The sequence below is a fragment of the Pogona vitticeps genome, chromosome 2, assembly GCF_051106095.1.
Source record: "Pogona vitticeps strain Pit_001003342236 chromosome 2, PviZW2.1, whole genome shotgun sequence".
In the NCBI taxonomy this organism is placed as follows: Eukaryota; Metazoa; Chordata; class Lepidosauria; order Squamata; family Agamidae; genus Pogona; species Pogona vitticeps.
This window is the reverse complement of record NC_135784.1, coordinates 85,169,135-85,291,030: the sequence shown is the minus strand read 5'-3', so window position 1 is coordinate 85,291,030 and position 121,896 is coordinate 85,169,135. Positions and strand designations below refer to the sequence as shown.

At 41.8% G+C, this 121,896-nt stretch overlaps 5 protein-coding genes across 17 annotated transcripts; 3 read left to right on the top strand and 2 right to left on the bottom strand.

Annotated features, from left to right (window-relative positions):
- Nucleotides 1-508: 508 nt before the first annotated feature.
- On the bottom strand, nt 509-4,489 carry NHP2 (NHP2 ribonucleoprotein). Its single transcript, XM_020790205.3, has 4 exons — nt 4,241-4,489; nt 4,024-4,093; nt 2,788-2,893; nt 509-936 (listed from the first exon to the last, which is right to left on the bottom strand). Exons 1-4 carry the CDS (start codon nt 4,395-4,397, stop codon nt 811-813), a joined length of 459 nt encoding a protein of 152 aa, XP_020645864.1. The 5' UTR covers nt 4,398-4,489; the 3' UTR covers nt 509-810.
- Nucleotides 4,490-4,572: 83 nt separating this feature from the next.
- On the top strand, nt 4,573-27,424 carry BRD8 (bromodomain containing 8). 12 transcript variants are annotated; one of them, XM_020790091.3, is made up of 22 exons: nt 4,573-4,719; nt 5,264-5,360; nt 7,062-7,131; nt 7,646-7,695; nt 9,022-9,144; nt 9,244-9,324; nt 9,760-9,824; nt 10,336-10,472; nt 10,796-11,011; nt 11,863-12,001; nt 13,644-13,853; nt 14,298-14,599; nt 16,578-17,033; nt 17,709-17,802; nt 17,931-17,977; nt 18,663-18,868; nt 19,241-19,333; nt 20,129-20,197; nt 20,474-20,651; nt 20,974-21,078; nt 21,819-21,863; nt 27,021-27,424. In XM_020790091.3, the coding sequence occupies exons 1-22, from the start codon at nt 4,701-4,703 to the stop codon at nt 27,078-27,080; spliced, it is 2,862 nt and encodes a 953-aa protein (XP_020645750.3). In that variant the 5' UTR covers nt 4,573-4,700; the 3' UTR covers nt 27,081-27,424. The 12 variants fall into 12 exon arrangements, with proteins under 12 accessions (XP_020645750.3, XP_020645793.3, XP_020645784.3 ...); XM_020790100.3 differs by having other exon boundaries at nt 4,633-4,716; XM_078385538.1 differs by having other exon boundaries at nt 4,686-4,719; nt 5,243-5,360.
- Nucleotides 27,425-27,990: 566 nt separating this feature from the next.
- LOC110077290 (bromodomain-containing protein 8) lies at nt 27,991-41,660 on the top strand. Of its 2 annotated transcripts, XM_078385545.1 has the most exons (7): nt 27,991-29,084; nt 29,755-30,237; nt 30,544-30,689; nt 34,264-34,353; nt 35,278-35,346; nt 38,005-38,235; nt 38,588-41,660. In XM_078385545.1, the coding sequence occupies exons 1-7, from the start codon at nt 28,800-28,802 to the stop codon at nt 38,592-38,594; spliced, it is 1,311 nt and encodes a 436-aa protein (XP_078241671.1). In that variant the 5' UTR covers nt 27,991-28,799; the 3' UTR covers nt 38,595-41,660. The 2 variants fall into 2 exon arrangements, with proteins under 2 accessions (XP_078241671.1, XP_078241672.1); XM_078385546.1 differs by lacking the exon at nt 35,278-35,346.
- Nucleotides 41,661-54,399: 12,739 nt separating this feature from the next.
- On the top strand, nt 54,400-75,295 carry KIF20A (kinesin family member 20A). Its single transcript, XM_020790067.3, has 19 exons — nt 54,400-54,549; nt 55,742-55,912; nt 58,061-58,147; nt 60,509-60,628; nt 60,829-60,967; nt 61,070-61,257; nt 61,347-61,491; nt 61,927-62,127; nt 62,212-62,323; nt 62,500-62,571; nt 63,049-63,192; nt 63,428-63,593; nt 65,628-65,789; nt 66,168-66,307; nt 66,827-66,929; nt 69,556-69,757; nt 71,102-71,193; nt 71,357-71,494; nt 74,176-75,295. Exons 2-19 carry the CDS (start codon nt 55,751-55,753, stop codon nt 74,512-74,514), a joined length of 2,712 nt encoding a protein of 903 aa, XP_020645726.3. The 5' UTR covers nt 54,400-54,549; nt 55,742-55,750; the 3' UTR covers nt 74,515-75,295.
- A 1,363-nt stretch (nt 75,296-76,658) lies between these two features.
- On the bottom strand, nt 76,659-89,153 carry CDC23 (cell division cycle 23). The gene is made up of 16 exons (XM_020790042.3): nt 88,953-89,153; nt 88,280-88,352; nt 87,287-87,424; nt 87,051-87,093; nt 84,256-84,361; nt 83,655-83,787; nt 83,153-83,330; nt 82,974-83,071; nt 82,080-82,161; nt 81,784-81,937; nt 81,524-81,643; nt 80,969-81,044; nt 80,405-80,466; nt 79,974-80,052; nt 79,776-79,895; nt 76,659-78,789 (listed from the first exon to the last, which is right to left on the bottom strand). The coding sequence occupies exons 1-16, from the start codon at nt 89,090-89,092 to the stop codon at nt 78,619-78,621; spliced, it is 1,773 nt and encodes a 590-aa protein (XP_020645701.1). The 5' UTR covers nt 89,093-89,153; the 3' UTR covers nt 76,659-78,618.
- Between the last annotated feature and the right edge of the window lie 32,743 nt (nt 89,154-121,896).

Below are 121,896 nucleotides of genomic sequence, written 5' to 3'. Positions count from 1 at the left end.
TCCACTCAAAATATAGAGGAGGAGGAGGAAGCAGCTCTTCAGGGGCGAGCGGGCAGCTGGCTCAGCTGCGAGGAGGGGAAGTGGCTGGGCGGGTGGAAGAGGAGGGGAAACGGCTATCTGGTGGTGGGCGGGCGAGCAGGCAGCTGGCTCAGCGGCGTGGGGCAGCGGGCAGCCCGGCGGTGGGTTCTGGCCACTCAGGCATGGCCAGCTCTGCTTCCCTCCCTCCCCTGCCGGCATGGCCCCATGTCACACACCTGGCATATAAGACAACCCCCCCACTTGGAGGCATGTTTTTGGGGCCAAAAAGTCATCTTGTACACCAGCAAATACAATAGTTTATCATTCAGCACTTCAGATGAGCCAATGCTTTATTTTTAAAAAATTACAGAAGGATGTCAGAAAAACAAGATGCATTTGCCATCTACTGTAAAGGCGGGAACAGCTAATTAAAAACCCTTGAAGAGGCACATTGTGTTGCAAACCACAGTTAAATTAGAGAAAGACAACATATTTATAAATATTTTAATTTCATATTTCCCTAGGACTCCATACGCTTCCTGTGGACCTGCTCTTCCATAGAAGCCAGTTAATTTCACTGCAAGAAAAGCCCACAATATTTTTTTAAGACAGGTGCTTACTTTATTACTGTCACTTGAACAATCATGGATAGTTGTAGCTGAAGTACTCTTCACCACATGTTCCTTAATAGGATCAGTTCTCATCCCAGAACTTCTGTGTCAAGTTGTTTCTTAACTAAACAATTTACAGTCTGTATTAAATTAGAGTCTTTCCAGAATTTCTTGGTATACTTTACAATGGGAGAGGAAGGGCCTCCACCTCCTCCAAACACTCAGCATAGGCTTCCTGATAGTCCTCATGGGGCTTGATCATAATAACACAGGTCGGACGCTTTGACCCTGCAGCTGCTCCCAAGTCCTGGAAGGAGAAATGGGAAACATTCATTCCTCAGCTCAGAGATTCTTTTAACTACTACATAACAGATCATATGCCAAATCACATAAACGTATTAACATGATGCACTATTCTAGGACATAGCTAAACCAATTTGTTGTTGCTCCCCTGTTAAGGTGCTATTATTAGCAACAGCTTGCAGAATCCGCACTTTAATCTTAAGAAATGGAAGCTACATCACAGTCATTACATGCAAATAAAATACAGGCCCAGAAATGCTGAAGTTTCAAAATCATAGAATCATGAAGTTAGAAGGGGCCTATAAGGCCACCAAGTCCAACCCCTTGCTCAGTGCACAAATCCAAATCAAAAGATATCTGCCAGGTGGTTGTCTATATTTCTCTTGAATTCGTCCAGGACTCACCACCTCTTAAGGTAATCGGTTCCACTGCTGTTATGAAGCTTTTTTTCTGATATTCAACCAACATCTGGCTTATAACTTGAGCCCACTGTTGCATCTCTTGGACTCTGGGTTGATAGAGAACAGATCCTGCCCCTCCTCTGAATGACAGCCTTTCAAGTACTTATTAAAACCCCTCAGTTTGCTTAAGTCTAAATGTGCCCAATTCTTTCAGCCTTTCCTCAGTTAAAAGGAAGCAGCAAAAGACTGTTGTACATTAAATGATATAACATGATCTAGTATTGCTGTGCAAACACTTACACTGCAAGACCTAAGCAGGACTGCTTATAATAGGACCTTTTAGAGCAGCGATCCCCAACCTTTTTCAGTCCGCGAACCAGCTGAGGAAGGCAAGGCACCCCCCCCACGCCCATGTGCATGCATGAACAAATGCACTCTCACCAGAGTGCATGTGTGCCCATGCAAGCACCACACCACTGTTTATGCATGTGCAAACAGCAGCGTGGTGCTTGTCTGAGCACGCTCGTGCACAAACGGCAGCATGGCACTCGCATGGGCATGCTGGCGCACATGTGCAAACAGGCTGTGCGGCGATGAGTGCGTGCAGCGGGTGGGGCGGGAGGTCTGTCTTGGCGGCCCGGTCCAGCTCAGGCCACGGACCAGTGGTTGGGGACGTCTGCTCTAGAGGTCATTAATTTATAGGGTCACCATAAATTAAAAGTAACCTGACTGCACACAACATGCTTATATTCTGTGGTAGTTATGCTGTCTGTCCATTAGTATCATTAGAATACTAACCATTATCCTGTTGCATAGTTACATGTGGATGTGTGACCAGGTACACAAGCAGCACTTCATTAAAACACCATGAGTTCTGCATGTGTAAATACTGAGCAGGAGAGTGACTGTTATGTTGAAACTGCTTTGTATGGTAGTTTCCTATAGTTTAAACACAACATAGTCAATTCTTTTCATGTCTTCTGGAGTTGATTGGTGAAAGTATTTTATTCTACACCAGAAAACAAAAGTTTTTAGGGAGGGAAAACAAGTTTTTGGCTAAGGTAGTCCTTGGGCCTACTTGAGTAAAACAATTAACAGAAATACCCTGTTTCCCCCAAAATGAGCCCTAGTAGGATTTTTCAGGATGCTCATAATATAAGGCCTACCCCAAAAATAAGCCCTAGTTAAGTGAAACCCTGCCCTCCACCATTGTGCAGCAACCAGAAGATGACATAACTGTATTTGAATACATATAGATTGTTGTACATGAAAAAAACCATCCCCTAAAAATAAGCCCTACTGCATTTTTGGAGCATATAAGACTGTGTCTTATTTTCAGGGAAACAGTAATATTCCAAGCATTTTGTAGAATCAGTGTAGTTTTTTACTCCAGATTAAATTTCTGCTCAAGGTCCACAAGGAAGAGCTTTCCTGATTTTCCTCTAAATTCTTACCGTTTTAGATGGGATATAGACATATGGAAGACTCCTGTCTTCACACATGATTGGGATGTGGCAATATACATCAATAGGTAGTGTGTCTCCTGCAAGAACTGTGATCCTAAAAGAGACATATACAGCACAACATATACAGAATGAACAAACAAAAAATACACCCACACTGGAAACTAAGGAACAATGAGGTTGAAGAAAAAACTAGCTATAGCTATTATTACTCTCTCCAATTTGAAATAAAAAAGCATACAATTATATGTATATTTGAAATATGTCTCATCAATCATAGCATATCATAATCTAAATAAATGTAGTTTGTACTAGGGTACAAACATGTTCAAAGTGAAAACGTAAACATTCACAACAAGTTGTAGTCCCACTCTTACATCTGAGGAAGTGGACTTGTCCGGGAAAGCTCATATTAAAATATAGCAGCTAGTCTTCAAAGGTACCACAACATTTTTGTCTGATAACAAGTTGTGTCACCTTAAAAGTAAAACTGTGACAGAAGCTTCCATGGGCCAAGACCCCCTTTACTGAATGCCCACTGTAAGATCTCACAAATAAATATTAACCACATATCAAAGTGAGACAATAGCTTCAAAGACAAGCCCTAGCAATGCAAGAAATAAGCAACACCATTATGCAATGCTAAACAAAAACATACCCAGTGTGGTGCAGTGGACAGAGTGAAGGACTGGGACTCGGGAGGCCTAGGTTCAAATGCCTGCTTGGTTATGGAAGCCCACTGGGACTAAAGAATTGGCAAAACCACTCCTTAAATGTGTCACCTCCTAAGCCCCATAAGGGTTGGTACCCACTTGAGGGCAGGTAACAAATAAAAACAAGATGGGGTATAAATAACTGTAACCCAACCCAACTGAAAGGCAGCGTGGGCGGATGCTTTACCTATAACCTATTCACATGCATGCCATACCCACATGCGCCTCACGCTCTTTACTATGATTTTTCGTGCTCGCATCCCCCCCCCCCGCCTGTATCCCGGCTTTTATGCAGAAAACCCGGGTGATATTTTAAAAGCCCTTCTTTGTCCCACAGGACTTCAAAGAGGGTGGGGAGGGTAATGGGTGCTCCTGCCGGCTTCTTCCCCCCCCCCACACACGTGCCCCCTCTCTTTTCTGTTGTACCAGAAACACACCGACACACACTCAAGAATTTCCTCACAGAGCTCGAAGCCTCCAGGGCGTCGCAAACCGTGATCGCGGAGCCTCTTACCCTTTCTCGCCTTTGTTGATGAATTTCTGGACCTCTTTCACCCCGCGCCGGATCTGTTTTACTTTCGACGCTGCAAATCAAATGGGAGAGATTTTATTTTTAAAAAAATTATTATTTCTAACCAAGCAGCTTAAAACGGGACGTTCCGCACGCGGCTGCCCCTCCCTCCCTAGCCAGCCTCCCTCCTCCTTCTCTCCCCTCCCTCCTTCTCCCGCACCTTTCTTGATGCACTTGTAGAGCTTCCGCGTCAGCTTGCGGGAGGCCAGCGGGCGGGCGATCGCGTTCACATTCTCAACCAGCTCGTGATAAGAGCGCTCCGGGGTCGCCTCGGGCTCCGGCGTTTCCGCGGCTTCTTGGTACTTGACTCGGCCCATGGCCACCCTTGGAGGAGGCAACCAACCCTCGCACGCCGTTCCCTCCCGCGTTGGGAACCCACTTCCGCTTCCGGCCAAAGAACGCTGGGAAAAAGACGATAGAGCTCAAAAATCATAGAGATCCAAGGCTCTTCTAGGGAGGCTTCTCCCTTTCCCGTTCAGTCTCCCGAGATTTTTTTTTGTCCGTCAAGCAACCAATAAGAAAGCGCCTCCGACCAGGGAGCACCGCCTACCTCTCAGCACAGCCATAACCTTAGAGCTCCTGTCCCGGCAAGCCTTGCGCTGGGCTCGTCCGTCAAGAAGATGGCGGCAGGGACGGGTAGTGAGTGATGGTCTTTCTTTTGCAATGGAGACATGTAGCGTGCATAGAGTTGTTCGCTCCCTTTTCACAGTAGGGCGCCTACTCAGGAGAGCAGGGCTCGATCCCCAGCTTCTGCCATGGAAACTCGCCGCGAAAATTGCTCCTTAAATATCTCTCTTGTCTTGAAAGCCCTACCAGGGTTGCTCCAAGTTGGTTCCGACTTGAGGGCACATAAGAACAGCAGACCTTAAAAATAAGAGGAGAGCGGCAGGGTTGGCAACTGCCACTTTTCTCCATGCAGGAGAAAGGCTTGATTGGATCAATGGCTGCCTGCAACGCGAGTCAGATTTCAGCTGTACGGTTTAGGATTAAGGATGATGGGAGTTGTAGCAGCATTCAGAAGACTACTGTTTCCTTAGCCTGATGTAGGCGCGCGGGAGGGATAGTATCATTTGGGGGCTTTGTAGCTTGAGAACATTTCGTGTTGAGGCATAGGAATAAAAAGGAGTGGTTTTATATATGGGAGTATGTTAAAACCCTGCAGTGTTTGTCTTTTCTTTCTCAGAGCACAAGTTGCTGAGTGCTGGACCCACAGAACCATGGTCTATCAGAGAAAAGTTATGCTTGGCTTCTTCTGTCATGCGGAGTGGGGACCAGAACTGGTAAGATAGCATTACTTATAGTTTCCTATAGTTACAGAAACCTTCTAGAGTTCCTTTTAATGTTTTCCAAAATAATTCATTGTCCTTTGTGATTTCACTTGTAGTTGTTATTCTACCATTTCCCTGGGCTCACACATATTGCAGTTCACACCCTCAACCTGATGTTTGTGTTGACACAGAGAGAAGATGATCTGAAGCTTCAAATCCTCCCCCTTGTCATGGTCAGATCATCACCTGCTTAGATTTGGACTCTGTACAACTTTACTCCTCCATGGGGAGGTGGAACCTATTGCTGTGTTCCACCCCTGAAGATCCTCTTGTTTCCAAAATGTTTGAGGTGTGATTGATACACTTGTTGAAGCTCTGGTCACTTGTTGGTGTTCAGAGGTGACCCAAGCTGTAGAAACAATCACCCGTAAATGCCCACTTTGTTGCAGAGCCCTGTATTCTCCTTGGTTCACAGAGGAGTTAAGGATGATGAAGCAATTATGAAGAAGGCTAGAGATATCCAGTGCACCATCCAGTCAGGTTCAACGCAATCCGTTTCAGTTATTGTATCTTGAGGATGTGGACAAGCCATTTGCACACTGCAAAGCCTCTTCTCTAGATCCTTTCCTTTGTGACTCTCAAAATCAGCAAAGGAGGATGAGCTATGTATATCATTAACATTTCTCTATGGAAGGGTAATTTGCACTCTTGTTTAAAAGAAACTATTGTAAGGCCCATTCTAAAGAAACTAAACTCACAGCACATGATCTTAATAACAGTAGGTCTGTTGTCAACATTCTGTTCTTGGACAAGTTGATTGAGAGGGTATTGGCCAGCCAAAGCAAGAAATTGCCCTGATTATACATAGAAACACAGCATGATTACTAAAGCTGCCCCCCCCCCAACATATTTATTCATTCATTTGAAATGTACTTTTGACCCAGAAATTTCAGGGCAGTAGAGAGACAAAAAAGCAACCTTATACAGATAAAATATCTAGAACTGAGGATTCATAATACTTGTTCCACCAAGTGTTTTTTCTAGAATGAGATATGTAGAATATAAACTATTTTGTTGATGCTGGAGTATAAATGTGAGGTTGATGTGAATGAAGTTAATTCTATAGTTGTCATTTTAGAAGTGGTGTTAGTCATTTTTGTTCATATTAACCATCAGTATTTAGAACATTAATGAGATTGGGTAGTTGCTATCTATATCATTATGTATTTATTAGTTTTGAAGTCCTAATGGTTCCTAAAGTGGTGTCCCTCAGAAAAATGATAAATGGATATTTTAAATAAATAAAATAACCAACCTCTCATTTTTGTATGTTTATAGCTGACCTTTCCTTCAAAGAGAAGGGATGTATACACGTGCTTTCCACTGCTATTGTATCCTCACAATAGCCTTGTAAAGTACTTTAGCCTGAGGGAGAGAACGAATAGCTCATGTGTCACCCAGTGAGCTTCACTGGCCACCCTGACCACTGTGACCAGTAGGTCACAGGGCCAGGGAGAAGGATTACGGATCGGTTCGTTATCTACCAAGAGTCCTGGGCTGGGGTATAATATAACATTAAATAAATTAAGTAATCTTTGTAGGGAATTTTTGTATTATATGTCAGTGTTTCCTGAACCCATTGAACACAGGACTAAAGTTTCCCTACTAAATTGCCCCATAGGAATGTCTTAAAGCTTGCTCCTTATTCTCTAGGGTGTCTGTCAGCAGAGCCATCAAACCTTTTGCAGAGCCAGGCCGTCCACCTGATTGGTTTTCTCAGAAGGTAAGATATTTACATTTCATTTTTGTACATCATAATCGGCTTTTACTTCATGATTAGGGAAAAGTCTGAGGGGTTCATTGTTAGCATCCATCCTGTATTATGCTAAAAATATCATGCTATTTCTTTCAGCAACTAAGAAAAGTAGTATCAAAACATGTGGATCTCTACTAGCGCCCACTCCTCCCTATGGAGGGAAGTACATATTGGAGGTGGAAGAAAGGAACATGTTTCTTCCTTCCACCTTTTTCAACAAGTCCCTAGTCTTTGAGATCTTCTCTGCCAGGTACACAGTGCTCAGATGCTTGTTTCATTCTTAAACAGCTAGCCACATATGTTTAGCATCTTCCATTCCTGGCTGAAAGCTGCATGCAGATGGGAATGCAAATAATCTGTTAGCAAAGCAAAACCGTTCCAGCATATCTAAAAAACAGTTTTGATACATGGAATATGTTTCTTTGCCTGAACACAGCAACACTTACTGAGTGTTTTGTGAAAATTATGTATTTTTTTCTAGCATTGTGCGTCACAATATTCCGAGCTCCTGGAGACCACAGAAACCCCAAAGTGAGTTCAAAGGCTGAATTGTGTGACTTTGTGTGTTTTCTCATTTAAAACAAAACACAGGGATTGATGTTGCAAGGAATACACTGTTTGGTGGAGACCTACCCAGTGTTGTAGTTTGTTTCCAAAGTGAAGGGGAATGGCCATTGGGATAGAGTTTACAAAAGCAGTTGAAACTCAGCTTTCAGTGTCCCTTTCTTGTTGAGCCTATTTGACAATACTAACTAGCATATTTTGTCCTGTCTTTTCCCACTGTTCTACTATAACCAGAGTTTCTTTTATTCTATCTGTGACATCTGGTTGTTTTCCTACTTTTGCTTCTGCTAGGGATGACATCTTCTCTGTCCTCTCCCTCATTAATGGGTTTCTGGAATTTAGGATGTCTTCTTTACCTTATCAGTTTCTAAAGTATTCAAGAAGCTTTTTCTCAATTTGCAGCAGTAGCAGTGCTATGGCCTGCTTCCTTCAACTCTTGAGATTTCTTTGCATTTGTCTTGTCAATTTGCAGCTCACTTTGTTTAAAGGTACAAAGAGGATTTTCTTTTGCTGCCATCACTTCTCTCTAAGTATCTCCTTTAGCTTACTGGATCTGACTTCTTCAAAGCTGTTTGCTTTGATTCTCATTTTTTATTTTCTTTTATAAATAATTGGTTTGAGCTAATTTCTGTGTATAGTGCTACTAATGTAGCATGCTTTCAAATGATGATTAAGTGAATTCTTTGGGCTGTTATACAAAACAAACAAGATGGTGCACCTTGTTTGATCACTCTGGAAACATTTGAGCTGTTTTGTGAACAATATACTCAGCTGTAACCCTTTATTGAGATAATGTCAGCTGTGAGAAATCATAAAATCTGTCCTCTTTGCCTGGGAAGTCTGTTAATCTTTGTAGGACTCTTCAGAGAGTCAGTTATCCTAATCAGGTTCTGATAACTCCTGCAGATGGTGTTTTTTTGCCAGCAAACAAACCAGTTAGCCTCTTCCTTTCATGGTTTTTATTTAATGTGGTGTCTGAACAAGGATACGTGACTTGTTACTCGTAACAACCCAGATTCATAAGCTAAGAGCAAGCTGAGGTTTGTGGTTTTGTACAAGGATTAGCCAGGTAGGCACTGTGTTGATTCCAGAATGAGCATTTAAAGTAACTTGCTGAGACCTACAATTGAATGTTGTAGCATAGATCCAGTATTTCATGTATAGTGAGTTCCCGAATATCAGGAAAGAGAGACAGATAATTGAAGTTAGGAAGAGGAACAAAGTAGTGGGATCTGAGAGGATTCAGCATCATTATTTTTGGTCCCTGGATTGCTTTCTCCTCCTTTTGTGCAGAAGGAAACGTGGTGAGAAGGGAGAAGTAGTAGAAACTGTGGAAGATGTTATTGTGAGAAAACTAACAGCAGAACGGGTGGAAGAACTGAAAAAGGTGATTAAGGAGACCCAGGAAAAATACAGGTAAATTTCAGAGTGTGAAGGTCAAGGAGGCCATGTACTATTTCACAGCAGGTTGGTCATGATGAAGTGGATGAAATATGTTTTGCATTGTGTCCACAGGCAGCTGAAGAGGGATGCAGAACTGATCCAAGCGGGGCATATGGACCACAGGCTGGAGGAACTATATAATGAAATTATGATGTGGGTCATCTTGTTATTTCCCTGCTATAGTTTTATTTTCTGGGACTGGACATCTGAGTCCTTGGTCAGCCCATAGTATGTAATAAAAGAGGCTGAACTTTCAAATTTGGGTAGTGTCCTTGAGTGTGTATGGTGTTATCTCAGTCACCTCATTGTACCCGCAGAGAACAAATTATACCACATTGCTGTGTGTGCTTTTATTCTTTTTCTCCACAAATTGCAAGCCCTGCTTGAAGACTTGGAGAACTTTCTCAGAAGTGGCTCTGACAATCATGCCTGCTTTTGTCCTGACTAAAAATTTCTTCTCAGTGCTTGACTATGAAGAGTTTCTTGTTTTAATTACTATGAGTTGTGGGTGTAATGCATGTGTGGGAATCATCATTTCCATTTTGCACCCAGTAACAAGTAATCCTGAATTCTGTTGGATTCCTTCAGGAAGAAAAGAATGGAGGAAGAGGAGGCAGAAGTGAAGCGAAAAGCTACAGATGCTGCTTATCAAGGTTGGTTGGAAAGCAACACATCTTTCCCCCTATAGAACCAAATTGCTGAGCATAGAAATATTTAGAGAGAGCTAAAATTTAATTGCCTATGGCTTTCGGTCACCTGCAGAAGTGTTTCATCATGCTGACTTTTCTCAGCTTAACGTACGTAAAATTGGAGATTGAGCAATGTTTTGGGGGTCTTCCCATACTTAATAGAATAGTTCAAAGATTAAAAAGCAAGTTTAGAGGCAGGACAGAATCCTAGATAAGTTACTGTGACAAGGAAGGAAGTTTTTTTAAAAAGTCCTTTAGTACTATAGGGTATATTTATAAACTAAATTGGGAAGAATGATCACATTCAGAATCTGTGTTGGGATAAACTATAGGATTTCAAGAAAGATACATAGCTGAAGATTTTAGGTGGTATTTGAGGATCTTTGTGTCTTGCATTGGGTTTCTTATTTTTTGGGATTATGGTTTGAATAAGAACTTTTTGAATGTGCTATTTTACCTTTTCTCCTCCCTCTAGCTCGTCAAGCAGTTAAGAATCCATCACGAAGATTGCCGGGAATGATGGTTCGCTCTCCAGCAGGTTCAACCTCTCCAGGAACAGACTATACTCTGGGAGACTTATCTCAACCCAGTGTGGAAGAGGCTAGTCCAGGGGTAAGGTTTTGGCCATCGGAATGTGCAGCTTTCTGAGACCTCTTGCCTTTTTTCCTGTGCCATTTGTAACAGGAATGGCTTGTGTGCGGCCTTGCCTGGAGAGTAGAAACCGGCTTTGCTGTGTGACAAGGACACATAACCCATTTTGGTATTATTGCCTAGCGTAGCAGTTAAATGGAGATGAGAAAGTGCTTGAGGGAGCAAGAGTGATGGAGGAGGTGCTTGGGGTGTGCTGGGTCATTGGCCCTGGTGGGAGGAATCAGTGGGATGTGTCAAAATGGTCAGGATGTGGCTTTGAACGGTGTGGTTTTTCTCTTTCTCAGGTAACTCCAGGGACATTGCCCAGCACCCCAGTTGCCTCCTTCATTGGGATCCCTGACACCCCTATGGGCTCCACCTCCCTGGATGCCCCCATGACCCCAGTCACAGATGATTCAGCCCAGAAAAAGATGCTAGGACAGAAAGCAACTCCGCCTCCTTCTCCTCTGCTTTCAGAGCTGCTGAAGAAGGGCAGCCTCCTGCCCACAAGCCCCAGGCTGGTATGGAGTTCCCCGCTTACAATATGCAATCGTCCTGGTGAATCTCTGTGACTGACTTTCACCACCAAGAGCAAAAAGGACAAACCACTGTTTGCAGAGGGGAAGCTTAGCTGCAGATTAGGCATTCATAGGGCACATATTCCAAGGTGCACCAGAGTGCCAAGTGTTTTGTGTATGTTGTCTTAGTAATCTGTCCAACCCATGGCAGGCCATGGTTACTTATTCCTATAGGACTGCTGGGGACTGAGATTCAGAGCAGTTGGGGCCAACCTGACACCACCCAAGAAGCTTATGTGGCTAAGATGGGATTTGAAAATAATATTTAGTTCCCGTTTTAGAAGAGGCAGCCATGTGAGTTTGCTCTAGCATGTCAGGCAAAAAAACAAAGAAAAATAAAGATTAAACTGTTCTGGTACCATAAAGACTTACTGCTGTATTTTAATGTGGGCTTTCATGGAGAGGTCCATTTCTTCCATGCAGACTTCTGACTTCTGCTGCTTTAGAGACCCAAGTCAGACTTTCTTGTCTGGTATTTTACCAAAGTCAGACAAGCCAATTAGAGTGTCCAAGTCACTTCTCAGAGGTGCAGAGCTCTATTCATACAGATTGGAATCAGGGCATTTATTGATTTGTAGGTTTTCTTCCCCCCTTTGCTTTTGTATTTGATACATCCTGGTCCACAGTACTGGTACCATGTTTAAATGCTGCAGGGTAGCAGCCAGAGGACAGGAACCTGTTTACAGAGTGGTAGCAAAAACCTGGAAGACATTTCTTATCACACTGCAATTGCATACAGAGGCAAGATCATGTGTGTGTGCTTTCTTTTTTAGTTTATGCATTTACTTTGGCAGGTGGGCGAGAGCGACATGTCCATTTCTGGTCACACAAGTAGTTCTGGGATCCTCCTGGAAGTTGGAGGAGTTCTTCCAGTTTTGCATGGAGAAATGCACTCGGCTTCTTCTATTGTTCCTGCATCCACTGCTGCTTCAGGTAGGCTACATTGTGTGTTTGTGTTTGAATGATTGTGTGAAAGCTAAAATCTTGAAAAATCACATGGTTTGCATGACAAGCATTAGCTTTGTGTGACATTGCTTTGTCTAGGAACTTCGCTAACTTACATCTTCTTAAATACTTCAGTGCCCTTGTTTTTTATTATCTGTTCTCTCTCATTCAACTATTATCTTATATCTTTTCTCTTTCATTTTTCTGGTCCATAGTTTCTAGTTAAGCTATCTTTATTCCCCTCCTGCTTATCCTTTCTTTATTGTCAGTTTTTCTGTTTGAATATTTTCTTTCTGTATCAGTTTGTCACAGCCGGAGCTGTTTTTTTGGTTTTTTTTTTTAACTTTACAAATTCAATGAAGGGAAACAAAATTTATTTTTTGAAAACACTTATGCTTAGTAGCATTTTTAAAGAAATTCAGTACTTACTAGTAGTCATTATATTATTTTGTTTATATGCAGATTACTTCTTAATATATGTCTAAACTAGTGTTCCCTCTAAGTTGTATGGTTGTGCGGCCACAAAGTGCTGCATCACTGCCTCACACCTGCAGCCAGTGTTGCCACTCATTTAGTTCCAGTCATGATTGGAAACCCCTGCATGCGGGGCAGGGCCCCTGCCCAGTGCTGGCCGAAAGTTAGAGGGAACATTGGTCTAAACCCCAGAACAGGTTGTGCACCCTTTTCTGTCTGTGTTGGAAAGCACTTTTGTTATACATGCTTTGTGACTGGCTTGTGCAAACATAGAATTGGTACAGGGCGAACAATTAAGTATCTTAAATGGTTTGTTCTTTTAAAGCAGGAGTGGTCAGAATGCAATCCTCTAGAGGTTGTTGTATTTCAGCTCCCAGCATTCCTCACTGCTGGTTGTTTCAACCAGGAATGATCAAACTTGCCGTACAATAACTTTTCAAGGGGGGGCCACTTGTGACCATCCTCGCTTTAAAGCAAGGCTCTGTCACTTACAGTAATGCTAATAAAGTTGTAAATAGTTAATGCCTGATAAAACATCAGAGAAGTGATGTGTTGGGGGCGTTGTATTTTACATAGGCTTCAGAATTTTTTTTTCTTAATGCAAAATACGGGTATTTTTAAGAAAAGACTTGGCCAGGGCTTCCAAGGGCAAAAATGTTCTATACTTGACCTGGTTCTCTGTGGCTCCTACTATCCTGCTTTCTCCTGGTGTCAGCTCCCATAATTCTGCTCCCACATACCTTTCCTTTTCTTTTACTGTTAAATCTGCACGCAGTGTTGTAAATCCAAAAATGGCAAATTAAATTTAGTTTTACAGTTTTAGTGAAAGCTCCATAAATTTTCTGCAAGTATTCATGATGCAAAAATTTGGTGTTTGGATTTTCAAATCCAGATTTGGATTTTCCTGGTGCAGGCTTTGGAGTGTTGTTTTGTTCCAGTACTGCCAGCCCTTATGGTAACGCATGCTGTCTCTTTGCTTATATGTGCTCCTGGGCACTCACTTCCCCTGATCAGCTATCTGTAGCCAGTTTTGTGACTTTTTGATTGTACGCAGCCCTGGTTGCTCTTTCAGAAGCCCTGGGAGTGCCTGCTTTGTAGTCTTCTGTAGCTGTTGGCTCTTGGTTAATGTGCCTTTCCCCTTTTCCTACTTTGTTAGGTGCTCCTACTCTCTCCCGCCTTTTAGAAGCTGGTCCAGCACAATTCACCACATCACTTGCTTCCTTTTCTGCTGTTGCCAGTGAACCTCCAGCCAAACTCCTGCCTCCCCCTGTAGAGTCCGTGTCTCAGGCAACCCTAGTCATGGTGCCTACGCTGCAAGCACCAGCGGCTGTGCCACCTGCTGCAACTCCAGAAAGTGTAGCGACAGGTGCGTCATTGCACACGTATCTCCCTCTGTACTTTATGGAAGACTTCCCCCCTTAGGTTCTGCAGAAGGGCTGTGTGAATGTGGGTTGGCGGGGATCTCAGCTTTGCAGCCGGGTGGTTGATTGCAAGACTTGCCAGTGTGGGGCAGAATACCAGCCTGTAGTCACCAAGAAGACTCTTCTCAGGGTGTCAGCCAGAGGGCAGGAGCAGAGGACGGAGAGATGATTGGGATACAGTAGTGAGGGATAGGCTTTAGAGCTAGATGGGGAGGCAAAAACATGGCTCCTGTTTTGACTGAAAGTGGTGGATCGGGATGAGAGAAGGGGCATCAACCATCATGTGCCTTTATTTGAAAATGTGGAATGTTTGTTAATTTCTTGATCTGACCCATATTGCTGGTTGGTGCAGCTGCCAGGCTTTCACTTGACTTGTCACTCTTGTCCAGTGAGTCAGCCCAACACCTGTGTTTCCATGGAGGCAGTACCTGATCCTCATACTGTGACAGTGTCAATGGACAGCAGTGAAATTTCCATGATCATTGATTCCATCAAGAAAGACTGCCTGGGCTCTGGGGCAACTGGTGCTGTAGGGACTTCTAAAGACCACAGCATGGATGGGAAAGAAGACCTGGACCTGGCTGAGAAGATGGACATTGCTGTTTCCTACACGGGAGAGGAACCTTCCTACACGGGGGACGAGCTGGACTTTGAGACTGTTGGGGACATCATAGCCATAATAGAGGATAAGGTAAAGGAGGCCTGTGCTGACCGTGGCTTTTCTGCAGTTGTTGGGAATATCTTCATCACAAAGGCATTTCTTCCTGCCTGTTTTCTCTCTCAAGCTTATTTATTTATTATTTTGTTCATTCCATGTGTACCCCACCCTTCTAGTGCCTAAGCACCACTCTGGGCAGCTAACTGAATCTGGCTGGCTGAACCTTACCCTCACCAATGTTTTCAGGTCTTTCAGTGGTCACCTTGACCATGCCTGGCGCCCTGACTGAATGCATCATGGTGGAAGCTCTTGGAAATGTTTCTGAAAGGTAGCTCAAAGTATCCAAAGTTAGGCTGATCACAGTTTACTAGAGGCTCACTGTGGCAAGGAGATATTTGTCATTCTGGACCAGGAGAACTTCCTTGGATCTCATGAACGCCGTCTATGTACCGCTGTGAGGTGGAATAGTGTACTTCAAAATTGTATCTCACTTTTGGAACACCCTCTTTTGGGAGGGGGGGATGGCAGAAGCTTCAGGATCTTTTGAAAACACTGAAGGGCCTTTATTTTTAGGCTAAATGTTGGTGGTTGGAGTTAAGGTAGACCTGGTTTTGCTGCATTATTTATTTATTTATTTAAAATATTTTTTGTCCTGCCTTTCTCCTTAAAAAGGACTCAAGGCAGCTTGCATCCTTAAAAGACAGTATTTAAAGCTAAAAGAAGTGTAAGTATACAAATACTAAAAAAATAAAATAAACAAATACCACACTAAAAGATGGTAAGCAAAACAACACCAAAAACACATTCAAAGTAGTAAGGCATAGTGATCCATTAAAAAATCCCAATCACTATGCTTGCCTTAAAAAAAAAAGTCAATCTCCATTAGCTATCTTGAAAGTACAGTGGTGCCTCGCATAGCGAGCGCTTCGCTATGTGATGAAACCGCACAACGAGGGGTCCCTGGCCATTGCTGGAGCGTTCGCTCAGCGATGGCCCCTATGGGCTTTTTTCGCTATGCGATGATCGCGCGGACGCAATCAAAGCATAGCGAACAGCTGATCGGCGGTTCCAAAATGGCCACCGCTAAAACAAAATGGCGACCGCTGTTTTGCCTCGCTAACGAGGCATCCAAAATGGCCGCCGCAATGGAGGAAACTCGCAGAACGGTGAGTTTTAAGTCCATAGGAACGTATTAAATCAGTTTTAGTACGTTCCTATGGGTTTTTTTATTTCACTTAACGATGGATTCGCTGAGCGAGGGTTAATCCGGAACGGATTAACCTCGCTAAGCGAGGCACCACTGTACATGCAATTCAATGCATATTTAGTTGAAACCTAAGTCCTTGTCAACACAATGGGTCTTACTTCCAAGTAAACATGTACAGGATTGCACCATTAGTACCACTGTGGAATTAGCATCATCACACAAATGCTGATCGGAAGGACAAGAGATACATATATCAAACTGTCTTCTAGTCTGGTATTCTGGACTCAATGTTTGTCTGCAGATACTCTTTTTAACCATTGGGAAGCAGTCTATTTTGGATTTTTTTAAATCTATCTGATTAATTTCTTGTTTTTCGCCTTGAGATCAGAGTTGGTGCTGGATGTTCATTGCAAGTACAAGTGTTAGAACTGGATGTCTGAGGGCACATTCTGTGCTTCTGACAGTTGGAAGCCAGCTACGTATTCCTGTGTGGGCAGTGAAGTTGCCTACTCTTAACAGTCCTAGATAAGTATTACCCAAAGTAAAAAAAAAACTTCCTTTCAGAAAAGGAGGTTTGACATTCATTTCAGTCAGTTGCCCATAATTGCTTTTTCTGTTCTCCTTAGTGCTTCAGGTACCATGCTTTTGTATAAAATCAAGATAATAAAACATTTTTTCATCTGTGGCCTTTCTGTAGCATTGTACATCCTAGTCTATATAACAGAAGGAGTTGACTTTGTTGCAAGGGCTATATGCTTCTCTTGTTGATCATGGTCTGTCTTTGCTCTGTCCCTGTCGCTGAAGGTGGATGACCATCCTGAAGTCCTGGATGTAGCAGCAGTAGAAGCTGCTTTGTCTTTCTGTGAAGAGATTGAGGACCCTCAGTCCCTGACAGGCCCTTGGGAGCATCCACTGCAGCGGGAGCATCCAATTCAGCAGGAGCACGAGAAGCAAAATCAGATGTCTGTGACAGTCAAGCAAGAGAGGCCAGATTGTGAGGAATCGGAGGCCAAGGGGATTCGTGATCTGATGAACATTGGGGATCTGGGATCAGAAGTAAAAAACGAGCCTGCTGAGCAGGGACAGAGTCATTTGGGTTCTGAAGAAACATCTGCCCTGACAACCAGAGCAAATGAAGCCTCCGAGTTGAGGGGTCAAATCTCTGAAGATGAAGAGACAACCGTTCCTGGGCTGGAGAGCTCGGAAATGGAGATGGAATCCTCAAAGGACGAAATGGATCATGATGCAGTGAAGATGGAGGTAAGTAGGTGGGGGGAGCAGCTGCAGATGAGGAATGGGAAGGAAGGAAGCCCCTGGCTTAAAGCCACTTCTCATGTCTGCTTAGTGAGATTTTATTTGTTAACCAAATTCAAGAGGAGCTTCTCTGCGCTCAAACACTGAAATTCTGCACTGAGGCAGTCCCAAAAAGTCGACATCAAGAAAAATCTGACTTGTATCAATATATATATGAATGGAGGAAATCAAAAGGCTGTCTTTTATTTAGCAAAACTGCATTGTTTTGCAAGTCAAAAGGAGTTGCATTTAGTTTTTGAAGCACAACCCTTTTGAAATGTTACTCAGCTCTCTCCCATTTCCAAGATTACTGCAGACATTGCCCATGTATTTCTGAGTAGGCCTTGAAATGTCTTGTGCCACTTATCCCCCCCTTCAAATGAAAGTCAGCATGCTTAGTAAGTTGAATGCCGTATCCAGTGCTGTATCTTCCACTGCTTTTCTTTGCTAATGTGAGACTATAGGAGATGAGCATCTCTAGTTTTATGTGAGAACTTCAAGGAACGTGTACAGGCAGAGTGTTACGGCATATGCAGCGGTGGTATTGCATCGCCGACTGCATTTGGGGGCTGCTTCTTTGGGGATTTTTTTTTGAGGAAGCTGTTCTTACTTCTTATACTAGGGTATCTGTTTTCTTCCTAGCTGCCTGGTGATGATGAGACTTCCTCTCCCCATGCTCCGAGTGCAAGTGAAGACTCCTCACAAGCAGACCTCCACCACAAATATGAGCTGTCAGGTAGCCAAACTGGGTGGCTGAGGAAGGGGAATCGGTATGATCAGGTTGCTGGAGAAAGAGATAGCAAACAGAGAATGACTTTAGAAATAAACTCTGCCTTCCTGCCCCTTCTTCTTTTTGCTTTCCAGAATCAATGAAGGAGGAAGCTCAAGCTCTTTTTGAAACTCAGATGAAGGTACTTGATTTTACTTCAGTTGCCTTGACATTATTTGTGCAGAGTAAAATAAGTTCTTAGCTTTTTTTTGTATCTGAGTTTGTATGCAGAGGAAGCCAGAATTAGTACAGAATGCTATTTTAACGTATATCAGGTCCACAGAAATCATAGACAGAAAGGAAAAGCTCTGTTACCCTGTCTGGAAGCTGGGGGCCAATCCTCCATTGTAACTGCAGGCTTGGGCTTTGTCTGTCTCAAATCATTGAAGGGGGTCTTTGACCAGAAAAGCAGCATAGAAATAACATGTAACTGAAAAGTGCAGTATGACTAAAACCAACTGAATTGAACCCCAGAAAGAGTGGTGTCAATATGTTTAAGCAGCCACTATGATAGGACAGGAATCAAAGGAAAGGAAATGGGCTAGAGTGCCTGACCGGTTATAAAACTAGCCGCGGTGATGCTAGTGCTGAGAAGACCTGCCCTGCACACCCAGTAGTCTTTCAACAGGCACGACTGAATTGGATATGGGGAAGTCAGCTGGAAATGGTCTCTCCCCGAGCATGTTCTAGCACTCTTGGGAGATGTCTTTGCATGTGGCTTGTGCTTTCCCCGTTGGAGGTGGGTGCATATGCCATTAACTAGCAGCTGCCTCTTGGCTGTGCTGATGATTTGCTGGACTTTTAATCCTGTATCTCGGGATGCTCAGGGTGAAGAGGATGAGGAGGATGGTGCCAGCGAGGCTGCCAGTTTGGAGGAGCCCAAAGAGGAAGATCAGGGTGAGGGGTATCTCTCAGAAATGGACAATGAGCCCCCTGTGAGTGAGAGCGATGATGGCTTCAGTATCCATAATGCACCTTTACAGTCTCACACGCTGGCTGATTCCATCCCCAGCAGCCCTGCCTCCTCACAGTTGTGAGTATTGGTGAACCTCCAGCTCCTCAGTAGATAGCCTGGAGCATGCTGCTAGTTGGCTGAGGGTCAAGAGGCCCTTTGGCGCTTTGCCTTGTGGCTTGGTAGTGTGAATTAGCTGGGACATGTGTCATCCTTGGAGGTCTTTGGACTCCTTGTGTTGCTGTGTGGTGGAGCCTCATGGTTAGATTCCAGCTGTGAGGAGACCAGCCCTCTTTATTTTTCACTAGCTTGGAGGAATGCAAAGCAGGTGGGGGATACAATTTGGGGGGAGGGTCATGGCTAGTCGCTTGGCCATGCGCTGTTGGCTTCTTCTTCTTTTTTTAAAGAGCCTCAGTGTATTGTTCTCACAGATGCCTTCTCTTTTCTTTCTAGCTCTGTTTGCAGTGAGGATCAGGAAGCTATTCAAGCCCAGAAGATTTGGAAAAAGGCTATTATGCTGGTCTGGAGAGCAGCAGCCAATCATAGGTAAATCAAGAAGCTTTGGGACTTGCCTTCAGTTTGCCAGTACCTATGAAGAAGAGAGAGGCCCTGCCTCAAGATGTGTGTAGTAGCCTATCTCATCTTGGAAGAGGCATTCATTCTCTCTAGCATAAGCCTGCAGTTCTTACTTACATTTTAACTTACTTTTTGTTTTTGCTTCATTTTTTTTAACTGATTAAACATTAGGGTCCCAAATGACAGCTTCAGAAAGTTAATTTCTGGATTGTAGCTCCCAGAATCTGTGAGCCTGCCACTGGCTGTGCTGGATGGATGATTGTAATAATCTCCCCCCCCCCAAAAAAGAGTAATTTTTCCAAGCTCTGCCCTAAAATTCTTTATAAGAGTCTTTAACATGAAATCTGGGTATCCTGAGGATAATTTAAAAATATATACCATTAAAAAGACTTCACCAGGTACTTTTGACTATACCAGAAGATTCTAAATAGGTAATGGCAGTGTGCAGGTGGGATAGGCTTCTGGTGGTTAGGGAATGACCATCTTTATTCTCAGTTCATACACCTGACTTTGTGTACCTGCTCCTCAGTATTTTCCATAGTCCAACTGTGCTTTGCCAACTTGGTAGAATGAAGTATAATGATGTATAAATGAAGCAGTGTCCCGCTGGCAATGTAGCTTATTGAGGAAATGAGAGCGCCTACATTCTTGAGAAAATGTGCAGTGCTTCTGACGGTGCGAAGGGTGCCAGCTGCCTTCAGTCTGGTTATGTAGTCCAGCTTTCAGTACCCAGTTCTTTTTTATTTATGAGGACTTTCTCTACAGGTATGCCAATGTCTTCTTGCAGCCTGTGACAGATGATATCGCTCCAGGTTACCACAGTATTGTACAGAGGTTAGTAGCTAGTTTTGTATTGTTATTAAGATCATGCATCACAAAATCAGCAGACAGCTTGTTTATTTTAGGATAGCTGTAAGTTATTGCTGATCTGGACATGGGGCAGGATGAATGCTGTCCAGTGCTATGCTGGAAAATTGGACTCCCGTCATAGACAGAAGGGTACAGGAATCAGTGCTAAAGATTGATTTTTCTATCTTTTGTTTAGGCTGTGCTAATAAGTAGATAGTACTTCAGATACTGAGAAAATTTATTTGATGGTTCTTTCAACAGACCCATGGATTTATCAACCATTAAAAAGAACATTGAAAATGGACTGATCCGGACCACAGCAGAGTTCCAGCGGGATATCATGCTGATGTTTCAGAATGCTGTGATGTACAACAGTTCTGACCACGACGTTTACCACATGGCTGTGGAAATGCAGCGAGATGTTTTGGAGCAGATCCAGGTAAAGGCATAGCCTGAATTCTTCAGTAGGGCAACATTCCTGTCCTAATTTGGTATAGGAGAGTCTGAGTGTATTAGGGATGTAGTCTGCTGATTGGGGCATTCGGCGTTATCTCATTGGTATGTAAACCATCCAAAAAAAGAAATCGGTTAAACTGCTTCGTCTTATGTCTGAGAATTCAACCCCATGATTTCTTTTCCCAAAAGGAAAGCAGGCTTTGAATCAGCTCAATGCCTGGACTTGCCTTCAGCACTGTGATAGCATTCTGTTAAATTTGCATTCATATTGAGAATGCTAATAGCCATTTTGTGGTTCCTTTCAGCAATTTCTAGCCACACAACTAATCATGCAAACGTCTGAATCTGGGATCAGTGCAAAAAGTTTACGTGGGCGAGATTCCACCCGGAAACAAGATGCATCAGAGAAGGTGGGGCTTAATGAGAGCTGGTGAATCTTGTATTTTTTGGGTGGGGAGATGGCTTTTGGCATTCAATATACGCATCCACCCAAAGTGGTTTATAAATAGCTGTGGGAACTTTCAATCTAAATTCTCATTTGGATTAGAACTGTGTTCAACTTTTGGCTGCATCAGTAACAAAGATGGAGGTCTCAATCTCCCCTCTCAGCATTTTTCAGTATCCAGTAAACTGGAGGATTAATTTGATTCTTGGAAACAAGTATTGGCTTCTGGATGAGGAAAAGGGCTGATGATTCCATATGTTGTAGTTCAAGCCAGAATCTGCGTGGTGGTTGTTAGAGGTAGACAGTATCAGAACATCTGATCTTTGCAAAACCTTAAACCAGTAGATTTAACTTAGCAGCCCTGAGCCTCAGCAAGTCATGTTTTTGGACTATGGGGTGTGTTTGTATGTGACACCTGATGGTATCCTATGGAGCTGGAACTACCTGAAGAATTTGAGGATGTTTAGCTAGAATCAGGTCTATTGTGTTCCAAAATAAGTATGCATAGGAATGTAGGGTCTTTACGAGAACTCTGGGATCTGATTAAGGATCTGATATTAGAAATAGTTCAGGAGATTTTATGTGTTGATAACCCCTTAGAGTAGATGAGCTCTGGATGGTGGTTATGATGGATACTAGGCACTTAGGTACTTCATGTGTGTTCCTGTCAAATCCATTCATTATTTCTCTTTCTTGTTTTAACAGGACAGTGTCCCTATGGGCTCCCCAGCCTTTCTTCTTTCTCTGTTTGTAAGTACTTAATACAGCATAATAATAAGGTGGTAACATGAAATCACTTAGTCATTCATTTCATTCATTCATTCATTCATTCATTTTATTAACATATCAATATCCCTATGTTAACAGGGTGGAGTAGAATCAATGTAATATTATAAGAAATCTATGCAATGTAAATGTCAAATCAAAACATGATTAATATAGACCGACAGATGAAACACCAAGCCATAATCTCTAATTACTCAATGCTCAGGTAAACAGACAATTTTTTATTTATTGCTGAAATCAAGACAGTTAAGATTGCAGTCATATCAAGGTAAAAACACAAATTTCCCTCCCCCCATGCACCAATATATTTATTTATAATTCTGCTGGTGGTAAAGTCATTTGTTGCTGCAAGTCTATTTGTTTTGTTTCCATAATATGTCTTAGCTTTCCATATTCGGTGCACAAATTAGTGGTTCACCCTTATGGATGCACATGGTGAATTTTTTTCCCCTTTCATTATGGGTTCTTTCAGTGGGTGCCTTCGTCATTTTTGTATTTTTTTCATGTACTGTTTCTTTGATTTTACATGAAAGGGAAAGCCTCTTCAGGGTCACTCATTTCATTCTTCTCCCATTATTTTTCCTGGCATTCAAAAAAACCCAATAACCCTTCAAAACTAAAAGAGCAGAGGCAAGACAACAGAGAATCAATCTACTCCAAAAGGCAACAGTACATAAGATATCATCATTAGGTCTATGCTATTGCTAGTTTAGATTATCACATTCATAATCTTCACCATCATTGTCTATTACCAATGCTTAGTGTTAGCCACACAGCACAACAGATACCCTCCTGAGCTTGTGAAGCACAATAGAAAACAGGCAGTGAATTAAACAGCCAGCTCAGCACAGGCTGTCTTGCACTCAGAAACATCCACTCACCAAAGCAGCCAACAAGAATAGAATAACAAGAGAGAAATGCCCGACGTGATGCCAAACCAACAACAACCATCACGCACACAGCTCAGTGGCACTGACACAGTCACAAAGTCTACCTCCTCCCCCCCACTCACAGAAGCAAACAGTCCCCCTAAACCCATGAAAATATACATCTTTAACAGAATAAATACACCAGTAATAATTGATAAATATACCAAATAAGAATTTCATCCCTAGCAGCCATGCCTCCTCACAGATGGAATAACAATCAAAACTTTTCCTCTCCTACTAGAATATGGGGAGATTTCTCTTGGTGCCATCTCTTCTTTGACTCTAGGAAGCAGGCTTGATAACAGTGAATATAATTTTTAAAAAAGGAAAAGATCCAAAAAACAAAACAAAACAAAAAAAACCAACCTCAAAGAGAGGGAAATAAATAATAATAATTCCAAGGAGGCCTGCTGCCACATCATGCTGCCTCGCAGGAGCAAAAATAATCCAAAGAAATGTGGGGAGAAGGAGCAGAATCCTCCAAAAATCGAGAAACGAGAAGAAAGGCTCCAACACCAGAGGCACAGCAGGCAGGCAGGAAGCCCAAAATGGAAGGCACGAGAAGCTGAGCACGGTAATCCCAAAAGGAACAATTGAAGGGAAAACACTCCACGCTAAGGCTCCAGGTCTTCTTACAGATTCAAAATTTCACTCTTTTCTGGACATTCTAGTTGGCTGCTAACAGTGCTTGTGACGCTATTGGGTGAAGCATTTGTCAGTGAATTTGACAGACAAAAGGTGGAAGGACACTGAATGGGAATACAAAGATGGAATTTTGTGTCTCTTTCAGGAGTCCCTGAAAGAACACAAATTACATGAAATAGAGCCTTTTTCATGTTTCAGGTCTTTTGTTTACGAGAGACAAAACATCCTGATCTATTCAACAAGTGGAACAAAAATTAAAACAAAAGAATTGTGGCACCTTTAGAACATTTATTCCGGTATATGCCTTTGTAGATTGCAGGCAACTTCTTCAAACCCAAGGAATCATTGTAATTCATGAAAGCTCATACTGAAATAAATCTCTTAGTTTTTAACCTGCTACAGCTCTTTTGTTGCTATATGTGGTAAAACAATCTAATGTTGTTACCTGATTAAAACTACAGAGGTCCAGAGGCTGCACGTGCTCAACCTCAACCTTTATGAAGTGCTACTCTGAAACCAACATTAATTCATTACTCCATAATAATCATGTTTGCAACCAATTAATGCCTTTCTCTGGAACCATTTTGGGGACATGCATTTGTTTCTAAATCAAATGCCATATTTTATTAATGCCGTGAACCAGGATAGGTCAGTAGGTTGGAATGCCTCACTGGAGAGGTAGGGGCTGAGTGTCCAAATCCCATTGTTTTCCAGGAGAGACGCCAGGAGAGATTACATGGAGCATGTGTAGCTGAAGTTGTTCCATTCCTTATCATGTCTGGCCTTGGCAGCTAGCACAGTCTCAGAGCAGCACTACAAGGAGGGACTGGCAAATCCCTTCTGGGTAGTTTGTATATAGAAGACCTAGGAAAGCATTGCCATAAGATGGAATCGATAGCACACAATACTTAATATTTAACTTATCCGTAGGTTTCTTAAAATAGGATTCAGAGAGAGGCAACAACACAGTACAATTGCAGTAAAATGTGTGTACCGTCACAACAAAATAGAGAGTAAAGATAAACTCGGATGTCTAAATATAGAAGCTCTGCTGGTCTCTAACCTTCATCAAACATCTGAGCCTGCTTAAGATCTTGGCCAATCTTGTTGAAGTGAGGGTAGAGCCAAGATTCCCAACCAAGCAGGTGCCCCCGACCCCAGAGGCTGAAGAACCAAGAGTCAGTGCACTGTTAGAGTGTCTTGTTAGGACTAGAGATTTGGAGAGGCCAACCATACTTCACTTTGATGCTCGCTTTAGGAATATTCTCGGTTAAGTCTTGTATTTTTCAATTTAGTATAACTTGCAGGATTTTTATAGGGATCAAAACAGGGAGCTGAGAAAATTATGTATATTACCCTGAGTTTCTTGGAAAGAAGGGGCTAGATAAAGATTAATTACATGAATAGAACTAACCATTAACTCCATTCCTCACTAAAAATGCTCATACAGAGATCTTGTGAGTAGAATTCATAGTGAAAGTAAACACATAAACCAATTGTTTTTCTCCAGGAGGTGTCAAAACTTTATCAGAAGTTCTAAACTTTTCTGTTCTCTATTTTGCGGAGTTGCCCCCTAACTGCAAACAGAGAAAGAAGGAAACATTCAAACCACTTTAGTAAATTCCTCTAGCTGGCTGCTACTACTCTGGTACCAACTATATATTCCATTGGGAAATTTTCAGTGGGCGTGTTTACTATAAGTTCACTCAACCTGACCCTTATTTTCTGTTCATATTTTTGGTTTTTTACTTTACTTAGACTTTGTACATCACAGATTGCTGAGATAGGGTTGTCTTGGTCATTTCACAAGTTACTCTTCCCCGTGTCCATGTAAGAATAAACAGATGCATGCTGTCCTTCATGCATATATCCATTTTGGCATATAGGCAAGAATTGACAACCTGCTGCCAGCCGTGATTTCCCAGTTCAGGATCATGAGTTGCATGCTTTGTTGCACCCTTTCAACATATTGTATGTAGGAAACAACACCAGCACATTTTATTTATTCATTTTAACTGTGGCCTAAATTTTCAACTGCATAATGTTCTGAGAGCAAATTGCAATTTGAATAAATTTTTAAAAAATACAATCAAAAGTCGAATTCAATCCAGTTAAGTTATTTTGCTGCTGGAACTACTTCCGTGAGCAGAATTGGAAAGGGGTATTTCCCCCTTTCTCAAGAAGCCCTCTGTGAACCCTCAGAATCTGCACCAGAAAGTGTTGGGATGTGGATCAGGAAGTGAATGGGAAAATCACATTGTGCAAAGTGTCTTTCGCTCTTAATAATGTTAGACTTTTCCCTTGAGGAATACAGTCATAGGAAGTTGCAGTAGAAAAGAGCATTTTCTCCAATTGTCGGCATCAAAGTGATCCAGCTCAATACCTTGGTTGTATTATTGTCTGTTCTTCTGTATTTGGTTTTGTGTAAGAGAACTGGAGAGTAAACCTGTCTTCCATCAGCGGAAGAGGATTTCCTGCATGGGTAATTCTTTTCACATATTCTGAAAGTGGGGCTATATAACTTTTAAAAATTAGTCCCTTCTGATGGACCACCATTCAGTTCCCGCGTTCTTGTCACGTCTGCTCTTCAGTGACAGTTGTTGATCCACCCACCCCAGACTCTTGCTCTGTTTATTCAAACATTTAACAACACTATTGGTATGGCTCCATCTCACATTCCCCTGGATTAGAATGCAATTCTGGAGTTGCTGAGGAATGGACCTCAAGTGCATTGCTTACAAGAGCTTCCAATCCTGTTTATAAAATGGACTTATTATTTAATAATTTACTTAAATATGAAGGTTTCACAGAGACTCCGTGATGCATATTTTTGGCTTCATCTCCTACAAAGAGAGATCAGGTTACTTATCTTCTTTACACACTTTTTACAACAGTTTGTCTGAAAGCCTTGACCATCTACGTACCCTCCCACCATCTTACTGTAGAATAAATACGTCTAGGTGGTGCACAGAAGACGACTACAGTGTAGTGGTTCATTTCTTCCACCAAGGATATCTAAGCCACAACAGTCCAGCATTTATGTTGATCTGCCAGAAAATATTTTGAATGTTCATTCTCTATCCAAATGAATGGAATTGGGGATTGCTTGCTAATACCTATCTGTTAAAGACAGAGAAGCATATGGGAAAAGGCAGCCAGATGGAGAGGGCAACAGATGGAAGTACGCTGTCTAATTTACCTCCATTCATGGACAGCTGCTGTGAGGAGATGCTAGGGAGATAGTGGCAGGGCCACGCATCTGGAAGAGAACTTCTCTAAAAAGCAGCAGTTGAGCAGGTATGTTAGCCAGCATCCCTTCTGCCCCCAGATGTGTTGCTCCCTTTGCCCATCGTTAGTTGATGCACGCATCCTACCATGTGTTTCGTAAAGAAGACCTGTGTGTTGCCAGGAGGACAACAGTTTTGTCAATCTGTGTACTGAGTCTCTTCTGGTAACACAGATGGCAGACAACCCTCTTGGTCCTTTTGTCCAGAGCTTGCTAATAACAATTTTCATCCATTTTTCTTTACTTTTTTTTTTTTTTAAGGATGGGGGAACCAGAGGACGCCGTTGCGCCATTGAAGCAGATATGAAGATGAAAAAATGATGCTGAAGGCAGAAGACAGCCTGCTCTTTGGCATCTCAATGAAGGAGAAGAAAGCAAGAAACTTCCTAATACTGGGGGGGGCGAAATCGCCGTGGACAAGGAAGGGCTGCCCTGTCTGTATTTGGGAGTCTCATTCTGGAACGTATATTTGGGGAACTTCCAGGATTAAAAGAGCAGGTCCACTGCCTGTTATAAGGCAGCTGTATTGGGGCCCTGTTAGTATTCTTATACTACCTAGCAAACTGGTGGCTAGTACATACTGTAATGTGAAGTGTACAGTTTTTTGTTTTTGTATTTGTGAAGTGTAAATGTGTATAATAAATGATAGTAGAGAATTCTGTATAGCAGTGTGTGTTTGCTACATTGATTTGTCCACATTACTGCTTTATGATAAATTGATCTCTGCACCTAGGCTATCTCTATCCAGGAACAGTTAAACCTGTTTTACTAGCCAGAGCTCAAAGGGAATGCTTTGTACCACGCATGTCACTTAAGTCTCCATTAAGAGTGATATGGCTACAACTACCAACAAACTAAGCAGTTGCTGCTTTACAGAAGGGAGTGAAACCCCACCCAGACCAGGCAACTTCCCTAATTCTTGACATGGGAACTGCTAGCCGACAAGATCTCTGCCCTATTAAGCTTAAATGTCAATAAAAGTAGGAATATATTAGTTATACAGTGGTGCCTCGCATAGCGAGGTTAATCCGTTCCGGATTAACCTTTGCTATAGCGAAACATCGTTGAACGGGGCAGGAAAAGCCATTGGAACGCAGTAAACCTTCGTAGAGCGAGTTTCGCCCTATCTAAAACTCGTTGAGTGATCACATTAGCGATCCCAAAAAAAGGGATCGCTATGCGATTTCGTCGTTGTACGGTGCGCTCGTTAAGCGAGGCAGCACTGTAATTTGAATTTGATGAAAATCAGATGTCTCATTCTTGTTGCCCACGCTTTGTAAGTAATGTGTAATGTAACACATTAATACTATGACTTTTAGGTATTGTTTCTTTACTTTTCTGCCCTCTTAAATGTCACCATGTCATCACCACTGTTGAACCCTTGGTAGCAGTTGCTCCATATGGCACAAATGTACCTTGTTTACAAGCTTGTTAGAGCTTCTGAGAGGCTTCCTTGGCAGAAATGCTATGCATATTCACACATGCATTTGTCATCACAGTTTGAGAAGCAGCAAAGGTTAATTTTCAGTGGGCAAAAACTTACTGCATAAATTTAGACTGGCAAAGGCCAGATTATGTTATCATCCAGTGCTGATAAAACTAAATCCAAATTAATCGAAAGTGTCCTGTCCTCCCCCTCCCTCTTAGGTTCCAAGGCTCCCTAGTAGTCTCTTTATATTTATTTTGCCCTTGGGGAGCCTTAGTAGAGGTAATGGGAGCCTTTCATACTCAACAATTGCTGCCAAATAGTAATTACCAGGAGCAGAGATATGAGCACTTGGTGCTATGCTCTGGACATGACTGCAGATAAAAGCAGAACCATTTTGTCCCTGACGCAAACCGCAGAGTGGATTGAGAGATCCAAGAGAATCAGCAGGATTGCCTTCCAATCCCAGGAATAACTCTTTAATTCTTACCATGCCTTTTCAGTCATTTTTGGTGTGAACAGAAGTGTTGCATATAATGCTGTGTGAGAGGAAGCTTGGAGAAGCTGGAATGTGCACAAGTAACACCCTCTTCCCATCTTGTGTACCTTTGTAGATGGGTCATGTGTGGACTTGGCTAGAATCCAAAGGGGAATTGTTCTCTGAGTCTGAGAAAAGCAGCTGCTGCCAGGAATCTTCCAACTCTAGCTTGGATCTTGAACTGATCGGCTGGAGAGAAAATGAAGAAACTACCGAGGTAGAGTTAGAGGAAAGCAGCAGCCAAGAGGAGGATAGCCAGCTAGACAGTGGTGATCTTGCAGCATGGGAAAAAGACAGCGAAAGGGACTCAGAAGAGCCAGGAAGGTACAATCAGGAGGCTCTCCTCAGGTTCCTGTCAGAGGTATGGATACTAGTGGGTGTGACTGATGAAGGAGGAAGTAGTAATGAGGTGTTTGACCTGATAAACTGGATGGTATCTGCCAACACCCCCCCCCCCCTTCCCAGCACTCTCCATCAGTAGGACGACCTGCCCAGAAGGACACTTCCTCTCCCCAGAGAAAAGGGGAGGCGAAGCTGAAGGCAATCAGAGGTTGTTTCTCACAGTGGTTGTCTGTGACCTCCAGCCGCAGAAGCACTAGTTGCTCATACAGAGATCTTGTGAGTACAATTCATAGTGAAAGCTATGAATTGTACTCACAAGCAGAAGGGTGCTATATTGTGTTCAAGGTGGGCGTCCCATTCAGCTGTTGTGGAATGGAAAGCTGGACTTGGTAAGCCATCCTCATGATCGGGGTAAATGCCACAGATGCACTGGTAAAAGCCAATTTCTTCTACTTGGAGAGTAAGGCATAGGAGAGGGGCTATCCTTTCAGTTGTCCTAACTGACATAGATCTGACACTATTGGGAATAAGAACCATGCCATAACGGTGCCTATTATTCCGTTGTCCCAGGTATGCAAGACACACCTTTTAGGAGCATAAGCTAAAGGTTTCTCGTGTGTTCCGATTTCTAAGCAATCACCGGTTTGGGAACAAGCTTACACCATTAACCTTGTCATCCTTTGTTCCAGGTGACAAAATTAATGGAGCCACTGTGCATTAGCAGTACAAATCTGGAACCAGCTCCTCAGACTTTCTCTAGTTCAGGGGAGCAGAATGAAAGAGGAGCATCAACTCACAAAGAAGGCATAAAGAGATCACTAGTCCATAAAGACGAGGAGGCGGTAGGAGAAGAAAGTCCCTTGCAGATCTTAAAGAGGGAAGCAAGGGGAAATTCAGTTCCCCAAAGAAGTGAAAAGTGGGCACTTCAGGTCTCAGAAGGACCAGTACTCGTTAACTGGAAAGCAGAAGGAATAGAAGAGCTTCAGGATCTCAGGAAGGAGAAAGGAGATTATCAAGTTCAGGATAGCAAGTGTGAGGGGCAGAAAGTGCTAAACATCCTGGAAGAGAGTGTAGGAGAGATGAAGGAAGATGAGGAATATTCCCCAGAGCATATGGTTCAGATCCCTCATTACTGGAGAACACTGGGTGAAGAGGTTCCACTCAATGTAAAGGTAAGATGCAAAAATCTTTGGAGGGCTGGTTTCTTGACTGGCTGGATTGGATGATCAGGGGCATGTTCCGTTTCTGTGATCTGCTGAAGGGTTGAATACAGCCAGAGACCAGGGAGTAGGAAATCTGGGGGTTAGCAATAGGAAATGGTGGTTAGAAGAGAGAAAGAAAGAACAAGCTACTTAGAGAGTCGATTGAGGCCAGAGTGGAGGAATTATGCACTTTCTTTAGTTGGAGTCCTTGTTTTGTCTTTTGTCATAAGCATACCTGGTTTGCCATATGGTCCATCCATGTTCTCTGATCACCAGGAAGAGGTAGCTGTAGAAAACACAGAAGAGCAAGCTGAGGACTGGAAGGATAGTGACCTCCATCTGAGTTACACCAATGATGACTCCAGTCCCTGGGGAACACCCCAGATGAGCTCTCCATCCACGAGCATAGCCTCCTTGCCTTTGTGAGTATTGCTGATGTGGAAGTCTGAAGTTAAGATCATATGCATACATCAGGTCTGCTGTGTTATGAGTAGGTGGTGGTTCAGTCTCCCATAGGTGCCCACTCAGGAGCAAATCCCATGGGGTTCTGTAGAGCCCTGGGTAGTGAATCTAGGATTGCAGTCAAAAGGTTCCCCTAGAGAGGTCCAGTCCACTTTATCTAACACGATGGCAACAAATGGACCAGCATATTGGATAAAGTTATCAGGGAAGAGAAGTATGACATCCAGATGTAGCTCTGGCTTTCTGGAGACTGAGCAGGTTCTGAGATGGCTTTTTATTATTGTTGCTGTTGTTGTTACTATTACTATTACTATTATTACTGTTGTTGTTTAGGCATCCATCAGTCTTGAGAGACTATAGTAACATGCTCTGAATAGAGGTCTTGGAACAGCATCTAGTGTGGCTGAAAAGGCCAATTTGAGAGTGACAATCTCTTCCACATTGAAGACAAATACAATCTGTCTCTTGTCCAGCTCCCTGACTTTGCTGATTTTGTGACTTCCTCTTTGCCTTGGCCAGCTGGACAAGGGTCTCTTCAAAATGGGAGAGGCCATGCTGCACCGCCTGCCTCCAGACTGAACGCTCAGATGTCAGGATTTCCCATCAGTTGAGGTCCATTCCTAAGGCCTTCAGATCCCACTTGCAAATATCCTTGTATCGCAGCTCTTATCTTTGGGGTGCTTTCCCTGCACTAATTCTCCATACGGGAGATCTTTTGGAATCCAACCATCAGCCATTCTCACGACATGCCCAAGCCAACGTAGACGTTGCTGTTTCAGTAATAAATGCATGCTGAAAATTCCAGCTCGTTCTAGAACCACTCTGTTTGGAACTTTGTCCTGCCAGGTGATGCATTTTTGGCATATGCATTGTTATTATTATTTTATTTATATGCCACATTTCTCCCGACAAGGGATCCAAAGCAGTATACAGAGTGCAAAGGGGAAGAGAGAGCTAACTTGTGTATATTATTCTCTGCATTCCTCTCTAATGTTCAACTATGGTAGATTGTTTCCACTCAAGCTCCAGCTTGAAATGGAATGTATTGTACATCTTCCTGTGGAAGTTCTATTTTGGATGTTACAGAAATCCTAAGAAAACTAGGGTACAGTCACTAGTTGTTCCTCTCACATCATTTATTTAATAAGTATTTATTTATTTATTTATTTATTTATTTATTTATTTATTTATTTATTTATTTATTTATTTATTTATTTATTTATTTATTTATTTATTTATTTATTTATTTATATCCCGCCTATCTGGTCGGTTAAGACACAAATAATATTTAAAACCACCTCCCAGGAGGAAGGAGTTAAGGTGATGGAGGCCTGATGATGTAGAAGGTTGTAGATTCAGTCCTTAGCATCGCCAGGTAAGGCTGAGATAGATCCTGCCTGAAAATCAGGGATGTTGCTTTCCATCTCTGTAGAAATACTGAGCGAGGTGGTCCAGTGATCTAACACAAGCCTGGTGGTTTTCAACCAGGCTTATCATAAAAGGAGTGGGTGGGGCAATGAAGGAGCCGCAGGACAGGCAGTAGCAAAGCCTTGAGCAATAAGGAACACCAGCATCTAATATAAATTCTACCAGAGGCCATGCTGGGTGAGGAATTCCCACAATTTAATTTGTAAAAGCAACTTTTCAGGCTCTGATGTAAACCTGGTGTGTTTTCCTCTAGCAACAAGTAAACTAGCCTGTTGGCTCTGGCTAGTGCACAGGAACATCTTACCTTAAAGACAATGATTTAGATATAAAAGACTTCTCCTGTATAAGGTAATTTGAAATAGTGGTGAGGGACAGGACATATCCAAACTTCAATGAGGCAATGTGATTGAGTTCATAAAGATCTGGAGCAGTTCCTCTCTTTTGGTAGGAAATGACAACTGAGTCTCTTTTTGAACATTAACAAGTTTATTAGGTGAATCAACAACAACTTCTATTGGTTCAAACAAACTGATGTCTGGTAACTGTCCATACTGTGGGGACAACAATTCTGCCTTAGAACTGACAGGATTCATTGAGGGGGCTGGCCCAATACATTCCCGATCAGTGGGCTTCCTCATCGGAGCACTCCGGACCATGCAAATTGTTCCAGAACAAGCGTGTCTGCCCCAATCTCCCTCTGGTGGTGGGTGGTTGAAGGAAGAGTCTGGACAAATCACCTTCCTCGAGGGACCTTGTCCCCACAGAAAAACCATGACCGTTCATTCTAATGGATCCACTGATGTCTCTCTTAAATGTATCTGGATCAGGTAGCAATCCTCCTACCTCTAAATTAGGGAAGTCCTCCAACAACCCTAGCATTCTATCATATTCCAATTATTTTCTCTTTACCGCTTTTTCTCCTCTTTCCTTCTTTTCTCCCGTCATCGGTATATTGAATTGTCTCCTCTGCCTTCCTCTCCTGTTTCCTCCTCCCACATGGGTAAATTTATTTATTTGTTTATTAACTTATTTATTTATTTATTAACTTATTAATTAAAATTAACTCCTCCCCTCTTTCTCCCTCTCTCTCTTCCACCAGACAAATCTCAGTCTTTTCCCTCTTTCCCTTTGATTCCTTTTCTTTCTCCTCCTCTACATCTAGCTCTTCATTTTCTATTTCGTGCCTCTATTCCTCCTTTCATCTCAGGAGTTTCTAGTTGAGAGGACGGCTCACTCTGTTCTTTCTTCTTTTTCTCTACAGCTCCTTCACAGGCAATTTTTGCCCCCAGTTTCCTCAGAGATATTAATCTGTAATGTGAGAGCTTTGAATCTTATTGTCATGAGTTCAGCTGAAGAAATCTGGAATCCGAGGAGTTAATTACAGCTGAGGAAAATGTTGGGCAATTAGAATCACAGACAGCTGAATCACCACCAGATTCTCCTTCCTCACTAGCCAGAGTGAGGGACAACGGCAGGGACTCATAACACGAAGGTTGGAAGTACGCATGAATGCTTCCCACAGGAACATCACGTTGACCAGCCCTGAGTTTTAGCAGGATTGAGTGTTTTCTAGAAATTAGATGACTGTTGCTGCTATATAATCTGTACCCAGAGGCTTGGAAGCAACAAGTCAATTCTGTGGCTTGCATCCACGCTCCTGCTTATCTCAAACCTTGCTCTCTTGACCCTTGGCTTTGGACTCTCTTCTGACTACGGTTTGTGTTTTGGCTTTGGCAATTTGTTATCTGTTTTGTATCTCCCGGACTTCTGACTTTGGACTGACTTATTGGACTTTCGCCTGCTGTATGCCCTGGAAACGTGACAATTATCCATTGTGCTGATTACATGGCAGATATTGGAATTACACAAATCTATTCTTCAGTAGAAAACAGCCTAACCCTAACCTCTCTGCTGATCCAATTAATATATTTCACCATTCTAGACTGGGGATTCTAACCATCTTTCCTTTTGGGACCAGCATATGAAGTTCTCATGTAATTATTTAGAATTTGATAAATAAACCCCCTTTGCCATAATCTTTCCATCCCATCCATGCCTTTCCCATTGAGCAAGGGTAGAAATCAGTTATATTTCTTATCTCTGTAGGATGCAGCCGAACCAAGATGATTCACTCCAACAATGTTTGCTCTTCAAAAAAACTCTGCTGTCCATCTGGAAGATGGTGGCTGGTCACAGGTGTGTTACTGAGATTCCGGGTGTGTGTGTGCCAGTTTGCTATGCATAATCATGTAAAGAGCTGATATGGTCCATGCTATATCTTCATCACATCTCTTTGAAGAGACACAAGCTTTTATACACTTGATTTGGACAACAGCTGTTCCATTTGCTGACCCTCCAACCTCCTCCTTCATTATTAGAATGTTTTCATTTTTATTGGTGAACTTGTGCATAGTGCTGCCACTGTGCACCTGTCCACCTATATCTGTTAATTGTTTTTTAATCAGAATTCATTTTGGAATTGCTTTATGATCCAGATTCTTCACCTTACACTCCTCTTTTGAAATGACTTTTTTTTTTTTTACCAATGGCACCAAAAATATCGGAGTATATTTGGGTAGATAGATGTAGCAGTAAAAATCCAGCATTTATAAGAGCGTCGTGGGAGTGGTGATATGGTATGGATAATGTAAGGATGGTGGAGGAGATCAAGCTTTTGGATTCAAGAGGAATTTATGGGGTACTGGCTGCATATTGTGGGTGAGTAAACAGGCAGGCCAGGGTTATGCCATAGGTCCAGGGGAGCCTAGGCTGCAGTTTAAGACTGAAGGGCAGAACATCTGCAAGCCAGTAAGCCCACAAGATCTAGACAGTATCCCCTTAGGTTGGCACTGTACCATCCCTGAAGCTGTACACTAAAAAGGCACAGAAATATGGGTGGTTCTGTATTGAACATTTAAGTCATTTCTTCCCTGTTTGTTACATTATGGTTCTCATCTGATTGGGAAGGCTGACTTTCATTCCTGGCAGCTACTTTTGCTGTCAGTCATTCTGAGCAAGGATAAGGATGTTGTCACGAAGTCCTGTGATTCACCAAATTGGATAAAGTGCATGAGAAAGCCTGGCTAGTCGTCTTCATCCTGTCTGGCATTTTCCCTCTAGATACAGTGGCCCTTTCCTGAAGGCTGTTTCAGAGAAGCAGGCTCCTGGTTACAAAGATGTGGTGAAAAGGTCAGTTGGGAAGCAAACAGGAGAACGGGTGTGGAGTAGAATTCGCAATGTTTCCTCTCCCTTTTTCTTTTCTTTTGTTTTAAAGTAATTGGTCTGTATTTTGTAGTACTCGTTGTAAATGTTCCTTTTGAGGAACCAGCACAGACTGGTTCCGAATTGCTTCTCACCCCAAACAGGAAATGTCCCCCTCTGCTTCTATGGTTGACAGCAGAAACCTCCAAAATCCTTAAGAACTATTCACAGAACCACTTCAGAGCACCATGGTCTTCAGCCTGTGGCAATCCATCACATGCCTGATTTGGCTTTCAAACAGCGTTCAGGTGTATTTGTCTCCCTGCTCTTTGCAACTTTGGCTGAAAGGCAGATCCTGTATCACGAGGGAAGACGATCAGTCTACTGAGGGGTGGCATACCACCACAAGCAGGCTTTTAAGTGCTATCACACACTGGCACAGGCAAAACAACAGAATATATACTGGACTGCTCTCAGTTGACTGCTCCTCTCCCACTGTAGTGCTCCTTTTGTTCTTGTGGGTAGCAGTGAGTGATTAAAGCTTTGTCAGCAAGGGGCTCAAATCATGAGAATCATCCCAGCTCTTGGTCTGGATTTGATTTAAATTACTTATCAGAAAGATCTCAGACCTTTGTACAATGTATTCTTTTAATTCCTCACTCCACACTTCCCAAAAGGGCACTCTTTATTTGCTATAACCTTAATACTGTAGATATTTTCATAGTATGTATTTTTCACAGAGATTCCATCTGTGCTGTAGTGGATAGAGTGATGGACTAGGGCTCTGGAGAACAGGGTTTGAATCCCCTCTTGGCCATGAAAACTCACTGGGGAGTGGAACTAGTAAAAATCACTCCTTCAAAACATCACACTTACTTTGAAAGTTCTGTTCGGGTTGCTATAAGTCAGTGCCAGCTTAACAGCACAGAACACACACACACAGTTTTCACAGCCTCCTTGCCCAGACTGAGGGTCCAGTCAGATGATGGGGAAATATATATTTTTTCTGATTGCACTAGAAAGGGTCACTTTGCTAGGAGCAATCTCCCTTAAAGTCACTCTGCCATCTGTGGAGAAATTGTTCCACAGACGGCAGACGGCAATTTGTTGCTCAATTTAAAAGGTCCACAACAGGCACAGGTCAGAGTCAGGCAGCTTTGTGATCTCATGTACATTTTGTGATTGCCAGGGAATAGGTTGCACCAGACAGTGCCACATGCAGTCCAAAAATGCAAACTGTTTCCCTCTCTGATCGCACCCTGACTCCCCTCCCCCAATTAGTCCTCTATTCATTGAAACTTTCAGCATCTGAAAGTGGGCATGGAGAATGTGAAAAATATGTATCGTGAAACACACCCACACTTATATCTGCACCAGTGTTACAGGAATACACTTGTGGATGGAGGAATCACATGATTAAATCCAAATGCACTCTGTTCCTCACCAAAGTGCACTTTTAGAGAGAGATAAGGACTCACATTGCCTATGAAGTTGCAAAGGGACAATAACTAGGTTGCCACTCTAAAGGCATCAGTTGAAACCAGTCCTGGAAATTTAATACAGCTTCGAAGAATTTCCCACATTATATCATGTTAAGAGAAGAAAGGGAAACGTTCCAAGAATAACATCAGTCAGAGTTGGCAAGTAAGGCTGATCAAGCCTGTTATTTTTAATTTCCATATATTGCTGTTAGCAAGTACGTACCTTTGGAGGCACAACGTCAGTTTGGGAACTGCAAATATTTCTGGCTTCTTACAGACTGAGAATTAAAGGAGATAGAAAAATTAACCTAAATATAGAAGCCTGTGGAACCCCATAAAATTGAGGCCCTAATCCAAGAACTGATGGACGCTGCTTACAAGACATTAAAAGTTTATATCAGTACATTGTCCAAAATCTAGAATTAGAATTTATAATCCCTATTCCATGAAGAAACCTTTACTCCATAACACATTTTAAAATAAAGTGTTATTACATAGGGCTTATTTTGTAATGAAAAGAAGAAGAGAAGCATTGATTATTCTCCACTTTGTCAATTTCCTCCCTCCACCCCCCTGCCCTTCTCAGAAGCTTGGACCACCATTACTTTTTTCCCCAGGTTGCACTTGCAAATGTTTTCTGTCTCCATGAGATTATCTTTCCAGGCCAAGAACTAAAAGCTACTCTGCATGGTTCACTGTTCGGCTCTAGTCCCCTGCTGCTTCTTTCCACACATTTCCTTGGAAGTTCTGAACATTCCACTGACTTCAGTGGAGCTTGCTTGCTATTAAATCTTGGTATCACAGCCTTAATCAGAATATGAGTGATAACTGGGCCTCATTGCTTTAGTCATCTAAAGTTCTCGCTCTCTCTTTATATATTTGTCTCGTATCTGTTTGATTCATGCTGGCTAGTAGGTTGAGACAGCATGTTGTTCAGCTGGAAGCCTGAGAGGTATCTGAGAGCTCAGGAAAAGCAGGCTTTTCTATAAATGACTATAAACCAGTCTTCCCTAGCCTGGCATCCTCCAGTGTTGGACTACAACTCTTGTCCTCGTCAGCATTGCTAGCGAAGTGGTGAAAGTCATGGTCTAACACATCTGGAGAGCACCAGGATGAGGGAAGCTGCCACAAACCACTATGTTTCACTTCCTCTTGCTTTCTGAAGGCCAGTAGACCTTTCTTCCATCAAGAGGCGTATCTCCAAAGGCCAGATTCAAAATATGGTCCAGTTCCAGCGGGATCTCATGTTGATGTTCCAGAATGCCATTATGTACAATAATTCCAACCACCACATACACCGCATTGCAATGGAGATGGAGCAAGAAGTCTTAGAGCAGCTCCAGATGCTGGGTGAGGCTCTCCTGTGCACAGAAGAAATGCAAGGCTTTGTGAGAAGGTGAGAGGCTTGTGTTTGGAAGGGGAGAATAACATCGCTAGTAGAGCCATGTTCTCCTAGCCTTAAGATCAAAGCTGGGCTATGTTCCAGCCATTTTCTCACAGGATCTCCATAGCCATCCTGTTTATGTCTCCGAAATATGAAAAGTACACATATTAGGTAAGATGAAGGTCTCTTCCTTCCATAGCTTCTTTCCCATTCATGAAAAAAGTCTGTTATTTCTGGTGTAAACTGTATCAGTCTTCATTTTCACACAACCCCTGGTGAGGTTTCTACAAGCGTGTATGGAAGCTGCTCAGGGACAGGGCACCTTGGAAATTTGGGAGATTTATTGCTTTTCTCTCCTTTATAGGTGTTGAGGAGCCTGATAAATGAGGCCAGTCCAGGGCACAGAAGATGGAAACCTATTGCCTTGCCTCTCCCTCTATGGAAAAAGTTGCTTGTTTATTAGAGTTAGTTGTTTAATATCCTACTTCTTCCCTTTCATAAGTTGCCAATGATTTTAAATGTTTCCCATGTTTTTGGCAGTCCTATTTGTGTCTGGAAGTTACTGCTTTCCTAGACTCTATGGGTACTATACTTGCATTGCTTATTCCTGGGAAAAAACAGTATCTTCTTAGCTGAAGCTTAGTGGCTAAGAAATGAAGAGAAAGGATGGATCATAGCATTAAGCTAAAGCTTGTCTATTAACATATCTATTAACATGCAATCAGCTTTTGAGCACTAAATGTCCACAAGAGAAAGAAGAATGTACATGTTCACAAAATAAATGTTATGTTGACTTAACGACTGCTCAAGAACTTTTCTGTTGTAGATTCCCAAGGGATGTTGGCTGCTATTTCTAAATCTGAGTTGGCATTCAGCTTAGGAAACAATCACTTATCTGCAGGAATTGTTTGGGCTTGGCCTTGTCATCTGTATTTGACAGCCTTTTCTACATGACATTGTTGTCCTGTTCATATCCCAAGATGTTCTCTCTTTTTCCAAAACAAGAGCATTTGATTCTTTTTGTGACATACAGTAATATCCAGTAGGGTATAGAATACTAACTATAAAAAAATAATCCTGCTAGCACTTTAATATTTGTTTGTTTATTTGTTTGTTTGACTTGTATGTCACCCGCACTCTGCAAGAGTCCCCGGGTGGCTTCCAACATCAATTAAAACAGTTAGACACACTAAAAACCAATATGGTTACCTCTATACTTTACAAAAGCAAAAATCAAAGCAATTAAAACCTTCAATTAAAAAAAAAACTTCCGGAACAGGAAGGTTTTAACTTTGACAAACCATATGACAAAGCAATGACCATAGAGAACCAAAAGGCCACATTCCAGAAACATTTATGATAGCCCCCAATTCCCCCCCCCACAAGGATTATAACTGTGTGACATCAAGTCAATTAACACTTATGGCAATCCTTTCCAAGGTTTTCTAAGTATAGGGTACTCAGAAGAGGTCTGGAGATGTCTTGGGTCTGTGTAGTTTGTCCAAGGCTATACAGGCTAGCTGTTCTCTGAGAAAGCACAGTGGAAGATTGAAACCTCAGGCTCTGCCTCCACAGCCAGGTACTCCATTCATTGAGCTATCCAGTCAGCTCCACAGGAATTTGTTGTTGTTACGTGCCATCAAGTCACCTCCAATCCATAGCAACCCATTAAATTAGCAGTTTCCAAAATGTCAACAACCCTGCTCAGCTCTTGTAAACTCAAGGTTGTGGTTTCCTTTCAGGAGTCAGTCCATCCTGTATTGGATCTTCCTCCTTTCCTGCCGCCTTCAACCTTTCTCAGCATTATTTTTTCCAAAGAATCTTGCCTTCTCATGATATGCCCAAAGTAGGACAGCCTGTGTTTCAACATTTTTGCCTCCCGAAACAGTTCAGGCTTGATTTGCTCTAGGACCCATATGTTCATCTTTCTGGCAGTCCGGGTATCCACAAGGCTCTCCTCCAGCACCACATTTCAAATGAATCAATTGTTTTTGTCAACTTTCTTTACAGTACTGTACAGCTTTCACACCCATATATAGTGATCAATCCAGAATACAATACAATACAATGGATTATCTTGGTCTTGTTCTTCAGTCACATGTCCTTACATTTTTTTTTCCTAATTCTTTCATTGCTGCCCTTCTGAGTCTTAGTCTTTTGTTGACCGTAGACTCTGTTTGGATTGATGGCTCAACCAAGATATACAAAATCTTTCACTATTTCAGTTTCTTCATTGTCAACCCAAAGTCTTTTTTTTTTCTGTAGTCCTGATTTTTATCTCCTTCATGTTCAAATGCAGTTCTGTTTTGGCACGTTCTTTCACTTTCACTAAAAGCCAAGTTGTTGCTCCTTTCTGCCAGTAAGATGGTGTCATTTGCATGTCTTAAATTACTGTGTTTCTTTCTTCCACCAATTTTTAGTTCTCGTTCTTCTGAACCTAGTCCAGCTTTTCTTATGATCTGTTCTGGGTACAGATTGAACAGATAAGGGGATAAAAGGCAAAATTGTCTGACACCTTTTATTTTTTCTTTTATTAATAAAAAGGAAAGTTACAAATAACAGAAATAAAATTAAAATATAAACTCAGTAGTGACTACACACAATACACAATAAATGTTTCCCAATAATATCAATTTGTACCACTTTTCACCCCATTCATCTCCAAAAATACAGTACATGAATTCCTCTGCTGCCATATAGCCTTTTTCTTTCAAAAAGACATATTCCAAGTATAAATTCTGTACATCTTTGAAATAATTAGACTTTACCATTCCTCCTCTTATTTTCATTTCACATGTTAACTTGTTAATTGCTAAAGTCCAGATTTCTTTATGCCAATCTTCAAGATCAATATGTTTGTTGATTTTCTAATTCTTTGCAAATATTAATCTTTCTGTTGTAGCCATTATAACAAATAACTCTTTCTGATCTTTTTTCAAATGATAATTCTTAATTATGTTCAGGAGGGCAATAATTAGCCATATCTCAATATCACATCCCATAATTTTTCTAATTTCTTTAAAAAACAGTGTCCTTTCTTTTCTTTTCTTTTTCTTATTTCACACGTCCACTACATATACATATAGGTCCCTTTATCCTTTTTGCATCTCCAGCATTGAGATGGTATATTTCTATTTATTATATTCCATCTCAATGAAATTAAATACCATCTCCATGCTACCTTATAACAATTTTCTTTTACCCTTACAGAGATATTCTTCATTATTCTTTGTGACCATATTCCAATCTTCTCCTTAAATCTCTTCCTTAAAGTCTTCCTGCCAGTGGTTTTTCATTGTTGCTTGATCAAGCCCTGAATGTACTAAACATTTATACATTACACTATCTATTCCCTTCCTTTTACTTACTTCTTCTTTATCTTGTATTTGTTCAATTATCTCCTCAAATTTTGTCAGTTTTCTAGTTTTTCCTTCTTTAGTTATGCTCTTGATTTCTTATACAATTTTTTTCCTTAAAGAAGCTGCCTTCCATTCCGTCATTCTATCTGACACCTTTTTCTATAGGAAACCATTCTTGTCTCTCCACAATATAAGTTAGGCCTCAGAACAAAGTGCTGAGGCACACCCATTTCTTTCCGAACAACCCATAGTTTTGCATGATCCACAAAGTTGAAGGCTTTGTTTTATTCTATAAAGCATAGACTGATCATCTGAAATGCTTTGGTGTACTCCAGTAGTCAGTGGATATTTGCAATGTGATCTCGGGTGCATCTACCTTTTTGGAATCCAGTTTGAACATCAGGGATTTCTCACTCTGTATAAGGTAAACATCTTTTTTTGCAACACCTTGAACATCACACTGTTTGCATAGGAAATTAGAGCAATGATCCTGCAGTTACTACAGTCTTTCGCATCTCCTTTCTTGGCAATTGGAATGTATATTGAGTATAGACAGGGGTGTCAGAACCACTTCTCCATAAAGAGATAGTGTCTTGGGCGATGAGTCACTGTAGGCACAAGTGAGTGGTCAGTCTGGCCCCAGGGGGGCTGGGCCCTCATTATCTGCACCTGTGGGGGGTGCCCATCTCAAATATTGAGTGGTTCTGGTCTGTGGGCCATTGTTTGGTTTTCCATATTTGTTGACAATACTCATTAGGATTTTAACAGATTCAGTATCAGTTGCTCGAAATAGTTCTCAGTATTCCATCTACAGTGGGGTCTTGACTTGAGAACTTAATCCGTATTGGAAGGTGGTTCTCAAGTCAAAAAGTTCTCAGGTCAAATCTGCATTTCCCATAGGAATGCATTGAAAACCATTTGATCCGTATCTGCTCTTTTCCGTCTATAGAAACTAATGGGAAGCTGCTATTCCGCCTTCGACCACTAGAGGGGGATATTTTGTTTCTTTTTTTCTTAGGTCAAGAAAGGTTCAGGGAAGGCAGGGAAAATACAGTGGTGCCTCGCTTAACGAGTGCCTTGTTTAGCGATTAATTTGCATAACGATGTGTTTTTTTAGAAAATAATATGCACCGTATAACGATGTTTCCTATGGGCGATTTTCGCTTAGCGAAGTTTGGGACCATGCTTCGCATAACGAATGCGATTTTAGGTCCCCTGCTTCACTTAACGATGTTTCTTTTTTCAATTTAAAAAGTGTCTTAGAAGGGTCAAAAACGGTTCTAAATGCTTGGATTTGTTAGAGGACCCCCTAAGTCGTGTGCAAACCTGATTTGGCTTTGATCTGACTTTTCGTTAATTTATGGTGAATTTTTTTTTCGGCCCATAGGAACCAATGAACCTGTCAAAATCTGACAGCTCCATGCTTTCCTATGGGGGAGAAAACAATTCACCATAAATTAAAGAAAGTTCAGATCAAAGCCAAATCAGGTCTGCACACGACTTAGGGGTTCCTCTAATGAATCCAAGCATTTAGAACAGTTGCTGAGTCTTCGTTAATTTTTTGTGAATTTTTTCTTCCCCCATAGATACCAATGGAGCTGTCAGATTTTGACAGCTGTCAAAAGTTGGGGGGAAAAAATTCACCATAAATTAATGAAAAGTCAGATCAAAGCCAAATTAACTTTTGCATCCGTTTTAGAGGGTACAGAAGCTAATCCAAGCATTTAAAACCATTTTTGACCCTTTTATGACACACTTAAATTTGCAAAAATTGACTTCGCAAAGCCATTGAAATGCATTGAGTCAGCTTCAATACATTCCAATGGAGGAAACATTGTATCGTTTAACGATGTTTCCTATGGGGATTTTCGCTTAAGGACGGCAATCCGTGCCTATTGGAACGGATTAACCCGTTTCCAATGCATTCCTATGGGAAATGGTGTTTCACATAACAATGTTTCACATAACGTTTTTTTTTGGAACCAATTAAAATCGTTATGTGAGGCACCACTGTACAGTCCAGGCAGTACCAGGCAGTGTGAAGACTGTCTCCCAATCCACTCTCTAAACGCTGGGAGGAGTGAGGAAGCAGACAGGCACCCTTTTCACTGGCCAACAGTTAACTGAAAGTTCAAATTTTGCACTTTCCCTGCCTCCCACGTGGTTTTTTTCAGTTCGTAACTCAAATCTAAGTAAGTAAGTCAAGTCAATATTTTCCTACGAGAGCGGTTCGTAAGTCAAAATGTTCGTAACTCGGGCCGTTCGTAAGTCAAGACCCCACTGTATACCTATTTCTTCTTCAAGCTTTCAGAGCAACTTTTACTTCTCTTTCTAGAACTGCAGGTCTTTTGCAGGATTCCTCTTCAAAGAAGTCGGTCATCTATTTCTCTCTTCAGTATATTGTTTTCACCTTCTCTTTCTTTTTTTCCTGGTCAGATACTGTGCTTCCCTGTTGCTCTTGGTTGCTCTTGGATTATTCCTAATCTAGGCTTAAATTTCCCTTTGATTTCTTGGATCTTCTGAAATAAATTTCTTGTTTTTCCCCTTTTGTTATTCTTCTCTATTTCTTTTTACTGGTTATTATAATAGTTGCCTTTATCTGTATATGCCAGTTGCTGAAAAGCTGCATAAGGGTTCTGAGCCTGTTTCTGTTGCTTTTTATTTTTGCTTCTCGCCTGTGTTTTATAATGTTAAGTGTTTATGCAGAACTGCAAGTTGTTCTCCTGCACTATTCATGTCCCTTAGAACAAATTTTCCAACAACATTTGGTTCTACTTTGTTTCCTACTTTTGCCTCTTAATCACCTATTGTTAAGCATGTCTTGTTTTGATATGTTATCAGTTTCCTTCTGGATGCTTGCATAAAAGCTTTCAGTTTAATATTCTTCAGCATCTGCAATTGGAGCACCAATCTGAATGATGGTTATGCTGATAATTTTTCTACAGAGTCTAGTTGGTTTTATTTGATCAGACTTCGCATTATAGCCCCTAACTGCCTGTGCTGTATCTTTCCTCAGTATTTGAGCAACTCCATTTCTTCTGAGTATGTCATTTCTAGAATACAACACTTTGTAGTTGTTTGAATTAAATACCCACTCCAGTCTACAGTACAGTACTTTAATTCCCTGACAACCACTGTTATATTTATACCTTCCATTTCTTGCTTTACAGCTTCCAGTTTACCTTGATTCATACGTCTCACTTTCCATTTTTAATTGCATGTGTTGTGCAACATCAGACTTTCCTTTCACTTCTATGCACATTGGCCATTAGCTGTCCTTTTGGCTTTAATCTAGTTGCATCATTAGCAATAGTGTTATTTGTATTTGTGCTTTGTTCTTCCACAGTAGTTTATTGCTTTCTAACTGAAAATCTCATTTTCCACCAGTATCTATTGTTTCATCTTGGACTTTCTCATCAAAAGGTTTTCAAGGCAAGAAAAGTTCAGCAGTGGATCACCATTGCCACCCTCTGTGCAGTACTAACAACTGAGTGTCACTCCTGTGCCTGTGTCACCTTCAGCTACTGTTGCTGACAAGCTGCCACCCCCAGCACCATTGGAACTGTTCATTCTCTTCTGCTGATATAGCTCTTGCCCTTGAAGAGGGTAGATACATCTGGTGTCTTAGCTGTGACCATTCTGCTTTGGGTGACCCTGATGGGTGTCTGGGCAAATAATGGAGTCTGGCTTCCTTTCGGCATTACTCTCAGATTCACTGACGCCCTCAGACCAGTCATCACATTAAGGTGTGCACCCAAGACGATGCCACAGGAATTAGGCGTCTGCATTTCTGATTTGTGAGATGCCTCTGTAAACTGAACTTTAATTTTTCTTCCTCTTTATATTCAGTGTAGGACTGTGGTCTCCTTGTTTCATTGTCTCCCTGCCCAGACCACAAGCAAGGAGAAGTAATCTTTACAGTCTATTTGCATGCTCTGGTGGGGGAGGCAATATTTTATAGAAATATAAATAGGAATTTTGGGAGGTTATTTTATTTGATGAGGTATTTTCTTCTCGGCTGACCTTTGTTCTCCCTGACCACATGGTCTGAGGGGGCAGGGTTCTGGCTTGACATGTGGGCTGGCAGAAGCGTGCGCCTGATGCCACGCAAAATTCTCTGATCCTATTTTTTACTCTAATCTGGTAAATAGGAAAGCCAAATAGCATTGCATACACATGGGAGGCAGGAAAATTCTAGGAGTAGGATCAGACTTCCTCCCTTTTTTAATTCACTTACCAATCAGTTGAGATGGAGAGTGCAATATCTTTTGTACTTGTAACCCCTGTGGTATGTTTGTTTTCTTGCCAATGAAGTGCCTGGGTAGAAATGCTCTAAGTGTTAGTTGGTCATCCTCTTGGAAGACAAGGTCCAGCAGCTGAAGGCCTGTGTTCTAATCTTCACACTCTTAGGGAGCAGGCCAGGTAGGTGGGGCTCGTCAGCCTTGGAAGGCAGCCCATCTAGAAGGAAAACTCTGATTTCAAACCTCCACTGCCTTGTGGCTATATCCACTGATGGAAAAGGCTTCGGGAGTTAACCTTCAGGCAAAATGCAGAGCCGGAGTCCCGGAGGCAGTTCGTGTTTTTCTGGCAACTCCTGCGACATCGCTGGAACCAGTTGTATTGGTTCTTGCCTTTCCATTGGACTATTTCAGAGATGTGGAGAGGGGGGATTTGCTGCTCGGGTAACAGCCTATCCCCCAGGCTTCGTGCTACCCAGGCTTCGTGCTCTGGATGTTCCAGCTTTGCATAGAGCATCAAAATAACACTGGAAATAGCACTTATCAGTTATAAGTCTGCTTGATTGTTGTAGAGCATAGGTCGGGGAACAGAGGTAAATTACCCCAAATGGGGTAAAAGTGAAAATCCTGGGGGTAATGAGCAGAGTGCTACAGTAGTCCCTAGTAGAACTCTTCTTATCATACGCAAGCTGAAATGTTTCTGCTCTTTATCTTTTTTTGTATCATAGAAAAGCATGCCAACTGAACTGCAAATCATGTCCCTCCAAACTGAGTAATTGTGAGACCAGAAGTGTGAGAGAGACCCCTCTCAGGGGAGTGCCGTCCCTCCCACCAACCTCTGAGAAAGAAAGCCAGACCCCGCCAGTTCCTCCACCCAGGAAGACAAAACCACCCGGGCCAGACCCGGGGAACCTAGAGAAGGGTTTAGAACTAATGGTTAAAGAGACCGGGACTCTCTTGGCGGGCATGGGAGAAAAAGGGTGGAAAGTAGTGGAGGCAGGGTTGGGAGATATAAAAGGAGGAGAAGGTGAGTTACCGTGTAATTGGGAATGGATTTGGATAGAAGACCCTTGGATGGGCCAAGTGGAAAGGCTAAGGGTTCCAAAGGAAGAAGCAGATGCACGGAGGAGGAGAGAACTCACGCCCAAGCCATCATACTGGGGTGCGAAAGAGACCAAGGAGTGGCGGAAGAAGTTAAGGGAGAAGGAGAAGGTTTAGAGGGAGCAGAGAGCAAGGTTGGAATGGAGGATGTGGGAGATTCATCAGAGGGGATTTGAGAGACCCCATGGCAGACGGGGAACCCACCCGGGAGTGTGATTGGGTGGACTTTTGAGAGGAAGACACCATCCCCCTATTGGAAGGAGAGAAAGGATTATTATTAAACCTGGACACCCCGCCTGAGTGGCCCGGTCCTTGGAATGTTCAGAGCAGAAACCCTTTTACATTGGAAGATTGGAAACCCCCGGTTGACCGGTTGTCTGATGGGGAGAAAGCTTGGAACATATTTGTTGATGCTGGACTGTTATTAAATAATCCAATAAATGTTACCCCTATTGCAAAACCTAAGAAATCTGGTGATTTATTTGGAGCAAATGTGGAGCCACACTTAGAACCCTCACAGTAATCTATTATTTTCTAATGTTATCCATTCCTTTATCCAGTCTAGTACACAAGATCTATAATACAAAACCCAACCTGGGAAGACCAAAACCTGCTCTTTGCTTGGCATACTGCATTGTTTTAATTTTAATTCTTGTTTTTTTAACCTTGCCAGAGAACTTTCATAATTATCTTGTTAAATTCTTTTAAAAATACTATTTTAATATTAGGAAATTGTCCGAAATAAAAATAGAATTTTAGGTAGAACATTCATTTTAAAGGTTGCTATTCTTCCCATCAGCGATAGCTGTAATTTGTCCCATCTCTCCAAACTGGTCTGTATCTCTTTCATCAACTTCAAATAATTATCTTTAAATAATATACTCATTTTCTTTGTGATTTGGATCCCTAAGTATCTAACTCTCTTTTCTTTGTGAAAATTAGTCTTTTCTATTAGCTTCTCTCATTCTTGTTCTCTTCTTTTTAACAAGTATTTTTGTTTTCTTTTGGTTTATTTTCATTCCTGCCATATCACCAAAATTTTTCAACATCTTCAGGTCTTCAATTGAGTCCATTGGATCTTCCAATATAATAACTAGATCATCTGCAGAAGCTTGGAGCTTATAGGTATGACCTCTTACTTTCAATGCTTTTATTTCCTTTTATCTCTAATTTGCTCAATTAATATTTCTAGAGTAAGAATGAATAGTAATGTAGAGAGAAGACACCCCTGTCTAATACCTTTCTGTATTTGTATTTCTTTCGTCAACTCTCCATTGATTCTCACTTTTGTTTTTTGCTGGGTATAGATTGCTTTAATTAATTTCAAAAATCTTTCTCCAACTTGTAGCACTTCTAATCAATATAGCATAAAATTCCAATTTAGATTATCGAAAGCTTTCTCTACATCCAAGAATATCTTCTTTTCTGGGTGGGCTTCATAGTATTCCAGAATATTTAAAATTATCCTTATATTATTTTTCATCTGCCTTTTTGGAAGAAAGCCCGACTGGTCTTGATGTATTGTCTGTATTAAAATTCTTTTCAATCTAGTTGCATATATATATATTTTATATTTTATATATATTTTATAATATATATTTTAAATATATATTAAATATATTATTTCATATATATTAAATATATTATTTCATATATATTAAATATATATTTAATATATATTTTAAATATATATATTATTTAATTTTTTAATATTTTTTAATATTTATAATTTTTTATAATATATATTTTTAACATATATTTTATAATCCACGTTCAATAATGAGATTGGCTTGTAGTTTTTTATTTCTTTACCCTCCGTGTTTTCCTTATGTATAAGAGAAATTATCGCTTTGGACCATATTGGTGGCAATTCTCCCTTTTCTTCTACATATTCCAACAATTTCTTATATGGTTTGAGCAATACATTTTCTAATTCTTTATGATATTCCGCTGGCAGACCATCTGGGCCTGGTGATTTCTCATTCTTTTGCTTTTTGAGGGCTTCTATTATTTCTGCATATGTTGAGGGGTCATTTAAGGACTGCATTTGGTCTTTAGGCAGTTTCATTTTTTTTCATTACATATTCTTTCTGAGCTTCTTTGTCTACTTCTTTTCTATTGTAAAAATTCATGTAGAAGTCCTCAACAATCTTTTTTATTTCTTGTTTAAATTTCTCACTCCGTTTCATCTTTCAATATTCGTATTATTGTTTTATTTTTCTCTTTCCTTAATTTATATGCTAACCATCTCCCCTTCACGGATTGCTGCCTTGTCGTGGTGAAAGGGTTGAGTAATTCAGAGAAGCTATGGGCTATGCTGAACAGGGGCACCCAAGACGGACAGGTCATAGTGGAGAGTTCTGACTAAATGCAATCCACCTGGAGGAGGAACTGGCAAGCCATTCCAGTATCATTACAAAGAAAACCCAATGAACAGAAACAAAGGGCTAAACGATATGACGCTGTAAGATGTGCCCCTCAGGTCAAAAGGTGTCCAGCATGCTACTGAGGAAGAGTAGAGGACAAGTACAAGTAGCTCCAGAGCTAATGAAGTGGTTGGGCCAAAGCCAAAAGGACGCTCAGCTGTAGACGCGCCTGGAAGTGAAAGGAAAGTCCGATGCTGCAAAGAAAAATACTGCATAGGAACCTGGAATGTAAGATCTATGAACCTTGGTAAGCTGGATGTGGTCAAACAGGAAATAGCAAGAATAAACATTGACATCCTGGGTATCTGAACTAAAATGGTCGGGAATGGGCAAATTCAATTCAGATGATTACCGTATCTACTATTGTGGGCAAGAATCCCGTAGAAGAAATGGAGTAGCCCTCATAGTCAACAAAAGAGTGGGAAAAGCTGTACTGGGATACAGTCTCAAAAATGATAGCATGATTTCAATACGAATCCAAGATAGACCTTTCAACATCACAGTCATCCAAGTTTATGCACCAACCACCGATGCTGAAGAGGCTGAAACTGACGAATTCTATGAAGACCTACAACACCTTCTAGAATTGACACCAAAGAAAGATGTTTTTGTCATTATAGGGGACTGGAATGCTAAAGTAGGGAGTCAAGAGATAAAAGGAACAACAGGTAAGTTTGGCCTTGAAGTTCAGAACAAAGCAGGGCAAAGGTTAATAGAGTTTTGCCCAGACAACAAGCTGGTCATCACAAACATTCTTTTCCAACAACACAAGAGGTGACTCTATCCATGGACATCACCAAATGGACAATACCAAAATCAGATTGATTATATTCTCTGCAGCCAAAGATGGAGAAGCTCTAAACAGTCAGCAAAAACAAGACCTGGAGCTGATTGTGGCTCTGATCATCAGCTTCTTATAGCAAAATTCAAGCTTAAACTGAAGAAAGTGGGAAAAACCACTGGGCTAGTCAGGTGCAATCTAAACCAAATCCCTTTTAAATACACAGTGGAAGTGAATAACAGATTTAAGGAACTCGACTTGGTGGACAGAGTGCCTGAAGAACTATGGATGGAAGGCTCGTAACATTGTACAGGAGGCAGCAACAAAAAACATCCCAAAGAAAAGAAAATGCAAGAAAGCAAAGTGGCTGTCCAATGAGGCCTTACAAATAGCAGACAAGAGCAAGGAAATAAAATGCAAGTGAGATAGGGAAAGTTACAGGAAATGGAATACAGACTTCCAAAGAATAGCAAGGAGAGACAAGAGGGCCTTCTTAAATGAACAGTGCAAAGAAAGAGGAAAATAATAGAAAGGGAAAAACCAGAGATCTGTTTTAAAAATTGGAGATATTAAAGGAACCTTTTGTACAAAGATGGACATGATAAAGGACAAAAATGGTAGGGACTTCACAGAAGCAGAAGACATCAAGAAGAGGTGGCAAGAATACACAGAGGAATTATACCAGAAAGATCTGGATGTCCCGGACAACCCAGATAGTGTGGTTGCTCACCTAGAGCCAGACATCCTGGAGAGTGAAGTGAAGTGGGCCTTAGAAAGCATGGCTAACACCAAGGCCAGTGGAGGTGATGGCATTCCAGTGGAATTATTTAAAATCTTAAAAGATGACGCTGTTAAGGTGTTACACTCCATATTTCAGCAAGTTTGGAAAACTCAACAGTGGACTGAGGATTGGAAAATATCAGTCTACATCCCAATCCCAAAGAAGAGCAGTGCCAAAGAATGCTCCAACTACCGTGCAATTGCACTCATTTCACATGCTAGCAAGGTTATGCTCAAAATCCTACAAGGTCGGCTTCAGCAGTATGTGGACCGAGGACTCCCAGAAGTACAAGCTGGATTTCGAAGGGGCAGAGGAACTAGAGACCAAATTGCTAACATGTGCTGGATTATGGAGAAAGCCAGAGAGTTGCAGAAAAACATATTCTGCTTCATTGACTATGCAAAAGCCTTTGACTGTGTGGACCACAGCAAACTATGGCAAGTTCTTAAAGAAATGGGAATGCCTGACCACTTTATCCATCTCCTGAGAAATTTATATGTGGGACAGGAAGCAACAGTTAGAACTGGTTATGGAACAACTGATTGGTTCAAAATTGGGAAAGGAGTACGACAAGGCTGTATATTATCACCCTGCTTATTTAACTTATATGCAGAATACATCATGCGAAAGGTTGGACTGGAGGAATCCCAAACTGGAATTAAGATTGGCGGAAGAAATATCAACAACCTCAGATATGCAGATGATACCAGTCTGATGGCAGAAAGTGAGGAGGATTTAAAGAACCTCTTAATGAGAGTGAAAGAGGAGAGTGAAATTTTGCTTTGCAAATTTAAGCTTCTTTGCAGTCTCCTCAGTGAGCAATATATTTATCTGATGCTGTACTAACTTTCTTCTCAGCATTGTAGGGAACCTGCATCTCGTCTCAGTGTTGCAGGGAAGCTGTTTGCCCATGTTGTGTTGAAGAGATTCCAGCTGCTTGCAGACAAAGTATGTCTAGAATCACAGTGTGGATTTCAAGCTAATACATCTACCACTGATATGGTATTCTCCCTCAGACAGTTGCAGGAGAAATGTAGGGAACAACAACAGCCACGCTTTGTAGACTTCATAGTTCTCACAAAGGCCTTTGATTTTGTTAGCAGGGATGGCCTTTTTAAAATACTTTCCAAGATTGGATGTCCTCCTCAACCCCTTAACATCATCAGGTCCTTTCATGAGGAAATGAAGGGCACTGTAGTTTTTGATGGCTCAGCATCAGATCCCTTTGACATCCGAAGCGGAGTGAAACAGGGCTGTGTTCTCACACCAACCCTGTTTGGAGCCTTTTTTACTGTCATGCTGAAGCACGCCTTGGGAACTGCAACAGAATGTGTCTATCTCCAGACTAAATCAGATGGAAAGCTCTCTAGATTAAGAGTGAAGACCAAAGTCCAGCTGAAATGCATGTGAAAGTTCCTATTCGCCAATGATGCAGCTGCTGTTACACGTTCTGCTGAAGAGCTCCAACAATTTATGAATAGTTTTAGTAAGGCCTGCCAAGATTTTAGACTAACAATCAGCCTGAAGAAAACATAAGTCATGGGCCAGGGCGTCGACTCACCTCCCTCTATTACCATCTCCACACAAGAATTGGAGGTTGTTCATGACTCTGTGTACCTTGGGTCAATGATCTCTGACACTCTCTCCCTAGATGTCGAGCTGGATAAACACACTGGCAAAGCAGCTACCATGTTCTCTAGACTCACAAAGAGAATATGGCGCAATAAGAAGCTGACGGCATATACCAAGATCCAGGTCTATACAGCCTGTGTCCTGAGCACACTCCTGTACCACAGTGAGTCCTGGACCCTTGGTGCAAGGCAGGAGAGGAAGCTGAACACATTCCATATACACTGTCTCTGACAGATTTTTGTATCACCTGGCAGGACAAAGTTCCAAATAGAGTAGTCCTAGAATGAGCTGGAATTTTTAGCATGTATACATTACTGAAACAGCAACATCTACGTTAGCTCGGGCATGTTGTGAGAATGGCTGAGGGTCGGATTCCAAAAGTTCTCCTGTATGGAGAATTAATGCAGAGAAATCGCCCTAGAGGGAGACCACCACTGCGATACAAGGACATCTTCAAGCGGGATCTGAAGGACTTAGGAATGGACCTCAACAGATGGGAAACCTTGACATCTAAGCGTTCAGCCTGTAGGCAGGCGGTGCATCATGGCCTGCTCCATTTTGAAGAGACACTTGTCCAGCAGGCCGAGGCAAAGAGGCAGTCCCAAAACCAGCAAAATCAGGGAGCTGGACAGGGAACATATTTTAGTATCTTCAATGTGGAAGGGACTGTCACTCTCGGATTGGCCTTCTCAGCCACACTAGATGCTGTTCCAAGTCCTCTATACAGAGCACGTTACCATAGTCTCTCGAGACTGAATGATGCCTAATCCTAAAACAGGAATATTTGGAAAAATTAACTGCCATACACTGCATTTTCAACCACCAGTTTGTGAGTAAAGGACAATATAATTTGAAGTTGAGGGAGAGGAGTCCATCTTGACCTACTGTGCTGGTCTTCTGATCCACTTGTCCTTGTGGCCTGAGGAACAAAAATAACATTGTTGCAGTCAGCACTGTGGATAATTTAAATGAAGCCCTCAACAGAATGCTTGTACTCTTAAACAATAACATGTGCAGGCGTTAGGTATTACACTGAATTATTACGGTGCTCTAAAACCAAGAATACATGTGTTCCTGCAGCAATGTTAATTATTTTAGAGTAAATTTGCCTGATGGGTGCTTGAAAAGTCACACCTTAACGACTTCTCTGACTTTGTAAGTTATATAGAGTAAGCACAGGATTAGCAAGGTACCAATAACACTACTGTCACGACTACAGCAGCGGGGGAGTAGAAACAAGTCCATATTATTCCTGTAGTCGTTACAGTGCTACAATTTAAATTACTCTGAAACTGCACATGCTGAGTGTTTTATTACAGCAGGGAATTTGTGTGCAAATACGTGTGCTCCACTATCTCAAGAAAATAGAAGTTATATGGGGCTCGGGTGAAGAAACGTTTCTACGCTTCGCAATTGACGGAAGGCAACATGGCTGCCTGAAGGAGTCCTCTCTGAGGTGCAAATTCCGAAATTTCCAGGCTGCACGATTTGTCAGCCAGCGATATTCTGAAAGTTTAGAAAAACCATTTATTATCGGTCAACTTAATTTTTATGGCGTTGAATATAGGGGTGGGTTTCGTTACTTCGCACTATTTAGCAAAGCGCCGCCATTTCAAAGGCTAATAGACAGTATAGCGTCCGCCACCAAGAACCTGGACTGCCTTTTGTCACCTTGGCACTAAAGCGAAGGCGACCACACGACCTCACGGGCGAGCCTCTCCCATAACTACAAGCGAAACAAAGCACGCTCCGCCCACTGCTGCGAGTGGCTTAGTATCCGGAAGTTACCCGAGAGGCAAGAGAACCGTCTCCATCCCGCCTTCCTATCTCGTATTGGCCTCGGGATTGGCCCGTGGATTTTTCGCGTTCCGATTGGCTGGTACATTCGGCCGCGAGGTTTGAAACAATTTAGCAGGAAAACCAGGAGAAGAACCTGCAGGGTCGGTTGTGGCTGGACGAGGCTCGGAGGGCCGACCGGAACCGAGCAGCCCGGGGAAGAAAGGGCCGGGTGAGGCGAAAGGAGCGGTAGTCGGGGTCGGGTCGGGTCGGTGACATGGGGGCCGCTGAAGCTCCCGGCGTGGCTGGTGCATGGATGAACCAGTTTTCGGCTCTTTACCTTTGCAACGGTTACAGAAGGCGGGGCTCGCGGATTTAATTACCACCACGGAATGTAATTAGAACATCGAAGGTGGTCTGGGTCTGATCGCCACGGCCCATTACCGCTGGCATGATAAAGCTTCCTCTTTTTTTAACCTTGGGGGTTGGAGGTCTGGGCAGGAAGGCTTCCATCTGCGGTCGGAAGTCCCCTTCTCCGAAGGGAGCTGTTCTGGTTTCCACAGGAGAGAGAAATGAGGCCGATCCAGATAGGAGTTCAAAAATGCTGCAGCCAAACTGCTGACTGGGGCCAGTTATAGGGAGTATACAAAACCTCTGCTTGCAAGAATTGCGCTGGCTACCGCTCCTTTTCCAGGGTCAATTCACAGCGCAGGTCCTTACCTCTAAAGCCCTACACGGCTTGGGTCCAGGCTATCTAAGTGACCCTTTTGGGCACTTGCACTTGAGCTCATCAAAGGAGACCCTCCTCTTGTTCCCATTGCCAGCGCAGGCAGAGTTGATGGGGTCAGGAGTGAAGGCCTTCTCTATGGCTGCACCCAGGTTATGCTATGCTGTCCCTCTGGATATTAGGTTGGCCCCCTTCCTTTTATCCTTCCACCAACAGCTGAACACATTTTTTTCAGACAGAGTTTAATAATTGAGTCCTACGTGCTGATTTTTAGCCAAGTACGTTTTCAAAATTTTAATGATTTTTAATGTATTTTAACTATTATTGTAGTTTAATTGCTTGTTAATTGTAAAATTTGTTGTGTTTTTAAGTATACATGTTTTAATGTTGTGAACTGCCTTGAGTTGCCCTATCATGAAAAAGGTGGCATGCAAATGACACTAAATAAAAAAAATACTTCTAGGATAGGTTGTGGCAGTAGTGGTTATTGTTCATTTGTGATTGGGAGCGGATACTGGCCATAGCAATGGCAACAACAAGCACCTTTCAGTGCATTGGGGACACACAAACTATTCTCATGTAGGCAAAAGTGAGTCATGTGCAGCTTATTCTAATGGATGGGGCATGCATGGAGACCAAAAATGACAAATTGAAGTGACCCCTGTGCTTTTGATCTTGTTTTGGGTTTCTCTTGCAGTAAGATCACATGGCGACTATGTCCCACAGACTTGAGTCCCCAGTAGGGCTGTTATCAGATGAAGAAGCAGTAGTCTCTCCTGTACTGGAATCCACTCTGGCAGAATGTGGAGCCGGTTTGCGCAGAGCTCTCCTGCCAGATTTCTCGGCCATCTCTGTGAACCATGAACAAGTAAGCCGGATGAAATGAGGAACAAAAACCTCATCCCAAAACGTCTTTGTCTTGTCTTTCTCAAACTGGAGAAGCTGCTCTTTGTACCCAGTGACAGGGAACACTCGTTGATTTACATAGAAAATGAAAGTCATATAGTTTGCACAAAGCTCATGTTAAATGATCTTTCTATAACAGGATATTCCACCCCAACTTTATATGTATGTGTTTTTTCTTAGTTAGCTTCCACATAATTCAGCAGTTTTCACTGTTCCAAGAATAGAGTGGAAAGGGTAGGCTGAAATGAACCACACTCTGTATTTTACCATAATTGACTTCTTATTACCATAGCTTGAAGAAGTGTCATTTTGGTCTAAAATAAAACTCCGAGACTCCCCATCAGCCAAAATGACCAGGAGGGATGTCTAGGATTTGCAGTCCCAAAAATATGGCGTTCTTGAACTTTCCTTAGAACAGTAAACAAACTATCACAATAATTTGGCAGGATTAGGAAGAAGGAGGGTATTGTCTAAAGGAAGGAGAGTTTTGTGCCTCAGCAAAAGCACACAGTTTAGCAATCCTAAATAGGTTTATTCAGAAATCGTGCCATGTATCCCTTGACACGAAACTTGTGGGTAAGCAGGCACAGGACTGCAGTCTCAGAATGACTGACAACCTTTCATCCTAGATCTCCTGTTATTGTGTAATGAATTTCTGGAAGATTATAGACTGATTCAGGAGGACACTGCAGCTGTAACCAGTGGGCCCATGCTCAGTAAGGAACCTCATATGCTTTAAAAAGTATTGCAGTCTTGACTTCTCATCTATCAAATGTTATTATTATTGGTCTTACTGACCATTTGGTAACAGAAGGCGACCTCCCCTGCCCAGCATAATACATGTGGTTGTTGTGGGTTTTTCGGGCTCTTTGGTCGTGTTCTGAAGGTTGTTCTTCCTAACGTTTCGCCAGTCTCTGTGGCCGGCATCTTCAGAGGACAGCACTCTGTGCTGTGCAAAATGGCTCCCTGCTGTGTTTGTGTAATGAATTTCTGGAAGATTATAGAGTGACTCAGGAGGACACTGCAGCTGTAACCACTGGGCCCATGGTCAGTAAGGATTCCTTGCTTAACAGGCACCAGAAAATGGCTGCCCTATGGAGGATCTTCGCTGCACGATGAGGTATTTCACCCATTGGAACGCATTGAACTGGTTTTCAATGCATTTCAATGGGTTTTTTACTTTCGCTTGACGATGATTTCATTCTACAGTGATTTTACTGGAATGGATTATCGTCGTTAAGCGAGGCACCACTGTACAAAATCAATGGGGATTTGGTGAGTCAACGCCATAAATTCCAATTTATTCAAATAGGCCTGTTCTAACGTTGATTTACTATGTTAAAAAAGATCACAGTTAGAGTTAGGCCTATTGGAATCAATTGAACTTATAGAGGAGTTGACTCACAAAATCCTCACTAATTCAGTGGGCTAACTGTAGTCCAGTTTACTGAACTAAGTAACAGGATTTTGGCCAGTATGTAGTGATTATGCCATCACTCAGTTTATATTGGCTGAAATCCTGTGGCTTAATTTAGTAAGCCGGAGCTAGAATAAGCCCTTTGAACCAATTTAACTAATAGAGAGCTTGACATACCAGATCCCCATGGATTCAGTGGGTCTACTCTAGCTGCAACATACTATGCTAAGCAATAAGATTTCAGTCATTACTTTTCATTTGTTGCTTAAGATAGCCAGGCTGCAGGAACTCTGTTCAAGTGGTCACATTCTATGTTCAGGTACCATGTGAAGAGAGAAATATGGAGTATTCCAACTTCCCTCTTCATATATTTGTTAAATTTATAATCTGAACAGGCCTGATGTTGCCAAAAAAGTAGAAATCCACAATATCTGTAATGTCTGCACTGGTGTAGGTCGTTAGGTGAGCATCCCTAATGCTCCTAAGCTTCCCCCCTTGCCTGCTCAAATATTTCTTGCCAGTAATATACAGCCTACCCTGTCCTTATAGATGCTTTGGTTTGTAAACAGAAGGAATGTTCAGACTTTGCTTGTGGTGTGGTTTGTTCTCATATTTTTGAGTGAGTTATTGTGAGTTGTTGCTGAAAGAATATTGCCTTCCTGTGACCTTAACAAATACCTATTAACATTCTAGGCTGCTTCTGATGACAATGGGAAGCTGAAGGTGTATGCAAGAGTGCGGCCCCTGAAGCCATCGGAGGTGGAAAAGCAAGAGGATCAAGTGAGTGCTTAAGACAAAGTAGGCATCCATCTCCAAGTGGTACAGATGGACTTTTGTCTGGAGGACCACAAGGAGTCTAGAACACTGATCTCTTGTGCCTTTGATGCGCAGTCAGTTCTGTGTGCACATATAAACAGTGTCTGGAGATGAATGTTTGCTGCAATGTTTCCCATGCAACTTGAAAATATGTAGCCCCCAGATGTTGGATAGAAGATATCATTATTACTATTTGTCATGCTGGTTAGGTCTAATTAAAACTAGAGCTGCAGTTCAAATAATGTTATTCCCTAGTCCTAGTGTGTTGATCATAGTGACACTTCATGAATTGTTTTCCCTATCAAGTCAGAGAATCTGATGGCTGAACATCTCTGTTGAAAGCCCTGCAAAAGCCTGTGTTCATCACAGCTGGCATTTGTATGTTTCTTGTTTGTGTGCTTCCTTTCTTCCAATAAGTGAACTCTGGGCAGTTAATTCCAGAATGAAATCAGACAATCATTTCCAATCACACCAAAATTCACTTGAGTATCAAGGTACAAAACAAGTCTTCCATTTTTGCAATAATTCCAGGCAACATCAGCTTGTCTGATTCTACAAACTTTATTGATCTACATTGCTTTTACATATGCACGAAAATACTTCAAAATTTGAAAACATCCAAAAGCCTTACAGCCATAGAAAAAAAGCTATAGGCAGAAAGGCTTAAAAAGTATTATTCTTAGCACTTATGAAAAGCTACAGGTGTGATTTCCATCCAAAGGTCTTACAGCTATGAGAAATTGCAAATAAATAATCCAAAAACAAAACTTAAGTTCTAAGCAGAACTTACATCATGGTCTAATTATGCTTCAACATTGCTGTAGCTTACATTCAAATAAATGCAAATGCTTATATCCTAAAAAAGGCACATTTAAAATCAGAGAATATATCTCTAAAGCACATAATTTAAAAGTAAAAACCATTATAACTTTAAGTAATCTTTAGTCCTTAAGCATATTACTGGACACACATGAAACATTAAATAATGTTCTCACCGATCTGAGCCAGCATTGTGCCAGTTTGCATCTATGGAAGGAAATCCATTACCTTCCTATATTTGTCATTCATTTTAGAGGTCTGGAGCACCAAGGAAAAATATTTTAATAGGAAATGCTATTTTCTTGCAGTCTTTGTAACTTTAAGGGTTTGTAACTTCGAATTTGGTAAGCTGCCACTATGATAATAACATAATTGTTTTTACTAAAATGTTGTAAAAAAACCTAGAGGCTCTATAGCATAAAACAATTAATGCTTCCAGATACTGGAACACCAAGGCCCTGAAACATCAGAATATTACAGCTATTGGACCTCCAAACTCCACCTCCATATTTACACACTGCAATATTAATTATTTATTTATTTAACTTATATGCTGCCCACTCTACCCAAAGGTCTCTGGGCAGCTTAACATAAACATGTCTATCTGACAGAAGTTATCTTACTCTACTTGAGAGTTGGCTTATTGTTTTGCAATGACTGTAGTAAACTATTGTTCAATATAGTGTGTGTGTATATATAATTATTTAACCCTATATATGTAGGGTTCCATCACCTACTTCCATCACCTTAATTATTTCACCATCTATCTATCTATCTATCTATCTATCTATCTATCTATCTATCTATCTATCTATCTATCTATCTATCTATCTATCTATCTATCTATCTATCTATCTATCTATCTATCTATCTATCTATCATCTATCTATCTTATCTATCTATCTTATCTATCTATCTTATCTATCTTATCTATCTATCATCTATCTATCTTATCTATCTATCTATCATCTATCTATCTATCTTATCTATCTATCTATCTATCTATCTAATCTATCTAATCTATCTTATCTATCTATCATCTATCTATCTATCTTATCTATCTATCTATCTATCTATCTATCTATCTATCTATCTATCTATCTATCTATCTATCTATCTAATCTATCTAATCTATCTATCATCTATCTATCTATCTATCTATCTATCTATCTATCTATCTATCTATCTATCTATCTATCTATCTATCTATCTATCTATCTATCTATCTATCTATCTATCTCGAGAGAGAGAGAGTGAGTGAGTGAGTGAGTGAGTAGTGGGAAGACCTTGGCTCTTCAGTCAAGCTACCCACTCTAGAGCCCCAGTGGGATTTCACACTTGACATCCCACTGGGGCTCTAGAGTGGGTAGCTTGACTGAGGAGCCGAGGTCTTCCCAGTGTGTCGTTCTGGCTACTGTCACCCATAAATAGTTAAAATCAAGCATATTTCGGTAAGGCTGTTGTGGCAGGAAATCTCAGATGCTGAATGTTAACTTCATTTCTCAGGGGTGTGTCTGTACTGAGAATGCAGAGACTCTTCTTCTCAAAGCGCCCAAAGATTCCTTCACCATGAGAAACAATGAACGAGGGATCAGCCAGGCAGTGCACAAATTTACCTTCACCCAGGTGAGTATCTTGATTTGGTGGTGTTGGGCTCTTGTTTCCTGAGTGTATATTGGATCAGTTACAGAAAATAGAGTTTAGAAGGATTCTAACAAGGAAAGATGGAGAAACTGGACTGCCTGTCACCTATTTGTTACTTGGTCTAACTGTAAGCCGGTGTGTTAGTAAAATAAAAGCACTGACCTATAGTATTTGGGTTGCAGATCTTTGGGCCAGAGGTGAACCAGAAGTCTTTCTTTGAAGCAACAATGAAGGACATAGTGAAGGATGTGCTCAATGGGCAGAACTGGCTTGTTTATACCTATGGAGTCACTAATTCAGGGAAGACGTACACCATCCAGGGTGAGGAACTTTCAGTCCGTGTTGGTTTTGGTAATTATCTTTTCCTGGTTTGGGGTTCCTTGTCTTGAAGTATCCGTTCACCTTTTCCTCTTTGGCTTGCAGGTAGTGGTGCTGATGCGGGCATCCTGCCTCGTTCTCTGGCCACCATATTCAACAGTATTGGGACACGGCTCTACCGGGCCACAGACTTGAAACCCTTCCTCTCAAGTGAGGTAACCTGGTTGAACAGCAAGCAGGTTTGTCAGGAGGAGATCAAGAAACAGGCTCTGATTCGTGGAGGGATGAAAGAGGTGAGTGCCTCAAGTTCTTATTGAACCTGTAGTCATAAGAAAGATTACACAGTCTGCAATTCAGTTCTCCCATTTCTTTTCCTTTGTAGGAGGAGCTGTTTAATTCTTTGAACAAGAGTCACAACACAGGATCCCACCTCCAAGGAGCCACAAGTGGTAGTATTGACAGTGGCATTGCTGGGCTCTCTTCTACCTCCCACACGAGCAATCAGACAAGCACCAGCCAGCTGGAGGGTATCAATTTACATTCACCGTTCATTTCTGGAGCAGAGTCTTCTGATTTTGCATAATTAAAGTTGATAGAGAGGCCCTCCCGAAGATTTAAAACTTAAATCTTGAATAAACCCACCGAGTGAGGCAAAAAAAGCCTGTCAAACACTCAATCATTTATGTAATTCAGTGGAAGGACCCATATGTTCAGAACAAAACAGATCTGGGGCATATTATTGGGGGAAAGTGTCAATATGTTCCTATGTGAGAAGGCAAGAAATGTGTAGCTTTTGGACTTCTACTTAAGGTGGCTTGTACAATGTTCCTATAAATGACAGCAAAGCTAGAGTTCAAACAACCTTGCCTTTTGGGTGGGTTTCTAGAAAGTCTGTCTTAATTGAGGCATTCCGTGGATTGTTGTAATCACTGACACTAAACGTACTCGGTTTCCATTGGTAGAGACAACTCTACATTGGTCTGACTTGGATCATGTTTCAATTATGGCTCAAGAGGATGTGCAGTTTTCAGTCTGGGTTTCCTTCTTTGAGATCTACAATGAGCTCATTTACGACTTGCTGGATTCATCCACGCTCGGCCCAAATCGCAAGAGACCTACACTGCGGCTATGTGAGGACCAGACTGGCAACCCTTATGTAAAAGGTAGGAATTAGTCTTGTCTGGCTTTAATGCCAGATCCAACAGCAGGACTTCATTTCAACTCTGTGACCCCTTTCCTCTTCCTAGACCTGAACTGGATCAACATTCAAGATGCTGAGGAGGCCTGGAAGCTACTGAAAGTGGGTCGGAGAAATCAAAGCTTTGCCAGCACACACATGAATCACAACTCTAGCCGCAGGTCTGCTGTATTCTTTTTTTAAGGAGTGATGGTTGGGTACAACCTATTTCAGGGGTGTCCGTTGGTGTACTTTGCATCAGAAGCTGAATTCTGGGGTGTGGGAAGAGTGTGAGAGTGAAAGACTAAAGAACTGGAGCCAAGGTATAATTGTCTCCTCATTTCTCTTTTCTCTGAAGTCATAGCATCTTCTCCATCCGAATTCTACATCTTCAGGGAACGAGTGGTGAAATGGTCCCAAAGATCAGCGAGTAAGTGAACAATTTGAAATGTAGAGAACTGTGGGATGATCTGTTAATTTCTTGAATGATGGGTCTTATTGAAAGAAATTGGACGATCTGTCTTTGTTATCATGATGGCCCTGAGAGTACTGTGATGGGGATGGGAACCCTCATGAGTAGCATTGACTACAGTTTCTCAGCAGGACAACTTGTTGTCTATGTGAAGCTATGTGAGGCACTTCCAAGAGGTGCAGCGTATCAGATCTAGAATGAGAACAGCATTTAAATAGTCTTCTAGTCTTTTCAGAAACTGAGCGGCCTAAATCCTTAGGGCTATTTGGAAAGCATATTTGTTAGTGGATCTTACTTGGATGTGTCTGGCAGTGTTGAGCAAAGAGTACAGGGTTTCTAACCAAAGCAAGGATGAAAAGAAAATATCAAAAAAATACAACTGAACTATTCAAAATTTAGAATCTTGTTACAGGCACAATTTGCTCTCCTCTCTAGACTTTCATTATGTGACCTTGCTGGCTCAGAGCGCTGCAAAGAGCAGAGGGATGGGGATCGTATGAAAGAAGCCAATAACATCAACACATCTCTGCACGTACTGGGCCGTTGTCTCACAACACTGCGCCAGAACCAGCAGTCCAGGTACGTTTGAACTATTCCTGTTTCCTTAGCTCCTGATGATTATGTCTTGTTTGGTCTGACACCCAGATGGAGGCTTTTCCTATATGAAGTCCAGGCCACTTTGAGATGTTGTTTGTTGCGTTCAGATCTTTTGGAACTTACTGAATTTTGTTTAGTGGATGCGAGCGGAGTGGTGCTTCCTATTTGCAGAGTTCAGATCTAATCTCTCTCTCTCTCTCTGTTTCTCTTTAAACAGGCTAAAACAGAATGTTGTGCCATTTCGGGAGAGCAGACTAACCCGTGTGTTCCAAGGTTTTTTCACTGGGCGTGGACAATCCTGTATGATTGTTAATATCAATCCATGTGCTTCTTCTTTTGATGAGACCCTCCATGTGGCAAAGTTCTCTGCCATTGCCAGCCAGGTAATATGCAAAACAGTTGTATGGCAACAGCTACCCACAGAGTTCCACAAGCATATTTGCGTGCACAATCTCCCTGCAACTCACCTTGGTTTCCCTTTTACCTTTCTTCAGCCTCCATTTTTCCTCCTTCACGTAAGCTTTCCCTGCCAAACTCAGCAGCCCAAGCATATACTTCTTGCCTCATCAAGTGAAAAAAAAAAATACCTGTTTCATACCTGAGGGAAGATGAAAGCCTGGGCAAATCTATGGTGAGAGCTAGTTCTGTGCTCAGAACATTCCACTTTGAAAAGGAGCTCTGTCCATTACTCCCTAGTAGCAGGTTGTTACCATTACTCTCACCTGCAAGAGTAACTGTGCTGGCATAGCATATTAAGAATGCTTAGATTTTTAGTCCAACATACTGAGAAAGTACCAGGTTGGTTGACATTCTATAGACACCCGTTGTTCATGAGCACTAATTTAGTGAACAAACTGAATTGCCATAACAAGTTACCTGTCCATAACTCAATCCATCTTGCACTTTCCCAAATATCTTCCACAGAACACAGAGAATTAAAAACTGCTTGCATCTTATGTTAGGTGCTAGACTGCTTGGATTAACTTGAAGCTCCTCCTAGATGAAGCTTCCATGTTCAAGGGCAGTATACCCTGAATACCTGCTACAACTCCCAAAATTGTCTATCAAGCATTATCACTAGACATGCTGTCTGAGGGATTTAGATTAGATTAGGCATCCTTCAGTCTCGAGACTATTTATTATTTATTTATTTATTTAACTTATATGCCGCCCACACTACCCGAAGGTCTCTATGGTAACATGCTCTGTATGGAGGACTTGCAACAGCATCTAGTGTGGCTGAGGAGGCCAATTCGAGAGTGACAATCCCTTCCACACTGAAAACAAATACTGCAGGGGGTAATAAAAATAATTTTTTCAAGCTTGAGCTGAATATTATCTTTCAGATGGAGTGAAATTGATGGATCCTTTCTTGATATAATCTTTAGATAGTCCTTAAGAGAACTATCAGAATCAGAATCACAGAGATGGAAGAGACTACAGGGGCCATCGGGTCCAACCTCCTGTCACTTCCCTTGATTGACACACTATATTCCTATTTATACAACCAAGAAAATTACTTGTAATTGACGCTTGGCCAGTCCTTAATCAGTTTAGCCACCATCTCTTTTCCTACCATTTACTAGAGCAGGATGCTAAAATGTCAGGGAGAAAAGAGCTTATTTCCTGACCTGCACTGCATAAATAACTTTGCCCTCTTTTTCTCAAAAAATAATTCTCCTTTTGAAGGAGATCACCTTGTACAAGGCCAAAGGTGTAATGTCTTGTTTCATTTGGAAGAATACAGTGGTGCCTTGACCTACGAATTTAATTGGTTCCAGAACTCCGGTTGTAACTTGAAATGGGGGGAAAAAACTAAAAAGCAAACAAAGACTGCAAGACCCATTGGAAACGCAACCTCAAAAAAACAAATCCCCCAAGACCCATCACAGCACAGAAACATAACCCCCTCAGCCCAAAACCACATTGCAAAACCAACACAGAACAGTTTTTAAAAAGCAGAAAACAGCACCTTACCTTACCAGGCAGTCCAAAACCTCCTCCAATCACACTCACTCTCTAACTGCTGGGGTGAAAGAGCTACAATGAAGCAGCCTCTTCGCCTACCAACGGTTAGCAATTTGAATTCCCCGCCCTTTCCCCCTGCCTTTTTTTGGTCATAACTTGAAGCTCCAGTCGCAAGTCAAAGCAAAATTTTGCAGCTGGGCCTGGTGGTAACTTGAAATGGTCGTATGTCGGGACGGTCGTAAGTCAAGGCACCACTATACCTTCCTTTTCAAGGTAAAATCTGCACTAAACATGTTCTGATTTGACCCAGGGCCATTCAGCCCAAGATCCCAACATTTGAGGATGGGATGGGGGAGGTGATAACCCTTGTTGCTAAAATGGTGGAGGGAAGTAAATGGATGGACAGATGTTTTCTGAGTGTGCCAATCCCTACATGGTGTATCTTCCAGCTCATACAAGTGCCATCAAAAGTGGGCATCCTGTCCATCCGGTCTCTTATCAAGGAACACGGCATTCGAACCAGTAAGATCCCTGCAGAAGCTTTGGATGAAGAGACGGAACCTAATGAGGGCAGCGAGGATGAAACAGATGTGACCACATATGATAAAGAGGCAAGTTGTCCTTTTTTCCCTGGCTCCTTGAGGCAGCGTCCAGTTGCCCAAACCCAATGGAAGAACATACTGGATCTGTAGGTACCGACATATCCAAAGAGGGATTGAGAGGTAACTAGCTCAATCAATGGTTGAAAACACGGTCATGCTAGGAATAGTAATCCCAAACAATCACCTTTTCAAGTCCTTGGCATGTCCAGGAAAGAATTCAAAGCTGACAAAGGATAATAAACTAGCTTCTTTAGGGAGGTGCTTTGATGCTTAGCAACTGGTTAAATATTCATTAGTCATAAACAGTTGGCTCTCTGTGGTTCTTCTGGTAAGTCATGGTGGGATCATGTGCCACACTTTTTCTCCTTGTTTCCAACCCTTCCCCAGGATCTCTTGCGGGTGGTTGAAGCTGTGCAAGAACTGCTGCTGAAGGAACGTCAGGATAAGCTTCAGCTGGAAATGCGCCTTCGCCATGAGATCTGCAATGAGATGATGGAGCACCTCCAACAGAGGGAACAGTGGAGCAGGTATGATTCCTGCCACAGGGTGAGAGGCCTATCTCGTGTTCTTCAGGAGGCCCCCATTATAGGTCCTTGAGAGGGCCAGCCCCAGCCCCCCTCCCACTTGTTAGATAAAATGGGTACCTGAGAGGGCAGATAATTAGTGGGCAGCACTGAGAAGAGAGAGCCTTGAATGCTGCACCATCTGCCCCCCCCTTCTAGCTCCAAAGCTCCTTTATTCTCATGGGGATGGTGGTGAGGGACACAACCTCCTTGTTGGTGAAAAAAGTCCATTGATCACGCCCTGTCAGCTGCATACGGGTAGCTAGCTGTGCCATGCTGCCTTTGCCTCAGGTAGTACCATGTCTTTGACCTTCTACCCTGGGCTGCAGCTCCCTAGCCCAGTGGTAAAGAACGCTGGGCATTGTAGTGTGACAATATCTGGAAGGCTGTGCTTTTTCCAGCTGTCCAGCCCAATGGGCACATGCTCTCTTATGGCTGTCGCTCTTTCTCCGCCACCTGCCTTCCTCACCTTCTCTCCTGTAGTGATTATGTGGATGCTCAAAAGGACATGCTGGAGGAGTTGTATGAGGACAAGCTGAACAATTTGAAGGAGTCGTTGACTGACTATTACCTGGAGCAGATTGAGGTGCGTCAGGGGCAGAAAAAAGGTTGGAGACCATGACGAGACATTATAGGCATTATAGTATCCTGAGGGGAGGGGTTGGCAGCTCAAACCATCCTAAGGAACCTAGTACCTTATGCTGGCTTAAAGCAAGGAACGAGTGCCTTGTAGAAGATGCTTTATGTAAATCAATGCCTCTTGCACAGTTTTAATATTTGGAGGAATTAATTTTACGGCTACAATGCTCAAAATCCCCAGGAGATCAATAAAGTGAACATTTTAGGATTGTCTTGTCTATTGAAATGGCTACAAAGATACTTTTCTGTAGCACAAAAGTATGTCTAAAACCAGCCTAAGCTGAAGAGACTTGCAGGCCATCTGTTGTTGTTACATAGAGTCTAGCTAGCCTAAGGTTTGTTGTGAGGATAAAATTGGATACAATTGTGGGGATCACCTCACTAGAGGAAAGGTGAGCTATTTGTATGAAATAATAGTTCCCATTGTGGGCTCCTGCATTAGGACGAAACTTTGGGTCAAAATCCCGTTCATTTACATAGTTACGTAAGAATTTTCCACCTCTGGCAGGTCCCTCTTGGCGGGCCTGATCCTGTGAACTCAGTTATCCACTTGATTGCACGCAGGGGAGCCCACCAAAAGGAGGCAATTGCTATAGTTTTTCTGCAGTTGGATTTCGGCCTTCCTTTCAAGTGTGTTTCACCCCTGTATCTAAAGGGATTGTCACCATTTTTAATTATTATTTTGCACTGATGACACTTCAAAGCTGGTTGCCCTGCACATTCTACCAGGCAAGGAGAAACTGCATGCTGGTGCCTGACAGCATCCTGATGGGATCAGATGGGTGGAACTTGGCTGAATTATCTTGACCTTGGGCTCTTAGTCATATGCAAACCTGCCTAAATGAGAATTTAAAAGCAATTTCCAAATGAGTACCCTTCAGCTATACTAGACTACAACTCTCACTATGTAATTGGTAGTGGGGATTGTAGTATAACCCATATAGAAGGAACCAGGTTGAAGAAAGCCATTTAAAAAAAATCACAATAGGAGCTAGTTTTTGACCCTGTACAAGTTATCACCAGGCTGCATATCTTAACAAGATTGGGGGGAGACGTTCCAAATACCACCACCAGGGGTGGAATTTGAGACTTATAACTCCTATCTTGAGTTTGTTTGCTGTTGTTATGTGTCTTTAGCTCAAACCCATTTATAGTGACCCTGATGAAGTTTTCAAGGTAAGTGAGATATTTAAGGAGTGGTGTGATGAATGCCACGTCACTACAGAAAGGATCCACTGATCACTCAGCCACATTGCCCTTGCTTACCCTGGAGTGGGTGCTCGCCAGGTAGGTTCAGAGTGCTAGTAATTGGGAAAGCGTCCTGTGAGCCCCTTCTACCAACACATCGAGCCTCTTGCTCTTCTGGTGCTCCAGGGAGAACATAACTTTCAAGTCATTGCTCCTGGTTGCAAACCAACCTTGCAAGGTAGAAAACACCAAACACTCAAGAAGTACTCAAAAAGACTTCCAAGTGCAATTCACTGTTCTTTAGTACCACCAACTCTTTATGCTGTCTGAATGAAAACATGCCTGTAAATTTTTATGGTGTTTTATTGAAGAAATCTCATGCAGATTTAAAAGTAAGCTCAAAGACTGAAATAATGATGATGGTGTGAAGCAGTTCCATTTTGAAAACAAAAGGCAAATCATTCAGAGACCTGGGCAGTTAAAACTCTATGCCATGGAAAATAAGAAAGTTAACTGTCAAATTCTGCAGTTAACATTGTAGCATGGTTCCAGTGCACACACAGAGTTCAGCATAATAGCAGGCTTAGACTGCATATTGAGGCAAGCAAATAAGCATAGGCTATATGAAGTTGCTGCTTGATACTCAAGTCTAAGCAATCATAACGGATCCACTGTTCTAGCTAGCCTTATATCCCATCATCCCCATGATGGATGGCTCAATACTTTCAACCACTCAAATGGCATCCTTTCTTATCTAGACAGTTAGTCACTTCTGCAAGAGTAACTCCAGTTGTGGCCAGTTTGCATACCATGTGAATTCAAGCAAACTTAGCACCTCATCCACTCCTCATACTCATTACCACTCTAAAGTCAGATATGAAATCCCTTGCACTGGCAGAGGCATTATTTCTCCCATCTAATTCATATCAGCATTTTGCTACAGACTCAGGGGAATGATTAACCCCTGTATTGCTGGGTTCCTCACAAGTGGTTTTATCAGTTCCACATCTCCAGTGAATTTCCGTGGCTAAGTGTGGATTTGTAGCCAGGCATCCTGAGTCCTAGTTCATCACTATCCGCTCTGCCACACTGGGTATCTTGACTTAAGTTGACAACCCCCATTTTGAAGTTCTCTTTTAACAAAGGAATCTAGCATGGATATCTAGCTGTAGAGCCATCCACAGCTCTTTGGTGCCCAGTCTGATGAAAACCTGTATGGGGTTGAAAGCAAGCTCCTGTTTGTGATTTTCCCCCTTGTGGTCTACCAGAGGTATTACTCGCTGTTCTCTTAGCTTTTGTGCTGTATAAGCTGGTCTCCTGTATCCTTCAGGAGGTTGCAGTTAAAGCAGTAGAATATTCCCACTAACCTCCATTTTCTTCTTCAGAATCAGGATGAAAAGATCAAAGAGTTAGAAGCTGCCTTGGAAGAATCAAAACGGCAGCACGAATCTGAAGAGAGGAAGCAACCAGAAGCAGAGGACTCCCTGCGCAGGTCCAAGCGCGTGGCATCATGCCATCAGCAGGAATTGCTACAGACAAAAGCCAAGTTGGAGCAGTGCCAGGCAGAGCTAAGCACAGCAACTGAAGGTGAGGCACCCCCACACACACACAGAGCTGCAGAGACTCCAAGCAGATTGGTGATCTGAATCTGGGCTGTGTAGCAAAAGGCTACTGTGTCTTAAGACTTTGAAGATCCAGTTCTTGAAACACCAGAGCATAGCTGCCTAGATTCCAACCCCTGAAGTGCAGGAGCCCCGTTCTCATTGACATTAGCTTTCCTTAGGCATGGCTTGTGGTCCTTGGAGAATGGCAGTCTGGAGAAGATGATTCTTTTTGTACAACAGGTCTCTAAAAGAACCTAGTGCCAGCATGGCCAGTGGTTAAGCTGAGATATTCTCAGAGCTGTAGTCCAAAACAGTAACCTTGCCAAGCTGTGGAACATAGGGAGCTGTCTGGTTACCAGATCAGAATTCTTGTCCACCTAAACCAGTGGTTCCCAGACTTTGCTCCAGATGTTATTCGACTACAACTCCCAGAAATCCTGGCCAGCACTGTTAGTGGTGAAGGAAGAACTTTCTGCTTCCAAAACATGTACTATGTGATCCTTCTGCCATCTTGAGGAAAGATGATTATAAAAACAGGAATAAAGAATATCAAGTTCCTGCAAACACTTCCATCTCCAGATCTCCCTCACCCCAACCACCCAAGTATCCTAAACATGTTTTAGTTATAAAGTGATTTCAGTAATTGACATCTGAAGCCCTTGAACTGGGTCAGCCTAGCCTAGGAATATGCAGCTGGCCCTCCAGATGATTCGACTGCAACTCTCCCTGGCTGTACTGCCCAGGGCTGACAAGAGCTGTGAGCCAGCAACTTCTGTAAGGGCCACGGTTACCTACCACTTGCCTCATCTGAGGTGTTGGAAGGCAAAGAAGGGAAGCAAGGAAACAAAATAAGATCTCTATTTGATCACTAAAATCCCACCCAGTCAACGATTTTTTTAATCAACATATAATCTGTGCTGCACAGCAGATCACACAAAACAGAGTTCCTTCCTGTATAATGTTTTTCAGGATTATTTCCAAATCTGCCCACTTCTCTATTTAAGAATGAGATTGGCCAAGTCAACCATTGATAGCTTATTATGGCTATTGCACCTGGGTCTCTAATGGAAAGGAGCATGATAAACCAGCGCTTAATGTCTCTAGAAAGAGAAATGCCTGGGTTCATGTTTCTGTGGCAACACTACTTCTTCAGATTTTTAATGTTTTAAGTTTTAAGGGTATGAAAACTCTCTATGGCTAGTTGCGATTTGTTGGGACGTATCTTTATCGCTACACATTTTGGGGTCCAGCCTTCTTGTTGTAAACTGGCCTAAATATAAACTGTTCAGTGAAACATATTGTGGTCTTCTGTCTGGCTTGTCTCTAGAGTTGCGTAAGTATCGGAAGATGTTGGAGCCACCGCCTTCCGCAAAACCCATCACTTCAGATGTAGATCGGAAATTAGAGGAAGGCCAAAAGGTATGGAATTGATGAAGCCTCTCCTCCTTGCCATGTGTTGTTCCCCCTTATCTGCCAGAAGGGGGTGCACTGCCTGTTTTTCCTGACTGGGCCTTTGGGTTGTAGTTCATTTGTTGCCCTGGGGCTGGATCTGCTTGGTGCTGACTGTTCTTCCCTTTTGCAGAATGTGAGGCTGCTGCGTTCAGAGCTGCAGAAGCTGGGGGAGTCGCTCCAATCAGCTGAAAGAGCCTGTTGTCACAGCACAAGTGCTGGGAAACTCCGGGAGACCCTCTTCAAGTGTGACAACATCTTGGTTAAGCAGGTAAGGGAAGGATCTCTTCCAAATGCAGAGAAGGCAATTTTCTATTCAAATCTGGACAGATTTTGAACCCTTTCTCTGAAACATATGCTCCCAGAGTGGCTGAAAACCTGAACATTAATACTGTGCCATCCGATCATAATGAAACAATAGCAGCTGTAACAACATAGTTGACCAATAAAATCATGATCAGCTAGAACTGTTGAGTTTTTTCAGAAATTCCAGGGAAACTGGTCTTTGCCTGGCACTAGAAAGGCAGAAGGGTGCCAGCCAAGCCTGTGCTCAGAAGTGCATTCTAAAAATAAGGTGTGGACTACTTTCCAAAGGACGTTTTGTTAATCACTGCTGCCTGTTTGATGTCCTGAATGTGAAAATCTCTGAAGCTCTAAAAGTTTACCTTTTTAGAGTAAAGGCAAATTTGTAAGGAAAGAAGGAGCCTTTCAAGTATGTGGGCCTCAGATTTACATAGCAAGAATTATTTTGCTTCCCCTTCTACCACCCCTCCTTTTTTTTTGTTTCACTTCATCTTCCTGAGGTACGACTCAGCCTGGCCAGTGGTGAAGGACGGGGAGGGGGGGAGTGCTGCCATCTAAAGCAGCAGAAATACCAAAGGCACCCCAACATATTTTATAGATTTATTTGTTTATTTATTTATTTGATATAGCATCTATGGCTAATCTGCAGGATCTGAATTAGAGTCACAGAGTTGGAAGAGACCACTGAGGCCATCCAGTCCAACCCCTCACTATGCAGGAACATCCATCAAAGTACTCCCAACAGATGGCCATCCAGCCTCTGCTTTAAAATCTCCAAGGGAGGAGACTCCACCACCTTCTAGGCAGCCTATTCCACTGCCGGACAGCTCTAACCATCAAGAAGTTCTTCCTAATGTTTAGATGGAATCTCTTTTCCTGTAGTTTGAAACCATTGCTCCGTGTCCTGGTCTCTGGAGCCCTGGAAAGCAAACCTGTCCCCACTTCAACATGACATTGTTTCAACAATGTAAACATGGCTATCATGTCCTCTCCCAATCTTTTTGTAAGGCTAAACATTCCCAACTCCCTAAGCTGGTCCTCGTAGGACATTGCTTCCAGACCTTTAACCATTTTTAGTCACCCTCCACTGGACACATTCCAGGTTGCCAACATCCTTCTTGAATTGAGGTGCCCAGAACTGGACACAGTACTCCAGGTGAGGTCTGACCAAAGCAGAACAGAGTGGTACTATCACTTCCCTTGATCTAGATACCATACCCCTATTGATACAACCAAGAATTGTACAGTGGTGCCCCGCATAGCAACATTAATCTGTTCCAGGAAAAACGTTGCTATACGGAGCAAAAAAAAACCCATAGGAACGCATTGAACCCCTTCAATGCATTCCTATGGGGGATAAACACTGTTATGCGAAGATCTTCCATCCGGCCACCATTTTCGCGACCTTGGTAAGTGAGGAATCAGCGCGAAAATGCTGCGGGCGGCCAGTTTGTTGACCTAGCGGCCATTTTGGAACTGCCGATCAGCTGTTTTAAAACATCACAATGCGATGTTTTCCCTATTCAAAACATTGCAATGCGATCGCTTTTGCGATCGCAAAATCCGCATCTCTATGCGGATTCGTCATTAAATGGGGCGCTCGTTATGCGAGGCACCACTGTATTTGGTTTCTTGGCAGCCACATCACACTGCTGACTCGTGTTCAGCTTGTGGTCTACCAAGACTCCTCGATCCCTTTCACAGGTACTGTTGTCTAGCCAGGTGTCTTCCATCCTATATCTCTGCAGTTTATTTTTTCTGCCTAGCTGTAGGACCTTAGATTTCTCCCTGTTGAAATTCATTTTATTAGTTTTGGACTAGGACTCTGATCTGTCAAGGTCATTTTGAATTATAATCCTGTCCTCTGGGGAATTAGCAACCCCTGTCAATTTGGTATCGTCTGAAAATTTAATCAACATATGCGCTATTCCTTCATCTAAGTCATGGATAAAGATGTTGAATAACACGGGACCAGAACAGAACCCTGGGGCGTCCCCCTAGTCACCTCTTTCCAGGGCGAAGGGGAGCCATTTGTGATCACCCTTTGGGTTCTGTCAGTCACCCAGTTACAAATCCACCCAACAGTAGCACCAGAAGCCTCTTCAAGAGCTTGTTTTTGTTTTGTTTGAAGCAACCTCACATATTAACCACATGTGGTTTCTTGCACATGTCAAATACCACAGAGGACATGTAATCGCCTGAACCTCCAGCAATACATGTGAATCTTGCACAGGAGGAACACAACTGCTCTACTGCAGAAAGGCTGACTGGAGGGAAATCATGGCAGATAATATGAAAAAGCCACTGAACCATCCAGGTGAATAAATTGGGGCCACATTCTCCCTGTCAAGAAAGGCCATCTGTCAGGGAAAATGAGGCAGACTGGCGTGAAAATCAGGACTGAAGCCAGGTTGAAATGAACCAGGATAATCAATCTCATTCCAAAGTGCCTGGAATTTTAACCAACTGTCTATATCTGATAAAATGGCCCTAGCCTAGATATGTCTGTGCTTTAATTAAAAGTGTCACTTCAACCCATGGTTGTTTCAGCTTAAAGAGACACAGCACCTGTAGAATATGTACAAGACACATAGGGGTTGAGAGAAACTCCCTTTCCTTGAAATTTAATCTGCTTGCTGTTCTTTCCAGGACCAGACCTTGGCTGAGCTTCAGAACAATATGATGCTGGTGAAGATAGATCTACGGAAAAAAGCTGCCTGCATTGCTGAGCAATATCAAACTGTTCAGAAGCTTCAAGCAACAGCTGCACCCCTGCCGCCACCCTCTTCCACCAAAAAACGTTTCTGTGCCAACAATGAAAATATGCAACCCAAAAGTCAACCTCCGGTTAAGAAGCCTTTTTTGCACAATTTTCTCACTCGCTCAACAGCCCGGTCTGGACTAACAGAGAGCCCCTATAGTCGTATCCTGCGTTCTCGAGGATCTCCACCATTTAAACCCCCCATGCTCTTTGGCAAAAAACACTGAATGTTTTGGGCTGCAGAGGGGTAGTCGGGCATTAGCAACCAGATGCTGCCTTTAAAATATAACAGATAAGCTCTAGACAAAGTCATACTTGGAATAAGCTTATTGGAATAATGACTAACACCCTATTTCTTTCCATAAGCTTACTCATTAGTGTGACTTAGTCTGGATCCAGCCTAATGTATGAGTGGTTTTTGTATTTTAGTGTGTTGAGGCCTGTTCTTTACTGTAAATTTTAGGGCCGTGATTGTTTTATTTCTTTGGACTGCCAATCCCAGAAAGGTCAATTCTGGGAGCTCCACCAGACAGACACCTAAATCTAGCTCCGCTAGGAGGAAGGCCACACATGGAAGACCTTGAGGCTTAGCTAGGCCTAGCTGTGTCTAGCTTCCTGTTTAGAAAGGAAGTTTGGACAGAGCTAGAACTAGCTAAGCCCCAAGGCCTTCCAGTTGTGACTTTTCTCCCACATAAGCTATATTTAGGTGTCAGAATGGAGAATTGTGGGGTTTGCCACTTCTCGGCTTTTTGGCTAAGATCAAGTGTAATGTGTGTGTTGTCCAAGAAATCAAACAATCTTAACCCTAGTAAATATTTGGCTTCCCAAAGATGGTTACTATGCATGCCTTTACTGTTTCAGGCCAGCTGCTACTCGTGTATGTGTATAGAATCTGCATTTAGAATCTTTTGTCTTGTTTTTCAGACGTATGTATGTTGCTGCATGCTAAATATATATGCATTGTATGTATCAAACCCACAATAAATATACTCTATATTTTCCATTTCACTTCTATTGAATGTTCTCATTAGCTTCTAATAGTTTAGTATCCTTCTCCACATCCCTGAAATCACCTCCACCTAATATCTTCTGTCTTCAAACTTCATCTTTTGTGGACTAAGGTAATGTAATCCTTACTTTTAAATCATATATTTAAGCTAGTAGTATTTTTTCAACTAGCAACCTGCCAGTGAAGAGGAATGGGGCAGTGGTACACCATAGTGCTATATATTATTGCCATGTTATTTGCAAAGCCTCAGTGAAGATGATTAGTGCACTTCGAGAATCTCCCACTGCAAACATGACAGCAAAGCATGCAAGAATCACAGAACTTGTGCCAATAGGAATTGCCAGTGTGTGTTTCCCCCCGAGGTGCATTTCTTGAAAGGGTTCTCTTTAAAAAGGATTGGGGGGAAACAGCCCTGTATCCATCTGTGATTTCTTGGGAAAATGAAATTGGGTGTACAGAGCAAAATATACTGAAATGTATGGGGCTTTTAGGGAGATTCTGCAACAGCAAAATAAACACATTCTATAGAAACCACCTCCAGAATAGCCTACATCTAGAAAACTACAAAGGAATACTCATAAAGCAGAAGTAACTTAATGGCACATAACACAACTTGAAATGGAGGACTTCCTGCCTCATACCAACATTCAGTTTCTGGCAACAGCTCCACACATAAAGCTGAAGAAGCAAAAGCTGGAGATAATGAAGCTAAGGTTAAGGCCATCAAGAACCTAGGCTGAAAATTCCCCAGCCTGGCTCCAGCTCTGCACACACAGGCCAAGCTCATGTTTAGTCAGAATGTGACCTCAGGGCCTGGAACTTTCAGTTACAATATTTGCCAGACAGATTAGTTTTTGAAAGGATTGACTCAGCTGCTGCGTAGCCTTCATGTCTCACATAACTGATGCTAAACAGTGTGAACGTATTGTTCTTGAAGCAGTTCTGTGAGGTCACTCTGCCTTTAAAACTAATTCAATCGGTTTACTTACTGATTTGTGGATTTTGGATTTTAGGCTAGACAGCAGCCAAAATAGCTATAGACGTTAGAACTATGCAGAAAACAGGACTAGACAAATTATAATTTTACTACTACTAATAAAATAGTAAGCTGTCAAGTCAATTTTAACTTACAGCTTTTCAGGCTTTCCAGGTAGAGAATAATCAGAACTGGTTTACCATCCCCTTCTTCGGGGGGGGGGGGTGCCCTAGAATTGTGCAGCTTGCAAAAGGCCACACAGGCTGGCTCTACTCAGAGGAGGAAAAGTGGGGAATCAAACTCCCAACCCTTGGCTCTGCAGCCACGCACCTAATTGACCAAGCCATGCAGGCATCCGATTTTAAATGACTGAATGAACAAGCCCACAAGATGAAAGGATATTTTTAATTTTCAAGAAGGGATTGTTAGCACCTAAGGTGAACAAAAAGAAACACTAAACTCTTCAGCTTGGAATCAGTTTTCCAAAGTATACTATACTATACAAAGCTACATCTGCATGGTAGCTGCAGGTATGACAACTGCTTAGCTAGAAATGGCTATACTTTTGCTTGTGACGGCTTTTAGCTAATACAATAAACTTAAACTTGGATTGGATTGGATTGGCTATACTTTTGCACATTATTTCCTGCACCTGTATGTGGTGATGGCTGGTGCTGTCTGATCAGTGCTGGTCCGTCTCTGGTGCAGATTCTATTAGCATTTGTGTTCACATGACAATATGAAGTCTGATCCATCACAGTGCAGTGCTTGAAACATCATGTTGCAATAAAATACTCAATGTGCCCACCAATAGCTTCCTTTTCCTCATTTAAGAACAGGGCTTTTGTTCCAAATATTGAAAGATAATAATATAAAATGGGTGGCTACATCATCTTTCTATACATCACAGTTGTTTAACCATCCTAGGGACTTTTATAGTTTTAAAATCAAAGTGTGTGGCTCAGTTTAAGAAACTAAAGCACACAACACACTTAAACATTTGTTCACAGATCTCGAGTTTTCAGAATTATAGAAACACAAGAGTCCTACAGAGAAATTCCCTCAATAACATGATCCTTAGAGCTCGAACCTATGTTGTTCACAAATAAATTCAATTTCAGTCAATGAAATTGGATTCTGGAATGGATAGGCGCATTATTAATTCCAAAGCTGGTGTCCCCATCTTATTTTTCTTCCAATCAACCTTCTGTCCCAACTGGCAAGTTATATTCTTCTCGTTGATTTAAATACTGCAGAATAAATGATCTCAGATTTAACAGAAAAGAATTGGTGAAACAAGGCACACTGTTCCTGCTAATATTCTTGGCAACAAAAGGGGTGGGGGTGGGGAGAAGGACTAGGCTGTACTTGTATGCAAAATAAATACAGTAGAAGGAAGCAATAGTGGAAAGTATTAAAATTGAATGTTGTCTACAAACAAATTCCAGTAACATGGGAGGAGGGATGAAGTAAGAACTTGTCACATCAGTCCAATATATATCTGTAGTCTCATAAATGAAACATTCCTATTTTAATTCTCAAATTACACTGTCTACAGTACAGTCGGATTTTTCTATCATCCTCCAAAACACCCTCCCTCTTCTGTTATTTACAGGCACGCAATGACAACATTGGCTTACTACCTTAAAAACACACAGCACGTCCATTATTTCATTCTGCTACCAAGTTGCCCAACAGCATCAGCTACTGTATCGTCTTGGCATTGGGTCTAAGCCAGTTATTAGTTGTTTCACCTGTGCATTTCCATATCTGTACTTAAAAAGACAAAAAATACTAGGCTATTTGCCCCATCTCCTTCTTTCTACCAGTCTCCTAACTCCAAAAAGTCCCTGTGCTCACAGTTAAAAAGTACCAGAGGGAAAGGATGAGGACATTGAAGTCCAAGGACTTTCCTTGGCATCTTCAACTAAGGATGAAACAGACACTTCCCTTCCTAACCTGCTGGTTTCTTGACATACAAGTAATGACCAAGTTAGGGTGCTCTGGAAAAAGCATGTTGTGAAGAAGAGGAGCAGAAAAGTACTTCCATCAAATTGTAAGGTATGGAAAGAGGCTTCCTCTTTTTACAGAGAAGTCAAACCAGCTAGAAGAGAATATCGAGGAAAAGCAGAGTGGATTCAGTTCACTCAGGCTATTACCTAAGCCAAAGGTTCACAGTCGATGAGCCATCCCATTCCCAACCACTGGTGATCAGCATTCAGCCTTCCACTGAAGGCAGCACTGACTGCCAAACCTTCACTAGAATGGCAGCACAAGGAGGAAGCATCCTGGCTGCCCCTAGGACTACTCTTTCTCCTCAGGCCAGCTTAGAGAGGCAGGCACACCTTAAGGTGTAATGTTAGACAAGTTTAGGGGTGACACACGGCGTGTTGGGGTATTGTTGGCAGAAAGTGAAGAAGGAAGTAAAAAAGGGGTGGCAATCTCTGTAGACGACGTCTCCCCTTGGTTTCGCAATTGTAAGATTTGCCGTAAGAGGGCCTTCCCTTCTTCTCTTGTCTGGAGGAGAAAGAAAACTGTGTCAGCAAGAAGAAAATGCATGACAACAGCAGAAAAGAAATTACAAAGCCCTTCTTGTGTGGACTCTAGCCATACTAAGTGGGAGGCATCTGAGGGCTTCGGTACCACAGAGAAGGCCTCCAGCAATCCCCTGTGTATTGTCTACCTATGATTTACATTCTATTTAGCAGCTGAAATCCTGCTGCACAATTAAGAAATCTACATAGACATTTCTTTCCTGTCGCATACTGAGTCACACAACCCAGCAAGCAACAGATAATGCCTGCAGAGATTTTTTAAGTAACAGCAATTTGTTTCTCAAAGTTACTCAGTTTGCGCAAGAGGATTTCAGCTAGTAAATTGTTTTTCAGCAAATGACAACCCAACATAAAACATTTGCAAGTGCTGGTATACTATAGGGGGTTTGAGAGCACACTAGAGTTCAAGAAGGCTCTATTTTCCTTTTAAGAAAACACTGGAGAAGCAGCATCAATCTTACATTTACTTGTTACTACTTCTAAAGACACAATTTGCATATATTAAAAATGACATTTAATAACAGGGAAAACATCTTTGTTTATGGCTATGATATACTTGATTTTGACTTACCATAACAGTTAAAATCATGCCAGCCTGATGTGTTAGCTTCAGTTTTTTTAAAAAAAATCTCCAAATCTTGTTTGAAACACTTAATAAATGCCTAGTTTGCTTTATCATTATTTTGTGTCATATATTTTTTTTCTTAGCCATGGTAAAATCCATGCAGGATCTCTTAGAACAGCTTTATATTTGTTTGTTATGTTAAGCCAGAGTGATTCACAGGTTACCTTGCTCTTATCATTTAGCCAGAACAAACAGGAGGATCTCTCTGCCTACATCACATTATAGCTTAAAGATGGTGATTTAACACCACCTGTGGGCAGAAGTACAGAATATGCATTGGGTTTCAGTAGGAGAGTTCACACTGACAACCGTTGGTTACTTACATCATTGAAGGCACAGCATTTCTGTGCACAGGCTGAGGCTTCATCCCAGAGTTTACACTTGAAGTAGTACTGTGCAAGGTAGCGGAAGGCAGTGCTCACTTCCAGATGCTCCACTATCTCCTAGGAGAGGACAGAGGCATTTAGGATCTGACCACTTCTCTTTTCTTTCATTTGTAAAATCATAGGGAACTAATTTACCCCACATGAGTAGATGTCTTGGATGTACTTGATATAGCACTGAGCGGCTTGCTCTGATTCATTCAACTGCTCATGAAGCCTGGGAGGGAAAAGAAAACACAAGACAATATCCTTGGGTTGGCCAGCACGAAAACCCTACAACAGCAGGAATTACTTATCCACTGTAAATCTCCAGGACAGAACTGAAAGTGCTACCCAAACAATTTCAACTGTGATTAGACAAATGTTACAGAGTCTACTGAACAGAAACTGCTTTTATAGCGCAAAACAGCCTTCAAACAATGCCTTAATATCTCTGTCTGCCATGCACAGGCACTTCCAACAATTATTTTCACAATAGTAAGGAAATATTCCATGTCAATATTACTGCTAGCCCACAGTTGAAAGCCCAACACAATTAGAAAGAAACAGAAACACGGTTAATTACTCACTTTGCTAGCTTCACCAGTGCCATTTTCTCCACATCTCCTACAGCGTACGCCCTCCAATAGCACTGCAAGGGAACCACAGTCAAACAGAAGAGAAATGTCTTACTCAGACTCAAGGGCATATGCTCCCATATTTGCCACACTCCTTTCTCGTATAGGTGGCTGCGAATAGGCTACAGCATATCTAAGATTGAATAATGCAAAACTGATTTAGAAATTCTAATTCCAATAAAATTAACCCCAAGAAAATAGCTCTAATTTTTAGGCAACACTCTAGACAGAATGAAGCAGAATGCCATTTGAAGGAATGATCCCTATCATAATACTCAACCCACACAAGCTGATAAATAGGGGGTGGAAGAAATCGATTCAAAGCATTTTTGGCTCCTTTCCCTGATACCTATGATCCAGTCATGTACCTTCACTGTTCAGTCCTTTCTCTAAAAATGCTGCACAGACTGAGGCAATTTTCTCACAGGGCAGTCTGGCGTAAAAATCTGCAATGCCCAACAGCCCCACTGAGTTAGCCCGCGTGCCCGTCTGTTGTGTGTTTGAGCCCTCTCATACCTTTTTGGCTTCTACTAGCTGATTTAATTTCTCATAACATTCTCCAAGAGCAACCAGCATACGGGAATCATTGGGTCTGTGAGAAACACAAAACACCCAGCTAGGTGACAAAAAGACCCAACTGACTCAGAAATCAAGAGCCACCTTGAAGACACCAAATGGGTCCACGAAAATGAGCAATCAAATAAAGAGTCTGTGACACTGAGATTCTTAGTTCTGCTACTGCTAAGGTTTCAAGGCTTTATTTTAAATTTTGATTGTCCCCCACTTGCCCCCTTGAACTGGACTGCAGGCACAGTCTGGAAACCATGAGAGATTCTTTTATCTGTATGACATCCCAATGTCACCTTAAATTTGGGGACCAACTATGTCAATCAGATTTTTAAAAGATGACAGCTATAATCCTCCATCTCAGGTAAATCCACAACAGCCTGCTACAAAATACACATTTCTTCATTTGCAGAAGAATTGTAACAATACACATTGCAATTTAAAAATATAAATAACTGGGTTTTTTTAATACAGTAGGAAGAATACTGAGGCCAGTAGTGTTACCTGAGCTGATGGGCCCGCCGGTAGTAATAGAGGCAGTAAAATGGCATTTTGAGGATCTCATATGTTTGCCCCAGTCCATACCATGCTCTGTAGTCTCTTTTATTCACTTCTATGGCATGTCTGGGAAGAAAATCATGGCAACGGGGTGAAGAGAGATGAACAACAATTGAATAAGGATCTTGCTAAAGCACTTTCCACTATAGTCAGAAGCCTCAGTGAACCCTTCATTTTGGAAAGCACCTGTTCACACACATACACACCTATATGCCTGGATAGCTGCCGATGTGTTTTTCATCTCCATATATTCATGTCCCATGAGAGTCCATGCTCCAAGATACCGAGGATTCAGCTTCAATGCTCTCTGGAAATAGAGGGCAGCTTTCTCATGCTGAGAGCGCAAACTGTAGTAATTTCCTAAGGTAAAGACATAATGGGGAGCGAACAAAAGATAACCCAAGACTGGGAACAACAACCCAGTTCACATGGTCTCACAGGCAATATGACCACTGAACCCCTCCAGCCCCTCTTTGGGCAAGTGTGAAGGAAGATCTCTCACCAATTACACAGCAGGTTTCCACACGGTACTTGTCAATCTCACATAGATTATGGGCCAAATAGCTCAATTCTGGCTTCATACCCTAGGATGCCAAAAGGTCATAAGCATGAGCCTTACAGTGGGAGACAGAAGCTACAAGGATCAAAAATGTACTTGTCTAAAACTGTTGCAGCAGGAGGAGCATTTTCAAGCCTCAAATTCAATCACTGGATTGTCTAGCTAGGATATGCCAGTAAAAAGCAAACATCAATGCTTAAGTGGCTGAAGCTCTGGGTCTGGTTAACAAGCCCTTCAAAGGCATCAGAATGTTGTCTAATTTGCCATCAGGCTAGAAATCAAACACAAATTATAGTATAAACCACTATCTTTTAAAATGTACTAGCAGAAACAAGCAGCTCAAACATGCTACCCACTTTTACGTTGCAGTCCTCAGCAAAAACTGGTAACAGAATATTAGTGATTTGGGATATCTGGAAATCATTACAAGTCAAAGGAAACACTTCTTTCAATTTCGTTCAACATCTAAAACAACCTAAGTTGGTTCATACCATCTTCATATAATTTGCAGCTGTTTGTTCTTTCATAGTCTCTTTGCTAATATCTTTACTCATTATGGACCCAAACCTCCTATTATCCTGGTTAAAATAAACTCCTTTCACCCAACACAGATGTGAAAGCTTCTTGTATATCATCCAGCCCAGTCCTTGCTCCATGCAATTCTGGACAGATGGAGCGCCATCTAGATGGCAATAACGAGAATAAGTCCCACTTAAATTCAGTGGTAACAGTTTTTGAGAAAACTTGCTTAGGATCCTACTGATATTGTATGCATATTGGAGGCTTGTTGCAGGAGTGTGATGGCATGCATGTTGGTGGCGAGAAAAGGATACTTACCCTGACATAGAGTAGATTAGAGAAGGTATCCATATTTTCTATCCTATAAGGGTCCTGTTTTCTTAGTTCATTGAAGATGGACAAAGCTTTATCAATATCTGAAATAAAAGCCAGGCATTACAGTAAACCCATCAGAAAACTAAAGACGAGACCGGTCAAGCCTCAAAGGAGTCACTGACCTCTAATGTTGTGATAAGCCACCGCAATCTGGGAAATAATATAAGTGCTCTTGGAAAATCCAGCATCAATAAGACTCTGATATTTCTGCAATGCCTCTTCTATCAGTTGCAGCTCCGTGTAGATGTGTGCCAGGAAGAACTCCTTCATCCAGGTATCTGGCAAGGACAGGAACTTCAGCTGGCAGCAACAACCAAACAGAAGAGGAACACACTTAGAGAAGGCGTTTGCTGCAACCCCCAAGGACTGCCAGAACAAGGGGTAAACTCTATCCAACTGTTCACGTTACTGGATCTTTGGGAAAGATTAATGTACTGTATATACCTCAGCTATTAAGCTACCTAATGTTTGCCAGCTAAACCACCCTGATTTTGAATCACATAGACAAACATGAAGATCATCGATTCTAGAGCTGTTAATAGTTAATAGACCAAACTATACAAGAAAGCATGGGCCAGGCCTAGAATTATCATGCACATCCCATCTGAGAATCTCCAAGCTTACCATTTCCTTGTCTGTGATCAAGTTACAAAGCTCCAGCCAAGCCCCCCAGTGGAGAGGCAAAACATGGGTAGCTTCAACAAAGACATCAATAGCTTCCTTCACTAAGTCCAGCTTTCGCAGTACAACTCCATACCTGACAAGATAAATATAAAAACTACAAGGCAACAGCTCATTATCATGCCCCATTTTAATACACTGGGATAGTTTTAAGAATTCTGGCTTATTGTTTTATGAGCAACATATTCATGAAAGCTCGCCGATTACTGCCGCTTAGCTCTTCCTATCAAGAGGAGCAACTAAAAAAGGTAAGGACCCTCTAGCATTCTTCCATTTAATGTTACATCTGAATCAGGCCTATTGGCTTGTTGCTTCCCCCAAAATCCAATAATCAGAAGCCAAGAACAAACTATGGATTCAAATGTTAGCTTTGCATGCTTTTTATACCAAATATCATTGCAAGCCTCAGAGATCTACGTTTCCATTTTTGATCATAAGAACCATTTTGACACACTGCTCAGGAGAGGATCATCATACAGAATGAAAATACTATGCATTTCTTTTCCATTCCCATCCCTACACCATGTTTCTCCCAGATGCTTACAGATAGAGGCCAAATCCATCAAGCTCTCGGGCTTTGTGTTTCTTGCTGAGCTCTACCCGTAACTCTCTCAGAACTTCATTCTTCACCTGCCCCTTTTCTAGGGGGCCTGTAGAAATAGAGCAATCCAGTTTTTAGTATCTTTAGTACCTTCACCCAAATGGCATAAAATCAACCCATTCAGAGCATTAACAGTATTTCTAGACTGACACCAGAACAAATAGTTACAGAAGCCCAAGACAATTTTCTATACATCACACTGTATAGAGGCACTGTTTTACAGTGGTTCCGCTCCTACCTGGCTGATCGAGTCCAGAAGGTGGTGCTGGGGGACAGTAGCTCTGATCCATGGCAGTTGTGTCATGGGGTTCCTCAGGGCTCTATACTGTCCCCCATGCTGTTCAATATCTACATGAAACTGCTGGGGGAGATCATTAGGTGGTTTGGGCTGAGGAGTCAGCAATATGCTGATGATACCCAGCTCTACCTCTCATTTTCTACCAATCTAGGTGTGGCAGTCACTGTTCTGAACTCGTGCGTGGACTCGATAATGGTCTGGATGAGGGTCAATAAACTGAGGCTCAATCCAGATATGTCAGAAGTGCTGCTGGTAGGTGCCCTTCCAGATAGGTTAAAGGGCCATTTCCCTGCCTTAGACGGGATTACACTCCCCCTAAAGGACAGGGTCCGCAGCTTGGGGGTGCTCCTTGACCCCGGTCTGACCTTGGAAGCCCAGGTGGACTCGGTATCTAGGGGGGCCTTCTTACAGCTGCGGAGAATATATCAACTTCGCCCTTACCTGGATGAGCAGAGCCTGGCAGCAGTCACTCTCATGCACTGGTAACAACCAGACTGGACTACTGCAATGTGCTATATGTGGGGCAGCCTTTGAAGACAATCTGGCGACTGCAACTGGCACAGAACCGGGCTGCGCGGTTTGGTAAGTGGTGCCGCCACACGGACTCATATCACGCCAGTTCTGAAAAATTTACACTGGCTGCCAGTTGCTGCTCGGGCCCAATTCAAAGAGCTTGCTCTGACATATAAAGCCCTAAACGGCTTAGGACCTGGTTACCTAAAGGACCGCCTTCTTCCATACGAGCCTGCCCATCCTCTAAGATCAGGCCAGGAGGCCCTTCTGAAGGTCCCATCCCTGAAAGAGGTGATGGGGATGGCATGTCGAAATAGGGCCTTCTTGGCTGTTGCCCCCCAACTTTGGAATGCCCTCCCTATAGAGATCCGCCTGGCTCCAACACTTTTCGCTTTTCGGCGCCAGGCAAAGACCTTTCTGTTTAGCCAGCATTTTAATTAAACAATATTCTCTAGCTGGCCATATAAGCAGCAAGACCTATTAATATTAATGTTTTAAGTTTTAATATAGGATATTTTATATTGTCTATTTTAATGTTTTAAAGTTTTAATATTGTTGTACGCCGCCCAGAAGCCACTGGTAATGGGGTGGCTAAAAATATTGTAAATAAATAAATAAATAAATAAGATCTCTTATCACTAATTTCTGCATTAACAGAAATTTTAACAGATGGGAAACCTTGGCATCTGAGCGTTCAGCCAGGAGGCAGGTGGTGCATCATGGCCTCTCCCATTTTGAAGAGACAGTTGTCCAGCAGGCCGAGGCAGCCCCTCAACTAGCAAAACCAGGGAGCTGGACAGGGAATAGACTGTATTTGTCTTCAGTGTGGAAGGGATTGTCACTCTCGAATTGGCCTTCTCAACCACACTAGATGCTGTTCCAAGTCCTCTATTCAGAGTACATTACCATAGTCTCTCGAGACTGAAAGATGCCTAATCTAATCTAATTTCTGCATTCAGTCTATATGTATGAAGACCACCAGATTAGGTGAGAAGTTCACACTACCCCAACAGTATCTGGATCCAAGGTGTTTTACAACTTACACATAGCACTGTTTTTATTTTAAGGCTTTAGGCAATCCCAGAGTCTCCCACAAAAGAATCAGGAAAAATACACTACTTGGCTCTACTACAGTTCAAGCTAGTAAGAAGATGACATAGCTATAATATTTCTAGATCTGAACTACCTTTGGTGCTCTGTGCAATGTCACATTTAGTAATTACATACTGTCGAGGTTTTTCTCCATTTTTTCTAAAGCCATTTTTCTAGAAAAAATGGAAAAATAATGGAGTGTGCAATATGTTCTTTTACAATGATAAATAATATGTCTATGACATGGCATTCAAACAATATAACATGAAGACCTTAATGAAAGACTTCTGAGACTTTATGTATTTAAGTTCTGTGATAGCCTCTGCATATGTGCATAAAGGCAAAAATGTACATGTATTACACACAATTTAGTTATTAGCTAGAATCCTCTTGCACAGTTTATACTGTGCAAGTGATACTGTTTATATTGTGATGACATCATCCCACAATGGTAATATTTAATTTGATAGAAAGTTTCCCATTCCTCTCTGCCTTCCAGTTCCAAGGCTCCCTCAATGTCGAGAAGTTGTTGGGAGTCTCAGGACAGGAAGAGCCTTTAAGATGCAAAATTACTGCTGGGTCACCAGGACCCGTTCCAATCTACTTCCCATAGAGTCTCATAGAGAGAAGTTAAACCAGTTTAAACACCGAGAAATAAATGATAGGGAAGAAAGGGGAAAGCAATAGGTTTGATCTTAGCTTTACCTTGTTTTTTTATCTCTTTTGAAATGTTTAAATGAATGCCTAGCTAAAGAGAAGTAATTGCAACCGAAGAAACAGCACATAATGTGGGAAAAACCAAACCTGAATGAAAGATTGGTTTCAGGTTCCTTACCAAGACTATCAACTGTCTCATCGTCCTTTTTCTTCTCACCTGACTGCAAAAACAAACAAAAACTTAATTTAAGAATGATGTCATATTATGCTATATTCACATATTTGTGACAACAGCCACTAGAAACAGAAAGAAGAAAACTATTTTTTGCACACACACATACACAGAGCTGCAGTTCCATGAAGAAAAAACAGACAAAAGTAGAGAAAATGGACTGCTTCATCTTATTAACTCACCAAATATCGAGAATACATATACAGAAAATAGGCCTTCTGGCTCTTGCAACCTCGGAGAAAGTAAGCAGCCCTATCATATTCTTTCAGATCAAAGTAAGATTTAGCAAGGGTGTAAGCATCCAAGTCACAAGCATCTTCCTAAGAAAGAGAGAGAGAGAAATAAAGCTTACTGTAGTTGCATGCTTTTCTAAAACTCTTCTGGAAGGAACACTTCAGGGGAAGATGATAAATGCTCTTCTGGATCTTAATATATCAATTTCACAAAAATGGAAGACACTTAAAAATGAGCAAACACAGACATCGGAAAGCCATTCAAAAGCATTGAAGCTGGCTTCAGTGCTTTTGAATGGCTTTCCGTTGGGGAAACATTGTTTCACTTAGCGATGTTTCCTAAGGGGATTTTCACTTAAGGACATTAATCTGTTCCCATTGGAACGGATTAACCGGTTTTCAATGCATTCCTATGGGAAATGGTGTTTCACTTAACGATGTTTCCCATAGCAATGGTTTTTTTGGAACCAATTAATATCGTTAAGCGAGGCACCACTGTATTTACTTGGCAGCAAAACATCAGCAAATATATCTGGGAAGGATAATTAGCAGTTGGGAAGCTACCACTGAAAAGATTCTTTCAAAATAGGTATCTGTGTCAGATCACTATGCAAAGCTATTTAGAGCAGTGGTCCCCAACCTTGGGCCTCCAGATGTTCTTGGACTACAACTCCCAGACGCCTTCACCACCACCTGTGCTGGCCAGGATTTCTGGGAGTTGAAGTCCATGAACATCTGGAGGCCCAAGGCTGGGGACCACTGATTTAGAGTATAGCTTCTGGCTTCAGAAGATAGCTAAAAATGCAAAAGAGATGGGAGCTATATGGGCGTTATTGGCATTACTGCTTTCAGCTACCATCAAATCTACTGTTGTGCTTTCTGGCAGCTTCACATGATTCCAGGCTGTTACAGCAACAACTCCTCCATGCGTTCATGTCGTACCTCTGTGAGTGCAGGTGCAGGAGGTAACTCATTCAAAGGCAAAGGGTCCAGGGCAAAAGCCAGCTCTGAGGCCCTGAAACAAGAAAATCCACCATACTGAAAAAAAATTGGCTCACAGCAATTCATTCCAGGCACACACACATGTAGGTGCGTTTTTTTCATGCTATAGACATCCCAGCAAGCAGTGTTGACATAACTCACACATATACACCGTGCACAAATCCATCACATCACCTACCACAATAACAGTCTTCACAAAGCAACATCAATCTTGATTTCTCTAAAAGGTTTGTAGACATTCACCCCCTCCCTCACCACCACTACAAGTTCACGCCTGCTCAACAGCAAGATGGCATAAGGCAAACACCTTTATTTCAAAGCAGAGCTAGGGAACCCATGGTCTCCTAATGTTGCTAGACTCCAGTTACCATCTGCCACAGCGAGTCTAGGCAATGGCAAAGGAAGATGGAAGCAGCAATTAAGAAACATCTGGAGGGCGAAGGATACTTTTGAGCCTTCCTTGCCTCAAAGGTCAACAAGATGCAGGCACCGCCGCCAACCTTACTTCTTGCTCCCGTGCACGGAGCATCCCCCCTCTTCCCTTATGGGAGGCGGAGCCACTAGGCGCCCTAAATAGTAACACAGAAAACTAGCTGGGCCCCATTGGCCTCACCATTTCCCGCTATGCTGCAGGCCGCGTTCCCGGCTCCGCTCCGCTACATCCAGCAACTGTTTCTTGATCTCCCGCAGGTCCGAGAAATCCGCGCTGGCAAAGCCAGCCCCGACCGAGGCCGCAGCACTCCCGGCCGCCATCTTCCCAGAGTCAGCCGCGACTCTCTTCTCGGAGCGCGCGCGAGACGCGGAGCTTAGATCCGATTGGACGACGCCCCTGAGCAACTCCGACGAATGAAAACGAGCAGCACAAATCTTGAACAGTGACTGGCTGAGAAATGACAGCGTTTGAGGAAAGGGGCGGGGCGGTGAATCCGGGAGTCCTCGCGACTTTGTCCGAACCAAAGGGGTGGCGCTTCGTCATGTTTTGAGCAAAGTAGTTGCTACAAATATATGTGTTCTTTTAATTGGGAGCAAGCGGGGCAAAAGGCAAGCAGTTTGCATTGTGAAATACAGATGTGCCTATTGGGGAGGGTATTTTTTTTAAATTTCCTTTACATCGTAACGAATAAACCTTCACAACGAAGGGAGGCGGAGTATACTGAGAAATGAAGTATTCTGGACCTGGTGTTGTTCTGCATAACGAATGTATAGCTATCGAGTCTTGTGGTTTCCAATCTCTGAATCAGAGGTTCAAATCCCAGGTAGCCGGCTCAAGGTTGACTCAGCCTTCCATCCTTCCGAGGTCGGTAAAATGAGTACCCAGCTTGCTGGGGGGGGGGCAATGTGTAGCCTGTATAATTAAAACTGTAAACCGCCTGGAGAGTGCTTGTAGCGCTATGGGGCGGTATATAAGTCCAATAAATAAATAAATAAAAGTTGGGTTGCAGCTCCCTGGCAACCAGGCCCAGCCGGGGAAGGGAAGGTGGCCTAAGCGCTGTCCTTCCGAATTTACGATGCACATATAGTGTCTCGAACTATATGTGTATGCCTTGTTGGCCAAAGAAAAGGAGAGAGAAAAGCAAAATACTGCCTCAACTTTAAAGGCTATCAGTTTTATTTCAATGTGAGCTTTTCTGAATAAAAACCCACTTCAGAGTTGGATCCATGAACAATTGCATATTATCATCATCATTTATTTATCTGTATTAATTACAGCCTGCCTTTCTCCTCAAAAGGACTCAAGAAAGCATACATTATTCAAATAAACAATGTAAAAACTGGGTGCCATTACATTTGTTTGTTCTGATATATTATCTATTATCTTTTGAGTTCCAGCACTCCTTGAAGATAAGAGAGAAAGGGACTTTGGAATTCTTAGGTGGAAGGTGAGGTTTGGGGTTGACATAGCTCTGCTTTGGGGATCCCAGTTATCTTATTTTTTAGTGCTTGCTGCCACTGTACCAAGTTTGTGCCTGGGCATTTCTTCATGATGGTGATACCAAGAAAAGCTACATTTTAGAATTGATCGATGAATAAACAATTGACATTAAATTTAAAGAAAGACCAGGCCTCTGAAGAACCCAACCCTGAAACATTCACATCTAGCTCAAAGGTATTTATGGCTGACATAGAATAACAATGTACATGCAACTCTTCCCTTTCACCTATTCATCCTTTTAGTGTACTGTAACAGATGTTCCATCATTGGACTGTTTGTAGGAGGAAACCAACAAGTAATATACATAAGCAAGACACAGTATTGAAGGTCATATATCAGGGCCCAGAAAGACAACACAAAAACATATCAATAGATAAGGGAAATAGATACTCTATATCCCAGACTTTTAGGCACATCACGGGCATAGGTCAAGGAAAGATGGGGGCACAATATGCATTCCTATATGTAGCCAATCGATTAGCATAGTTGGTATCAATTATCCAATGAGGGAATGGATCCAAAGTTGGGGCACAATTGATCAATAAAATCTTAGTCTTTTATGACTCTTTGTATTATTATAAAATGCTTGTACACTATATGTTCGGGGGTCTTCTCTGCTTTTAAGGGAAGTCCCAGCTGACCTTTCATGCATTTTGCTTTCTAATATAAAATTGGACCTTTAGTTCAGCTGCTGTGTCTCTGCCTGATTCCTTGCCAGAGAATCTTAGAATCCAGGTTTGGCTGGTAACAATGGGATCTTGCCTTTTCTGCAGTTCAACTGCCAACATAGTAAACATCACATCAGATCTCCTTTGTTGCGGGAACAGCCTTCGTAAAGAAATGTTTTGTGTTAGGGGGTGAGAGAACTGACATACAATTATACTGAAATAAGGTGGCTACGTTTTGAGGTGTTAAAATGTTCTAAAGTTCCAATTCAGACTGTAGGTGGGGCTTCAGATTTTTTTAAAAATACTGTCTGATGTAAAAACAGAAAACTCTGCAAAAAGGGATTTCAAATATTAACAACAATGGTGCAGTAGAGAGTTACCTGAAATGAAACCATTCTCCTTATGTTGCTTTTTTGCTTGCAAATGTTGCAAGATAGAGGAATTTTAAAAAATCTCATCATCCCAACTGCAGTCTGGTGGGCAAGCCAGTCTCAGGTGAAAACAGTGAAGAAATTTACAGCTGTGTTCCAACAGACTAAAGATCCTCATTGTGTAGTAGAACATGGTCCCGGTTGTCTCTCATTTGTTTTGTCAGTCCCGCTAAAAGACCCAACAGTTGCATAGAGTATTGGGTTCTCTGTACTATTGCCAAAACAAACAAAATGGACAGAACCTATACCAGGGTTTGGCTAGAGATCTGTGTATCCATATTCTATAGGCCTAAATTCATTTACTAGTCCCAACTGGAATAAACATGAATTAACTGCTGAAGGGTACATCAACACTTGGGTAAATCCCATGGATTTCAAAGAGATCTACTCTGTTTAGAACAGGGGTGTCAAATGTGTGGCCCGGGGACCATTTGCGGCCCACCGGATGATAGTTTGCGGCCCCTGCCTTGCCTACCCCCCCCCCGAAGCTCCCACGCGTCCTCTGCTGTCAAGAGTAAAAAAAAAGCTTCACCTCGCTCGCCGGCTCTCCCCCAAGACAGCGCCTCTTGCACCCTCCATTCAGAACTACAGCCTGCCAGACAGCCTGCCTGTCTGCCAGCTGGCAGGCTGCAGTTCTGGATGGAGGGTGCGCTGTCTTGGGGGAGAGCCGGCGAGTGAGACATGCTGCCAGCCCTTTTCCCCGAGCGCCTGAGCCACCGCCGAGCGATGCCTGAGAGTGGAGCCCGCTCCCAGCCTGCCCTCAAAGAGCGCCTCCAACAGCACCACCAACAGCAGCTGCCGCCGCTACCTCTTCCAAGGAAGCGGCTTTCTGGCTCTCTTTCTCTATTGGCATCCCCAGCACCAGCCGGTCAGTGGCCGCCTCAGCATCCAGAAGTGCTTCCTCCTCCTCCTCTTCGTCCTGCTTCAGCCACCTCAGTTCTGGAGGTTGCCTGGGCTCGCCTCGCAAAGTTTGCTCCTCTGTCATGGCGGGGGTAGCTGCTACTGCTGAGTGCACCTTTTTTTGAGGGGGGCCCTCAGAGGAAGGTTGCTGGACCTCTGTGTGGGGGGGGGTTTGTACGTGCGTGCACGCACTTGTGGGGGGCACCCCATTCTCTTTAATTTCATGCACCGATGGGGGCTTTTTTCCTTTGGCAAGGCAATTCTGTGAGGTTTTTTTTTAAAAAAAATGTTGTGCCCTTTCCCCTCCCCCGGCTAGGCGGTCGCCGGCACTCCCTCCCTTCTCCACGTCTTTGTCCTGCTGCCACCGCTGCTGCTGGTGGTAGTGAAGAAGGAGCCGGAGGGGGTCGTGGCTGGTAACAACGGCACACATGCTGTGCCGCGCCGTGCCCCTCTTCTTCCTCCTCTTCCTCGGAGCCCCAGCTAGGCTAAGGAAACTCCTGGGCGGCTTCCTCGGGCTCTTGCTCCGCTTGGCGGAAAGTCTGATGCGGCCCAGCCTCACCCAGATTCTGCCTCCAGCGACTCCAGGTAAATTGAGTTTGAGACCCCTGATTTAGAACTAGCTATTAAGATTTAGACTGTTGTCCGCACCCTTCAGCAACTTTACCCAATGGTATATCCTCTAAATGTGCATTCCTAGTACAGTGGTGCCTCGCTTAGCAATGTTAATTCGTTCCAAAAAAATCGCTGCTAAGCAATTTCATTGCTAAGCGAAACACAGTTTCCCATTGAAATGCATTGAAAACCGGATAATCCGTTCCAATAGGAACAAATTGCCGTCCTTAAGCGAAAATCACCATAGGAAACATCGCTAAGCGAAACGCGGTTCCCCAATTGAAATGCATTGAAACCTATTCAATGCATCTCAATGGGGGGGGAATACAACAATAAATTAAAAAAGAGTCAGAACAAAGTCAAATTTGGTTAACAAAGGGTTTATTAAGTGCACTTTATGATTTAAAACATTTTAAACAGTAAACTTTAACTTTATAAATAACAGGAAAACATTTTAAAAACAGCAAACATGAGGCTGTTTAAACCATAGTTAAGCAAAACAGGGGACCCAAAATTTAATCGCTATGCGAAGCATGGTCCCAACCATCGCTAAGCAAAAATCGCCCATAGGGACCATCGTTAAATGAAGCGCAAAAACACTCCGGAAAAGTCATCGCTAAGCAATTTCGTTGTTAAACGGAGCAATCGCTAAGCGAGGCACCACTATTTCCAGCCTGCATGCAGATGGAGAATGATGAGAATGGCGATCCCAGACATGTGGAGAGCACAAGGGATGGGGGGAGTAGACTATAATTAATAGTTAGGAGGCCTCTCCCCCTCTGGATCATTTCAAGATAGTTTTTGAGAAATTTTACCTGGAAACTTAATTTGATTCTTTGTGGAAGAGGTTTATTTTACAATTCAGGGCTTCTACTATGTCAATTATTTCCTGGATACAGCTTGTAACTGTGTAAGTCTGCTCATGTGGGTTTAAATAGCAAGAATGCTTGCAATATTTTATTTAGGCCTGTGCTCCCAGCTGTGGGGTTGGAACAGACTGAACTGTAAAATGGGGCTTGAATGCATTGGAGCGTGTGTCATGGCCATTTGTCCTGGGACATGACTGGTGGGTAAATTTTGCATTCCTTGGTTTCTTGCAGAAAATTGCTTGTACAGTATATGCCTAATACCAAATCCCTTGGTCCAGGTGTTAATGGTTTCAGTAGTAAATCACAAGTAGAGAAGGCCCATTGAATCTGTGGGGATTTGGTGAGTCAAGTTCTCATTAGGTTCCACTGATTCAATGGGCTTACTCTAGTTGTGATGTACTACTGGATTTCACTCAGTACTTATAGACCAGGTGTGGTTTCCTTTTTCACAGGCTCCCCATCCTAACCATACTAGGTGTTAAAATCTCATAACTTTCTCAAGAGATCCATTTGGTGGTTCAAAAGTTCATGTTTGCACAGAAACATTCCGTTAGTATCAGTCAGCAGATACTGCTAGAACCTAGAAGAACCTGCTTTTGTTTCTTTGTAAAGCTGCAAAGGACTAGTGCCAACACTTTTAAGCACTGTAGCTTTGTTTGTTTGTTTTTTTAAAATCTTCCTGCATGTGTACATGTACTGCTAGCAGTTAAGCCCCAAAGTTAGTCTCTACTATCAAAAGTACAAATTGTTTTTTCAGCTTCTGATCATGCTGAATGTCTCCTTAGATGTGGAGCAAGAATGTTAAGGATTCCATGTATGCATTCTCCTGTCCCGTTGCTTCAGAAATGTACACTAATGATAGCCATCACCATCATTTTTTCACAATTACTCTAATATAATACCATTTTACTGTTAGAAGTATTTGGTTAGAGTTCCCCAACATCATGAAAGAAGAACATATTATCATCATTAACATGATATCACTGCACTCTATAATTAACATAATAGGAAGATTTTATGTGATCTCTTAAAAGCAGCTGTTGCTGAATTTGTTCAAATCTTAATTTATCTGAATCTGTATGAATCATTTAGTTTCCTCCTGCTGTCTGAGGCTATTGGGAGCTGGCTACCAATGCTTACTGGTAACAAGTGTGGTGAATTCAGACTCATGCCTGAAGTGTTTTCTGGAATGGATGTTGCTTAGAGTGATTTATTGCTTGTTCTTATAAAAAAGATAGGCTCACCAAAGCCCAGAGCTTGGATTTCTAAAATTCCCCAGCCGGCATGGCCATCATGAATTCTCCCATGAATGATACCATGCTGACGGAGGGATTCTGAAAGTGGTAGTTGACAAAACAAAAACAAAAACAAACACATGGTTTTCAGCTGATTCAGGTTGCTCTTCCTGCTTTCACCTTAGTCTGAGAAAAAATACTGATGTAGTCCAAGTGGAAAGGGTGTAGCCATCCAGAGGCTGTTGGACTTGCAACGCCCATCAGCCCTGGCCAACAGAGTCATGGGTAAGAAGTTGGTGTTGGGACTTACAGTTCAGCAGCATTTGGAGGGCCCTATGTGTCCCATTCCAGATATAAGCCCCATGTTGTTTTCTTTGTGATGGCTGTGCCATTCTGTCCAGCTATGTAGCCATGGTCCAGCCCAGGCCAGATGTCTAGGTGGAGACCTCCCATAGTGCTGATATGCTCATGCATTTTGCTCTTTTAGCAACCATGACTCTTATACAGATGTATACATATGAATGCTTTGCATATGAACCACGGATGGCATTCTGACTCCCTGCAGTCCCTGCATAGCCCATATGAATTCTCCCTACCTCACCTCCAGTCTACTTTGAACTTGCTGTCAAGTAGGAGAGATAGGCAGGGCCTGAGCAGGAACACAAGAAATTCAAGGAGGCACACAGGCGAGGAGCGTGTTTATCGAAAACAGGCGCAGAAGATGCTAGCTGGCTCCCAAAAGCTTGCTGCTCAGTTGGCTCTGGCATTAGTGCAAAGCTGCCTCAACAGTTGGGCTGCCAATCAAGGAAAGAGGAACACACACTTGTCCCCAATTCCTGTCTTGATCTCGACTACACGGGGAGCAGAACAGGTGTCATTTTTTTTGTGCTCCACTTCCTTCCTCTTTCCTGAGGGGGAAATTCATCAATTGCTTTTGTATTCTGTTTTTCCTTCAAGGACTTCAGGTGATGTGCTGTCATAATTTTACTTGGACAGGAGACATTCAAGTACAGACTCCTGTTCCGTCATCATATCCACAGGGTGGCCTTGAGCAAGTGGCTTGTGGTGCCATTAAATCCCAGAAGAAGCGACTTGTGACACATGCCTCTGTTGTGCGGAAAAGTGAAAAGCCATATAGACTGACCTGAGATATTTGGAAGAAGGTAAAGTTACAAATACCATAACAAACAGCAAGACTGGTATTATTTGTGTGCCAAGATGTCTAAAATAACATACATTTTTCTTTGTGTGTGAATGGGTACGGAGCAGAAGCGAACATTTTTGATGCTGTCCTGCTTTCCAATCAATTTAAATTTGGCAATAGGCCCAGAAAATAAGGAGTTATTCAGCCTTGCTGTATGCAATTGGATCATGGAATCTTTCTGTCTTCACTGCCCTGCCCATGGAGGCTTGAAATGGCATATTAATTCAGAAAAAGCATAAAAAAGAGTCTACATTTACTTTTTGTGTTGAGGATTCAGTTTGCAATTATTTGAAATCTCCATGGATACCACACATGGCAGCAGGTGTAGTGTGCCAGTTTTATCCTTCCACTATTCTCAATGGCTAAATAGGCATTTTCTCTGAAGGTCTGTGCATTTCTGGCTGGCTTGTGATCTGCATGTAGAAGTGGAAGAGGCATGTGATTTAAGCTCATAAACAGGAAGCTGGATCTAAATTTATAAGCCCCCGCCCCTCCTAGCAAACTCCCCTTGGGCAGCACTGAGTGCTTGCATTATTTCTGGTTCCAGTTAGATGGCGCTTTGGGCTTTTCCTTGAAAGTTGGGTCCTGATGGCTAAGAGTTCAGTAATCCAATTTCTCCAGACTGGCTTCACGATGAGAGCTCATAATTCATTCTGTCACTCCAGTATGTAATAGATGCATCTTTTAAGTGACACCCAGGACTGGCTTTTAAAGCAGGAGGCTAATTAAATACGCTGAGCGTGAAGCTGATAACATCGGAGTGAGCAGCAGATTAACTTAGCTGACGTTAAGTGTGGAGCTGTTGGAAAAGCAGAAGTTAGTTCATCACATCATGGCACAACAGCCCAATTTTAGACTAATAAAGTCTGCTCTCCCCTAGAACAACCTGCTAGCAAGAGAGTGACCAAGAATCAATAACAAGCTGATAGCTAATGTGCCCATTACATGAATAAATTGCTAAAATACCACAATGATCGGGCTGTAACAGTTTATTTGTAGGGTTAAAGATCTCAAGCCCATAGTTTCTACTAAAAGACGTTCACCCCAAATAATCCTTGAGAATGGCAAAGTGCATTTGTAAGAAATGGGAAAGGCTGCATACATATGATTATGAACACATGTTGAACTCCTGACAGGAATCGGGAGGGGAGGGGAAGCATTATCCTTTTAGAGCAGCTAGTAATGCACGTTTGTGTCCATATTCTTGTGTGCTAGATGTCTCTGTTTTAATGGGTTTTTGCAGAAAACTGTGTTTCTAAAACTCTCTTGTGTCCAAAGATAACTTGATTGTGCTTAACCTCTAGTTCCTTTGGCATCTTATGAGTGGGCATTCATGGCCAGATTAATAATGGGCTAACAGAGCTGCGGCTCCTAGCTCCCTATTCCAGGATACCCATTGGGTGGCCCAGCTCTCCAGCTTTTAAAATAAAGAAGTACATAGGTCTAGCTTTTTTTTTTAGAACCAAAGAAATGTCGAACTATTCTCTCAGGTTATTTTGTGTGTGAGAGAAAAACCGTGCCTTCTGATGTCTTGTCCATTGTTGTTATGCCCATGTCACTGGGGTGAGTGGGTGGGTGGGAAGAAGAGACTCTTTTGTGTCCCTGCATGGTTGCTATCCAGTCTGCTGGTTGTCATTTTTTTGTGTTTGTTTTAGAGAACTGCCAAGGGGTGCTAAATTTAAGGACCATATAGAAATTTAAATGGAAGGGAAGAGAACGAATTTATCCTGTAGTTCTATATACAGTTTCCTGAGAACAAGGGTCCAACGACACTATGCATTCAGCCCGTTTTCCCAAGAGATGCTCCCTCAAGTGGCAAAAGGCAAATGATTGTCATAGCACATAGTTTTCCACAATTATGGATCGCATTTAGTATGTTCTCTTTTTGTGGAACATAATTATGTTTTTCTTTTAAAAAAAGAGAACCCTACATCTCTTTTACCTGATGTTATAAAAATACGGCCTTTCATCTAGAAATGAGAACCCCATTTTCTTGTAACAATCCTTTGACTAAGGAGTGGTGACTGGCCCTATATCATCCCATAAAGTATGTTGGGGAGGATGTTTTCTGTCCATCTCAGGCAACAGATCTCTTTGGGTAGACCTGCCCACTTCTAGATCTCTTCCAGTCGGTTTGGCCGTGATGACAGAGACTGTCTACAGCCAGAATCCTATTGCTGTTATGTGCCGGCATGAGTTGAAGAATACAATTGTTTTCTGTTTTCTGATAGTGACAATTTGCTGCCGCGACCATACTTCCAGTGGAAGATTTATACTGTTGCACTTTTAAGACATATAAGCAATAGGATTCTGAATTGTGTGTGTCTTTTGCAGTCATCCAGTCATCCAATCAATTTAAAATTTGATTTCAGTGCAAAAACTTAGTAAAAATGCTTAATTTAATTTTGTGGTATTGAAGGTGAAAATAAATTAAATTTCAAATCCCAATGAAAATCTCACACTGTCTCCTCCCCTTTGAATTTCTTCATGTCCTCAGTTAGATTTTTTTTCTATAAGGCAGTATTATTTCCAAAAGAGATACCTGGGTTTTCTTTTTCTGATTTTAATCTTTGTGTCTGTGCTTATACAAATGCCGTGTATGAGATCAATGCTGGGGGCCAACTGCAGGCTGCTAAGCCCCAGGGCCCACCATGACCTTGACAGGACCCTGATGGCTCTTGTTTTATGTCTCCTCCTGGCAGCATTTTCCCCACCACGTTAATGGGCTGAGTGCTACTAAACCAAGCACACGTGGATGTGGAGAAAGTATAGTGAAGAGGTGCTGGTATACTTCAAGAACTGCAAGTCTTAATTGGTTTGGCTGATGACAATATGATTGTTTTCTGCTTTCTGCTGTTACTTTTCTTCCCTTGCCTTCTCACCTTTCCTCCTCTCACTAATTGCTTCCCACTTTCCCTAAGTCTTCAGGTCACTCCTATTTCACATTTTCATCCTTCCTCAATTAGTGCCCTGGTCCCCCCATCTCTAGCTTTTCCTCCTTGCAAAGATTTAAACAACATCTGAAAATGTATCTCTTCTCTGCAGCCCTTTTAACCTCAGGTCTTTCCTTTTTCTCCCCTTAGCCTTCCTTTACCAAGTGCAGCTAGATTCCCATCTTGTAAGCTCAGAACATCTTTTGTACATACAGCATTGTGGATTCTGCAAACCCAGAATTGTGTCTGCTTACAAGATGGAAAGGCAGGAAGAGACAAGCAAGGTGCAAAAGCAGAATTAAGTTGCTAGCACAACTGACATGGACACATTTGATCATGCACAGAGAGGGGTTGGAAATTTCAGGAGTGGCTTCCCATAAACCTACTGGGGACTGCTCTTACCACCACACTGTTGGATTTAGGTAACAATGGTGGCAGAAGTCATTGTTTCCCCAGCGTCATTATAGGCAGTGGCAACACTAGCTTCAATGTTTCACAGCATGATATGGATAGCAAGGAAAGGTCTAAATGACCACAGTCCGAAAGTCACAATCCAAATACAGTGGTGCCTTGCTAGACAATGACAATCCGTTCCACTTAAATTGCTGTTTAGCGAAATCATTGCCTAGCAAAAAGCATTTCCCCATTGGAATGCATTGAAACCTGTTTAATGCATTCCAATGGGGAGGAATCATCGTTGTCTAGTGAAGATCGGCCATAGGAAAGCCACTTTGCGAACCGCCGATCAGCTGTTTAAATAGCTTAGGTCCTGAAAACACCTGTTTTGCGAGCGCAGAAGGAGCTGTCAAAATTGTCGTCTAGCGAAAATCAGTTTGTGAAGCAGGGACCAAACACTGTCCAGCGAAATTCCCCATAGGAATCACTGTTTTGCGAATCACTATAGCAATCACAAAAGTCAATGTCTAGCGAAAAAACGGTCATGCGGGGTAACTGTCTAGTGAGGCACCACTGTACTGGAAAGACAAAATGCTGAAATGCTGTTTTAATAGAATGCTTGGCAAGGGAACCGAGGTCACAAAAAGCCACAGAAAGTGAGGAACTGAACTCACAAGGTAACACAGACCACACACATGCAAAAGTCAACTGACGGCCACTATTGGGAACCAAATGGAAATGAGAACCATTCACACTTGCAAAATGTCTCATTCTTAGTTATCCTTCCAGTCCTCCCGTACTGAGACTCCTTGCAGAGCCTTCTTGTTGCAACAGGAAGATTTGCTGGCTTCCCATGGAAAGAAGACTTTGGTCTCTTTCCTTCTCCCCCTGCCCTTCCAGTTGTTGCCTGTTGTACATAGAGAACTGGCAAATTCTGTGTAGCTTTATACACCTTCTAGTGAATCCTGTCCAGGAAATATGCCCTTTTGTCTACGAAATGTAACAGTCCCGTGTGGCTTGTCATTTCTTCCAGGGGAATTCTCTTCAGAAAAGCTGCCACTCTGCATAGAGATTGTACAGAGTCTGGGCAGTTACCATTTGTTTCACATACACACACACACACACAAATCCAGGAGATCCCACAATATATCTCAGAAAAGGAAATCATGTACTGAAAAATATTTACACCCTTAGCTTAAGCGACTGCCTCCCTGGCTAAATCAAGGAAAGTGAAGAAAGGGAACAGAAGCTACAGAGCCCCATTCCTCTAAACATGAAGAAGAAAAGACCATCAAACAAAGTAGTGCTACAGGCTAAAACTAGTTTATGAATTTTACAGAGGCCTATGACTTGCAGAAACAACACAGGAGGCAGTTAAAACACCTCAAAGCTGTTTGGTGAAAAAATAAATTCAAAGCAAAAAATAAAGGCCAAAATCCTACTCATTTTTCACACTCACATAAGAGAAATTGCACAGTGGTTTCTCTCTGTTATATACAGTGGGGTCTTGACTTAAGAACGGCTTGAGTTAAGCACATTTTGACTTAAGAACCGCTCTCATAGGAAAATATTGACTTGACTTACATACTTAGATTTGAGTTAAGAACTGAAAAAAAACCACGTGGGAGGCAGGGAAAGTGCAAAATTTGAACTTTCAGTTAACTGTTGGCCAGTGAAAAGGGTGCCTGTCTGCTTCCTCACTCCTCCCAGCGTTTAGAGAGTGGATTAGGAGACAGTCTTCGGACTGCCTGGTACTGTACTGCCTGGACTGTATTTTCCCTGCCTTCCCTGAACCTTTCTTGACCTAAGAAAAAAAGAAACAAAATATCCCCCTCTAGTGGTCGAAGGCAGAATAGCAGCTTCCTATTAGTTTCTATGGACGGAAAAGAGCAGATACGGATCAAATGGTTTTCAGTGCATTCCTATGGGAAATGCAGATTTGACCTGAGAACTTTTTGACTTGAGAACCGCCTTCCAATACGGATTAAGTTCTCAAGTCAAGACCCCACTGTACAGGCTTTTACTATCTATGCTTGCTTATATAAAAGAGGCCTTGCACAAGTGCTCTTATATGACTCCATAACTGAACAGAGTTCTAGGCAAAGAGCCAAAAATTATGACTGGCTATTGTATTAATTTAAAAGAAAGAAATTAAAATACTGGGTGACAATTGCATTGTGTGGAAAATGATTCAGCAAGGTGTTATAAAACTGCAAGAAGTCTTGTTGCATTTTAAGAATGTAAAAAGCTGTGGTATCCACTCTTGTGCACCAGTACCCACTTCCTCTATTGCATGGAGTTTCCAGTTCTCACTTGCCTAGTAATCAGATGTACATATGCAAATTTCTGGTAAAGGAGAAGAATATGTACACACTGGAGTTAAAAGTACTGTACTGTCTGTGACATTTCAGTTAGAGCTTAAATACATGCATCAAAGGATGGTGCTTTGTAGCAATCACAATTAGGAATAACACTGCCCTTTTACATTGTTGACCAAATTAATAACTGGAGTGGGGCAGAAACTGGCAGTCTCAATAATGGCTAGTGGGGAATGTCCCCTAGAGAGAAAGAGGATGTACAGAGCACTGGAATACCAGACAGAAACTGAAGAGAACTCTTCATGCAGAAATTTCCTGCAGCCTCTGAGAGTGTTGTGACCTTTGCAGTTCTAGGAAAAGCCTTGTAAAAATATGCACAGAATTCAGACTTGGACAAAAGAGCTGTTGAAAGAGGACGGCACCCCTTAATTTTAATTATCACTGCACAAGAGTGCAATGATTTTATTGTGGTGGCAGAGCACGTCAATGTCAATGTTCCACAATGCAAAGAAGGCAGCCCAAACAAAAGCTCATAGCTTTGGAACTAGGCTTCAGATCAGCCACATCTCTGGCACACATGTAGGAGACAGCCTGCTCTTGCTCCGTGCCAGATTTGGAGGAGTTTGGGCAAAGGGCTTTTGAGTTATGAATTTTTAAAAGTAAAACAGTTCCCTCCCTTGTGCAGAAAAAAGAGACCTTTAAATGTTCTCAGATTTAAAACAGATCAAATAAATTGAATAAATTGAAAAGACCATTCTTGATTATCTTGAAAAATAATGGTTAGCCATTATCAATAAGGATCTGAGGAGTCAGCTCCTCCATAAGTTCCTTTGATTCAAATGGGTTGAGATTTACCATACCAAAGCAAGGCATGGTTAGAGTAGACCTATTTTCAATTTGGAATGAATCCAAGCTGCAGAGGTTGTAATACTGATCCTCAAAGAAGGCCTTTCAAAAAGAAAAAACAACAACTTTGTTACAAAGTGAGCCTGGAACATGCTTATCAGCAAGAGCTTTACAAAGCAGATGCATTGTTGCAGCTTCCTACTGGGAGGGCTGCAGGGCAATGGGAGGTCATGGAGGAAGAATCAAAAGACAGGTTTTCTTTAAAGCAGTTGTTTCCAATATACAGTATTCGCAAAGGCTCTCACACCGGGATCTAATGGTTGTTGTGGGTTTTTTGGGCTCTTTGGCCGTGTTCTGAAGTTTGTTCTTCCTAACCTTTTCCCAGTCTCTGTGGCTGGCATCTTCAGAGGATAGCACTGGAAAGGTTGAAAACACAGGACAAGGTTGGAAACAAGGTTGTTTCCAACCTTGGTAACCCAGGTGTTCTCGGGCTGCAGTTCCCAGAAGCCTTCACCACCAGCCATACTGGCTGGGGTTTCTGGGAGTTGCAGTCCAAAAACACCTGGATTACCGAAGTTTGGGAACCACTGCTTTAAAGAGTTTTTTTAAAGTCTGGCTTGCTTTTTTAAGAGAGAGAAATGGAGTGACAGTCCCTCCAGAAAGATGGACCTTTGGCCTTGTTTCTCCAGGGAATTAGCATGTAGTTTTGTTAGGCATGTCCAAAGTGTTAGTGCATTACAAAAGCATAGATCAGTTGTGTTTCTCCCAGGCCTGAGTGCTTCAGCAAAGAATTTTGAGCAGTAAAATCATTTATTGCCAACTATTCACTGTTTTCAGGTGGATAACAATGACAAAACCAACCGTACAATTTGGCTTTTTACAAGTTATCTGAATGTAAGCATTCTGGCAGCTGCATCCCTTCCAAGCCTATGGCTGCAGGAATGAGGGAAATGCTACCAAATTTCTTCCTCCATACAGCCACTAAAGACACATTTCAAGGGCCAATTGTGGGAGTCCAGGGTCTATAAAGGCTAGTAGATGCTCTCCCCCTGACATAAACAGACAACCATAAATATCATCTATCAGTGTTGTTGTGAAGCCAGAACTTGTCAAGTTAAACAACAGGGAACCCCCTCCTGTTTTCTCTGTTCTCTCTGAGCTTAGCTGCAACCCTCATAGTAAAAAGATGAAGCTGATTTATCCAGGAACAAGTGAATTCCCTCTGTTCTAATTTTAAGTGTTTGCAGGTCATTTAGTCTTGACGGGGCAAGCAAAACACATTAGCTTCACCCAGTACCTGCTCTTGATGGAAATGAAACCTGCAAGCAATTATTCATTTATTCATCAACTTAGTTTCCTACTTTTAAAAAAAGTCTGTCTTAGGGTGAGAGTGTGTGGCTATCTCACAGTTTATATCATCCTACTATATAGGTAATATGGGGAAACAAATGTTTATAGTGGTAAGTCTTGCAGATAGTATTTTGTTCCTTTGTGTTATTCATGTAATGGTGTGTCTACTTTGTATGACAAGCATACTCCACTGTGGCCTAGTAAAAGACGTGTTTCACAAAAAGAAACACTCTACTCAGCTTCGTAAACATCATTAGAGGAATATGGCATAACCTTAAAAAAAGAAAGATTCTTGTAACATCAAATAATTTGTTCAATTTCAAAATACAGTTTTAGCAGTTTAAGCAGACAGTGGTCTAGTATAATCAATTTTTGCCAGATGACCTGCTTCTAGAGGGATAAAGATGCTGAAGGAAATACACAGTCCATGTTGCCCAGAAACTGTATGTGTGTGTGTGTGGAGGGGGGGGGGAAGTCAGCCAAAGAAATCAAGAAAATAATTAACTCTCAATGAAATGATTAATAATTTGCAAAAATTTAAAGGTAGGTAAATTACAAAAAATAGAAAAGATATGAGCATAGGATACCTGTTAATGAATCAAGAGTATAAATCAAATGATGAAGTGAAGCCATGTTCCTGTCATGATATGCCTTTGTGTCTCTGAGTAAGCAGCACGCTGCAGACCAAGGGGACTGGAAGAACGGAGGGCCCATGGCTTGCTGAAGTGGTCAACCGGGCACTGGCATTGTATCACTAGTTTAGGATCCTCTTCCCCTCTGCTCATTGGTGCTCCTTAAATCAAGGTCTTTCCACTGCACAACCAGCCATGCTGTTTCATTGGCTGTTGGCAGAAAGATGTCTCATGGTCTGAAGTGCACACATATGCACAGTCCTTGTTGGCGGTGATGATTAGCCTGCAATCAGAAAGATCTACTATCTAGAGAGCCTGTTAACATGAGTAATAGGACACAGGGTTTGACTTTCCAATTATTTGATGTAGTGCTGCTATCTCGTCTCCAGCCCTTAGGGGACAATCAATGATAGAACACACTTAAGGGAAAGCAAGGAACAGCCCTGATGGAAAGCAGACCCTTCCTCATTACAGAAATGGCAGGAGCAAACCGTTCATTGGAAAAATTTATTTATTCCTGTCTTGCTGGCAAAAGGTGCTAGGCTGTTAGCCCTAGAGACAATCGTTCCATCTGCAGACCTATCAGTTGTACACTAAAAGCCATATCTCACTCTTCTTTCAAAAACAAGAGTTACTTCTGTGACCGATAACGAAACCTTGTCTCCATGCTGTACTCACAGTCTGTGGCTTCTCTACCGAGACTGAAATGAGAAAGCCCAGTTTGTACTGTAAACAGAGAAGACCTGAAGCCTAGGGAGATGTAATTTCTTCAAAATTATAATACGAAGATATTTTGTGCTTGTTGTTACACACCATCAAGTCACCTCTGACTGATGGCAGCCCTATGAATGAGAGATCTCCAACATGTTCTATTGTCAAGAGCTCTGCTCAGCTCTTGCAAACTCAAGTCTGTGGCTTCTTTTAAGGAGGGTAATCCATCTTGTATTTGGTCTTCCTTGTTTCCTGCTGCCTTCAACCTTTCCCAGCATTATTGTCTTTTCCAGAGAATCCTGCCTTTTCATGATGTGCCCAAAATAGGACAGCTTCAGTTTCAACATTTTTGCCTCCAGAGATAGTTCAGACATGATTTGATCTAGGACCCTTATTAATCTTTCTGGCAGTCCAGAGTATCTGCAAAGCTCTCCTCCAGGACTGTATTTCATTTTAAAAAATGTTATCATAATGACAAAAAACAAACAAAAAAATTACATAACAAACAAAGCAATAACATAAATCCATTTAAACAATACAGCAAAGCACAATGTGCTCTCCCACGTGGACAATTTGAAGATATAATCAATTTTCTTTCCCATACAGAGTCCTCTACCCCTTCCAGAACTGCACTGATTCTTACGAAGGTGCACAACCTTTCCCCTTTATTAATACATAATTAATAAATTAGCACCACATTTCAAATTAACCACTTTTTAATCCATCAGCTTTCTTTACTGTCCAATTTTCACATCCATATATGGTGATCAAGATTATAAGAGTGGATGATCTTGGTCTCTAGTGACACATCTTTACGCTTGATTATCTTTTCTAATTCCTTCGTTGTTGTCTTTCAAAGTCTCAGTCTTCTGATTTCTTGGCTGCAGTCTCCATTTGGATTGATGATTCAACCAAGGGAATAAAATTGTTAGCTATTTCAGTTTCTTAATTGTCAACATTAAAGTTGCCTAGTTCTTCTGTAGTTATGGGTTTTTTTCTTCTTAATGTTCGACTGCAGTTCAACTGCTTTGGCATTTTCTTCTTTCACTTTCACTAAAAGTCATTTCAAGTAATTGCAGTTTTCTACCAGGAAGTGTCATCTGCATATCTTAAATTATTGATGTTTCTTCCACCAATTTTCAACCCTCCTTCATTTAAATTTGGCCTGGCTGTTCTGCATACAGATTGAACTATATGTATTTTCCTTCAGGAAACCATTCTGTCTCACCATATTCTGTCCTAATGGTAGCTTCTTGTCCACAGTACAGATTGTGCATCAGGCCAACCAAGCGCTGAAGAAAGCCCAGTTTCTCATGATCCAATCAGTCAAAGGCTTTGCTGTTGTCTATAAAGCATAGGATGATATCCTTCTGAAATGCTTTAGTCCAGAAACTGAGGGCAGTAATCATTTTTTCACTTCACGGTGAGAATTCTCTACATACAATTCCAACTCCTCCCCCCACCCCGCTCCCAAGAAATCTCACAGGAAGCATGCCAGATTTCTGCAAATTCCATAGTAATTTTTTATTGGGAAGGATAAAAGAAATACCACATAGCACAGAATTACTAGCATTCCTGCACAGAACGTCAGCTCTCCTTTGTCAGATTCACAGGAGCAAGCATAAAATTGGACTGAATTTGGCAGTTTCCCATACAGAGTAACAAATGGAAAATTAGACCAGATGTTGGATCACATTGGAAATCTTGCTGGTAGGAGGGAGAAATCTTGAGGGTCTGCATGACAGACCCTCAAGACTTCAGCTTAGCATGAAGACATTCTGCAAATAGGTGGCCTATCCCTAGTCTATGGAAGCAATTATACTGTATGCAGAATTATATTACAGATATAACTGCATATTTATTATCCTGCCCAATATACAGTAAAGATCATGATCAACTTCTTTTTTAGGTTACTTAAATAAAATACCTGAAGGCATTGTGACAGAGTTACTAAGAGATCTCCAGTGTGGTCATACTTACATAGTAAGATTATTTGTCTCAGCAGCCAGGAAATTATATGGACATTTTAAAATGAAAATAAGGTTTGCAAGGATTTTGCCTCTACACAATAATGCTTACTCACTGATACACAGCTTGTTTACTAGCATACCCAGAATATTGTCAGCCCTGCCCTAAAAATGAATCTGATGTCCAGAGGAGCCACCTCCGGAGAACCATCTCCATTAATGTCATTCCCCTGTTTATATATGGATATTGCTAACATAATCTGGATCAGTGAAGTTGTCATACAACCAGCTGTGTTGTATAGGCAATTGGATGTGCTCTCCCTCTCACCAAGAATGCAATGTCACAATTTGGTGGCACATTTAGGTTCTGGTCATCCATATTTTAATAGACTTCTCCAATTACAGAGCAAGGTTCCTGCTGGCAAGATGACAAAATCGAACAGAATCAGGAAAAACCAATCAGTTTCTATTGCAGCCTTGTATACCTCAAAAAACTGCTTGAGAAAGTAGAGAAACCCTCTATAGCTGGTTTTCAGACAACTCCATCTGACAGAAACTACCTTCTGATCAAATTCATCAGGGAACAATTTAAAAGAGTCAGCCCATTAAATCACAGGAGTACTCCAAAGATGATTTGGTCACAGAAGAAACCATTGTTAAACCACTTATTTGCAATCATGTTATTGATTGTAATAGGAATATTTGCAGCTAAGTGGCCCAGCAGGTACCTTAACCTGGCTAAATTATCTAGGATCCAATGCGAGTTCGAACCACTTGTTTAGTATGCAATAGAAATACAATTTCCTCAAGGTCTGATGATTCTGCTTTTCTGCTCTGATCTGATTGCCACTTGAGTGCTTCTGTCTTTCTTTGTAGTTTAATCTCAGGTTTCTCCATCTCTGGCATTCCCTTCCAGCACTTAATTCCAGGCATCTAGCGATCTGTCTCTGACTTCAGCATTACAACATGATGACTTCATAGTGGAAGTTCAATGTGTCAAGAATGCTGTAAATCTTTCACTACTTGGGCTCATGTAATTCTTGCCTAAAATGAGTGATCTCTGTTAATAAATTGAGACTGAATACCTAGAGTTGTCTCTAGGGGACCCTGATTCATGCAGCATAAAGACAAGTACCTTGCTTTGGGCAACTTCTTTTGAATGCCCCAGGAATCCATTAACAAATGCATAGTGTTTGAGGTCAGCCAGAAAACAATATTCATTGCCAACATCAGTGGGTATAGTGAACTTGGAATCTAAAACCAAAAAGAATCAGGATTGAGAGTCTGTATGTACTTGAATTCAGCCTCTCCCACAAGAGAGCATTATGATAAAAAGTATGATGAACAATATTTTGAAGGAAGAGTTGATTTGCATTGATTGGAAATGTAGCATTTCCCAAACACCACTTTTTGTGTGTCCATTGAATAATAGGCACAGGAACACTCCATGGCTTAAATTTGGCAGCAATAACTGTTTCGCTTGAGCTTTGCCCAACAGAACCCTCTGTGGCTAGATTCACACATCCCTTTTAATCCTTTCTCACTCCACAGTCACTCCTGTTTTTCATGCAATGTCACACTGAAATAAAATGGTCACTGTTCCTGCCTTTTTTTCTTCCTGTACAGCAAGCTGTGGTTCTTTTTTTAAAAAAAACCATATATTGCTTCATATGCTAATTCTTGAGAAAAGGGGAAAGAGATGAACTGCACAGTGCCAATTCAGATGCCTCTTTATCTGCTTTGATGTGGCATTTGCTTTTCTAATATTTATCTCTGGTCTTTGTAAAGTTAATTGATTATGTGGTACAGCAACCTTTACATTATATTGTCATGTTCAAAGCATTCTGGCCTCCCTCTAAAGTACCAACTAGCGGTTCTTGCTCAGAATTATATAATGGAACCAGAGCTAAAGTATAAAAAAACCTGGGATTTTCTGATTAGCAGGGACTATGTTGTCATATGTTGTCATATGAAGATTTACAACACCTTTTAGAACTGACACCAAAGAAAGATGTTCTTATTCTAGGGGACTGGAATGCTAAAGTAGGGAGCCAAAAGAGAAAAGGAACAACAGGGAAGTTTGGCCTTGGAGTTCAGAATGAATCAGGGCAAAGGCTAATAGAGTTTTGTCAAGATAACAAGTTGGTCATCACAAACACTCTTTTCCAACAACAGAAGAGGCGACTCTATACATGGAAATCACCAGATGGGCAATATCGAAATCAGATTGATTATATTCTCTGCAGCCAAAGATGGAGACGCTCTATACAGTGAGCAAAAACAAGACCTGGAGCTGACTGCAGCTCTGATCATCAGCTTCTCATAGCAAAATTCAAGCTTAAACTGAAGAGAGTAGGAAAAACCACTGGGCTAGTCAGGTGCAATCTAAACCAAATCCCTTTTAAAAACACAATGGAAGTGAAGAACAGATTTAAAGAACTCGACTTGGTGGACAGAGTGCCTGAAGAACTTTGGATAGAGGCTCCTTACATTGTAGAGGAGGCAGCAACAAAAACCATCCCAAAGAAAAGGAAATGCAAGAAAGCAAAGTGGCTGTCCAACGAGGCCTTAGAAATAGCAGAGAGGAGAAGGGAAACAAAATGCAAGGGAGATAGGGAAAGTTACAGAAAATTGAATGCAGACTTCCAAAGAATAGCAAGGAAAGACAAGAGAGCCTTCTTAAATGAATAATGCAAAGAAATAGAGGAAAAGAATAGAAAGGGAAAAACCAGAGATCTGTTCAGGAAAATTGGAGATATTAGAGGAACATTTTGTGCAAAGATGGACATGATAAAGGACAAAAATGGGAGGGACCTAACAGAAGCAGAATACATCAAGAAGAGGTGGCAAGAATACACAGAGGAATTATATCAGAAAGATTTGGATATCCCGGACAACCCAGGCAATGTAGTTGTAGACCTTGAGCCACACATCCATGAGAGTGAAGTCAAGTGGGCCTTAGAAAGCATGGCTAATAACAAGGCCAGTGGAGGTGATGGCATTCCAGTTGAACTATTTAAAATCTTAAAAGATGTTGCTGTTAAGGTGCTACATTCAATATGCCAGCAAGTTTGGAAAACTCAGCAGTGGCCAGAGGATTGGAAAAGATCAGTCTACATCCCAATCCCAAAGAAAGGCAGTGCCAAAGAATGCTCCAACTACAGTACAGTTGCACTCATTTCACACGCTAGCAAGGTTATGCTCAAAATCCTACAAGGTAGTCTTCAGCAGTATGTGGACCGAGAACTCCCAGAAGTACAAGCTGGATTCTGAAGAGGCAGAGGAACTAGAGACCAAATTGCTAACATGCGTTGGATTATGGAGAAAGCCAGACAGTTCCAGAAAAATATCTACTTCTGCTTCATTGATTATGCAGAAGCCTTTGACGGTGTGGACCACAGCAAACTATGGCAAGTTCTTAAAGAAATGGGAGTTCCTGACCACCTTATCTATCTCCTGAGAAACCTGTACGTGGGACAGGAAGCAACAGTTAGAACTGGATATGGAACAACTGATTGGTTCAAAATTGGGAAAGGAGTACGACAAGGCTGTATATTGTCCCCCGGCTTATTTAACTTATATGCAGAATACATCATGAAGAAGGCTGGACTGGAGGAATCTCAAACCGGAATTAAGATTGCCGGAAGAAATATCAACAACCTCCGATATGCAGATGATACTACTCTGATGGCAGAAAGTGAGGAGGAATTAAAGAACCTTGTAATGAGGGTTAAAGAGGAGAGTGCAAAAAACGGTCTGAAACTCAACATCAAGAAAACTAAGATCATGGCCACTGGTCCCATCACCTTCTGGGAAATAGAAGGGGAAGATATGGAGGCAGTGAAATATTATATTTTCTTGGGCTCCATGATCACTTCAGATGGAGACAGCAGCCACGAAATTAAAAGATGCCTGCTTCTTGGGAGGAAAGCGATGACAAACCTTGACAGCATCTTAAAAAGCAGAGACATCACTTTGCCAACAAAAGTCCGAATAGTCAAAGTTATGGTTTTTCCTGTCATGATGTATGGAAGTGAGAGCTGGACCATAAAGAAAGCAGACCGCTGAAGAATTGATGCTTTTGAATTGTGGTGCTGGAGGAGGCTCTTGAGAGTCCCCTGGACTGCAAGGAGAACAAACCTATCAATTCTAAAGGAAATCAACCCTGAGTGCTCACTGGAAGGACAGATCCTGAAGCTGAGGCTCCAGTACTTTGGCCATCTCATGAGAAGAGAAGACTCCTTGGAAAAGACCTTGATGTTAGGAAAGTGTGATGGCAAGAGGAGAAGGGGACGACAGAGGACGAGATGGTTGGACAGTGTCTGCGAAGCAACCAACATGAATTTGCAACAACTACGGGAGGCAGTGGAAGATAGGAGGGCCTGGCGAGCTCTGGTCCATGGGGTCACGAAGAGTCGGATACGACTAAACGACTAAATGACGACGATGTTGTCATCTGCCATCCCTGAAGTTTCTCCTGAGTTTAGTCACAGTAGTTGGAAGATAACTGGATTTTTCCAGGAACAGTACAGTATTGTTCTAAGCTATCCATGTTTTAATGCATTATATTTGAGGGGGGGGAGTTATGTGTGTATAACTTTACAAAATACCTAGTCTTCATTTGTTGATATGGACTGATTCAGCTGCCAGTATTTTTGGACTTTCGTGGAGAGAGGAGGCGACTTTGAGGACTGTTATGATGAGTACCTGTGGTTTCTAATTTACCATTAGACCACTGCTTGCTCATATCTCAATAACACCACACCCAGTGCCAGAGTTCAAGCGAGATGTTGAGGTTACACTGTACAAACCGAAATCAAGTTTCAGGTCTGAATCAGAATACAGAACATTAATTTTCAAAGGAACTCATTCCCACTACTTATTACAGTGTTTAAAAATACTTTCTTGCTAAGTACATTGTTTTTCTCTTAACAATGTTTCTAGACTGTCTTTTGTCAAGGAAAATTACACGCCTGAGCAGAATGGAGTGTATTAATGAGAATCCATAATGATCAGGTGTGTTAAAGGTGAGTCAGGATGACTCAGCAGTGCTGATGCAACTCATGGATGATGCAACTCAGGGATGATGCAGTGTGTGATTTGATTGGTCCTGTATATGTATATATGTGTTAGTTGTACAGTCAGTTGTATCTTCTTCCTGCTCGAAGATCACTTCTACAGTTATGCTGCCAGACTGCTGTAAATACTGATGTAAATACACCTTGCTGAAGGAAATGCTGCTGTACTGTGTGTGAGTTATTTCTGGACTGTGAATTACTCTGCTAAAACAGTGATTTGCGCTAAGAAACGCTGACATCTTTTACCTGTTGCAGTGATTCATTCATTCGTTCGTTCGTTCGTTCGTTCGTTCGTTCGTTCGTTCAATGAATGTATATGCCACCCATATACCACCCATCTAGCCAACTGCTACACTGGGCAGTGTACAATAGATTAAATGTGCATTATATAATACAAACACGAGACTATCATAGACATAAATCATAACCCAAAATAGGTGGTGAAACAATTTTCCAGAAAACACTGCAATACTGCATTATTCCTCTCCCCTTTTCTCCAGTGTCTCAGCTATTTGGGGAGATTCTCCCCAAAGGCGTCTCTGAATAGTTCCATTTTAAGGACCTTTTTGAATATGCAGAGGGAGGGCATCTGTTGTATTTCATGCAGGAGAGCATTTCATAGAGATGGTTCCACTGCAAAGAAAGCCCAGTTTTTCATTATCATTTTCTAGGCTTCTCTGGAAGTTAACATCCACAGGCGTGAGGTCTGTGAGGAATGGTTCAGAGAGGCAGACGGACTTGGCAGAAGACTTCAGAAAAATAGCAAGATCCCAAACCATTTAGGGTTTTATATGTTAAAACCAGGACTTGAATCTGACATGGAAGCAGCTGACTAACTAGTGCAGGCAAGCCAGAATTGGGGTGTTATGGGCAAACTTCCTCACATCAGCCACCAATCTGGCTGCCACATTCTGGACCCCCTGAACCTTCCCTATCAGTCTCAAGGGAAGTCCCACATAGAGTGCAATGCAGTAGTCAGTTTTTTAGACTAGCAGTGTATAGACCTATATTGCTAGGGACCTATCATCTATGTATGGATGCAGCTGTATGATTTGCCAAAGTTGGTAGAAGGTGGAGCGGATTGCAGTTTTTGAGAGGTGTTTTGAATTACAGACTTGTGTCTACTGCTTTCTTTACTGCACAAATACTAACAACCAACCAAACAGATCTACTGCTCTACCTTATTTTCCTTTTGGTTTTTTTTCTATCCTTTTTTCCCTTACAAAAGAAAATTAAGAAGCCTCAGTCCAGATGCAACCATTTTGCATCCAAAATGTTAAAGTCAAATACATGTGAAGCTAAATGTTTGTCTCCAGGTATTTTTATGAAGGCTGACCGCCAAAGAATTGATGCTTTTGAATTGTGGTGCTGGAGGAGACTCTTGAGAGTCCCCTGGACTGCAAGGAGAACAAACCTATCCATTCTGAAGGAAATGAACCCTGAGTGCTCACTAGAAGGACAGATCCTGAAGCTGAGGCTCCAATACTTTAGCCATCTCATGAGAAGAGAAGACTCCCTGGAAAAGGCCTTGATGTTGGGAAAGTGTGAAGGCAAGAGGAGAAGGGGACGGCAGAGGACGAGATGGTTGGACAGTGTCACCGAAGCTACTAACATGAATTTGACCCAACTCCGAGAGGCAGTGGAAGACAGGGGGGCCTGGCATGCTCTGGTCCATGGGGTCATGAAGAGTTGGACATGACTTAACAACTAAACAACAACAATTTTTAATGCAAACTGCATCATCATCATCTCAGAACTACATAAGAGAAAGAGACAATAATTATCAAAGTAGAGAAGGGAGATGGATTTTTTGAAATGAAGGATTTTTCTTTCAGGCAGTTCTTAGATACAAAAGAAGAATTATTTTCTCCCCTACAGAGTTAAATTTCCACATGAACAAATTTCTACAAAGATCCTACTAATCCTTGACCCCTCCTACCCCGCTGATGCAATTTCCATTTTAAAAAAACCTCCCAATTAGATGCCTCTAACCTGAGATGCATATTAACCCTGACTCGTTGTTCCCACTCAGAATACCTGGTAGATTTACTCACCGTTCTGGGCTGCCTCTGAGCTTCTTCCTGGGATGGGAGTTCTTTTATTTCATCACAGATAAGGACAACTAAGAAAGGCATGAACAGAAAAATAAATAAACACAGGGTAGTTAAAAGAAAACAAAGGATAAACACCAGGGTAGGAAAAGACAACTCCCTCTTCAGTTTGCACTTGTTACGGAATGGGTTTGATTTTCAGAGTATCTGTAGAGATCCCAGAGGCCATGGGAGGTGTTTGTGGCCCATAATCCTTTGAAAAGTTATGCTTGATTTTTATTTCAATCAATGGTAATTACTTTATGCATATTATTTTATTGTTTTTTTATCATTTATGTAAGCCCGCCCGAGTAGACTTTGTCTAGAGGGGTGGGATATAAGTCTAAATAAAGTATTTCAATCAGTGGTGATTAGTGTGCTTATGTCTGAGTGCACAAATGCTACACATAAATTACAGAAAATATCATGCAGAAATCAACATATGCAAGTCTGCAAACTTTAAGCATACTTAGGCAAATCTGAAAGATGGATAGCAGGAAACCCTTGCAAATTATATCTGCGTGAAACTAGACAGTAATTATGAACTCAGAATGGGATACAATGCCTCACATGTTATGTTCCTGTGTAAATTTTTTTAAAAGTTAGTGTTTCTTAAAGAGGAAACATTGAAAATATTAAGCATACAAAACTCTGGGCATATTTGCCTGGAATTTGGCAGGAATAATTCTGTCTGAGGGGGCTACTGTCTTGAAATGTGATGCATATCCATGTAAAACAAAACAGTTATGGACATTTTACAGTAAGTTCCTGGTGCAAATCAATGGAGATGTGAAGATTCAGATTTCTGCAGATTGATTCAGATTCAGTTGGAATAAGCTCTGATCTGGTGCAGATCAGTCCAAATTGAATCAGGCCTGAACCTGCCTTGCCAAACCAGGTTCAAAACCGAATCAGGGGAGCCTTGCACTGCATGAATTTTTTTAAAAAATATTTCTGTATTTGTTAATTGCACTTACATCCCATCTTCCCTCTAGTAAACTCAAAGTGATGCACTTAGTCCTCCTCCCATTCACTAATTTTATCTTCACAATTGCCCCATAGCGTAAATCAGACTAACAGGGAGTGACTGCTCCAAGGTCACCCAGTGAGTTTTTAATGGCCCGGACAGACTTCAACCTAGATTTGCTCAGTCCCACCCCAGAGTACCACGCTGGCTCTTTCAGCATGAATCTGAGAATTCAGAGTCTCTCAGATGATTTCCTGACAGAAGATCCTTTCATGTGAAGGATCTGACTATAAGTAGGGCTGACTCTAAGTTGCATTCCTAGAAAGGAGGAGAGGGAGTTGGTAGCGAGGGAGCCCTGGATTAAACCAAAGAGAAATAAACAAACCCTACAGGAAGGCAGAGCCCTGGGTCTGCCCTGCCCACCTGCATTATTTAAGCATGGCCTACCTTTAACCAAGTCTACCAGGGCAATTTTCCTGGAGCAGCGTGCCGCGCAAGCAGGGCACTTTGCCTACAAACATTCCAAGCACTCATTAGGCGATGCAAAGTGACACGGGAACTGTAAATGCTCCTCTGTCTGGTTGCTTTTTAATCAGGGAGGGAGGCCACCTTTGTAAAGCTTTGCAGATGCCCCTGTACATTCTGCACGGGAGAAAGTGCCTCAATTGTAAGTGTATTCCATTTGCTGAATTTCTTTAACTGTCCGCTGTCTTTTAATGAAAAAGAATGGTGATTCAATCTACAATGTTCTAAACATGAGTTACTTTTATTAATTAACTGAAGTATTTCAATTTGAAACTGGACATCAGGTTCATTTTGGTCAATTATTTTTATATAAGCACTCTCTTATTTTAATCTCCGGATGTTAAATATACTTCAAGTGGTAGTGGTCAACCTGTGACCTTCCAGATGTTGTTGGCTTGCAATTCCCATTAGTCTTAGCCATTGTAGCAGGTGATGGATGTTGTAGCAGAACATCTGATGTTATAAGTTGCCCATTCCCTTTCTAAGAAGAATTCCTTCTATGATACACAAAACTCATGGTCTGGGGTGGAGAGTGTCTCCCATCTTGGCCTCAATGTGTCACTGCACAAAGATATGTCTTTTTTTTTCTGATATAGCAGTGGTTCCCAGCCTTGGGTCCCCAGATGTTCTTGGACTACAAACCCCAGAAATCCTGGCCAGTACAGCTAGTGGTGAAGGCTTCTGAGAGTTCTAGTCTAAGAATATCTGGGGACCACTGTGATACAGTATCAGCTCTTCTGGAATCTCTGTACAGCTTCCTCACATCATGAGACACTGAACTGCTAGTGAGTAGCTTTTCACAGAAGTACTGTACCTGGATTGATTTTGCCCATTCATGCTAACCAATTCATCTTCTTGGGCAGAAAGGTATGTAAACAGTTTCCTATTCCTGCTGAGCTTTGCTTGAGCAACAAAATATTGCATAGAGTCTGATGGATAGTAACAGTCAGCCTTAACATAGCCAAAGGTGATGAATGAGGGGGGTTGCCATCCGACAACATCTGGATGACCATGCTTTTTCCAGCCTTGCTCTTGTGAGTTTTGGTATTCATCATTATTCTTCAGCACCTGACCTACCTTCGGTCCTGATTAGCAGCTAGTCTCACAGTGTCTGGTTTTTTGATACACCTCCAACCATGGCCAATTGATCTTTGAAGGCTGGTTTCTGCTCAGATGTATGCAAAAGCAAAGAAAGGGCCCTTTAATTTGGAATTATTGTTTTATTCAAGTATACATTTAGGCAGACTTACTGGCTTAATTCACTCAAATGCATATAATTAATTTACTGCAATATCCAGTCATTGCATACCAAAATCCAAAGATGGACAATACCTTTGGTACAAGCAACGGTGAATGCCTAAAATATACAAGCTTTGGGGCTCTCAAGAACTCTCCACCGAGATAGATGGTTTTAAAAAATGTAGGGAGGGAGAATTTTAAAATTATGTCTTGATAGTACATTTGAGGTTGGTTAAGGGAGTGTCCCCCAGCCCCAATTCACAAAACCTTTCTTTGCCCTAATGAGGACTACTAGCTTTAAAAGAAAAGAAAATGAAGATTTTCATCTGATACAAAGAGTTCAATCTAATGTAAATTATGAGGTGAATTGTCAGATATGATCAAAATACCAGAGCGAATAGGATTTGATCTCACATCAAGGCATCATTTACATATCATCTAATTAATACAGCGTCCGAGCATGTTCTGTGAGTACATGAGTACATCCACAAAAAGTGAATAACACTTAAATTTGCCTTATGTGTCCTCCAAAAGCTTTTGTAGCAGACTGCATAAAGTTTTTTTTCCTTTGATAAAAGCATGTTTTACTTTATTGTTCTGGAGGATACAATCCAGCATTTATCACCACAGCATTGTCAGGGGTGAACAATTATGGGAGCTGTAGTTCAAAACATCTAGAAAGCCAAAGAATCTCCATTCTAACCTTAGAAACTAAATTTACCCCTTCTGCACAATTCAAGGACAAGAGGGCTCATCCATTGCCCCCCTGAGTATTTATAATGTCTTTTATTTGTTACATTCAAAGATCTACAGTACATCAATTAGCATCCTTCTTTGTAATTTCTCATTTACAATATTAACTGGGTACACGAAAGGAAAAAAAGAAATAAACAAGTTAAATAATGAGCCAAGCAATCAGCAAGTTGTTTGCCCCCAACACTCCATATTTCTGCTCCATTGTCACGTTTGTAATTGTTCATAAATGAAAAAAATCCACATTTGCCATCAGAATATTTAAACATACTTATATGCTGTTTCCTTATGCTTTTCCCTCCAAGAAGTTCAGCTGCTACTGATAAGTGGTTGACATGTCAATGTGTTTTGAGTTTCATAAATAAAATAAATGGGTACTACATATTTATACATTTGTCCTGCTTCTCTCTTCCTTTCACAACTCAGAGGTTGTGTCAACTCTTCTTATAATGTTGCAGTGTAGACATTATTGATCCAAGTATTTATCTTAATGTTTGTCAGGTACAGTGGTGCCTCGCATAACGAGTGCACCGTTTAATGACAAATCCACATAGCGATCTATTTTTTTAGATCACTAATGTGATCGCATTGCGATGTTCTGAATACGCAAAACATCACATTGCGATGATCGGTAAGCATTTCGCTTACCGATCTTCGCATTGCGATGTTTTTTTAAACAGCTGATCGACAGTTCCAAAATGGCCACCGGGTGCCCAAAACGGCTGCCGCAAGTGTTTTCACGCACTGCCCTCGCTTACTGAGGGTGCGAAAATGGCAGCGCTATGGAGGAACTTCGCTCAACGGTGAGTTTGGGAGCCATAATTCCTATGGCTTTTTCCGTTCCGTTTAGCGATGTTTCTGCATAGCGACATTAATCCGGAACGGATTAACGTCGCTGTGCGGGGCACCACTGTATTTGCAGTCTTCTGCCACCTCTATTCATATCACTCCCACTATGAGTGAAAATAACTCTTGACAAATACATTTTTTATTGATTGAAGAATATGCGGATAATAAAAATAAAATCAGTTCTCCCTCTTGTTCTATGTACATTCCCATTGTTTGTTTTAAGCCTAGTACCTTCTGCCAAAACACAGTCACCTCTAGGCATTCTGACCATTCCGTGCACCACCTTTAGCACACTGGTGAAAATTTATTGTTTTTAAAAAATTGTCACTTTTGTTAGCCACAGATGCTACCTATGCATATTTTTTAGTGTAATTCCTTTCATTTGAGCGAAACTCAAGTTAAATGATGGGGAAGACCACAAGCTATTCAGTTGGCCACCTGTGGAAGTCATTTTTAGATTGGCCTCCCCCCTGCGTGTTTGGAGTCAATTGTAATTCCAAATTTAGCATCTATAAGCCAAAAATGGACACAAGAAAGCCACCCTTTTGCACAATTGATTTGGGCCCTGCATACTTCAGATTTTGTAAGAAATCTTGGTAGTCTATATCTATAACAAGTCATGACTTTTCCTCCTCTGTAACCTCTGCACAGTTGTGCAGTGTAGGGCTAAGTCTCAGGAGACCTGGGTTTGATTCCCTGCTTGCCCATGGAAACCCAGGAAGGAGGGAGTGACACTGGGAAAACTGCTCCTTTAAATTTTCAATTACCCTGAAAGCCCTATTAGGGTTGCTATACGTTAGTTCCACTTTAATGACACATAATACACATAGCACAACCAATGTCAAGGTCGTGATATTTATGGCTGTCAGGTTGCTTCCAGTTTCTGCTGACCATCATATGATTTCCACCATATGTTGATGTTCAAAGAGTGATTTATCATTGCCATTCCCCAGTAAGTTTCCACAGCCATGTTTCCTGAATCCTTGTCTGGTAACTCTGCTTACTGTTACCACACTGACTCTCAACTTATGGTTATATCAATTAATTTGTTTTCTAGTTTGCTGGGAGATCTTTGCTAAACAGATTCTTGATCCTGTATATACTTCACCTTTACACCATTTCCTGATCCATGCTGGTTTCTCCTATAAGAAAAATTTAGGATGATATACGAATGGATGCATTTGTACAAATGAAGAGGCAAGTATTTGTGTTGCTGCCAAGGGATACAACCCAATAAGCAGCTATTTTTGAAAATGCAAGAGGAGAAGGGGACGACAGAGGACGAGATGGTTGGACAGTGTCATCGAAGCTACCAACATGAATGTGACCCAACTCTGGGAGGCAGTGGAAGACAGGAGGGCCTGACATGCTCTAGTCCATGGGGTCACGGAGAGTCGGGTATGACTAAACAACTAAACAACAACAACAACATACTCCCTATTTTCCTCCTTCATGGGTGCTGCCTCTTTTATTTTTTATTTTTTCAAAGAGAGAGGTCATGTGAACTTGTTCTCTTTCTCCCACTTCAGGTTAAAAAAATTATTTCAGCTGGTTAGTTCATTATTTTTCCTTCTTTATCTTTAGTCATTGGTATTTCCCTCCCCATTTTTTCAAGAGCGGACATTTACAAATTATTATTTTCAAATTTGTACTATTGAGAGTTAAATTATATTGTGTTTGTATTTTATCCTTCTCTTGGACCACAGACTCTGCTATACTCACACAGGTTGTGCCACATTTTTGTTCATTCTTCATCTGCTTATGTTGCTTACCGAAATTTGCTTCAAAACATTATTTCTCATTTTATTCTCAATACTTCTTGTATAAACATATTTCTTATTACAGCCTTCAGAGTATTTGTCCAAAAAACATTTCTAGGAGCATATTATCTTCCTGATGCTTTTGAATTGTGGTACTGGAGGATACTCTTGAGAGTCCCCTGGACTTCAAAGAGAACAAACCTATCCATTCTGAAGGAAATCAACCCTGAGTGCTCACTGGAAGGACAGGTCCTAAAGCTGAGGCTCCAGTACTTTGGCCATCTCATGAGAAGGGAAGACTCCCTGGAAAAGGCCCTGATGTTGGGAAAGTGTGAAGGCAAGAGGAAAAGGGGACGACAGAGGATGAGATGGCTGGACAGTGTCACTGAAGCTACCAACATGAATTTGACCCAACTCCGGAAGGCAGTGGAAAACAGGAGGGCCTGGTGTGCTCTGGTCCAGGGAGTCACGAAGAGTCAGACATAACTTTATGACTAAACAACAACAACAACAACAACAAAGTATCTTCCTGACATAGTTTTTTTACACTTTTGGTGGAACTGTGCTATGTACAGTAGTCTCCAAATGAATTGTTCAAGCATTAGAGGTCCCATTATCCACAATAAAAGTAGGGGTGCATCATTTGAGGCTGTAAAACATCATCTATTAATATGATTAATTTGCCTTCCTATAGATGCTGACGTTATAGTGCGATCCATATGAGAATGTTTTAAACATAGATGAGAAATAGCTCTTTAGATTTTGGGTTCATGTAACTCCTTGAGCCCATTAAATCATTATCTCTAATCAGCTTCTGCAAGAAATTAAATAATTAGACAGCCTAGGAAAACTGACTGTTGCGTCTAAGAATACTTCTATACTACACAGTTAGACAGCACTTTAACTGTCATGACTCTATAGAATCCTGAGATCTGTGGTATGATGAGGCACCGAGCCCTCTTTGTGAGAGACCTCTAGCGCTGCAGTTCAGGGCAGTGCGCTAACGCTATCTAACAGAACATGAGCTCACCAAACTGTGCAGCCCAGGGTTTCATGGGATGGAAGCACAGTAGTTAAAATGGTATTTTGAATTGTTATAATTGTATTTATTTATTTATTTATTTATTTATTTATTTATTTATTTATTTATTTATTTATTTATTTATTTATTTATTTATTTATTTATTTATTTATTTATTTATTTATTTATTTATTTATTTATTTAAATAATTAATTATATACCACCTGACTTACTGGCAAGCACTTCTCTGGGCAGTTAATAGAGAAGCCA

What these genes read in the sequence shown, in the direction of transcription:
- NHP2 (XM_020790205.3), bottom strand. Translation starts at nt 4,397, where the DNA reads ATGGGCCGAGTCAAGTACCAAGAAGCCGCGGAAACGCCGGAGCCCGAG. An exon ending in CTACAAGTGCATCAAGAAAG is followed by an intron (nt 4,094 to 4,240) that starts GTGCGGGAGAAG and finishes TTTGATTTGCAG; the next exon opens with CGTCGAAAGTAAAACAGATC. An exon ending in TCTATATCCCATCTAAAACG is followed by an intron (nt 937 to 2,787) that starts GTAAGAATTTAG and finishes TTCTCCTTCCAG; the next exon opens with GACTTGGGAGCAGCTGCAGG.
- BRD8 (XM_078385538.1), top strand. An exon ending in CGGAGTGGGGACCAGAACTG is followed by an intron (nt 5,361 to 7,061) that starts GTAAGATAGCAT and finishes CTTATTCTCTAG; the next exon opens with GGTGTCTGTCAGCAGAGCCA. An exon ending in TACCACAGTATTGTACAGAG is followed by an intron (nt 20,198 to 20,473) that starts GTTAGTAGCTAG and finishes TTCTTTCAACAG; the next exon opens with ACCCATGGATTTATCAACCA.
- LOC110077290 (XM_078385545.1), top strand. Translation starts at nt 28,800, where the DNA reads ATGGGTCATGTGTGGACTTGGCTAGAATCCAAAGGGGAATTGTTCTCT. An exon ending in TCCTCAGGTTCCTGTCAGAG is followed by an intron (nt 29,085 to 29,754) that starts GTATGGATACTA and finishes CCTTTGTTCCAG; the next exon opens with GTGACAAAATTAATGGAGCC. An exon ending in AGGTTCCACTCAATGTAAAG is followed by an intron (nt 30,238 to 30,543) that starts GTAAGATGCAAA and finishes TCTGATCACCAG; the next exon opens with GAAGAGGTAGCTGTAGAAAA.
- CDC23 (XM_020790042.3), bottom strand. Translation starts at nt 89,092, where the DNA reads ATGGCGGCCGGGAGTGCTGCGGCCTCGGTCGGGGCTGGCTTTGCCAGC. An exon ending in AGCTAGTAGAAGCCAAAAAG is followed by an intron (nt 80,467 to 80,968) that starts GTATGAGAGGGC and finishes GTTCCCTTGCAG; the next exon opens with TGCTATTGGAGGGCGTACGC. An exon ending in GCACTGGTGAAGCTAGCAAA is followed by an intron (nt 80,053 to 80,404) that starts GTGAGTAATTAA and finishes TTTCCCTCCCAG; the next exon opens with GCTTCATGAGCAGTTGAATG.
- KIF20A (XM_020790067.3), top strand. Translation starts at nt 55,751, where the DNA reads ATGGCGACTATGTCCCACAGACTTGAGTCCCCAGTAGGGCTGTTATCA. An exon ending in TCTCTGTGAACCATGAACAA is followed by an intron (nt 55,913 to 58,060) that starts GTAAGCCGGATG and finishes TTAACATTCTAG; the next exon opens with GCTGCTTCTGATGACAATGG. An exon ending in TGGAAAAGCAAGAGGATCAA is followed by an intron (nt 58,148 to 60,508) that starts GTGAGTGCTTAA and finishes TTCATTTCTCAG; the next exon opens with GGGTGTGTCTGTACTGAGAA.